At 37.8% G+C, this 117,659-nt stretch overlaps 3 protein-coding genes and 2 long non-coding RNA genes across 8 annotated transcripts; 2 read left to right on the forward strand and 3 right to left on the reverse strand.

Annotated features, from left to right (window-relative positions):
- Window positions 1–208: 208 nt before the first annotated feature.
- On the reverse strand, window positions 209–41,266 carry KLHL2 (kelch like family member 2). 2 transcript variants are annotated; one of them, XM_087936661.1, is made up of 15 exons: window positions 41,139–41,266; window positions 35,689–35,811; window positions 30,956–31,062; window positions 26,956–27,077; window positions 16,985–17,147; window positions 14,054–14,163; window positions 12,919–13,035; window positions 11,209–11,358; window positions 10,400–10,517; window positions 9,831–10,028; window positions 7,966–8,067; window positions 6,174–6,302; window positions 4,099–4,239; window positions 1,352–1,495; window positions 209–1,174 (listed from the first exon to the last, which is right to left on the reverse strand). In XM_087936661.1, the coding sequence occupies exons 2-15, from the start codon at window positions 35,724–35,726 to the stop codon at window positions 1,146–1,148; spliced, it is 1,668 nt and encodes a 555-aa protein (XP_087792787.1). In that variant the 5' UTR covers window positions 35,727–35,811; window positions 41,139–41,266; the 3' UTR covers window positions 209–1,145. The 2 variants fall into 2 exon arrangements, with proteins under 2 accessions (XP_087792787.1, XP_026555733.2); XM_026699948.2 differs by lacking the exon at window positions 41,139–41,266 and adding an exon at window positions 39,714–40,092.
- Window positions 40,010–41,310, forward strand: LOC148125494 (uncharacterized). Its single transcript, XR_015744177.1, has 2 exons — window positions 40,010–40,076; window positions 41,129–41,310. It is a non-coding gene; the product is annotated as an uncharacterized LOC148125494 (long non-coding RNA).
- Window positions 41,311–47,039: 5,729 nt separating this feature from the next.
- On the forward strand, window positions 47,040–62,934 carry TMEM192 (transmembrane protein 192). Of its 2 annotated transcripts, XM_087936665.1 has the most exons (6): window positions 47,040–47,141; window positions 50,788–50,934; window positions 52,812–53,076; window positions 55,671–55,805; window positions 60,581–60,683; window positions 61,354–62,934. In XM_087936665.1, exons 1-6 carry the CDS (start codon window positions 47,088–47,090, stop codon window positions 61,475–61,477), a joined length of 828 nt encoding a protein of 275 aa, XP_087792791.1. In that variant the 5' UTR covers window positions 47,040–47,087; the 3' UTR covers window positions 61,478–62,934. The 2 variants fall into 2 exon arrangements, with proteins under 2 accessions (XP_087792791.1, XP_087792790.1); XM_087936664.1 differs by lacking the exons at window positions 60,581–60,683; window positions 61,354–62,934 and adding an exon at window positions 59,641–60,544.
- Window positions 62,935–67,367: 4,433 nt separating this feature from the next.
- APELA (apelin receptor early endogenous ligand) lies at window positions 67,368–79,315 on the reverse strand. Of its 2 annotated transcripts, XR_015744178.1 has the most exons (4): window positions 78,919–79,315; window positions 75,537–75,627; window positions 70,199–70,249; window positions 67,368–68,569 (listed from the first exon to the last, which is right to left on the reverse strand). XR_015744178.1 is itself a non-coding variant. In XM_026699950.2 (3 exons), exons 1-2 carry the CDS (start codon window positions 78,992–78,994, stop codon window positions 75,539–75,541), a joined length of 165 nt encoding a protein of 54 aa, XP_026555735.1. In that variant the 5' UTR covers window positions 78,995–79,310; the 3' UTR covers window positions 67,368–68,569; window position 75,538. The 2 variants fall into 2 exon arrangements, 1 of the variants encoding a protein (XP_026555735.1); XM_026699950.2 differs by lacking the exon at window positions 70,199–70,249 and having other exon boundaries at window positions 75,538–75,627; window positions 78,919–79,310.
- Window positions 79,316–84,916: 5,601 nt separating this feature from the next.
- Window positions 84,917–96,950, reverse strand: LOC148125495 (uncharacterized). The gene is made up of 3 exons (XR_015744179.1): window positions 96,881–96,950; window positions 96,532–96,577; window positions 84,917–85,114 (listed from the first exon to the last, which is right to left on the reverse strand). It is a non-coding gene; the product is annotated as an uncharacterized LOC148125495 (long non-coding RNA).
- Between the last annotated feature and the right edge of the window lie 20,709 nt (window positions 96,951–117,659).

The raw sequence follows: 117,659 nt of genomic DNA on the forward strand, positions 1-117,659 counted from the left end.
TACAGAAGCTTGATGATGGCAGATGAGATTCTGCCGAAACGTTGCCACAACTTTAAAAACACAACTATAATGACGTGGGAAAATACCCGAACAAAGCTGAATACCATAAATGTAAGTACCCGCGGAAACTTAAGAAAACACACACACACACACACTTATATACTAAAAAAGAAAAGAAAGAACAACCAAATAAAAAGCAACACCAAACTTGAGAAAAGTAAGTATGTAAATTTTTATTAAAGAAAACAGATCAAAATGACAATACTTTGGGTCAAATTTAACACATCTAGAAGTTTCATGTATTTCTTGTACAAATATGTTCACATATAATACAGTAATTAATAGCAGCTAACAGTGTTAAATACTTAACACAAACTTTTAAAATCGCTACACAGAAAGTTTTAAATCCCATGCAAGTAAAATAACCTCATACATTCATTTTATTCCATAATTACCATGCCCAATTACAATTAAATACATCAAAACTTTAGAAAGGGATCCTGCTGAATACGAATCATCAATATAAGTTAAAACACTTTTTAACTGAGTTTTGTGTGGTATCAGTTTCATGGCATTAATAAATATCAAAATATATACCTCTGTTTTACAACGTAGTACTGGCACATTTTGGAATACATGCCAGTTATAAATAATATCAGTAAGTCCCTAACAAATATGAATACAATTTATAACTAGGCAAACATTTGTAATGTAACCAAAAATGAATGAGAAAAAGTAATGCAGACATAAAACCTACTATTCATGGACATTTAAAACCCCAAAACCTTTACTTTTTTTTTACTTTCACCAGAACAAATTACTTTATGTTCTACTAGGAAAAACAATCTATAGTCAATCACATGGGAGACATGATTGGCTCTTAAGAAAATGAGTTTTGTCTAGAAATTCAGCAAATAAGGTCCATACAGTTTTGGACATCTCCAGTAGATGTAGCCTACTATGGAATAATGCTATACTTTGCTTCAACCTGGAATAATCTTCATTTTAAACCTTAATTGCAGTTTCCAACATGTCTCAGTGCACAGCTACAAGTTGAGAAGTGCTTGGATGCTTCATCACTTCAACGCTACTTGCAAAAGCTTGCTTTTAAGTGCATAATCAAGAGGGAAAATATCTGCACCAATTCACAATGGTTTGTCTATAACAGTCACACCTAGAAAAAGAGAGATGCAAGAGATCAATTCTTTGTATGGAACATTCCTAAATAATGTTGGAGAAAGATTTATTCACAAATGCTTCATATGCATGTAATACTTGTCACGAGTACCATCTTGCTAAAAACATTTTCTTCTAGAAGGGAACAGTATTTTCCGCATTTATTTTTCAATACCTGCATAACTTCTTCCTGTACTCATACATGATGATACAACTGTCCATTTATCTGTCACTGGGTTATAATATTCCACTGTGGCCAAGTTACAAGAGCCGTCATCTCCTCCAATCACGTACAACAGTCCATTCACAGCAGACACCCCTAATATGAAAAAGAAATAAAACGTCACTTGGTTGCTCACTAGCCAGGCAATATTTACTACCGTAGGTCAGTTTTAGAAGAAAAATTGGAGGAACAAAAAACAACTACAACAATGACAGTAAATTTTAAGTTTATATTCCACCTCATTCCCAGCACTTCAGGGTGGCTTACAGTTTACAGCGCAAAAACAGCACAAAAGAACAATGATGGGAAAGAAAACAAACCCAGAGGGAAATAAAAAAGGAAGAAATGGGCATCAATTGTGCTTGCCAAATAATAATCTCTGCTGTGCTGATGACACTTTGATAACCAAAAATACAAAGGTTCTGGAAGATTTAGTAATAAAAATCAAGGTGCAAATATAAACATGAGACTACAAATAAATACAAAGACCAAATTATGACAACAGGTACAAGTGCCCAGCCTTAGAATTGAAAGTAAAGAACTGAAATAAGAGATAGCTTCTGCCTTTTAAGATGAACCAAAAACAGTAAAGGAACAGGCAGTCAAGAACCACACAAACAAATGGATCATTGAACAAATTAATTCAGACTTCTCACAAGAGCCATAAATGACCAGGCTCAAATGGGTTAAAATTCCATTAGGTTCATGTGGAAAGATTAACATTGCTAAAATGATTACTATTCCCTTTCTCCAATTGATTGATATTTAACAGCATTCTCATATTAATTTCAAGTAGATATTTTATTCAGATTGATAAACTATTGAACTATTGATAATATTTTAATGAAAGATTATCTTGGTTTGATTTTAACTGAATTTTAAATTTCAGATCCTCATTTACAGTTCTAATATTTTATACTGCATTTTATTCAATGTCTACAATCACCTTGCAGGAACTGCTGACACACTCCAGCCACATGAGGTCTAGCGTTGTCTTGCATTAGGAGGAACTCAGGGCCAATCGCACCAGCATATGGTCTCACAAGGGATCTGAGGATCTCATCTTGGTACCTAATGGCAGTCAGGCTACCTCTGGCGAGCACCTGGAGGGCTGTGCGGCCCCCTAAAGAAATGCCACCCCACACCATTACTGACCCACTGCCAAACCGGTCATGCTGGAGGAGGTTGCAGGCAGCAGAACGTTCTCCATGGCGTCTCCAGACCCTGTCATGTCTATCACATGTGGTCAGTGTGAAGCTGCTTTCATCTGTGAAGAGCACAGGGCGCCAGTGGCGAATTTGCCAATCTTGGTGTTCTCTGGCAAATGCAAAATGTCCTGCACGGTGTTAGGCTGTAAGCACAACCTCCACCTGTGGATGTCGGACCCTCATACCACCTTCATGGAGTCTGTTTCTGACCGTTTCAGCAGTCACATGCACATTTGTGGCCCACTGGAAGTCATTTTGCAGGGCTCTGGCAGTGATCCTCCTGTCCTTCCTTGCACAAAGGTGGAGGTAGTGGTCCTGATGCTGGGTTGTTGCCCTCCTATGGCCTCTTCCATGTCTCCTGCTGTACTGGCCTGTCTCCTGGTAGCGCCTCCATGCTCTGGACACTACGCTGACAGACAGCAAACCTTCTTGCCACAGCTCGCATTGATGTGCCATCCTGGATGAGCTGCACTATCTGAGCCACTTGTGTGGGTTGTAGACTCCATCTCATGCTACCACTAGAGTGAAAGCACCGCCAGCATTCAAAAGTGACCAAACCATCAGCCAGAAAGCATAGGAACTGAGAAGTGGTCTGTGGTCCCCACCTGCAGAACCACTCCTTTATTGGGGATGTCTTGCTATCTGCCTATCCTTTCTACCTGTTGTCTATTCCATTTGCACAACAGCATGTGAAATTGATTGTCAATCAGTGTTGCTACCTAAGTGGACAGTTTGATTTCACAAAAATGTGAGTGACTTGGAGTTCCATTGTGTTGTTTAAGTGTTCCCTTTATTTTTTAGAGCAGTATATAAGTCTAAATGCTATTGCTATTTTGGTAATATAATTTAACAATTAAGTTATCCACTGGGCAAGTGTATAGTATGGTTTTTCAATCTAGTTTGTTCATAGCTTTCTGTGTAATTTTTGTAAAGAAAATTAAATTAAAACTATCCCTTGAATATATTTAAGAAGTGGCTTGAGTTCATGTTTGTAAGCATCTTGGAGTAATTTTAATGGAAAATGCCTAAGCAAGCAAATATGCATTGTTTACTTGAACAGTGTGCATATATTTATTAAATTTATCTAGTGTCACATCTCACATACATGACTCTGAGCACCTAACAATTAAGACAAATTAAAAACAAAACAGAAAATATGAACAATTTAAATATGATCAATTCAGTCTTGGTAGAACTATATCATAATTTTCTTTTTTTTCCTGCGTTCTGCTTATGTGCTAATCTTGAAACAGTAGAAAGCATTCTAGTTTTAAAATCGTTGCGAACTGCTATAACGTTGCCTGAATTAACATTAAGAAAACAAACCTCTACTTTGATGCCTTTGGCAACACCTTATAAAAGACTACTATTTGTCAGGCAAATTCCCTTGCCTTATTTATGATTGTACTGATTATTTTTAAAAATTGCATGAAAACTAGTGCTTTTTCAAATTGACTATTAAAAAGTTCTTTATGACTTCAAATAATTTACCTGCATTTCTCCTACACATGTTCATATCTGCAACTTGTTTCCATACGTTAATTGTGGGATCGTAAACTTCAACACTTTTTCTAACTAAAGGGCCATCGTGTCCTCCAACTGCATAGAGTAAGTTACCTAAAACCCCAACACCTGCAAAGAGAAAATAAAAAAGATTCAGAAATCAGAGAAAAGGGGCTATTGTTTTCTCAAATGCCATCAATTTTTTTTTTTAAAAAGTTATTGAGTAATGGAGTGAATTGCATCAACAACATTTTAATTGTTAAAAAGTTAGAGATCACATGACACAAAGCCCTTCTCCAAGATCTTAAATATAAAAATCCAAAAATTGCTGTTAGATTGTGATTTTTAAATGTGAAATATATTAAATAGATTTAATAATATTACCTATTATGGATTAGAAGTCTAGTGGTACCTTCTCACCTTAGAAATGTTATGAAAAGGCTTACGTTTTGGTGAGCTACAGCTAACGCCATCAGACGAATGAAGATGCTTTGATTGATATAGGATTTTAAACTGGGATGAAACAAAGTTTATCCCTTCAAATAGAAAAATGCACTGCATATTTTAGCCTTTGGAATGCAGGGGCTATGACCTTTATCCCTAAGCTGATGCTATAGTGCCACAAACCACATTCAGAAGAAAAGGGAGAGATCCGTCTCATTTAGTTGGTTAAGGCAACGTAACTCTGATGGCCAAAGTAGACTTCTATGGAATCTCTAAAATTTTGGTTGGAGACAGAAGGACATTTAAAAGTGTCAAAGGGGATAAACAGGGAAGAATCCCTTGGCAGGGATTTCTGTAGTTTGAAGCATTATAGCGGTGTTTGACCTAGAAAGTTAGATGTAAGAATTGTGCAGAGTTTTCTAGAGGATCAGGGTGGGCCCAGTCTCTAAGCCTGAAAAAGCCAATCTTAAAAGAGGTTTCTTTCTTCAATGATCTTTGTGGAATTATAACAATCAGCAGGGAAGAAGGGCTGTCCCTCAAGAATTATCTAGATCTTCAGGCAGAGGATGGAGAGAATGAATAAAAAAAAAAAAATCAGTCATCAGAAAGAGAAGTTGAACAGTGCATGTATTTTTTAAATTTATATTTATCCCAAATACGTGACTTGGACAGCTAACAGAAAATTAGCGGCCCAGAGCAGAAAATTAAAAAAAAGAGCATCTGGCAGAATGAACTGTAACTGCAGATTGGCAACAACAACACAGCCTTCCCTCCCAAAAACAGTATATGTCTGAACAATTGGCTAAAGGCGAAAAAAAGACATTTCTGTGTTGAAAAAAGTCATTGCTAGACATGGAACTGACAACTCTGTTTGTTTGACAGCTTCCCCCAACTTTGACCCTTTCAGTAATAGGCACTGGGAGTTAAAATATTAACTGATGAGAGGAAATGATTTTATTGTAACAATACTCTAGGCTTAAGTACATATAGAATATGCCATATATTTGAATTAATTGATGTGGTTTGGACAGGTTGGCACAAGTGCAAATACAGCCATTGTGTTGGGGTTTAAATTTCTTAATCTCAAAAGTTGCTGCCAAATTCTTTGCTCTCAGGCTGCTCCTACAATTAATATCTAGAGGTGATTAAATGAATTGTGTTACCTATTTTAAAATGAATGTTACTTTAAAATAGTCCAATTTAGCCTGGGTTTAGCCAGAACCAGGCATATCAAAAGTCTAATTTCTCCATCTGAATTGCAATGCTTTGGCTACTTAAACTGTATTTAATTCATGTACATCTGCAATGTAATTTGCTCTCAAGGCCTTTTGGTACACTCTATGAAAGAACTTACTAAAGAGCCAGTTTAGTGCAGCAGTTAATTCATCAGGCTAGAATCCAGAACACTTTGAATTCTAGTCCTACTTCCAAAATAACTTTGCTGTGAAAACTGCAGTGTCTGTCAGGGCACTAGCCAAAAGTTAAAAATGATTCAAAACAGACAGAAAAAGAGAGAGAAAGTAAGGGCAGGGAGAGGAAGAGGAAGGGAGAAAGAGAGAGAGAGAGAACGAAGAGGGAACGATTTTCTGTCACAAACATAATTTAAGTTCTTTGCTCACCAGCTCCACTACGTCGAGTACTCATTCCTGCAACATAGGTCCACTCATTTGAATTATAGTTATAGCATTCCACTGTGCTAAGGCACTGACGCGATGCACCATCATAGCCACCAACTGCATACAGCATACCTGGAAATAGGTTTAGGAGACATATGTGTGCAAATGTACACATACAGCATAGCTATACAAACACAAATCTATGGTGACAATCTATCTACTCACGAGATAGCATATTTAAAATATAAATATTTGGTTATTTGTATGGTTAATTTTAATTTTTTAAAAAGCAAAATTTCCCTTGTAAAATACCTAGGCAAGGCAGCTATGAAATTCTATTTATGTATCACAGCACAGGAATACTGTGAAAACTATTTACAGTTCTAATCATCATTCATAATACTGCAGACAGTTTTAATTTTCTAGAATCAAAATATAGACTTTAATTTTCTTTTATCGCCTCCTTCAATTTCAAGAAGAAAAGACCAAATTCTGTTTTTCCCTTCTTTTTAATAGACTAATATAAAAAGCTTTATTGCCAAACAGTTCCATAATTATTATAATTGTACGTTAAGATACAATAGCAATATTCAAATATACATAGGGCATTTTCAGTTGTTAGAGAATTAACACTATTTTGTATCAACAATCTTGTTTCTTCTAGTTTACATCTACATCTTTGAATGACAGTAAATGTTTACAGTTTATGTTGTAAAGACAAATGTACTCTTTTTACATTAATAATTTAGTTGGCATTATTATTACAAGTACAACATTTATTATTTTTTTAAAAAATAGACAAAGTATTGTGTTATTTAAATGGCTTTTGAAAGATATGATTTAAAGTATACATTATTATTCTGTTCATTCTATAAATCCTCTTCCCTATTTTATGGGTCAAATATTTTTATAGATGAAAGTAAAAATCTTAATCAGGCTATTCATTCAACAAGGAAGGAATATTTATAATGTAAATCATTAACACATTTCACAGCAGCAAATCTTTTTAGTTCTTTTTTTCCCCCCAATAAAGCCTTTTAGCTAAATAGGCATTTTTATAAAAGGAATCATTTTACTTTCTAGAATAAGCCAAGCAAATAGTGTCAGAGCCACAGCTCAAAAAAGAATAGGAAAGAAAGATGGAAAAGGAGAGCAGAAACAGTGAAGCAGAATTTCTGGGCCTTTCATTCAGAATAAAGTTGCAGTCTACCTTCAGAACATTATTAAGGTGCTTTAAAACAGGGGTCCCCAACTACAGGGCCGTGGACTGGTACCGGTCCATGGAACATTTCCTACCGGGCTGTCAGTTTGCTGGGCGCCGCCATCTTGTTTGACGAGAAAGTGCTTCCGGGCAAGCTTTTCCGGTTGAAAAGCGGCGTTTGGGTCCTGAAGGAATCCTCGCGCCTTAGTTTCATCGAAGGGGGGGGGGCTTCGAATGAAACTAAGGCGCGAGGATTCTTTCAGCACCCAAGGCAAGGCGAGCCAAGCGACCGCCCCGAAGCCGCCCCGAAGCGAAGCCCATCGACAAAAGTACAAAGGAGGAGTTGAAGGTGGCGGGGAGAAGCGGGGGACGGCTGGCTGGCCGGTCGCTCGGCTCGCCTTGCCTTGCCATGCGTGCTGATGCCAGTACCGGGCCGCGGATCATTTTGTGATGCCAGTACCGGGCCGTGGCACAAAAAAGTTGGGGGCCACTGCTTTAAAAGATGTGTTTTCTTTTAAACAGGCAGGGCCTTTAGGATTAGATGTCTTAAAAGTTGAACCATGCAGAGAGAAAAGTCAGGCTAAGAAATCTTACCTCCCATTACACCTACTCCAACGCTACTTCTCCTTGTGTTCATTGGAGCTACATGAAACCATTCATCAGTCTTCATATTATAAGCTTCTACTGAGGATAAACCTGTAATAAAACATAGAGAAACCTAATCAAATGAAGTATTACTGAATCTAGGGGTTGGATGTTGGGTTTTTTTTTTTTTGCAGTAAGTAATAAGCATATTGTAGGAAGTTAGCACCCATCCCTCTCCTAGAAAACTGAAATATCCTAAGAAATATTAAAAAGGCAGCATATTTCCTCTAAAAAGAACAGAAACTCAGAAGCAGAAACTCACCCCTCACCTTTGTTAATGGGTGGGCCATTAAGGCCTGAGCCAGAATACTTTACATAACAAAAATCTCCAGGTAAAGCTACAGCAATTGCCAAAAGCCCTCTTAAGGGCATAAATCATCCAGCAAGGCTCAACCAAATCTGGAACTCAGGACAGCCTGCAGAGTTGCCCCTCCTGGGAGTCTGACAACCAATCAGAATACAAGCTCCAATTCAAATCCCAACAGAGGGTATAAAACCCAGGCACTCTCAACATCTCAGTCTCCTTTTTTGATCTCTTCCTTCATCTCTAAGCATGTGATGATCCTTCCCTTTCACTCTGGAGCTCCAGGCCACGTGGTCCTGATATTAAACCTTCTAAACAGCCTCCATGTTTCCAGTGTCTTTTTCCCCACTTGGAACTGAACCCAGAAGGATATTTCTCCCAACAATGTAAAGGCTTACCGTTACGTTACCATTACACATGACTGGCTAAATAAGCTGGCTAAAATACTCTGTATAAATACAAGTTCTTTGGGGCAGATTTTTTTCCCCTTCTGATGACTTCATAGACATATCTATGCAACCACACTGGTTTACCAATGCCTTCTTTTAGGATTATTTTGTTTGATTTTCCAAATTTAGCCTGCAGCCTTGGAATTCCTCCAATGATCTCCCATCCAAGTTTTAACCCTGATCCAATCTGGCTTGGCCTGAAGCCCAAAACTAAATGAGCTGGTAATGCCATCTGATAAAATAGCACACACACACACGTGTGTGTGTATGCTTGCATGTTCCTCCCCCGATATAAGATTCATCTCCAGTATGATTCCTCAGATGAAATGACACAAACGAGAAACAAGATATCCTCTGGAAAATAAGTTTTCCAAAGCTTTCTAAGTATCCTACTTCTAATGATTCACATTTAGCATTTCAGTATGTTTGATAACTGAATAATAATTTAATTTCTGTTCTGATCATTTCTGTTTTGAATTTAAGATGCCTAAATGCGTTCCGGGAAGGAGGGTGGGGGGAAAGATAACAAGAATGATTGCAACAAAAGCACTCATAAACTAGATGGCCTTATACCCGTGATGGTAAATCGATGGAACGCGTGCCACAGGTGGCACTCAGAGCGATTTGTGCCAGCCAAGCGAGCCGCAGGCAAACTTACCTCACTGCTCATGTGCGTGCCTCACAGCTGATTTTTGGCTGGTTTGAGGCCTTTACGGCCTCCCAGAGGCTTGAAAAAAGTCTCTGCAGGCCGAATAGGCCCGTTTCATCACTTCGGTATTATAGGAAGTGACGAAACGAAACTATTCGGCCTGCAGAGGCTTTTTTCAAGCCTCTGGGAGGCCGTAAAAGGCCTCAAACCAGCCAAAAATCAGCTGTGACGCGCAGTGCAGGCAAGGGGGCGGGGGAGATTGTGCACGCATGCACAGGGGCGTGGGGTGCACACCACATTCTGGGTGCAGCGTGCACACAATTTTTGGCACAGGAGCCCCAAAAGGTTGGTCACTACTGCCTTATACAAAGAAGAGCTTATGGTGATGATGTCACTCTATAAAAGTATATACCTGTACTCCCATCAAAACCTCCTACAGCATATAGAAGCCCATTTAATACGGCAGCGCCCAGAGTGCTTCTTCTGTCTTGCATGCTAGCAATGCTTGTCCACTTGTTTTTTACTGGATCGTAAGACTCCACAGTACGAACCCTCAAGGAGCCATTGAAGCCACCAACAGCAAAGACAAGGCCATTCATGTGTACAACTCCTAGGGGGACAAAAAATAGAGTCCTGTTCTAGTAGAAGAGTCTTTTCATACATCATGACTGCCAGACCATATTTTAAAAAAGAGGAAATAGCTCTTCTTCTTATTCCATTTTACTTTACTCTTTTTTTAAAAAAAAATCATACTCTTTTATCTTTACTTTATCTTGCCTGCTATATTTTATTCTACTTTTTAATCTCACTGTAGCTACTTTGCCTCTATTTCACTCCATCGTATTTTATTGCATTTTACAGTGGCTGATGCTCATGTTTGAGATGGTCAATTGACTAATCAATAAAACACATTACATCATATAATAAAAAGGAAAGAGCTGGCCTAGATTTAAAGCTTGCAATTTAAAAGGGTTGGCGTACCTGCCCTGCATCTTCTGGAAGGCAGTTCAGCCACTTGGTGCCATCGCTGTTCTTTAAAATCATAACACTCCACACTGCGGATAGCCTTTGGTGCTTGCCCTCCTACCACTACCATCACCTTTAACAGATGCAACATCATAAACTTAGATACGCATTAAATGGGGGAAAGGAATCTGAACAATCTCTGAAAATGAACAAAAAAAAATCCTATCCACAGTACTATTCCATTTCGCGGACTGGCAGTACTCAGGATGGCCTCAAAAGGCTCAAGTAAACCCCTGCAGATATGAATATGGTGCAATCCTTTCTGACTTGCCCTTGAGAAAAAAAAAAGACATGCTATACCCAAAGAATCTCCACTAATGAAAAAAATGAGAGTATACCTTCCTTTTCCTACATAGCAGTCATCTTAGTTAAGAGAGCCATTTCTTTATGAATTGTAACTCTATTTAAGTCTGTTTAATGGCACACGATAGTTTTCAAATTTTCTTAAATAAAAGGTAAAGTCCTAGGTTAACAAGAATGTAGACACAGCTCAACAACATTTTGTATGCAGCTGAGTGCAAACGAGACTCTCTGCCTGCTTTATTCATTTTACTAGATGGATTTAAGCATGCTTTAACTGAACAGGAAATTAAGACTTATTGACATAATGGCTTTTCCAACCCTATAATTCTCTATTTTATTTCAATTATTCCAATTATATGCATATTTTAAAATAAAAAAAGAGACCCTGACTTAAATCACATACATTTTTTCACACAACGCAAGGCAATTCAAAAAGGAAGTATATATAAGTGCATGCTTACCTTTGGAAGACAGGAAGGTGTTCTTAACCTTGTTCGTGTGGACTTAAACAATGTTCTTTGCTCAAGTGGCAACAAATGGTACTTCATTGCTTCAATTAGGTAATCTTTACATGCACTGCTATTTTTAACAAGTATCTCTTCTTCAACTCTCTGTGAATTAGCCATATTGATGCAATCTTAGCAAGAAAGAACACACTGACTAATTTGCATGAATGTAGCTTTCATGTAATTAGTTTTGAATTGGTTCAGTGAAAACTTCAAAATAATTGTTTTTCCAACAATTATTGCTAAATGAAAACAAACCAGAGATAATGACAACCTAATCTAGATATCTTTTTATTTGTGAAGAAAGGAAGAGGAGGTGGGCAGAGGAGGTAGGGAAAGAAAAAACGACAGCAGAGGGAGGAAGGGAGGAAGGAAGGAAGGAAGGAAGGGAGGGAGGGAGGAAGGAAGGAAGGAAGGAAGGAAAGGTTTCCAACACTCATTGTCAAGTTCCCACAAAGAAATTAAATGGGGAAGCCAATAGGAAATTGGAAGTTGCTTCCCTCTCACTGATTTTTTAAATCACATATGGTCATTTTGCTTCTCTGTTTCGATAAGGAGGTATCTACGAAATGATGTTCCAACAAGGCACAAGTTGCCTAGTACAGGAGTCACCAACCTTTTGGACCTCAGGGACCACAAAACTCATAATTTTAAATCCTGCGGGCCAGGGATCCTGGGAAAATCCTCCCCCCCTTTTTCCTACCAATCGATCATTCTTTATTTAGGATCGCAGGATACCGTTTCCAGCTCTGTTCTTGGGGGGAGGGAGAGAGAGAGAGAGAGAGACTTTTGGTTTCATGCAAGGAAAGCAGAAGCAAATTCCCCCAAATTCTGCCAAAAACGAGTCTTTGTGAGACTTGTCGCGCTGGCGCAGCCTCTTGGAGCAGGATGCCCTGCAGAGTCCCAAAGACTCATTTCTGGTGGAGTTTGGGGAAGAGAAAGAAAGACTTTTGCTGCTTTCCTTGTGTGCAGCCAAAAGCAGAAGAAGAAAGAAGTGGAAACAGCCCAGTGGTCAGGCAAGGTGCTTCCCCCCCTCCCTCACTAGCTTGTGTTGTTCGCAATGCAAGCGATGCAAGCCTAGTGTTCCCACAGGCCATGTGGGTGGCGCAGCCTTGTGTTCCCGTGTAGCCTGGATTAATTGCTTTGGGGAGTGTTTTGGGGTGACATTTCTCTACGGACCATCCACTTTTTCTCACGGGCCACCAGTGGTCCCCGGCCCACTGGTTGGCAACCGCTGACCTAGTATGATTATAAAGGTTGATCCAACTTTTATAGAAAGCATCGATTTGGGGGGATTGTATTATCCGGAATGGGCCAACTCATTGTGGCCAATTTGCTCCGAGACAACTTGCTATGGCACAATTCAACAAATAGAAAAGTTACATTTTTAATAGAACCGTGGCCAATAACAATAAAATAAAGTTGATTGAGAAATACAAGAATATTATCTAGTATCAATGAAAATATGGTCACCAATAGTAAAAGTAACTGAATGAAATGATTAATACAACAATTGAATTGTTGTGTGGCAAGTTGGCTAGGATGAGTTTGTTTGCGGCCAGTTGGCCTCGACCCTTTGTTACGTTTACTCAATTATATAAGATTTAATCTTGCAGTATGACAAGGGAATAAAATACCATGAATGAAATGCCTCCAGTTAATTACCTGGACCAAATAGTCTTTTGACAGCAAAGGTAATCGAACGTGTTCCATCAGACGTGCCATGAGTTCTTGCCTCACATTTTTGTCATAGTTAACCCAAGCAATCACTGCTTCAAATACCTTATGTAAAATAAAGACACATTTTGAGTTCTGCATATAGTTTGCTGGACAGATACAAGAACTCTAATATTTTGCTCATTTTAGAATTCAGATTGAAAGAGAGGGGGAACATTTCCAACAACAGAAAGCTAGAACTGCCTTGTCTAATTCTTCATTGTCTCCACCCATTCATCTCTTAGAAGTGAAGACATATTGGTTATATAAAGATTTAACTTATCTAGACCAGATTAATAAGTTTTAAAACGTAACAATAACTAGCCAGTTCTGGCATTACAAAGAACAATACATCTAATTTCTTTTCCCCCTATGTATTCTTTTTCTGAATTAGCTGGAACTAGGGTTTCCTATCAGTATTTATATTTTTAAACTCTGTTATCTATTTAGCAGTGTTTGTACAATTATATACAGTTTGACTCTGATTATTTTTTTCACAATTGGTTTACCTGAAGGAGATAAATATTAGAACCTCCATCAGCTTATTAATAGTTGGAGGTAATTGGTTAATAGTTGGGTCTCCTGCATTATCACCAACTATATAATAATATAGATAAAAGAGTTTAAAAGTATAAATATTGATAGGAAACCCTAGTTCCACCTAATTTTTGTGTTTCAAAGATTTTTGCTTTGGCAGCCACAATTGGAAAAAAAAATCTGAATAGACTGGAGTGAAAGGGAAAAAAAACATTCAAAGATCTTTCTCCTATATCCTCATATCAAAGTATATTGTAAATGGATAAATATTTGAACAATGGTCCTTTTAATCTGGTTCCAAGATTTTCATTTGCATTAAAATATTTCTAAGCCAAAGTTGAACACTTCTGACTTTACTGAAATTGTTCTTATATTGGAATGTTTTTGGCAAAACAAAAAACAAAAAACCACACAGCATCTGAGTAATCAGATCAAAAAACAACAGAACACTCAATTTCAATTTCAAATTTTAAAGATTAGCATTTAAAAAAGATTGCACACCTCTACATGATTACATATCACAATGTCTAAATAAGGAAGACATTACCTTTTCTTCTGAAGCTACTGTTAGTTTGTCACTGGATATTAAGCTGCACACCTGTTCTACACCAAGACTGAGAAATTCATCACCTAATACAACCTCAGTAAAGTGCTGTTCTATTTCAAGAAAAAAAATGTAAACATATAAATTGCAGCAACAGCATGAAGGAGGCATTTTATCCTTACAGAGATTCAGGAAATACAAAAATGAAAGTTTTCTTTCTAATTATGATTGCTAGAATATAGAGCTCATGTCTATGAAAGAATAATGTCACTTAAAACGTGGAAATCTCATTTATAAAGCCAATTGGACTTATTATGTATTACATCTTTCAAAAGGACGGTCTAATTATCAGTCTTATTTTTCAAATGTAGTGGCCTTATTTTAGAAATTATGTTGGTAGTTGCATACAAACAGAATTTCTAAAATAAGGCCGCTACATTTGAAAAATAAGACTGATAATTAGACCGTCCTTTTGAAAGATGTAATACATAATAAGTTTCAAAGACTAAAATCATGGCAGTGATTAGATAAATCTTATTTTATATATAGGGTGTCCCACAGTCTTAGTACAGAACTATATTAAGACTTTTAGAACACCCTATCTTTTTTGTTTCAGCACAATTGAGGATGTTATATACATCAAGAGCATATACAAACAAATATCAGCGAACATGATAGATGAATTCTACATTAATAGTCAGTGGGATTAACAATTTAATCATGGGTACTGGAGGGTTATGTTTGATGGGTTTGTTTTTGTAAGCCACTCATAATCACCTGCATGTGGTGGATAGCTATAAAATCATATCAATTTATAAAATAAATGAATAAGGCATTAACATTATTTGAGAGGCAGTTTGGCCTAGTAGTTAAAGCACTAGGCTAGAAAGTGGAAGATTGTGAGTTCAAGTCCCGCCTTAAGTCATGAAAGCCAAGCGGGTGACTTTGGGCTAGTCACTCTCTCTTAGCCTAACCTATGTCACAGAATTCTGGTTCTGGTGAAGAAAATAGGAGGAGGAAGGGGTGTTAGATATGTTTGCCACCTTGTATTTGTAAAGGTTAATTGTAAAAACAATAAAGGCATAATATAAACAAACAAACAAACATTAGACTATGGGATTGCAAAATAACCATATCCAATAAAACAGATCTTCCAATTCTGAAAAATCATACAAGAAATTATACAAACAAAATAAAGCTGATCACATATGATAGTGCTTAAAAACTACTTTCCTCAATAAATACTGTAAAATAGGTTTCAGAATTTGTTGAGGAATAGTTCATGTTTCAGATCATATTTACGCATCAACATTGAACATTCAAAAGTGTTCACAAGCTTATGAGCACCATTCCAAAGGTTGCTAGTTGATGTACAATGGTTTCAAATCATTTTTTAAAACAAAGAAAGGGAAGGAGCTTGACAGATATCCGGTGGAAAAGAATTCCACAATTCACCCTATTTCTGGTATTTGGGCATATATGCCAATAAATATGTAGCTAAAATAGTGCTTCCATGTATGTAGGAGATATGGAAACACGGCGCAACTCTTTATTTTTTGGTTAAAAAAAAATCTGGGAACGAACCAATTCGAAGAAGCAAGAATGGAGTATGCTGACTATTAGGGAGGATGCAGTGTTGCTAATTATCATTCTTGTCTGCTAGTTCAAGAAAATACCCACAAAGGCAGAGGATTATGTGGGTACTGGCCCAAACATGCTTCGCATAATCTGGGTGGGGTTACTTAAACTGGGCCAGGGCAACCTCCCATTGCGGCAGAACTAAAGGCTTATGTGCCAAATTGCATAATTGGTGACAACCTATATTAGAAGAGAGCACAATTTGCTGAATCTCATTTTTATAATAATGCCTCAAATTGCTATGCAATATTTCCTCAAAGGAAAGACATTAACACCCAATCCATAACTGGAAATATTACTACATAAAGTACTCCATGCCTGAACATTTTGTAATCTGTAAAATTAACATATGAAATAAAGTGTATTGAAATTGTTTTCCATAAGGTGAACTCCGTAGATGCACTCATACATACATGGTTACAGGGCTGGGATTCAACCGGTGTTACTACTGGTTCGGTCAGAGTGTGTTTTGTGCATGCTGTGCGTGTGTGTAAAGCAATTGCAAAAAACATCAGCTGTGCCACCCGGATAGCTGACAAGCGCTGCGCGCAGGTGCACAGTGTTTGAAAATCCTCTTCTTTCCTGCTTTTTCAACCTCAGCTGTGCTGCACAAAGCAGCTGAGGTTGAAAAAGCAGGAAATAAAGGACAGGTAAGAGCCCAGGTGGGCAAGTGGCCCAAACAAATGACCAAAAGGTCATTGCACCGAATCGGTTTGGTGTCTGGTGCTCTTCAGAACTACCGGTTCTATAGAACCGGGCCAAACCAGTAACATACCACCCCTGCATGGTTAATACAAGGGGAATAATTCTTAATACAGGCCCTTGACAGTACAATGCAGAAGAGTATTTCTCAGAAATGGTAGCTGGGCAGGTAAAAATTTAGTTGCATTTGCTGTATTATCACTATTATAGCTGAAGCATTCTGGGAAACTAAATCACTGTCTATTGAATTGCCACAATAACAATAATTCTTTTCTTTATTCTGGAAAAAATGAATCCAACAATTGTATTACTACATTAATATTCCGAGAAAGGGAAAAGGTGTCAGTTGTCAAAGATTTAATACTGCTTTGTTTAAATATCTATTTTAATCATAAAATTTAGCTTTTGAAATTTATTCAACCTCTTGGCAGCTTTGCTAATATCAAATCATAAAACAGTTTTGGTTTGTTATCTTTACAACTTTAATTTCTCTGTTTAATTTACGTTCTTTTTCATGTGAGCAATATGGAAGGGCTTCTCCAATGTTAAAAATAATACCACAATCCTAATTTTTAGAATCGAACCTCCACTTGCCTGTGTATGTGTTGGCCTTATTCAGAAGCTCAATGCAGGCATGCATATCAGCAAATGCTTGAATACCCAAACAGTTGGTAGGGTGAAGCTGAGTTTCCAAAAAATCACAGCAACCTTTTTTTACATCCTGCAGCTGCAACAAACTAGCTGCTGGGAGTAGTACCTACAATAACCAAAATTAAAGAAGTCAGTATCATCAAGAAAGGTAAAACGAAAAAGGAACTTCTAAGTCTAAGGCAGCCTGTAAGGGGTTAAATAATTATGTAACTGATAGGTAAATTCTTACCATGCTTCAGTCTTAATTCTGTTTTGAACCCTTACCCATCATGGGTAGGGATGAAGAGTTGACCAAACAGGACAGCAGTAACACGACTATTTCTTTAAATTTTAGGCTGTGTGTTGACTATTGAATCAGGAATTGATCAGGATATACATGACATCCATGTACAGGTGCTTTGCTTCTCTATAATTTCTTCATTTTAGTGAGTAGGGATGCAGTCTAGATAGGGGTGTTAAAATGGTGGCCCACAGGCCAGATCCGTCACGTCCACGCCTACCTCAGCTCCACGAAAGGGAAAAACATAGCGGAACATCAGGTGATGGAAACGTGAAACGGTAAGTTTGACACCTGTGGTCTAGGAAATTGCTTGCATAGCATACTTAACACTTATCAAAGAAGGTTAGGATTGGGAAGTCACATTTAAGTTATAGTTTCATATATTATCTCATTTGGAAAAATTCATTTTGTAGTGCTTGCAAAACACTGCAGTGGGTTTTATCTGTTTGTTTTATATTTATTAAACATATGATTTAATAATCAAATGAGGTGATTATGGGCAGCTTACAATCATTGTTACCTGAGAAATGACCTATACTGTTCATTGGACCAGGGGTGGGCTTCACATTTTTTAGCAAGGGGTTCTCTGCCCTAATGACTGGCTAGGTGATCATGTGATTGGGTAGTCATGTGATCGGGTGGTCATGTGACTGGGTGGGAGTGGCTAACTCGACCTGGCTTCTTTGCCCTAATTACCTCAAAAAAGATATACACCAACAAGTTGTTTATTATTTTGTGCATTTAATTTAATACTTAAATAAAAGACTAGGTGAAATCAGGCTTAATAGCAATGACTGTCAGAAGGATCTTGGTGTCTTAGTGGACAACCAGCTAAATATGAGTCACTAGTGTGCAGAGGTAGCCAAAAAACCAATGCAATCCTAAGTTGCATTAACAGAGGAATACAATCAAGAGAGGGGTGGCATTCAAATTTTTTAACAACCGGTTCTGTGGGCGCTTATGCACGCTCCCTACGGACCTCTTAGGAAAGGGGTGAGGTCAATAGTAGACAGTCTAAGGTTAAAGTTTTTGGGGTTTGGGGAAAAAAACCACAGAGTCAGGTCAGACATTGACCACTCTGTGGCTGAAGTCCTATTTACTGCAATCAAGCTTGGTGCGATTAACCTTAAGTTTGTATCTACTGTTTGCTCTTGTGTTGTTATGGTTGAAGCTGAAGTATTCATTGACAGGTAGGACATTGCAATGTATGATTTTATATACCATACTTAGATCAGACCGAAGACGGCATAATTGTAGGTTTTCTAGGTCTAGAATTTCGAGTCTGGTGGCATAAGGTATTCTGCAACGAGTAGAGGAATGGAGAATTCTTCCTGTGAAATATCTCTGGACTTTCTCAACTGTGTTAATATCAGATACATAATGTGGGTTCCAGACTGATAAGCTGTATTTGAGTATTGGTCTAGCAAACGTTTTGTATGCTCTAGTTCTTAGTGTAATATTACCAGAGAAAAAGCTACGTAAGAGAAAAAGCTACGTAACAACTCTTGACGCCATTTTGGCTATGTAGTTACAGTGGGCTCTAGTAACTCTGGAAATATAAGAGAAAATAGAAAAAAACGAGGAGATAGAGCTGATAAAACAACAAATGCATCAAAAAGACAAGGAGAAGGCAGAGATAATTAAAATGGATGAAATAGACAAAGCAGACTATGCATTAAGAGCTCAAAAAATAGAATTGGATAAACTAAAAGATATTCCAGAAGTGGGGATAGAGACACTGATGGATGTAGTGAAGGTTTGGCAGCAAGAGATAGAGGTAGAGATACAGGGAATATTTACATTAAATATGAATAATGTATGGAGATATAAAATACCAAGGAAGGAGTATGGAAAGCATGCCAAAAAATCAATAAGAATTGAAATACTAAAATGACCAAGAGATGACGGATAAAAATAGAATACTTATTAATATAAGATTTGTATTAAGAAGACTTAGAGGTAGAAATTAGAAAGAGGGAAAATACTGATACGTATATTCTTATATAATATTTTGAAACTAATATTAGATGACTAGATCAGAGGTTGAAAGATGATGGTATTATGTATACTTCAATAGTGTCACTATCAGTAATGTGTATTAAAATGCTGAATAATTAAATGATGAAGGATTATATACATGGTGGAGTAAATACTACAATACTAACAACTTTAACTGTAATAGTTATGTTACTATAATGATAGGAATATTATTAATGTATTTTATACAAAATCCCAAGGGAGAAATATGGGAAATATTCCAAATATCAACAAGAAGTGAAATATTAAAACAGACAAGAGATGATGGATAGAATTAGAATATCTACTAATATAAGATTTATGATATTAAGATTTAGAATAGAAGTAGAAATTAGAAAGGGGGGAAAATATTATGCATATTTCTATATAATATTCTAAAATCAGTATGTAAAAGAAAGGATCAGAAGTTGAAAGATGAGTATATTATGTATAATGTTATTATAATGATGTGAGGACGATTAATGTAACCAAGATTACTAAAATTGTCAATATTATTACTATTATTTGGTATCAAAACTAAGGATACCCAGATGCCATACTGTTCATACATACTGTGGTTACTGTTTTGCCAACCTGGCTTATTGGCTTGCTGGCCCTGATTGCTGTGTGGCTAACCTGGCTTATTGGACTACTTGCAGTCAGAGGCTTCTGAAAGTGCGTGTGAGAGCTTTGCTTCAGGACTTGTAGTGAAAGTGGGGGTGTTTGAGGATGTTTTGGGGGCACAGTTGGATCAATAAAGGGAAGTTAGACCTGTTTTCTGGTTGTGTTGCTTTCGTGCCACGTCCCGGGTCATCACTGCTACTTTCACATCCTCCCCAACTTGAACCACACCCCATTATAACCTCATACTCCATCCCTGGCCTATAGCATACCTCTCACATACCCACCGCAACCCACATTATGCCTCTCACACAGGCCCACACTCTTGTGAATGCTCCCTGACCTGCACTTCTCATGCACTCTCTCCAATCCATGCCACAGTCTCGCATTCTCACAACCCTTCCCTTAACCTCCCTTGTGATGTCCCACACCGTCTCCACATCTCCCTTGCACACTTTCATTCCCTCTTGCAGTTGTCAGCAGCCACTTACATGGCAACCTGTATTTACAAATTGCTTCAAATTCCCCGCTGAATTTGGTTGCTTTGGAAGCTGGTCGGAAGTTTTGTTACCTAATAACCATAGGTTAATGTTCTGACCCAAGTCCTGTTCAAATCAAACAAACCCAAAGTATGTATAAAAGCAAACCTTTTTAATGCGGAGTTGTGAATTCTCTTCATTCACAGCCAAGAGTCATTCAAAACGAATAAGTGCAAGCCCTTTCAAAGTTGCTAAAGGCTGCCAAGTACAAAAGACTAATTGCAGATAAATATCCAAAGCCAGAAGTTTTAAAAAACAAATTGAAATAAACAGGGCTTCAACGAGGACTCTGAATAGAAAAAAATTTCTTTGCTTCCTGCAAAGAAGCCAACCCCGAAGGCTGGCTTTTATCCCTTATGGGAGGGGCCATCACCTTCCAGCCTTACTGCCGAGTCGCCCGTACTGAGCAGCCCTGCGCGCACACGCACTGAGCAGAGGCTTCCCGGTCCCTCTTCATCTGCTGCCAAACTCCACAACCTCCGAAGGCAGCACCCCACTCTCCGATAGTCCTGGCCCCATCCCTGCATCACACGCAGGCTCCTTGTCCGAGTCCTCGCTGTCAGAGACCTCAGCCGTCCACATCTGCTGCCAGCGAACCACAACAGTTAATTACAGTAACCAGGACTTTGGGACCGCTGAGCCATGCACTAAGTAATGCAGACAACTTAGAGACTTACATTCTTGTCCCAATTCTGCCATAAATCGAGGACTATCTGTACCAAAAAAACAATGCTCCCCCAACTCCCAATCTCTAGAGCCAATCCAGAAGTTGATGCTATCAAAAGTTGCTGAAAAATCAAAGAGTACAAGAATGGTTATGCTACCTCCCTCTTGTCAATGCCTTAGATTATCTACAAGAACTTCTATTCTAAATCCCAGACTGAAAACCAGATTGAAATTGCAGGTAGATGTATACTAAAAGCATGTTGTGAGAGCAACTCTATTTTGACAGAAGATCCTTTTGGATGAGATGGGAACATGTCAAAGCACCTATGTGATTGATTCCCAGCAGTGGTGGGATAGTAAAAATTTTCTACTATCGGTTCTGTGGGCGTGGCTTGGTGGGCGTAGCTTGGCTTGGCGGGCATGACAGGGGAAGTATACTGCAAAATCCCCCTTCCCTCCCCACCCCACTAACCTGGTTTCCAACTCCGTTCTGCTGTGCAGGGCAACAAAAGAAGACCCAGCCGATCAGCTGGGACTCGGGAGGCAGAGAATAGATGGGGGGAAGGTGAGTTAGAGGGGGTATTTGCATTGGTTGTCCAGAACTGGTCAGAACCTGCTGAATACCACCTCTGATTCCCAGGTTCCTTATACTGTATGCTTTACCTTTCATAATTTATGGTAAAGACTCCAGTTGAATTGTTGAATTGAAATAATATTGAAAGAGAAAGCAGGCCATAAGTTCTAAATTTTTCTGCTTTTTCTAAAAAGCCCTTCTATGTCTGTAGACGCTTTATGAAGAGCAATATATCAGTATGGTGGGAAGAAAGAAAAAATCAGAAATCTGGTAACACCTTTTACCCTTATCTTGCCCCAATTTAAATCTTATATCAGTTTAGCCACTCTGTGAGCTATGGCTCACAACAGCTTATGCCTTTTAATAAAAGTTGTAAACTGGAAAAGATGCTCTAACACTGTCCCCAGACAACTTAAATTCCTCAAAATGCAAGTGAAGTGTGGGTCATTAATAAATAGTGCTCTGTATATGTTTTAGATAGTGCTACTATGGGCACTGGGACATTTAATGGTTTGCTGCTGCTGAACAAGGAGCATTTTAAATATATCTACCTACTACTGCTATGTCTATAAATTACATTTGAATGTCAACTGTTAATTTTAGTTAATTTAAATTTCATGTTCTAGTAAACCTCAGGGTGTAACAATTTGTTTCTAAAACCATTTACCTCTGAAACAAATGTTAACAGCCTTTTGGTGTGAAATGCTGTGTTGTACAGATGTCAGTTCGTATTTTTAGCTTTCTTTATGCCACCCACCCATTACAGCTGTTTATGTTGACTCACATGTCCTTGAAAGACATTCACAAGCATAATTGCATGAATTTTTGCTTGAAGCATCTCCTTATCTTTGCATCAGTTCAACAAATCTGACAGGTTTCTTTTTAATCTAGTCGTGTAGGAAAGAATGAATTAGAATCCTTACTAACCAGTTCAAGTTCTCTATGTTGTGTTTATGTTAAAATGAGAAAAAAATGTTACATTCAATTTTTCAAATATGGTTTAGAAAGACTTCTGACAGTAGAAAGCCATAAAAAGTTTAATACAAGGAAAAAACGAAGTTGTCTTAAGCTAATGGAAGCCAACAAAAGTGCTTCATTATTATGAAGGCCTTATATGTGATGCTATGCTATGATAATCTTTCATAAATCTGCTGGAATTTCTGATCCTGTAGGTGTTCTGTCCCCTAGATAAGTAAGTTATATATTTTCTGAATCTATCAATATTGGACCCCAAATACAGTAATAAAGAGACTGTCAGTGACATTCCTGGGTATCATGCCATAAAATGTTAGAGTAATATTGAACAAAGATTTACAAAGCATGTAGTGGCTCCTTGTTTTAAGGGGAAAAAACTGCTTAATTTGATAGCTGATTACTGTTTTTTTAATATATCTATTACAGTAGCTATTCTCAAAGCAAAATAAGTGTGAAATTGTAAACTATCAGAGGGGCAGCCAAAGAAATAATAAATACCCAATGTATCAAACTCTAGTGAAGATTACAAGGCCCTCATTTTAAAATTCTAGTTGCAATTTTCTATTCTATTCACATCCAAACACATTTTGTTACCTAGTCCTGTCTATCTGAAAGATGTTTGATGGTCCAATGCAGAAGCGAGCTGCTGGCGACTCGTAGGGACTCAGGTGAAACCCTAGCTAAGACTATGGGGCTTGGCAAGCCCCCAAATCCCACTCCTGGCTGGAGAACGCAGAGAAAGTCGCCTTTCTCTGCGTTTGATTGTGGCATTTGTTGATGGTAGAAAGTACCGGAATGGCGACCGACAAAAAAGGCGATTGCTACCGGACTGTTCGTCATCCGCCATACTGTTGTTACAAGCGTAGTGTGCATGAAGTCGGTGTAGCTTAGCCTAGCACCGAATGTCAGCCAAGAAGATGAACGGCGGGCGGGACTTCCTTCAGAGGTCCATTCCCCCTGCGGGCCGCACTAATATTATACTTTCATATCACGGTGGGGGCCACAGGATATCGTCCTGCAGGCTGCAATTGGCCCATGGGCCACGAGAATGGGACCTCTGATCCACAAGGTCCCTTCCAACACTGTTAAAGCTTCTGTTAGAGATTCCAGGTACTAGAATGCCTGACAATTGCTACTCCACACATCTAGAGATCACCATGGCACAGGCAACTGTTGCATATAATATTTATACTCTGGAGAGATCAGAAAAAGGTTGAAACAGCATAAACATCTTAAATGGCAATTTAAGATTTTTTTTGTAGTAAGTGACTGGCAACATCTTTCAGTAAAAGCTTCTGTTATGATTACACTCTACTTTTTTTAGTATCTTAATGGCCTTTACTAAGGCTGGGCAAAGCATTCTAATCTCTCAAAATATGTTAGCCTAAGTGAAGCATTCCTCCTTGAGGTGATAAAACATCACATTCTCTTGAAGGCTTTCATAAATGCTGCAAATGAAGTCTCTACTTATCAGGCAATGCTTCCGCAGGGACTGCCACTAAAACCAAGCAGCTAAGCTTGCCCAAACATACAACTAGAAATTGTGCTTTCACTTCAACAGTCACAGCCTGCCTGTTGTTTGATACAGGTGCCTTCCTTGAATCATTCAAAATGCAATTGTGTTTTAATATTTTCAGGTCAGAGCTTTTTTGAGTAGATAAACGGGTACCACTGCGGTGGGAAAGTAACAGTGCTCCGTGACGTCATGGTGGGCCCATGACTGCAGGCATGTCTTCGGACAGACTTAGCTCAATGGCCCTGAAACGGAGATGAGCACCGCCCCCCTACAGACTAGTGGAGTAAAATCCACAGGGACTCCTTTTCACTTTCCATTTGACCAAAAACAATGATTTGTGAGAGGAAGAGAAGGATATGTTGTTTCTTTTCTTGTCATATTTTGGTCTTATAATATTAGGCAACACAATATCAAAAGTAGAGACTTTCAAGTGTTTAGTTTCTATATTAGAAATTGTGGTTTATTATATAGAAATGGTGGCAGAGGATGGCGAATTCCCTTGTGGTTTGGTTTCTTCTATCATCCCCTTTGAATAGTCTTTTCTCAGTTAATTTCTTTACTATATCAGGACTTCTTGAGTCCAAGTCGTCTGTGCCACGTGTGATGGCAATTTGGCAGTATTAACCACCTGACTGCAGTTCAGCTGATACAATTCGCCTTGTAATTTTAGCCTTTGCCTTTATACATTGCCACGTAACCTTCCTTATTAGTAGCAAGACTGGTAGTTCTGGTTTGTCAAATTCGCAAATGAAAAGTTTGTTTCAGCTGTGTTACTGGCCATTTTCTTTCATCTTGTTGCCGTCTTCTTTCTGTGGTTGTACCTTGCACTTATTTACTGTAGCTGGCTACGACTTGGCTGGCTCACTGCTGAACTTTATATTTCTCGTCAAATCTGGTCTTATACTGGGTACATCTCTGATTGATCTGGGCTAAAGCTGATTTAATCTGGGTCCATAACCTATTAGAAATTATGTTGTATTATATAGAAATTGTAGCTGAGGATTATTATATAGGCATACGAATTGATAGCAGATGATCGTTACATAGCCATACAGTGTGCAGTCACCATGGACTTTGCTGCTTAATGGTTTCGACCATTACAAGAAATATAAAGGAACTGTAGATTATAACTATAGATGCAAACTAAACAGTACCATCTACTGGCTGAATAATTCTGTAGTTGTTGCAATACAAAATATATTATAACATGTATTCCAACATTCTATAATCTCCCAGGGCTTGAAATGGACACCACATTAAAAACATCATTAAAAAGGCACAACAAAGAATGTTCTTCTTGTGTCAACTCAGAAAGCTCAGACTACCTGAGGAAATGCTGATACAGTTCTGCAGAGGAATTATTGAATCTGTCATTTGCACTTCTATAATTGTCTAGTTTGGTACAGCAACTAAAGAAGACAGGTACAGTCTTCAGTGGATAATTAGGACTGCAGAGAAAACAACTGCAACCAGCTTGACTTCCATTGAGGATTTATATACTACATGAGCCAGAAAGAGGGCTAAGGAAATATCTGTGGACCGCTCACACCTGGACATAAAACTGTTTCAATTTCTTCCCTCAGGATGCTGCTATAGGGCATTGCATGTCAAAACAACTAGACATAAAAACAGTTTTTCTCCCATGCCATCATTCCGCTAAACATCTAATTTCCACATCACTATCTTATGCCTAAACATATTTACCCATGTGGTAGGACTGTATTACTTTTATCTTTCTCATCTTTCCTATTACTTTCTCCTACTGATATCTTATATCACTGTTGTTTGTTTCTACACTGAGAGCTTATGCACAAGAAACAAGGGTCCAATCACATTTGGCCAATAAAGAATAAAGAATATTGAGTTTAGGAGACAATGTCAAACCTCAGGAAATTCCTACTTTGGGAACCATCTACATGGTTTGCATTCCAAATAACATCTACTTGCCTCAACTAATGTAAAATAAAAAAAATATTCCAAAAATCATTAAAACCTTGCAATATTTGAACTTGTGACAACTTTTCTTCAAGGACACTCAAGCCAACTATCAACAGCACTCGAGATATCTATTTGCTGACAAGTTCTGGAACTACCAGAATATGATCCAAGTTCTAAAAAACATAAAACAAATGGTCAAGAGTGAAACTTTGGCAGCTCCGTGCCTCTTCATTTCAACTTACCATTAGAGTAGGGGAGAGGGTTTGCTTTAGAATAGGTTAGATGGAGAAACGAAACCTCTACAATTCCACTGACCATGAGAGCCTGAAAACTTTCCAAGGATATCATAACAGGTGTGGGGAGGAAGATGTCTCCATTAACAAAGTGAGCCCAACCACATAGTTTTGTAGCGAAACACGGGTATCAAGCTAGTTATAGATACAGGGATAGTATTTAGTCTTAAATGAAAATAGATTAATATGTATTCTTTGTTTAGCTTTTCCAGGGTTTCTAACCATAACCTTTTCTGTCCCATTTGCTTGATACAATTAAGTGTAATTAGTCAAGGACTGTAAAACTCAGCAGGTCTTTTTAAAATGCAAGCACACGCTAGATGCTCATTGATTATTTTGCGCTATAATAGGACAAGAAGACCACAGAAATATTGTTTAAAAGTGCACTTTTCAGTCATAAGCTAAGAAATAAATATTACGCTCACCAGGCCCAGAGCGAGAACATTTATCCCACCATAAGTGTTTTATGATCAATAAATATAATCATCTCACTCACCTGTACGTTTTCTTCTGTAATTGTAATTTCACCTGTGTAAATGTATTCAATAAGCATCTTAAGGATCCAACCATCAACTTCTTTGATTCGAACATTCTTTGCTTGACTTTCACTCATTTCACCTGCAAAACATTTAATTCAGACATTGGCAACATGCTGCAAAGAGATCTTATTTGGAAGCAAAAAAAAAAAAAAAAGAAGTAATTCCATGTAATAAAACAGGAAATGTCAATATAATAATTCCCAAGGGTACCAAAGTACCAGCCAAGAAGTACTGAATGCCTTTCAGAATGTTGAAATCTTTCATAATTTCTAAATTTGTATAACCATAATTCAAAAGGAATTTCCATTCTTAAGAAAGATAAAGAAGCTGATTCTCAAGCATTATTCTTGAAATTAAAATGCTAAATAAATCTGGAATTAAAAAGCAGTAATCAAACTGAATTTACCTCCTGTTCAAATTACATAAATATTTTGAAAGAATGAGTACATATATGTTTCACTATTGTTCATAACTTAATTGCTTGGAAGCTTAAGCACTGAGTTGGACCTACATATTTATTTTATATTATTTTTATTAATTGATCAATCAGTTGTTCACATGGCACATAATACATGGACTAGCACTGTTGCCATGTGTTTTGAAAGTCAGGAAAATCTAGAGTTGTCTGGCTGCCAGCAGCTGCTCGTTATGATAAATGATATGATTCCATACAGTATATCGAAAAACAGAGTTTAAAGAATAGTAGGATGTACGTTAATTTAGTCAATTTATTTTATATATAGTGATTTTTTTAAAAAAAAAATCAAAATAAATTGTAACCATTAATCAAGAGGATTAATAGTATCAGCATTTTTATTTATTGTAATACAAAACAATTTCATCTCTTTGCAAATGTAAAAAAGACACCTTTTCAATTTGTGGAGATTGGAATAGGACTATCTGCAGTGCAAGAATGAATGTTTATACAAAAGAGAATTTAAAGCAAATCTCAGCACTGAGGAGCGTTGCAGGTGTATATCCAAAATCTATCGGTTAACAATGGAAAATGCTTGCAACATTCAATGTGTTAGAATAGCAACTTGAACTTTGAGCGATACTAAGGAAAACAAATCCTTCTCTAGTTGTCAGGGTTCCAACCAATGCCCTTACTTAAATCATGAGCCTCAGCCCAAGCTTCAAAAGAAAGCCAGTTATTTATTACGAGCTTCATGTCGGCACGGACCAAGTAGAGCCAACTCTGACCTCACTTAATTCATGCTTTGATTCTGATCCTGTTTCCTCCTCCCCCGGCCTCAAGGGGTGTCATCAGTCACATTCCCCAACAAAGCAATTTCGTGGGTTGTAGAAATCACTCCCTCCGGCCACCGTGGTTTCCTGTGGAGATGACCTCGACATTGCCAGCGGGAATGTGCCTCGCTGTGACTGAAATGCAAGCTCCTTGATGCAGCTGCAAGGTTCGACTCCCCGTCCCCCTTACCTACGGCAACTCGAGAGCAGGTCAGGGAATGCTTCATGAGTTGACACTCTAGCTTTATAACATCAGAAGTTGGCTAATTCCCAAACTAAGCAGATCTGATATCTCACTTTTTTTCTGATATTTTTTTTCTGACCTGAGCACTAGTTTCCGTATTTCTCCTTAAGTGACAACTGCCAACACTTTACCTGGAAGACTACTATGATATCAAAACCTATTGTCTTATTACAATGAAAGGTGGAACAGAGGGGAACATAAAACTGCTATGGTACTGAGGCAATTTTATCCTTCTCTTTTACTGCCGTTTTAAATAATATATTCACTTGCGCTTAAACTATTTTATTGTATTTTTCAGTTTGTGCGTGTGTATTAAAATAGTTTAAAAGCAAGTGAATATATTATTTAAAACAGCAGTGAAAAAGAGGGATAAAATTGCATCAGTACCGTAGCACTTTGAACTCACACACACACACGAACACACATACACGAAGAAGCTGTTATGAGGGTTCAAAGTGAAGCAGATAATTAACCACCTGTCATTATAACCAGTCACTTTTAATTTTACACATCTCAGAAAGCAAAAATTACCTATCCTTAATGAGAATCTAAAATGTAACATTTTTATCTAAACATCTTTTAGGAAATGCTGCAGGCAAAATTAATTACTGTTTGAAACCGAAGAATTGTGTTTTAAAAAGAGGCACCTGGTTCAGGAGATGCTATTACTCATAAGATGAATGAAAGAATGTTTTTTTGAATCTTGGGAGAAGATGGTAGACCAGGGGTCTCCAACCTTGGCCACTTTAAGCCTGGAGGACTTCAACTCCCAGAATTCAGGCTTAAAGTGGCCAAGGTTGGACACCCGCGTGGTAGACTGAAGGCAGCTCCGTGGAAAACCAGAGCCAATGTTTGTGGACATTTTAACGTTGCTCCTCATGAAAAAAAAACTATAAGGTAGCAGTTTCTGGAAGAGGGGATGATTGTGAGATTGGGAATTTGCCATAATTATGGTACTCTAGCTGCAAACAGCTTTTTTCAACATCAAGTTTGTTCACTGCCTTTGATAATTACCTCTGAAAATTGTCTATTAAAAGCTTCAAAGAAGTTAAGGGTGACAAAGCTGGGTGAATGCCTTCAAACCTTAATATAAGAATATGAAGATCTATTTTTATCATCCTTAAGTTCTTTTAAAAAACAAAGAGCAAAACACAAAACAACATAGAAATAATGGCTCATAAAATGTTGAAATATTAAGGCTTCAAAATTATTTTTAAAGAATGCGTGTTTGGCGGGGGGGGATATTCTTTTTGAGATTCAAGACAAGAGAAACTTGTTATGGTATTTGGAGACATCTTTGAAGAATTGAGATCTGTATCAGCAATGTGGTTATATCAGCTGTGTTTTGTCTTCTCAAAAACAATCTGTTACCAGAAGAAAATGTTACAGAACAAGATATGCAGCAAAATCTATCCAAGAAAAATATGACTGTGCCATGAGATATAAAGCAAAAAGACAAACTGTATGGGACTTTAAAAATTAAGAGAAAGATAAAAATGATAATTCCAGAGAGCAATTGGAATAATTTCATTTTGTTGGATTCTTGAGAGAGACTGATTAAAGTACTGAAGAAATTTACAATAAGAATAATCATCTGAATGCAATAAGGACTACAAAGTTGGTTTATTTGACCAGGGATAAAATGGAATACACACACACACACACACATCAATTTATATACATGGGACATAGTGGCTCAGTGGCTAAGACGCTGAGCTTGTCAATCAGAAGGTCGGCAGTTCGGTGGTTCGAATTCCTAGCGCCGTGTAACGGAGTGAGCTCCCGTTACTTGTCCCAGCTCCTGCCAACCTAGCAGTTCGAAAGCATGTAAAAAATGCCAGTACAAAACTAGGGACCACTTTGGTGGGAGGGTAACAGTGCTAATACCATTATTACAGATGAAAAAATGTTTTTTTCAATGCACTGAATGTGGTTAAGCTGACTGAACTAACAATTCCTTGGAAACCAATTTATATACCTATCCTGGATACACAGGACAATTGGTGTAGAGCATGAACTTTCCAAAATTCAATTGGCATAGAAAGAATCATGGCAAAACACATTATCCAATCATCTGAAATTGGGCCAAAAAAGCACTCCAACATAAAATGTAAATCCATGTTAAATTTTCAGTTCTATAGTTTCTCAATCTGCCCTTCTCCTTTCTATATATACATATTCTGTTGCAATATTTCAGCTCAGCAGTTTACAAAATACATTTTACCAACTAATGGTGATACCAAGGATAACAGTACTAGCAAGAATATAGCTTCCAGAGTGCAGCTTTTACTTCTAGGAATCAGCTTCAAGAACAAAGTTTATTTATTAAAGTATTTTAAATACATTGTGCCAATTTACATACAGCACAATAACATCCTGAAGAAACACCAATTATACTTATGCCTTTCATAATAGACTGAAATAGTTCAACTGCAAGAGACAAGAAGAAGAAAAAAAACAGGTACCTGCAAACATTGCATAAAAATATGGACTGCAAGCTGCTAATACAACTCGATGAGCTGCAATTTCCACGTCTTCGGCTACTATTGTCACATCACATAATAGGTTTTGACTATTAAGAAAAACAGAACAAAAATAACCTTTTAGACCACAGGAAAGATAATCATTGCCTGGTTAGCTAGCTAGTGTGCATATTCACTAAATTCAGTAAAATAAGCAGCTGATAACCAATATTGAGGTTATCATTCTCCTTGCTAGTTTATCTTTTTTTTTTACTAAGACTTTGCAATTATTTCAAATGAAAATGATCACATTTGTAAAGGCAAAGTTTGAGTGCTATCAAAATTCACTTCAGGCTTTGAACCCCACTTTTTCTGTGCAATCTCCACTAGATTTAGGAACTCATGATAGAAAGATTAAAATTTAACAGTTAAAGCAGGAACGTTATTTCTTGCTCAGTCTTACTTATCCCTGATAAAAATAATTTCTTTTAATCATAGGACGTAACAGCCCTCTCTAAGCGGTGTACAGAGTCAGCCTCTTGCCCCCAACAATCTGGGTCCTCATTTTACGGACCTCAGAAGGATGGAAGGCTGAGACAACCTTGAGCCAGTGAGATCCAAACTGCCAAACTACTGACGGTGGTGATCAGCAGAAGTAGCCTGCAGTACTGCATTCTAATCATTGCTCCACCACGGCTCATGAATAAATTTTTATCAACAGTAGTAGAAAGCTTGAGAACCTTGCTTCTGTATACTGCTGCTCTGGGATAACCAATAGGCCAGTCCTGTGACAAGAGCTCTAGGATATGGGACCAGCCAGGCAGCTCGTGGTGCAGCTGGAAAACTCCGCCAACGTGCAAACGGCAACTTTTGCAGGTGGTGAACGTGCAAGGATTAGCGCAGCCCTCACCAGCTGGAACAAGGTAACGGCGCTGTTGCGGCAAGGAGGGGTGGCAACGCAGGCAGGCCGAAGCAATGGGTGTTGGCAACCCACCTCTCTTTCGTCCCCCTGCTGTTGCATCCTGTCAGCTGAACCCACCACTGCCTGGCCCCACCCCTCACCCAACCGTCCCACTCACTCCTCCCCTGGCCTGAGAAGGGAAGGGGAGGGGATGAAGATTCGCTCCGTATACCAGAACGGGAGTGAAGCTTCATGTCTTGCTGGGTCTCGCGGGCATTTCTTCCGGCCCTTGTTGGTGCAGTGCGCACTTGGCCACTAGGGGAGACGTGCAACTTCCTCTCCGCCCAAGACACTGGCCTGGCCTGGCCTGCCCGTTCCTCTGCGCTGCTGCTGTTGGCACCTCCATGGCCTGCCCGCTGCTCTTGCAGCGCCTTGCGCAGCGCAATTAAATAAACACTTCACAATGGGGGAGACAGAGTCCCCTCTTCCTCCTGGAGCCCATTACAACATGGAGCATTGGCTGCAGCTGGGTCAGGCAAGTGTCTCGGGTGGAGAGCAGGTCGTGTGTCTCTCTGAGGGACTGAGATGCATCCAGCACCAACAAAGGCCAAAGAAGCACCCGTGAGATCCAGAGTGCGCCATAAAATGAGAGAGAGAGAGAGAGGAGAGAAAGATACAGAGAGAAGGGTGGAGAGAGATGAGAAACAGAGAGAGAGAGAGAAAAAGACAGAAACAAAGAAAGAGAGGGGGAGAGAAAGATGTGTGTGAGAGAGAGATACAGAGAGAGAGATGAGAGATCCCAGTGTTTGTTTTCTGTGCAAATGTTCAGATGGCTCTTTGAGTGTTTAAGGTTGCAAAAACAGGTGGCCAAGCTGTGCCTGAAGGACCCCATCCCATCACTGGGAGGTGCAGGTGCTTCAGCAAGTGGCGCGCTGGATTCATATTAGTGGTCCATGGGATTTAAAATTATGGATGTAGTAGTCCCTGAGGTCCAAAAGATTGGTGACTCCTTATATAAAGGGCATAGTTTTCTCCAGCCTGTCATGCTACTACGGGTAATTCTGGACTTATGAGCCTTCAATTTTAATGGTGGTCTGGAATTTGGTCTGGAATTAGACCGGCAACAGAATGGGTGCTTGACGGCCTGCAAAGCACTTCCAGCCATCACAAAACATTGCACCATTATCCCCACAGTCACATGATCACAATCTGGGAAACCTGTCTGCACTTACAATCAGTTACCAAGTCCTCCACCATAATGCAATCATCATTTACAATCTTCTCTCAAAAAGTCAACAAGAGTCAGCAGAGATTTATTACAAAAGGGATGCCCACCAGCAGGGAATTTCAGGTGGAAGGGAATCTCACCTCCATGTGATCTGAGATCCGCATCCCAGCCCCAGGAAGCCGTTTGAGAGAGAGCAAAACGACTTCCTGCTGAAGGGGCAGGAACCACTCCAGCTGATGACGTCCATTCCTGCAACCCTTTGAAGGACTTCCCTTCCTCATTCTGAGTGGGGAGGGGAACTGCTCTGAAAAGCTGCAGACCTATCCTGAACATCTGAGCTCTGTTCCTGCAACCATTCCTTCCGCAAGGAGGGCAACTCTAGCCAAAGGACAGAGGTCAGATCTCAAAGATCTGAGCTCGGTTCCTGCCACTCTTCGGAGCTCTATCCTTCCATACACAGAAAGGAACAGTACTCAGCAGGTAGCTCCTTTGCTTAATGACCCAATAGATCAATCAACAACCATAACCAGGTCGATTGTGGCGACTGAGTAAAGCAGTCACGTGGGCATCTTGCTTAACAACCACTTGTCTCAATGATGGAGGATCTGGTCCCAATTGCAGTTGTAAGCCAAGGACTACTTGTAATAGCAGAAGTTTTCAAGTGGTTAAAAAAAGGGACAGTATCCAAATAGGTGGTTTACAGTACAATTTCATAGAAAACGTTTACTTCTTGATAATATACACGTGCTCTTGAAACAATGCAGTGCAAGCCAATTTTCATTTTCAATTTGCAACAAAATGTTAGATTGTGAAATCATTTTGCTTCACATCATTTTTTTCTAATCGTGTTCATTGGGAAGTAACTCAAGGAATTAGGGTTATTGATACGATTAAATCTTGTTATGACTGAATAATAATCAAGAATGAAGCGCAAACAGCAAATAGCTAAATTTTACCTTGATCTCTAATTGTAAAAAGTATAAATGGATACTGCATTCACTATAACGAACAAATAAGACAGGTCCAGAAGAGAGTATCTCCTCACTGTATTGTAAATCGTTTTGTGGAAGTAAACCTCTTCAGGATTTTGTACACGTCTAGTTCACATTTATTAACTTTGATGAATAGAAGTTTAGAATAGAATAACAGAGTTGGAAGGGACCTTAGTGGTCTTCTAGTCCAACCCCCCTGCCTAGGAAGGAAATCCTACATCACTTCAGACAAATGGTTATCCAACATCTAAGTTCTTGGTATTATTTTTTTTCTTTCAAAAAAGTCATCAAAGACTACAATAAAAAAGAATAAAAGCTATATAAATTACAAAAATATAAAAATGCGGAAAAAAAGAGAAAAAAAAGAAGTTGCTTTCCTCTTCATTCCACCAAGTACATAATTTAAATAAATGTATCACAATGACTTCTGTGGTTCACTTGCAAGGAACGGCTGCATGGAATCATGTGGGCTATTTCAAAGATCCAGAGAGAAGTTCAACAGCCAGAATTCTGCATCCCACTCTAATCTCCACTGCAACACCATCCTGATACAAAATTGATATCTACCTCTCAGTGGCTTTCAACCAGAAGTTGCAATGTTAATTGGAGCCACTGTTTTAACTTTTCAGAGAACCAAGTTGGAAGAATAAGCATAAATCCCATGTGGGTTTAACTAGTCAAGAACTAAGCACTCCAAGATCTTCATTCAATGCTCTAGTTCCCTCTAAATAGGCTGGGTTGCATTTTCAAAAATGTAGACCACAATGCCCAACACAGTCTTAGAACAAACACTGGACCGCAATTTTTAAACCATTTGCTTTTTGAAAAACTTTTTGTGATTATGATAGATAACACATGGGTGTATACTTTATGCTATACTGCTCATACTTAGCTTTCCCTTTGGAGATATCCATAGAGGAAAATCTGGTGGCCAGACCTCAACATATCAAAGCTACCAGCTTATCGATCATTAGAAAGGAACATTTAAAATAAATGGCATTAAAAATGACTATAGTTTCTTTAATCATATGCCAAAACAAGTGAAAGAGTGGGGGCATAGAAGATATGAGAGACCCAAAGCCTATATTGTTCAAGTTATGAGAACACAGGACAACGAAGAAAAAGTGGGGGACCTAACCCATAATAGCAGTACCTACAAAGCAGTGGACAGCAACACAATTAGGGGAGTACTGACCCAACAGTGGTCCAATAGTATTTTACCACTTTGTCCCTGAAGAGGAGACATCACCCTAAAATAAGAAAATCCCATCCTCAAAATCTAAGTCCCATCACTGCCTATCCACATATCTTATCCTCACAGGAATACTTTTAATAAGAAAGATAATTTGAATCAGCATTTGAAAACAGATTTGTTATTAAATAAAGAGCTGAAATTTCTGCCACCCAGAAAAGTTGTATTAGGCAGCTCAAGATTCCTCTTCAAAATCTTATTGACCAGCTCTGGAGAGAGAGAAAAAAAAAACAATTATATAAAACGCTATGGCCTGCCCAGCATCGTTTTTAAATATTGCCATTTCATTTTCAACATTGTATTCCAATAAGAGCAAAATCTGGAAAACTACTAAAGACACTGCCTGCTTTTCAAGAAAAATACCTTCTTAATTCATTCAAAACTTTAAAAGCTTTCTTCATGTGCCAAGGATTCACTCTAACAAAACAGTGTTCTTCAGTATTATCTTTCAAATCCAGAGGTTTCTGCTGGCATAATTTGGTACATCTGAAAAAGAAAAAAGATGTGTTAACCATGAGAGTTTGCAACCAATTAATGCTAAACTGATTAGTTTATATGCGTGTTTATTGTATACCAGGACTGTCAAATTCCCGGCCCACGGACCATATGTGTCAGGTGCTGGCCATGCCCACACCCAGTTTAGCAAAGGGGGGAAAAGTCCCAATACATCACGTGACAATGCCATAACAACATCCCTGCACTATATTATTGTTATATAGCCTTAGAAGCTGCTTTAGAGTCTTTGACTGAAGTGACACCAAAGCTTGTAATATCTACATACTTATTCACTTATAGTTCTGCAACTCAGCCAAGTGAAATGTGCTTTTCGCTTTGACTTGACTGTGCCTTTAAGCTTTGGGATGAACAATTCAACTCCCAAGTGAAATTCAAACTAGGAAAAAGCCCTAAATTTAAACATCCACCATCTAATTAAATCATTGGTAAGAGGCTGAAGTAACTACAATTAAAGAGACATTGAAACAGACTAAACTGAAATTAGTGCTAACAACATGAGGTAAATAAGGTGATGCCTCACTTGTCATTGCAAAGCTGATTATTAAAATATCTTATTTATCAAATGGGGCTGCTCTGTAACTGAAACTATTAATAAAAGAAACAACAACTTTCCCCAACTTGGTGTATTCTATGTATTCAACTGTATGTTTCAGAATAGTTGGTCCGCATGATCATTGGCTATTGGCACGATGGGAAGTACTGGAAATTTTAATTCAACATGCCTGAAAGTCATGGGCTTGGTGAAGATGTGATTAGAGCAAAAAGCAAAGAACAATATGATTCCCAAATTTAAAACATAAGACAAAAAACCTTACAAAGTAAACAATAACTTTGTATCTTATTAAAATACGAAGTTTCCCCATAGATTGGCCTTAAACTTCTTAAACAATTCCAGGAATTTTTTTTTTAAATGAAAACTAAAGCATAATTGGCAACCACTTCCCTATATCTCACTATTCTGGCCTGAATAAACAATTTAGTATTTACAGATGTTTCTTTTTAAAATAACCAGCATTTTACCCTGCTGATCCTATATTCAGAATGAGCAAGTTCCTTAAAATCAAACCAGAACTAATATTAGAAGACAGCGAGTACACATGTAACTGGTGGGCATGCGAAATGTGCAAGGGCTTTATACAATTAGTTATGGCATTGCCCTTTGCTGCGCCTCCAGTTTGATAATGCTGAGATACTGCACTAGATTGCCCAAGATGCAGAAAAGTTCTGTTCTTTCATAATTCTCCTGATTATCCTATACATAAAACATTGATATCATCATATATTACTACCTTTCACAGAAGACACTACCCCAAAAACAAACACCGGGACTGTTTTATCCCAGTTTAACATTTAATTTTAAATGTAATTTTCCTAACGCTTTCGGTTTTCCTGGGAACCAAACTTGGACAGCAAAAAAAAAATTTTTTAAATAAAAAATGAAGATCACAAAATATCTTTTCTTTGCTAGTAAACTGTAATTTACCAGTTCAGATAACTCATTAATGCCAACTTAATTCTACATTCAAGTGAGGAAGGAGTTTGTGCATCTCCTTTCTCTTCATGTCACTGAAATGACCAGAACAATCCCTAATTTTTTTCAAACTTAATGCCACTAAAGTACCTATTATTCTAGAGTCACTGGTCACATGCTCCATATCTTATTGGGGTTACAGTCTAAAGCAGGGGTGTCAAACTCAAGGTCCGCGAGCTGCCTCTGACCTGCGGGGGTACTTAAGATCTGGCTCGCGGGGTACTTAAGATCTGGCCCAAGGGGTTGCCCTGGAAACAGTGAAGGACTAGCGCACGGTGCCTCGGCCAGTGAAAATGGAGCTCCAGACAGCTGCACATGGCCTTTCCGAACTCCGTTTTCACTAGCGGAGGGCTGCAGGAGTCTGGTTGCAGCCTAAAACAGAGCCTGCTAGAGCCACACACAGGCTGCAGGATGTCAAGTTCACCACGCCCATCTTGGCCACGCCCACTCAGCCCCCCTCAAACACAACCCTGATGCTGCCCTCAATAAAATCAAGTTTGACACCTCTGATCTAAACTATTTGAGGTAAACCATCATGTTAGGGAAGGTTTTCCTGAACTTTCTTTACAAAATTGACGTCAGACCTGAAGGCAATAGAAAATGTAATTAGAATCGGAGAAAAAAAAAATCAGTTTTGGAAAGGACGCCGTGTAGCAAGAAAATCTAATATGGCTCTTTTATGATGCTCAATTTATCTGTCACAAAACTTATATAGCTAGCTGCCTAATAGAACAGTTACGTGCAACTGGAAGACAAATTTGGAAGACTGTAGTGACAGATCTATATGTTCCAAATTTGTTTCTTTTTTAAAGTACTGTACAATGACATTAATACATTGCCTTTAAAATGACACATCATAAAGAAGCAGAATTTACAACAATAAAATATTTAAAAACAGTTTCAGGTTCACTGAATTATTTAACACCTGGACAAATAAAGCAAATTAGGTCAGGTACTTAAATCTTAAGCATCTGAAAGAATTCCAAAGTTTAGGTGCTATCATGGAAAGCTCTTTTCTTTGTCATCCTCATCCAATACCTGTTGGGCACAGATAGCAGGAATGAGCTTACTTTGAAAAAAACTAAGTTAAAAGTAACATTACATGTGCACATAGAGCTCTTTAGTCATGAATCTCCACTTGTCCTGGAACTTTAAAACTGAAAAGTCTCAATGCAGAAATATTCACCTTCATTCTTCTAGTTAGAACAATGGAAACACATCAGGTGCTTTTGGCTTATTCACCCACTCTAATCATTATTGGACAAAGCCAAGAATGACAGTTATTCCCAAGGACAGACTAAAAAACTCCATTTCAGCTGTCCATTTTGAACACACCGCTAGTATGCAACTGTCACTGTTTGTTATTCAAATTGTGACTAGAATGAAAAAGTAATTTTTCTCCATGCAAAGGAAAGTAGCAAGCAAGGATTAATCTGCATTCGCTGGAGGCCCTTTTGTAAGGGAGTTTCAGTTGGCCCTCAAATAGTTAAAGATGGCTTAGCGCAAGGGTAACCAAAGTAAAGCCTACCTAAAAAAAAAACGGCTCTTACTTAAAAAAAAAAAAATATGCTGACAACTTTGCTCGCAGCAATCCAAATCTTCAATGCAACCACAACTCGCCCTGAAGCTGTTTGGAAATTTCAAGGCCCTGTTTCGTATACAGCATATGAAATGCAAAAAGGAGTAATTAATCCCCGGGCTGTTTGTTCTGTGGTTTTCTAACTTCAAACCTAACCACAGACAAACCCTAAAGATAACGGGCCTTTCCAGGCAGAGGCAGGCCAAATTAGCCACCTTCCCAAAAATGAGCCGTTTTTAACCATGAGAACCCAAATTATTGGGGGGGGGGGGATGGGGGTGCAATATGCTGACTCTGTAAAAACCCCTTGGGGAGGAGTGTAAAGCACCGTCAAGCGGCATATAAGTCTAAAAGTCCTATTGCTATAGCTACCCTAAAATATGAAACGCCCTCTTGTATACGTTGCAGAATAGGGGTTGAGTAAATATTGGGGAGGTGGGTTCCAGAAACAAAGGCGATGTTGCAGTTTGGTAAAGAGGACCCAAGGCCTGTTCCGAGGTAGAAGGATTTCGTTTGCAAAGCGGCGGGGGGGGGTGTGTGTGCAATTTCTCTCCAGCAACGTGTTTTAGGGGGAGCGAGATTAAGGAGCCGCCTTCACTTTATCCTCTTCCCTTATTGGGGAGTTCGTCGGGATGCTCTGCCGGATTCCCCACTCCCATCACTTTCCAGCCGGCCTGGAGGGGCCCCGATGGGCGTCGAAGCCGCCAAACACGCATCCCGGGAGGGGGAATCCAAGCGGGGGCCCCCCCCGCGGAGACTCACCCCAACGCTTGGAGCAGCAGCAGCGGCGGCGGCGTTTCCATCGTGGCTTCTCCGCTCGGGCTTCCCCCTCCGAAAAAAGCCAAGGACCCAACGCCAACACCATGCCAGCCGTCTGAACGCCGGCAAGAAAGCCCAGGGAGGCCGGCAAGACTTTCCGGGATTAAATCGGCCCGGATTCTCCGGAGGGCGCAGCCTCCGATCGGTTCCCTTCCTCCTCTTCTTCCTCTTCCTCCTCCTCCGTTAGCTAGCACACCTACTCACGCCCCGCGCTCTCTCGCTCTCTCTCCTCCAGCCTTGCCAAACCTCCAACTTCCGGGCTCCGGACGGGCTTTAAACCCCATTTATCCTCTTCGCCAAAGAAAGGTGACGTCAAACACGTAACTGGGGGTTGGGGGGGGGTCGGATTCCGACGTCTTCCCCCTCCTCCTCCTCCTCCTCCTCTGCCTGTCTTAAGGGGCACGCGAGAAACAAGGGCTTGCGAGAGAAGCGTCTGGCGTTGGGCTGGATACGGGCACGGCGAACGTGGGAACCCTGTTTGGTGGGGGGGGGAACTAAGCGTGGTTTCTCGTTGCCGTTTTGAAAACGATGGTGGGAAGGATGCCTTTCTCTTTCCCCCCGAGCGCCAATGGCTTTCTTCGTTAGCAGGTCCCTTTTAAGTCACTTCTAGCGTTTTTACAACGAGCGGAGGAGATGGAGGTCCTGGAATGAGGGCCCAGCCGAGGCCGGTGGGGTTAGTTTAATCGCTGGAACGGCGTCTAGGGAAAACCAGGTTCAAGTTCACGCGAAAGCTCGTTGGTTAAATTCGGGCCATTTACTCTCTCCCTTAAACCTGCTGTATCTCGCAGGGTTGTTTTATAAACTTACTTGAACTTAACAGGCTTCGGCCATAAGGGGTGTAAATGCCTGCATGCAAAAAGTGTAGGCCCTCCTTGTCAAGGTGGATGCGTGTCTGTGAATCCCTGTGGTAACAGGCCATTGTGCCTAGCAGTGGGCCGGAGGTTCTTCTCCACCCATTTTCTTCATAGGTACTTTGGAAAAATAGTTTTTCTATTAGTATATAATGTAGCACACACAAAGGAACAACCAAAGCGAACAAGGGGTAAAAATGAATTGGTTTTCATATTTGCAAATACAATCTAGGTTTGATCAAGACTCTGAGGCAGAAGGTATTTATGACAAGTTGACTGATTTAGATAAAATTTTGATGGGCATTGGTAAAAAGGTAATTTAAAAACTTTACGGACATCTATTGGAATTTAAATTGGAGGAGGAACAAGTTAAAGAAACGATAATTGCTTGGGGGAAAATTTTGGATATGGGATTGATTTAGAAAAATGGCAAAAATTGTGGTCTCAAAATTATAAAATGACAGTGTCAACAGCATATAAAGAAAATTTGCATCAGATGTTTTACAGGTGCACTTACCCCACGAGACTTGCGAGAATGTTGAAGAATAAATCGGATAAATGCTGGAAATGTCATCAGATACCTGGTTCATATTACCATATGTGGTGGACATTTTGGATGCAAAGAAATATTGGACTAAAATCCACACATGGTTGGAAAAAAAATGATAAAACAACATATAGACTTTAAACCACAGATCTTTCTTCCAGTTCCACATTTCCTGTACTTTGACCATTTGTTTTTCACAATAGCACTGCAGCAACGTTTGTTATATAATTTACCTGGGATAGTTTGATCTATTTTTTATTCCAGTAGAACAAAGGGCAAATGCAAGTCGCATTGATGCTTATTCTGTATTCAAGCTGAAAGAAGATCCAGCTGTTGATGTGCCCAGGAGCAAAAAAAAAAAAAAAAGGTTGATTACTAGTTATACCAATGTGGTACAGCAGCTGGTTGCTAGAGGGACCACTGTATTCTGCTATAGTATCTGCCCAGCCAATTCAGTCTATCAGGATTGGCATGCTCTGGCACCTTTAATTAAAAAGTGCCATCTATCAGGACCTCAGTAGTACATCTTCTCTGTAGTGGTATCTGGAATGTCGCCTCTCCCCTCCAATATTCAAACAGCCTCCATTCGGGTGTTTTAAAAGGCCCTGAGGACCCAACTCTTCATCCAGCCTTTCGAGAAATATGATTGAAGCCCCCTTTTTTTCTTTTTCCCCCATCTGGATTTGTTATCTCTGGCATCTTTGTTTCCTTTTATACTGTTTTCTTGTTTTAAAATGTTTTTAACTATTTGTAAACCACTCGGGCTCAGGTACTATACACACTAGCAGGCCTGTTAAACTGGCGGCCCCTGGGCTGGATGCATCACGCACAAGCCACGCCCACCCTGGCTCTGTAAAGGCAAAAAGCTAGTTGCAATACGTCACGATATGTCACATGATGCGATCAAGTTTGACATCCATGCACTAGAGCGAGGTGCTATATACATTTAATAAATTATTCCTATAACAAAAGCAGCAATTGAAAAGAGAGAAAACTACAACTGATTTCAATGCATTGCGCTAAGCCATTACATAGTTTGTCTGGTTTTGGCTTAATATGAACCTAGTTACTGTGATGTTAAAATAATGGTTTATAGTTAAGGGCATTATGGTTGCCTTTCATGAATTGTTACCTTGTAACCTGTGATTCCAACGAGACCATGAACTATATCATTGAAAGAATACCATTCCAAAAGATGGACATTTTGTGGTGTCAAATAAGTGATTAGCTATTTCCCATTAAACCAAAATTCAGTAAGAAACAAGATCAAAAGCAATGGGGAGATTCAGCTGTAACACAGTCACTGATAAATAAGGGACAAAGTACAGGGACCCGGCTTCCAAGATTCTGAAGCTTGACTAGCATGTTTATGACACTGACAACACATCAAAACAGATATCATACTAATTATAGAATGCGGGAAACTTAAAGCTAGTAACAGCATTTGGAATAATGGGGGAAGTTCTTAGTGTAAGAAATGAAGCAGGGCAAAAGGTTAATAGAATTCTGAAAAGGAAATTAAATGTTAATAGGAAATATCTTTTTCCAATAACATACAAAACAGCTATAAACATTGAGATCAAAAGATAGGCAACAAGGAAATCAAATTGAGTATGTATTTTGCAACAAAGATGGAAAAGCTCATCAGTTCAGTCACCAAAAATAAAACCAGATGCTGAATGCAGATTTTTACCTAAATAAAATACTTTTAAAAATCAGACTAATAAGAAATGACCTCATCAATTTATTCCATATGGTTATGCAACCAAAGTAAAGAATATATTACGTGAATAGTTTGTTAGTGTTTAAAAAGCTCTAAACTGAAATATATTAACACCATTAGAGATGTAACCAACAAAAATATCCTAAAATTCATCAACAGAAGGTGAAATAGCTGTCTGCCTGCACAAAAATAGCTGAAGAAAAGTAGAAAGCAAAAGGTAACAAAGGAAAATTTGCTCAATGAAGAACTGAGTTGCAAAGAAGAGAAAGATATAAGTAATGTCAATACACTGAGAACAGTAGTTTATTTGGAAAGACAAAAAATTCAAGTAAGAGAGTGCAATGTGTTGGTACCCCGACCACCAATCAGGAGCCAATAGGTTATTTAGAATTCAAAGGCAATAGTCTCAGATCAGACTGAAACGATAAAAAGGATTATATTGAATAAATATTGAAACAATTAGTGAAGAAAGATATGGCAATCCACATCCCTTCAGTATGCTAGGAACCCTCCTGGGATTTTCAGTTTATGCTGAGATTCAAACTTTCTGGGACTTTCATCATCTTTTTATATTTTGCTATGGTAGCGATAAAAAAAGAAGAAAGAAATGTCTTCCATCTGAAAGAAAGATATAGCAGATCTAGGCAAACTATCCAACATGAGAGACATCAAATTGACTATATAAGTATTAAATGAAGTAACACTATTCATGGAAAGCATTAAAAAGAAACTAATGCTTAAACATTTTGGATGTACTGTATAACTCAAACACTGTGTCTTAAAACAATTGTCCTTGGAACTGACAGGAAAGAAACAATATTAGGTTTAATCTCCAACTGTGCTTGTGAAGTGGTATGAAATATAAATGTTTATAACTGACAGAAAAGAGTGGTTGCAGTACTACTGTTCCACTTTACATACATGTTTATTTATTGAATTTATATTGCTGCCTATTCGCCCAGGGTGACTTGAGGTGGCTTACAGAATGTAAAACCATATTAAAAAATAAATAAAAAACTAACAAAAAGAAATAAATTAATAAAGTACAAGAGAACAAAATCTGGAAATAAAATTCCCCCCAACTCCCCCGCTCCGACACCAGCAGATCATACGAGCCATTTGATGGGCTCCATCCCGCAATGGGCTCCCCAGGCCCGCTGGCAGAACCAGGTCTTCAGTGCCTTTTGGAAGAGTATTAGAGAGGGGGCCATTCTAATCTCGGGGAGAATGATGTTCCAGAGAGAGGGAGCCACCACAGAGAAGGCCCTTCTTCTGGGTCCCAACAGGTGTATCTCCCTCAGGGATGGGACCCGCAGCATTCCCTGCATCCCCGGTCTAATGGGTCGGGTAGATGTTGATCAGCAAGAGATGTTTCCTCAGATAACCTAGACCCAAGCCATGAAGGGCTTTAAAGGTGACAACCAGCACCCTGAATTGCCCCCGGAAGCAAATTGGCAACCAACGCAGCTCCCGCAGGAGTGGTGAAATGTGCACCCCGGGAGCTGCGCAAAACCATGCGGGCCGCTGCATTTTGCATCAACTGGAGCTTCTGGATGTTCTTCAAGGGCAGCCCCATGTAGAGCGCGTCGCAATAATCAAGACGGGAAGTCAGTACGGCATGAATGACTGAGTAGGGACCGTTGGTCCAGGAAAGGGCATAATTGGTACACAACCCGCAGTTGCGCAAAGGCCTTCCTGGCCACGACCACCTGCAGTGAAAGGTCATAAAAGGGGACAAAATTCACATACAACTGTCTCACTGAGCAACAGAATTTTGGGGCTCAATTATGGTTATAAGTTGAGGACCATCTGTATAATGTATTTTTGCTCTTCTTTAAAAATTTGTGCAATTTTTGTTTTAACATTTTTAGTTTAAAAATTGTTTGCATCCCATCTGCTTTATACTGATTTATAACCATGACTGATTAATACTCACAACTATATAAACAATGAATGACAAAAAAATCATAAAAAGCACATTATAAATAATAAAACTTGACATATCTGAGAAAACTTCAACCAATGCAAAAATGTCCCTAAAGCAATCAAGCGAGGCACACAATCTTACAACTGCATGCCTGATGTTAGGCATCCAGAAATTATCCATAGTAATCAATCACTCCGAGACAAGCATAATCTCCAGTTGATTTATTAGGAACAGCTCTGGTATGTCTATGGACATTTCCAAAACTGAAACTCATTCCCAGCGCTGTCTCACAAATCCTCCCTATCTCCTCCCACTACTATACTTCATAAATCACAAGAACCAATTAACCGCAGCTGGAATTTTTTAATGCGACATACTAAATAACCTTGAAGTGTCCAACTCTCTCACCCGTTCATTATTCACATTCTTGTGGCAGCTGATCTCAGAGCTGACACCTAACTGAAAAGCTTCTTAAAAGCCCCCCCGAAAGATAGATTGGGCAGTCCTATCCAATTCTCAAATGCTATTTCCTAGGACAAGTTTTGTTTTTTTATAATGTATAAACTACCTGGAATTATTCTGGACTCAATGTCCTCCAAATTTAATACAATAAATAAATAAATAAATTACCAATATGGTGCTACATTCTGTACCAACTGTAGTGGTCTTCAAAGGCAGCCCCATATGTAATCAAAAAAGATGACAGGTTGACTCTTGAGTAGGGCTTCCCAGAGTATAGTAGTAATAGGTGCAACTGGCACAGTATTTATATTAAAACGCTCTGTGCCATGGTTACTACCTATTCTTCAATCAAGGAATTCAGGGTGACTCCCAAATTGCAATCCAAATTCCATTTAGACCCAAAGATTGAAATTCTGTGGATCCAGTTTGTAAAAAAAAAAAAAATGCTATAATTTCCACTCTGTATTTACTGAACTAACTGAAATGTTGAGAATTATTTCCATGTAAATATTTATATATCTTCTTCTTCTTCTCTCTCTCTCTCTCTCTCTCTATATATATATATATATATATATAAATAAATATATAAATATAAATATAAAAAAGTGATACCACTCAGGCATCATCACAAAATCTCCAGAACCGTAAAGCCTACAAACTTGAAATTTGGCACATATGTTCCTCTTGGCTTCTAGGGGCTCACTAAGAAAGGATTTTTCCAAATGACCATCAGAGCATAAATATTTCCTATATTATTATTATTAACATGCTCTGATGCTAAGGAGTTCTACTCCCCGTCCCCACCTGAAATCTGTTCCAAATGCAAAACGCAGAGGAGTTTCACTTTCACTTTCACAGCAACTTTAGTACAGAACAGTTGAGCTAAGCCACACCCAGGCTCCTTGCTGTCTCCTCCTTGCTCACACACAGCAAATACTGTTTCAGTTTCCAAACAGCCCTCAACTCTCTCACACCACAGACAGGATGCTAGGCAGAGGAATAATACCCAATGGATGCTGGTAGGCAGGAGCACAATTTTTATTGATTAATTCTTCTGACCGTCGGAAAACACCAGCGTTATTTTGCCTCTGTCACAGTTCTCGTTATTTTGCCTTCGAGGCCGTCACAGATCTCTTTAGATAACGTCAGAATAAGGAGAAACGTGTTGTTCCAGTGCCGTTCATGATGCCTAAAGCATCGCTCGTGGGCTAGATGGGATACCGAGATGGAGCAAAACTGGGATTGTTTTCACGTTTAAACTCCTCGTGGCCAGATACGTTAAGGGCAAACAAATCCGCAATTGCGTTCACTGCCGTTGTTCTCTTAGTCCCTGACAGAAGACGGGGCGGTTGTCGGGACGCTATCAGAAACGCGGGTTTTTTTTAAAAAAAAAAAACTTTTTTCTCGAATTCTCATCCTTCTGCTCTCTCCGTGGCTTTGGGCCTCCCTTTCCTGCCGTTCGGAACCGGCAGGTTAAAAAAAGAAAAGAAAAGAAAAGAAAAACAAGAAGTCGCCCCTTCAGCAAAGCGAACGGTTTTTCCCGCCCTTTTTGGCCCTGAGGCAGAATAGCTTACTACGTTTCAGGAGGGGGCGGGGTTAGAAGAGGGGTGGGCGTGTCCCTCGGGAGAGGCGGTTCCTCTGAGAGCCACGCGCCTCCGAAAGGACCGCGCGCCGTTGAAAAGCGCGGGGCGGAGCTTCGGCGTGGAAAACGAAACCTTACGTGAAAGGGAAGGGAGGGCGGGGCGCTTCCTTTATTTGCAACGGGAGGGGGCGGGGCACCGGAAGCAGCTGCGGGAGCAGCGCCACCATGGCGGGAGCTTCGGCTTCGGGAGGGCGGCGGCAGTTGCACCCTCTGGATAACGTGAGTGGGGCGGGTGGGGAGGGGCGGCTGCCCCGGCGTGAATAGGGTGCGTGGCTTACTAGGTACGCTTCCCAGGGAACAGGGAGCCTTAAGGGACGGTGCGGGGGGTGGGGAGGGGGTTTGCACCCATTTGGGGGTCCAGACAACGTCAGTCTTGACACCTCTGCAAACGAGTCGGGCTGCGGCTGCTGCCCTTGCCAGCCAAATATGATGATCCCAACTAGTCGAGAGATATATTGATACAGATACAGATAATCAAGAGTTGGAAGGGATCTTGTAGGTCATCTAGTCCAACCCCCGCCCAGGGGTGTCCAACTTGCAACGTTAAGACTTGTGGACTTCAACTCCCAGAATTCCTCAGCCAGCTTTGCTGGCTGAGGAATTCTGGGAGTTGAAGTCCACAAGTCTTAACGTTGCCAAGCTTGGACACCCCTGGTCTAGACCATTTCTGACAAATACTGTTTCCTCCTTTTCATGTTTGGAGAGCGCCAGCATGAAGGCGTCTCCTCACGACCCTGTGATGGCTTTCTGGTCTTCTTTCTATTTTGCTTACGGGCTAATAATTTTATTAGGACCTTCCAGTAGTTTCCACACCGGTACAGTGACTCAAAATCCTGTCCATTGAAGCATGTATGTGACAGTGGGATGCCTTTGTGTCGGGCGTAGTCAGAATAGAGCTGGAAGGGACCTTGGGAGATCTTCTAGTCCAACCCCCCCAGCATACATTTCAGACTAGTGGCTGTCCAGTTTCTTCCTAAAAACCTCTAGTGATGAAGTACCCACCACCCAGTAGGCGATCTATTCCACTGGTTAATTGTCCTCATTGTTGGTCATAGCTATGCTTCATATTTTTAATTTTTATTTATTTATTTATTGTCAATTGCTTACCAGATAATAGGTATAAGTAAAAACATAGTTATGAATACATGGATACATAAAAGAAATAAAAGAAACAATAGGACGGGGACTGGTGCGCTTATGCATGCCCCCTACTCTTAGGAAAGGGGGGAGGTCAATAGTAGACAGTCTAAGGTTAAAGTTTTCCTAGGTTTTCCTATGGAATAAATAGTTTAGTCATGGATAATTAATAACTGATAAATATATAAGCATATGTTTGTTTGACAGTGTAAAAATTTCTATAAACTGTAACGACTACGAAAGAATAGCACAAAAGATTTGTGACCAACTGACACACTGTATGTATATAAAATGGAAGATGGTTTTACGTTTTTATGTTTTGTTTGTATATGTTTGTCTTAAAAAAAAAATCCTAGGTTTTCCAGTTTTCCTCCTCTGTTTCCTCCTTTCCCTATTTCGGCTTGAAATCTTTGCCACACAAATGCTGAAGTTAAAGTGCCAGAAGCATTGTTAGATGAACCGAGCTTTGTTTTATGTTCTACCAACATTTATAAAACTAGTCCAGAGCACAAATAAATATAAAAGGTCATGATTTTACACACACACACACACACACACACACACACAAATACAAATATGAATTTGCAAGAGTTTGCTAGGATTTCAGTAGAACCAAGAAGAGATTTGGAGACAAAACTAAAAGATACTTGAGATGATTCTGTTTGCCTATCTGCTGTGGCTGATTCTTGCACTGAAAATAAGTTCTGTGCAGGATGTTAACCTGTCAAAATAAGGGTTGCTTTCTCTGTCTTGTGCTAGCTTTCTAAAATTTAATTACATATTTGAAAAACAATTTTGTAATTACAAATTGGAGTGTAATACATTCATTAGATTACATTGATCTCCAGCTATTATTAGAATTGACTTTTTTATTATTGGTCATTCTAACTAGAACTGATGGAAGATGTTTTTTTTCCCTTTGTCAGGAATGATAATTTGGTCTCTTTCTCTGTTTGGTCTCTTTCTCTGTGGAAGGTGAAACGTGTGAAATTAAGATGTATTCTATTTTGAGCCTACATATAAATTTTATCCAAGAGGATATACATTTCAATAGACATCTATATATTACATTGTCAGCACTCTTAAAACTGACTTCTTACTACTAATTATTTTATTCAGTGTACAGCAATAGTAGGTTAGTCAGGAGACTAATACCATGTTACTACAGAGTGGTTGTTTGACTGCCTAAGCATGTTTGGTTCATGCTCTTGTGTCATCCCTAGTGTACCCACAGGGAGCAAACTGGCTTGGGGTCAGGCGTCGCATTCAGACAAGGTCAGGTTTTGGTTTCTACTGCATTTAGCACTGTTTTTCCTCTTTAACAAAGTGGTACTTTACTGAGTGGTATTTGCATTTAGAATGCTTTCAAACTGCTAGTATGACAAAAGCCAAGGCAAGTGACCCCACCACACATGGTCTTCGACCATCACAGTCCTTCCCCACTGTCTTTAAACCATTAAACCACTGCGCTTCCTACTTCCTGTTAATATTGAACTACAGAATTGGCATATCCTTGAAATACAAAGGGTGGCCCTGAAAACCAGACAGTTTTTCCAAAGACCGTGATTCTGGAGACCATGCTATTTCTGTTCAATAGTGATTCACTTGCTTTATTTGAAAACATAACTTCCATGATACCTACATTCCAATTCAGTGTTTTGTTTGATTGATTAAAAACAAAACATATTACTATAGCACAAATGGTTAGTGAATACTTCATTTTGTTCTGAAATCCTAAGGTCGTGGTTTTGTATTAATAAATTTAGAAAATACTTCCCTGACCAAAAGTATCTCAAATATTTTCTAATTTAAATATATTTATTATGCCCAGAAGGAAATGAATTTGATTGAGGTGGCTGCATAAAAAATGAATAAATGAGTAAATTTATGGGGATTTATTCCTAGAAAAGATTCAGTTATACTGAGCTATCTACTTGACATTTTTGCTTTGACGATTTCCGACCATGTTACATGGAAAAGGAAAACAGCAGGTTTTAAAGGTCTTTTTGCTCCTGTAGAATGAATATATTAATGAAAAAAATGCTTGCAATTGTTAACAGTACACTAATCTAAAAAGATTTTATGTTGAAAAAAAAATACACAAAAGTAGCATTTTCTGGTCTGTGTTCAATGTAATGTGAAGTGTGCTCCTGTGTTGGCCTCCTGGTACAGCAGAACGTCTGGTTTCTCTTTTCCTCACAACATAAGGACGCTTCATGAGAAACAGTGATGGGCCCAGAACCACCTTTCATAATTAAACGTGGAGTGGAATCAGGATTTCCTGGTCAGATTTGTGAGCCAGATTTTCCAGTCAGGCATGTTTGACAGTTTCAGAGTTGTACTGAAGTTTGGTTTTGTGGAGGTTATTCTAAAACTTGAACATGGATTTCATGCCTCCCATCAAATAAATTATGGATGCTGAGGGTGTTATTTATGGATGCGGAGGTAAATATTTTAATTGGATTTATATTCTTTTTCATAGCAACATTTTCTTTGGGTCTTTATATACTCAGGACCTTCATTGCTATAATCTGGGTAAAATTACATGATAACTATAATTCTCTGTAGATGATGTTAAATCCTATTACGCATAATAGGATTTGCTTTTTGAAATGTACGGCTCTTTCTAATGTGAGACAACTTACACAAATAGCGTAATTGATTTCTGCATATTATAAAAGTTACTTTGACTTTCTGGTTTTTTTTTAAAAAATGTCATCCGTTTCAGGGGTCCTTGGAGGTAACGCAGAGTATGGATGATGACCCTCTACTTGATGCACCACTTCTTCCACGCCATACGTTACATTCCAGGCTTCATCCAGAGTTCCATGCTATACCTACAGTCTTTGTTGCCAATGTTTTGTTGCTTCTGCATGTAAGTTGAAAAAAACAAACAAATGTGGTGTCATGCAAAAAAAAATCAGCTTTCCTGAAGACGAGTGGTAAAATGTGCCTATTTTACTTCGCTGACCAACACATTAGGAATACCAACTTCTTTCTCTGCCACCTAAATTGCTCCTTCCCCAGCGGAAAAACATTCATCTCAATGTTTCCTTCTTGGTCCTTTAAAAGTGGCAGAGGCATCTAGTATCTTTTAAGACCACCTTGCCCCATCGTTATTACAATGGTAACTCACTATTCAACTGCTTCAAAACTTGTTGAATTTGGTACTCAATGCATTTTGATGTGAACATGTTGCCCCGGTACTCATTGTTTCCTTGGTATTTAGCACACAGCAAAAGGAAGAGGAGGACTGTTGCAGAGGGCGGACAGAAAGTCAGCCATGTTGGGAAGGTCATTGACGTAGGAAAAAACAAAGTTCTTTCCAGCCAAAACAAAGTTGGAAGCCACCTTGTTTGCTCGACACTCATATTTTTTAGTACTTGGCATGCCTGTCAAAACCAATTAATGTTGAGTACTGAGGTACCACTGTATTTACTGTTACAGTTTTGGCAACTTTCAGCATGGGGATCATATCTCAGCTGAGAAAATTAAACACAAAATGGAATGTGCAGAAAACTCCTATTTCTGGTGCCATAACTAATAAATCTACCTTTTGTTATCCTTTACGGTAATGGGATCTGAATTGCTATGTCTCCTTACTATTTTACAAAATGAAATAGAGCAATCAAAACAGTTTCTGCATATGCCAAGCATAATTTTGGATATAATAAAAGAGAAGTATGCTTCAGTGTATGTATTATGTATAGAGGGCGAGGAAGGAAGGAAAAAAAAAAACTCTGAAAGCTTGATGACAGAAACAGTGACATGTATTAAAACCAGATTAAGTTAACATTCTTTGCTTTACAAGTGAATGAACATAGTGACTACCTTCATTATGTTCAGGACAGATTACAATAGAAGTGGAAAAAAAATAAAGCAGAAGCTGTATTTCCCCTTTTCTGAATGAGTTTCTATTTCACAGAAGTGAAAGTTTAATTATTTCTAATATTTCAGCAAGATAGTTTTTGAATTCAAACCGTAAGTTGCAAGTCACCTAAAGAGACTTATTTGTGTTAAAGTGGATGCATATTTGCAAGTTAAATCTGTCAGTTGGATATTAAGTATCACAAATTGCAATCATGCCAAAGCTTCTTGAATCTTGAGGTTTTATTGCTAGTTTATGTTGAATCATTTTTACCCATTTCTGTGCACATCTATTGGCAACAGTATTGTGGTATACTGACTGTATACTGACTGTAATAAACAGCTTCTGACCCTCAAAATTTATCATTAATTTACTGCTTCATGTTAGAGTCTTTATATAGGAACTTTGGCCATACCATTTTCCAGAAACAGGCTGATGGAAACTGATCCCATGTGCACACCCAGGACTTCCTCAACTGAGAAAAAATAACTCTGGTGTCTTAAAAAGTTTAATAAAATAACATATACAATCGTAAGTTCCCTTTGTGCTATTGAACAACCCCAGTGACTCCTTTGAAGCAAAGCTGAATCTTAGGGACTTTTCTTATGAGCCTTCTCCTTGTTATGAAGTGCCCTAAATCTGTGCACAGCTATATCTTGGGTCCATATTTGCATTAAAATAATCTAGCATGCTTAGAATTGGGTTATAAGTGGTATTGTTCCTGAATTGGGAAATACAGGCATTCCCAGTTGAAACAGTACGATAATTCAGCTCACTACAGAAACAAAATAAAGATGCTTAATAGGAATAAATAGCTTGTATGAAACCTGACTGATAATACTTTATTAGTGTGTATAATTATTTCATGTCTTTCTTTTTTTTAGGTTACCTTCGTTGTGTTGGCATTTGTGACAGGGGTTATTTGTTCTTATGCTGATTCAAGTGAAGACACGTGCCCTGAAAACTATACTTATCCTTTTAAAGTGCAGACTACTATAACGATTGCCAAGGTAATTCTATGGATGCTTCATCTGTTCCTGGAGCGTTTCATTCACTTTCACCACAGCAAAGCTAGAAGCAAAGGTTATCTCCGCATCTACCGAACCACAAGACACCTTAAAAGGTTTCCCCTGCTAATTCAGTCAACAGGTGACGATCCATGGTTATTTTAATTAAATAATGCTTTAATTCAATTAATGTTTTCTATTTAAATTCAGGTATTTCAGTATGCAGTAATGATGTTACACATCTAGGGTGGAAATTTTTATGACTTTTATTTTTGTCCTGATATATATCATTCTGATAAGTTGAAACTTTTATTCTAGTAAACTGAAACAAGTCACTCTTATAGCTATGGCTAATAAAAGGTTTAAAATCCTGCTCAGACTTTTAAAAGACTTTTTAAAATATCATTTTATTTTACACTGCAGCATACTTACAAACAGAGCCACTGCTGAGTAATGGTCATATATTTTTTACTGTGAAAAGTAATAATGTGCTATCTTAATTGTACCAGGCCCACTGTGTGATAAATAATTCCACAGATATGGGTATCATGTCGGTATTTGTACCTCTGCATGCACAGAAAATTTGCAGTAACACCAGTGGTCCTAATTTTTTAGAGATCAAGAATATATCCAAGGCACTTTTTCATTAGGACTGTATCATCTGATATACAGTAAATGTAAGATATTGTTTGAAACATCCCTGAAAAATAGGCTTTTGGCCTTGCTTTCAAGAATGAAAGTTTATCAACTTTTAATATATCCTGTTCTGGTGTCAAATACTTTATATTATCTAGATTAATGTTTACTTGAAAGCTTTTATCTTGGGTCTGTTGGCTGAGATCCTGCCCACTACAGTAAGAAATAAGTTCACTTTTATCAGTTACAATATCTTAGTTTCATTGGCTTGTAGAACTAAGTAGCATATGTACCATAAAATTGCATGCACTCTGAACATAAAACAAATATTAAATTGGTATTAAATGAAAAGATGCAATCTTACAAAACTGGAGAGATTATTTCCTCTTATGATCGTACCACTTAATTTCATTTTTAAATTTATATTTCTAACTAAGCCTGTCATATTGTGTTACATTTCTATTCCTTGTTCATCTAATTATGAAACAAGACAATGTTGTGGCTCCCAGTTTTCCCATGTTATATGATAGTGTTGACTTTGTGGGAGGAGCAGCAGCATCCTGGGCAACACCTGATAAGGAACGATCTAGGTTGCAGGTGAGGGAAGAGAATGGGAAGAGTTTCAGAAGGAACCAGTAGGACAGATAGGGAGGAATATTTTCAGACTTGCAAAATTCTGTTCTGTGAAACCTTGCCATTCATAAAAATGATCGGATGGTCCTGGTTGCACTTCTTCTCTGGAGAACCTCGAAGGGCTAACACTTGCCATGGAGAGGTCTAAACTTGCTTGACTACTGGGTAGAATGAAAACCCTTCTTCCAGATATTAAAAAAAGTAAGTTAATAAGCACCCCCTGAAAAGAAGTTTACTTGTTCTCGAATGAAATATTGTTTGATTTCAGCATTTCAGTATATATACATTTTGTTAACGACCAAACTGCAGTTTTGAACCAACCAATCAATCTACAGATGGATGAATATCTGTAGTCTTGTTAGATATGCACCACTGGAATGGGGCCACTAGATAGAGCTCTAGGGATAGAAAAACCAACGAGATGGCCAATAGCTATTTAAACAGATGATACATTCTCTTGAAGATATAGTGCTTGTGATATGCTTCTGTGGGGAAAATATATTGTCCTTTTATATAATGCTAATAATCATTTTACTTGTAAGTCCTTCTACGATGTCTCAGCCTTATCTGGTGGGTGTTCTTGGATGGTAAGGTACAGCCGGAGTGGGTTTTTTTTCTCAGTACAGTCACCCAAAATATAACGGGCAGCCCAGCTAAAACAAGCAGACACCTGTATAACAAGCAGACACCTGTACAGTTCTGTATGTATAAGGCAGAACTGATACAAGAAGGTCCTGGAGGGGGACAATAACAAAATATTTCAATTATACAAAAGAATGCAATGGTACTGTGCTCTTATATTTGGATACGGACAGCAAATGATTGTAGTTATTGTTAAAATCATCATATCTCTAAAACAATCTAAAAGGCCAAGATAAAAAATAAATCCTCCTAGGGAGAATTCAGCTGTGGTTGCTGAAAGTTGACATTGATTTGACAGTATTCAATCAATCTGTATATTAATTTGACCTTATATCTGTTCATAACTTTACTCCTAAAGCCCATTGAAAGATAGTGGGACTGGTGGAAATCCAATCCAAATAAATAGTATATATATCATTCCAGTAATTCTAGCCCACTATTGTAAAGATTCATCTAGAACCCATACACAGTCAGTGATGATTGAATTGTCCTGGAAGGCAGAATGAAGGAAAGAATTGAATTCAAGCCCTAGCCCTGCAGACAGTTAATACATTTTCTGTTTGTTTCTATTTTGGGTCATTAGAGTCAGCTATGTATGGATTTATTTTAATGGCCTACTGATCAAGGTTATCTGTTGCATGCAGTTTGGCTTAAAGTTATTGCACGATTATTATTTAAGCAGAAGGGTTCTTTGTGAGCTATATTTGGAAAATTCTAGCCTACCCTCCACACTGTTTTAGTGGCCTTGACTTTCAACCAATGTGGCTTTGTGGAAGAAACCATCCCAGATTTCTGTTTCTAATGTGTCCTGTTTGTTTTTAATAGGAAATGTGGCTTTATTGCTGATAGTGTCATTGCAACATTCGTTTCCTAATCACAATAAAATGTATCTCTGCTTCATGCTGGGAATCTTGGCTATGGAATTGATATGCTCATTGATATGTCTGGTTGTGTACACAGGTGAGAATTTTTCTTTGCCTTGTTAGGGTGATTAAGCCACCCACTCTCATTCTGTTTTTAAAGCCTTATTTTAACATGAACTTGATTTAAGCGGTCTGCTAAAAACGTACAAGCTGTCACCCTAATATTTATACTGTCGGAAATCATACCACCAGACCTTTCAGTGTTATTGTATATGATGCTGAGAGGAGGACAAAGATCCGGATGTTACTGAACTTAACTTTTGTGGTGGTGGAACTGCAAAGCTGCAATTGTTTGCATGACACTTACATCTTTCAACTTTTACGCTGGTGTATCCCAAGGGCTTGGGGCAGTGTTCAGCACAAAAATAGAGCATACAAAATGCAGCTGTTGGTAAAGAAATCCTTCCCTTGGCAGTGAGAGTCATCTTTTGTGGCAAAGCAGCTGCTTTGAGAATCTTTTTGCCTGGCACTGATAAGCAGCTACATCTCTTCATGAATAGTTCAAGGCTCTTTTTTTTTTTACTGGGCACATGGAAGCTGAGGAAGGAAAGAGCAAAATGCATATTGCCAGATACATTTGCACAATTCAGAGAGTGTTAGAAAAGCTCAAACACAAGATGCAGTCTTATAAGAATAATGAAATTCTCCGGTCTCTTTTTAGGATGAAAAAAAGCTAAAACTCAGGGAATGTAGCATCGCCAGTAAAGTGAGATAATTCTATAAGTTATTGCAGCAAAGAAGACAAAAATGACACTATGCTATTATTTTTCAAGCCATCCTGGGGAATCTGTATTTTAAGGCGTTAAGGTGTATGTGAATGATCTATAAACTGCTGTTTCAAAGGAGTTGGCTTTCGAGTCTTATAGCTTTGTATTGGACTTGCTGTCTCCCTCTGTTTATAATTAAAGCAATTAAATTTAGAACCTAGAACAAAAAAATATGTGATGTGTAAAGTCTCATTTAATACACAATGGCAACATAAGCACAGATTTTAGCTAGCTTCTAAGGCATCTTTGTAAGTATAACTAATAGAAGCAAAACAGCACTTTAAAGTAGCTAAATACATACAGTGGTGCTTAGAAGCTTACGAATCCTTTTCAGTTTCCAATATTTCTGTATAAATATGATTTAAAACATGCTCTTGTCTCCACACAACTCCCAAAACTATATATGAATCCAAAACTTGTTCATTTATTTATTGAAGAAAATGATTCTCAACATTTAGGTCATATTTTTGTAGAATTGCTGAAAATGCAAAAGGGTTCACAAGAACCATGCTGAATATTCTGGCTCATTAACGCTTTACTACTTTATATAATAAGTCTGTGCAGAGATCCAAATTCAAAAAGCAAAGTGGAATCTCCTTTTGCCCTTTGAATCCAGACCTCCATATAGCCAAAGAATCCACATTGTTTGTCTACACATTTGTTCTTTTCTTTTTTTTTACTTTCTTTTACTACTCTTCAGTGTTTTCCTTTATTGCTTCCTGGTCAAGGATATTGATTTTCACTGCAATGTGTAGGATAGCACACAAATTACTACAAATATGTAAGAGCACATTGGCTAGTCTTTTATGTGCCCCGCAATTCTTTAGTTCTTTGTCTGAATTGGCATAGGGTATAGCAATAAGCAATAGCGCTTAGACTTATATACCACTTTATAGTGGCTTTCCAGCCCTCTCAAAGCGGTTTACAGAGCCAGCCTCTTGCCCCCAACAATCAGGGTCCTCATTTTACCCACCTTGGAAGGCTGAGTCAACCTTGAGCCTGGTGGGATTCAATCTGTCAAATTGCAGTAGGAGTAGCTTGCAGTACTGCACTCTAACCACTGCGCCACCAAGCCTCCCTTAAAAATTATCCTGCTAAAGCAAGGGGTTGGACTAGAAGACCTCCAAGGTTCCTTCCAACTCTATTATTCTATGTTCAAATAAGAATCAGTGGCTTTGACAAAGGGATGAAATGAGCGTCATGAATGCAGGTCCTGTCCCTACACACGTGCATGCAATGTAACATTACCTAAATGAAGCAGAGTTTTCCTCACAGTGCTTATTTCATGGCGGTTCCACTCTCTACTGCTGTTTCCTGAGCATTGTTGTTAATCGCCCTCATGTCTCTTTTCCTCTGACTTACAATCATCTATTTCAGAAAAAAAGGTATTATTTTTTAGATAAAGCACAATAAAATGCTTTTGTTTACAGTTATATTAACCAACTCACTAGCTTACCCATCTTTTATGATTCTGCTCCACTGACCACCTTTAGGCACCATTGTTTCGAATGTGTACTTTGGGGGTAATCGGATCTGCGCTTTGATACCTGAATTCTTAAGGCAGCTTGAGAGCTAAATGCATCTAAAGCTTTTTACAGCTTGTAGACACACCTGTTTTAGTTATTCCTCTGATCAGTCATCCAGCCCCCTTCCTACATAGCAGGTGGCCTAGTAAAGCAATTCTAATAGAGATAGGAAGAGTTTTTCTCTTCACATAGAGCTGTTGATTGAGTGGAGGAGAATGAAGCATTGTGTTGATGTGGGATGAATAAATAAATAAAAACAATCTTCTCCAGTATGTTTGCTAATCCCTTTTTGGCTAAGCAGTCAAGCATTCATTCTGGAAACATATTTGCAGAACCAAATATTGGGTGTGAATGATGATAATTTTATGCAGTTTATCCTAGCCAGATCCTCCCTACCCTTCCCACAATGTATGGGAATACCCTACCCATCAACTCAGCAAGCGTATCTGCTTTAATTCATACCATTTCAAAACAGCATTTTAATGCTCCTTTCAAAAAATAAAGGGAATTAAATAGGAGTTAAGAAGGGTACATAAGCCACATCTCCATATTTCCTAACAAAATATCCCACCGCACAAATAACCCAATTGACAAGGGTTTTCTCTGAGTTAACGAGTGAATAGTTAGCCTGCTGTGAAGTATTAAAAATAGCTGAAATGGTCACATGATCTTTCCCTGTTGATACCTATTTCCATTTTTTTCTCATTGAATTACCTGGTAGATAATCATATGTTATGCTCAGCCAGTTCACCCATTTCTGCTCACCGATAACAAATAAGCTCTGTTTGGTTGGTTGGTTTACTTATTGGCACAAAACAGGCTGGAAGATCTTGCCTACGGTTCCCATTTCCATATTACTTTCTTAAGCGGAGGGGAAATATAGCGATGCCACTGTTTTATCATATCCAGCCCCTGCTTCCTTTTTATTTGTTATTGGAAAGAAAATTGACGAAATGCCAAAACAGATCCTATTCTCATGGGCGTCAAACTCATGGTGTCACATTGCCGTCACGTAACATATCGGAACGTTTTCTCCCTTCGCAGAACGGGGTAGGCGTGGCCTATGCGTGACACATCCGGCCTGCGGGCCGCCAGTTTGACACTCCTGCTCTAGAGTCATCCGAAAGATGTATTCCCCGCTCACCCGGAATCATCCTCATCATCATTTTAGCCGTTGTCTATCCACTTCAGGATGAAGGCCTCTTACACACGTTTCCAACCAATTCAGTCCTGAACTTTCTTTTGTCAGTCGGGCCCACGATATTTGCTGATGTCATCGATCTATCTTGTTTTAGGTCTCTTTCATGGATCTTACCAAGTGGGATCCATTCTATGACTGCCTTGATCATTCTATGTGACCAGCCCATTTCCATTTCCATTCTTTTACTCTCTTGATGATATTGTATACTTTTGTTTGTTGTTGAATCCGTGTGCCGGTGTTTCTATCTTGTCTTGTAATGCCAACCATGCATCTTTGCGCCACTTGTATCTTTTGTATTGATTGTGAGGTTCGTGTCCATGTTCTGCTGGCATGTGTTAGAGCAGGTAGCACACACTGATCGAAAACTTTTATTTTCAGGCATGCAGAGGGGGAGGAAGTTCTTGAAATTTATACTTAGCTTGCAAAATGCCTATGAAACACATTTAACATGCCTTTCAATTTCCTATATGTGCTTTCCATTGAGATCCATCGGCCAAGATATGTGTAGTAGTTTACTACATCTAGTTCTTCTCCAGATATATTTTTTTTCTTTCTTTTATGAATATGTTAAACATAACCTGGCTCTTTTTCAGGATATTTGGTTAGCTGAGTAAAAATTATCCCAGTTTTCCAGTTGTTATAACATATCAATATTATAAACATGCCATGAAAAACAGTATCATGATTGCATTATATAAAGACAAAATAACTGCACAATTGAGTTTCTTTTTCCTTGCCCCTAAGATGGCATGTTTTGACTATTCTTATCGCATGGAGGTTTATTGTTGTTTAGTTTTTTAGAGAAAAGCCGAAAGAAAAACCTTCCTATTCTCTTGTTTGTATTGGGTTATATTCTAGAATTGCTAAATCGTTTGCATTTGATTAGAATGCTAAACAACTTGGGTTAAAGCTTTCTGGTGAACTGTTTCCATCCACGTGAATATTTAGTTTACTGTGATTCTTTTTTTATAACTAATTACCTTTAGAGGGACATTTAATGGAATTTGTGAAAGGATTTTTATCTTTGGAAGCAGAACATTTATTTATGCTACAAGAGTTCAAAATTCCTTTTAAATCAGCTTTGGATGTTGTCATTTTATTTAACTTTATCGTTTGGGCTCTGTGATTTTTTCTGGGTCTGAATAATAAGACCCCTCATTTTTTCCCCCCTTATGCATCTTGTTTTATACTTAAATGCTTTGAACTGTTCCATTTTGTAGAGGAAACAATTTTTTTTTTTCTAGAAATGAAGTTTGTTTTTAATTGAATATAGTTTGACAGTAGCGGGATACATTTGACCTTCTCTTTGTTCTCAAAGTGAAGGTAAGCAACTTTAACCAAGCAAAGCCAAGACCTGATATAATAGAAGAAGAGAAGATGTATTCCTATCCTAATCAAGTTACCTCAGAAGTTGGATTCAGGTACTTGTATAAATTTGCCGAAATTGGATAAATCCTTGGCACTCTTGTGTTTTTTAAGCCCTGATAGTGTGGTATATTAGTCTCATGGTTCATTATTCTAGAGCAGGGGTGTCAAACAGGGCTGTCTTAACGCGTGGGCTTGATGGGCGCTTGCCTGTGGGCCCCATGAGCATAGAGACTCCATACTAATCTGTGTATGTTAACCCTTCAGTGCACCTTGTATTATATGGATACAGCAACATATTGATTACATTTTACTGCATTTTTTACATTAATACTAACATGCAAATATATGTTTAATTTTATCGACCATTTACATTTTTATTCTTGTGAGTAGTTGTCGTAGAGGCCCCAGTTCACTGCTTTGCCTAGGGCCCATAATGCTGTTAAGACAGCCCTGGTGTCAAACTCACATCATCACGGCGGTGTCATGTGATGCATTGGGACTTTTCCCCCCCTTCGCTAAACTGGGCATGGGCGTGACCACGTGACTCATCAGGCCGTTGGGCCGGGTGTTTGATAGTCGTGAGCAGGATTGGGGAACTGTGGCCCTTTTAGACCCGTGGACTTCAACTCCCAGAATTCCTGAGCCAGCATGACTCTGGGAAGAACGAGCAAAAGACAATGCGATTAGGATGATGGTATGATTTTATTTTATTTTGCTTTTCAGAGAATTCTCAAGTTTGGAAGAAGTAGTTGAAAAACAAGGTGACATGATTGAATACCTTCAGCGGCACAATGCCCTACTTAGCAAGAGACTATTGGCATCGATATCAGAGCAGAACAGAAGCTAGTGGTATTCAAGACAGCAATGCAGAAGAAAAATATCCAGCACTGATTTATTCTCAGAAATACAAGTTGTATTGAAAAACTCCAGTCCAGGTTTTGAATAGCAGTTGGTCACTCCTGGCTGATTGGGAAAGCTTCTTTTTTAAAAGGATATATATTTTTAAATGGTTGTCTCTACTATTTTTTTTTTTTTTTTTTTTGCAGTGCAGGAAGCGGACCTTAGATAGGAAAAATTTCTCTTTCTATGTCAGTTGCAGATTGTTCTTCCAAAGTGCCAAAGATTTCTATGGTAGTTCAGGATTCAGTTCTTTTCAAAAATACAACAAGATAAACATCTTCATTTAAATGTCAGTTTTCCTTATACTTTTGTTATAGGATACATTTATAAAAGAAATTAAGGACTATTAGTATCTCTGCTTCCTCAGAGATGAATTAAGTTGCTATAGTAATAGTGAAGAATCATCTGGAAAACTGACACCTTTTTTAAAAAACCTGTGCAGAATCACTAAGATTCCATTTCTGTAAATATAGTGATAACAGAATATCCAAAAGCGGGAAATGAGGATATCCTACATAAACTGGAAAGACCCCATGTGGGTATAATATGGGAAATATAAATTGTGCCTTTTAAAATCATGGGTATCAAAATAAAAGTTAATGTTGCCTTTCTGCCTTGCTTATGTGTATGGGTCTCAGCATCTTACAATCAAATGAACAAGAATGGGAAAGTGTGTAAAAATATTTTTTAAATGTGTGGGGATAGTAACAAGCTGCATGTAAGTCTTTATCCTAGCGGTTTATGGTATGGTATTGTTTATAATGTGAAGAAACATAAGTTTCTGGCTTTTAAGTTCTTCTTAAGACCTACTTCTTTATTTTGAAAAGCCACTTCTTTAATTCCTGCATATGGGATTAAAATCCAGCTCCTCTGCCCTTTAAACCTGTCATAATTGTTGATAATACTCAGGCCTACTATACTCTCCCTGAAAGCTGTTGCACAAAATACATAGATAAAAGTGTGTGGATCCTACTGAATTCAGCGAAAATTAATTGCTGGGAACTGCTGGACTAAAGTTTTTAATTTTCTTTTTCTCTGTTAACAGATAATTGCCTACTCTGTCTTTCTGCCGCCAACGAAGAGTAATTTTTGTGTATTCTGTAATCAGAAAGGCATACTTTGCCATCATCCTGCTATAAATTATGCAAACTAATTGTTCATCCACTGCTTACTTATATATGTATGCATGTATATTGCACAAAATAACTTAATATTGCAACTGACTGCTTCTAACACTAATTCCTTCATGTCTTTTAGGCTGTGGTTTATACACAGGTAAGATTTTATATAGGAGATGAGTTTTCCTTTTAAAGGTTACTTAGATTTCATCATTGTTTGTATGTAATTTGTTCTACCTTTTGTATTAAATGTGATAAGTTAATAAATGCAATAAATCCTAATCTATTGCAGTCTGTACCTAAAGATTCTTCAGATTCTGTGTTAATATGCCTGCAAAAAATATGTCTTTATCAGATCTACTTAAGAACTCATCTTGTTATCAGATGTGATTGGTAGCAGGAAAGTGCTACTTCTAAGGCAGAGGTCGTATTCAGCAGGTTCTGACCAGTTCTGAAGAACCGGTAGCGGCAATTTTGTGTAGTTCAGAGAACCAGCAAATACCACCTCTGACTGGATATTTTACAGTATTCTTCCCCTGCCATGCCCACAGAACCGGTAGTTAAAAAAAATTGAATCCCACCACTGCTCTAAAGTCCCTTCCGACTCTGATAGTCTATGATTCTATTAAAGTCAACAGGCATTTAAGTTTGACAGCCCTGGTCTAGAATATTAGATACCCGTATAAACACTTGTACGTTAACTTAAGCCAATAATTAGTTAAATTGCATAGAAACACTTGCTATTATTTTTCTTATAGCTCTTTCAGTTGCAGTTCTTACTGGGTTTGAAGATTTAGAGCAGTGTTTTTTTAAACTTGGCAATTTTAAGTTGTGTGCACTTCAACATCTAGAATTCCCCAGCTGTTCGCCACCAGTAAAAAGTTGCCAAGTTTGAAAAAGCTACTGGGGTAGAGCATAGTAAGCAACCTCTGGCATTCCAGCTACACAACAGTGCTTTTGTTGTTTTGAGCCAAACAAACAATGTTGCTTGAAGTTGTGGAGCATCTGGAAAATGCCAGCAATTGTAACCTCTGTTTTTACCAGTCATAAAGCTTCCATCTTTCCAGTTCAGCTATAATTATTTTATTTTCACGGTATCCATCCTTTGGTCAGGAAGTTTTGCCATTTAATTTCCTTTGTACTTTGGAAGATTTGCTAATTTGTGCAATATCTTTGAACTGAGTCACAGATCAATGCTTTTAATACTCTCCCTGTTTCAAGTGCACCCTGTGTTACACTTCAAATTGCCTTTCCTCCACCTCAAGTTCATATTTTATCAAAGAGTTCATATCTTTACTGGCTCAGGGCACCTAGTAAATTCCACTTTTGGATAAGGGTCTTAAGCGCATTACAAAATACCTTTAAATTCATTTAAAACACTGACTGCTTCAGACTGAGTTCCCCAGACATGCATTGAACTATAATCTCCCAGAATTACCAAATTCCCAGCTAGAGGAATGCTGCTCTAATAAAATAAAAACGTTCAACCCATATAAGAAGTCTCTTTTCTTAAAATGTAATGCTTCCTTTGTATTTGCTTCCTTTATATCTGCTGACCTGTTCACCCATTAGCAGAATAACGCATATATATATATATATATATATATATATATATATATATATAGAGAGAGAGAGAGAGAGAGAGAGAGAGAGAGAGAGAGAGAGATCAGAGTGTTAACAATTCTTCATTCTAAATTGTCCTCCTGATCACATAACTTAGAGCAGACTATATGTAATGGTCCAGGGAGCTACCCCTACTCTGGCATTTGGGAAGATTGGTGGCTTATGTTATGAAGCTAATAATATATTTTAAAAAGCATACCTCAATTTTATCTATTTTAGAAAGGAATAAATTATTTGAATCAGAAATCATTTCTTCCAGTGTTGTTGTTGATTGCCAGTAATTCAGTCGTTTCTAATAGTTCATGATCTATTGGGCTACAATTCCCCAGGACTATCAGTGACTGCTTTTTAAAGTTCTCAACTCAAGCTCATGATATCAGCGATAGTATCTTGTCTCCTACTGTGATGATTTCCCACCTAACATTTTAGGGATCAGTCAAATTCAGTTACATATTGTTACTTGTCATGACTCTCACCAAAGCATGTATTGTTAAAGGTATTGGATGCATGAGTATTGTACATCAGTGACAGGTTTATAGCAGGAATTATCTCAAAAGTCAAAATACGTTGCATAACCTCCATCTGACGCTGCATAAATTGACATTCTCCGTTCCCCTATGGATATCTCAATTATAGGGATTGGGAATCCCATTCCCCTGTGGGCGCAATTCAATCTGTATAAGTCTATATAAAGGAGAGTACCCATTAAAGTTCTATAAAGGCAGTTTTATATAGAGAAGTGTGTCTACAAATGTGAATGCACAATGCAACCCGAACAATTACTCAGTTTCTAGAATAGGCACCCATATCTTGGGAGCTGCCTCTTCTACATGGCGGATGATGAAGCAGACTATCCTTCCTTCTCTGATAATTTCCCCACCCAGTAACTTGGGATTCCTTAAAACACTATAAAATTATTCCCAATCAACACCATCTCTATCCATGATGGTTAAAGAATTAAAAGAATTCCTTATGTATAGTTTTTATAATAATAAAATATCGTCTGTTTCTACATGGACTGGTTGAAGGGACAAACAACTGGATTCTTACATCGATGACTCAGTAGCCATACGTCTTTAAATAGTTCACAAATGAGTTGATATCATGGAGAAAAAGCATCAGTATAATTCATAATATAACTCAAGTGTTAGTCTGGAAAATAAAGTGAAAACATCTAGAAAAACATTACAAAAATTAAATTAAAAATTAAAACATTACAAAAAATTTCTCACAAAAAAGGCAAGCTTCTAAAATTACTTCAAATGACAAAATAATTCTCAAATTGCTAAGACAAAAGAAGGGAAAAGGCCTGAGTTTTTTTTTAACACTGAAAAATGCTTTCTGTGTACTGTTCACACTGCACCTTAAGATCATATTGAATGCATGATCTGAATATCAACAAACTTTTTTTTCTTGTAAATACCAGATACAGACATCTTACTAGCTTGCATATTTGTACTATGAAATGTAAGTAAAGAAAAAGAATATTTTCAGGTACGTACCTATATAGCAAGGAGATTTACAGCTCCTTTTAAAAAAGAAGCAGAGCTGAAAGAATAAGGTTTGATATATCTATTTTTCCATAGTGTTTCTGGAGAGCTTTTAATTCCCCTTTTCCCCCTTAGGAATTTACAAATTTATGTTAACTGAATTGACTTCTCATAAACATCTAACGCTGGAAACAACATGAATGAAATGTACATGAAAAGAAACATCAGAGCCAAGACTTCTTTTCACCATGATGGATATTTAAAGGCAAAAGCAATCTGGTTGGATAATACTATCAACAACCCTAATCCTGAGATAACTATTTCCCACGGTGACTGTTTTTTTTATGTTGACTGGTTAAAGTGTCTCTGATCCACAACAATGTGTTTGGAGACAGAACTGGGCTACAAATTGTTCTGCTGTCCCAGTGTGTAAATATTATACAATGGGAAATCCTTAATCAGTATGCAAATGGGAGCAAATATCAATTGCTTTTTCCAATAGGTAAAAGTTTTCCTTCCCACATCTGGCTGTTTGGACTGCAGTTGGCACTAAACTACAATGTACACAGTCCTTTTGACCCCAGTTTTTTGCAAACACTTGTACGTTAGTTGATTTACAGAGGTCACTGCACTAGATTGGAATCAAGACTTGATGAGGTATACTTTTTAAAAAAAAGAAAAGAAAGGTCTTGAACGTTAAATATGTTTAAAGTCTTTGACTGAACCGGAAGATGTTTTTCAATGAGTCCACTCCATCTTTTGCTCGGGAATTCAGGCTTTCTTTCTAAAATTCGATCTAAAATTACTCATGCTCCAACACAAAATCATTTGGAAAAACCAGATGTTTACAAGACTTCAGAAGTCCATGAGAAGAGTGGAAAGCATCCTAAATCTATTCCAAAAGAAGGGAACAGAGACCATTCACTCTTAAATCCATTTCCATCACAAAATAGAAGGACTGTCAGCAACTAACTCTCATAGTTTCTCAGTTTGGACAGCAGAATCTACCCGGGCAAAGGAGGATCTAAGAACCCAATGCCAAATATCCGACAAAGTCATGTAAGATTTTTTTTAAAAAAACTACATATAAATATTCCTTGCTTGGAAAAATGGTTTTGTAGGAAGAAGGAAATCCCTTGTGGCAACTATCTTAGGTTTTGAAACAACATAAAGGCTAAGGCATTTCACAGTATTTGATGCCTATTTTTCCCTAAAGGACTTCAAAGTATTTTATGTTTCCTCACTCTTATTTACTTTTGAAGGAACCTATATATTTGAAATGCCTTTGATTGATGTTTAATTATTTGCACACTTAAAAATGTATCCCTTTGACTTATTTGAAGCTTTAATAATTATTTTCAAACTCTTGCAAAAAAATATTTCAAAAAATATTTTGTGCATACTAATACTTATACTCATTTATCTGGGAATAAGCTGTTTGCATTTTTGAACAGATCTATAGAAGATTATACATGTTCAGATCTTAGTTCTCAATTTTATTCTTTATTTGTAAATGATTTTATTTCACTTAATCTAATCAGAATATAAATTCTGTTTAACATCCAGAGAAATTATTATAATAGGAACACAACGTAACTCACTGATATTTAAAAATATTGATCTTTAATTTCAGTAGTTCTCTCCAAAGTAAGATGTATAATTCTTATTCTGAAAGAACTGGAAATTACAATTTCTTTAATGTGCCATTATCTGATTAAATTCTAGTAATAATACTTTTGGCTTAACATTTTAAAAAACAATGGTTTAATATATATTTTACTTAGGTAGATATATCATTACTGTTTATATTGATCCCTTGTGTAAATTAAAAATAAATGAAGCAAAGATTTCACGTTTCTGTGAAAGTGGATCATTTCAATGTACAGCATACAAAAATGTGAAAAGATACATGAATATTTAATGTGACAGTACTATTTGAAATACATTTTGTACAACATATACAGTTAACAAACATGCTTTAAGAAATTATTGAATCACAATACATGATCTAAATTGATTGTAGTGTTAAAATTGCTACAAATGTATCAAGAACTATGGCAAGATATACATTACAATATTGATCTGTTAAGTATCTGATCACACAAAGCCTTATTATCACACAGTGCATTTCCACCGGTGTAAGTGATTTTTAAGGTTCAAACATGCTTGTAAGCTTTTTCAGTTAATTTCAGTTAATATTTGAGAATTTCCCCTTTCAAAAATAGCCAGATTATCTAACCTGGCACTTGTTGACATGTTGTGGTTGGAAATTCAGGGATGGTAGGCCGAGATATTAAGGAATGCTGGCCTGAGAAATTTTTGAACACAATAGGAAAAAAACAAAAAAGCCACCTGGTCTCCAAGCAATAGTGAAACTAATTAAATGTGGCTTTAAGCAATTAAGTGTTTATCAAATACTAATTTCATTCTTGCATATTTTTAATAAGAGTGTTAAAAGATACACAAGTAAGAAACACTTAATACAGCAAAGGCTTTTACAAGGACATAATTTGTCTAACATTGCAATGTTTGCTTTCTGGCTACTAGATTGCTATGTTGACATGCCAAGAAAAGTGGTGATACACTGGACTGATGCTTCTCCAGTGCTTCTAGATAAGATCTTTTGGTTGATAATTGTTTCTTTCGAATCCCCAAACTCCAGGAAAATCTGGTCCAACAGTTTTCTCAAGGATTTCTCCGTTTCCTGATGATGGCTTATGGGATATCTCTGTAGATTATAACTATGCCATTATCAAAATGTCATCTGGACTTGTGTGCTTATTTCTTTTTCTCAGCATTTTGAAGAAACTATAGAAAAGAAAGAACCAGACTTGATTGAAAATTGGCATACCGAGATGGTCCATAGAAATATTAACATTAAATGTATGCAACTGCCAAAGTAGTCAGATCATGTTAATAAATAATCGAGGAAGGCATACTTCAGGAAAACAACATTTGTTTGTAGATTTGCAGGAGGTAATTCTCCCCTCCTTTTCAAAACAGAAACTCAGTAATACAGTGAATCAGTATAAAACATGGGGAACATAGAACAGAGTTTCTTGGACTATAGCAGAACTAGAAAACACCATGAGCAAATGCAACATTAAAATGTTCAGAGGCTGCACTGCAGAATCACTCTGAAGCTTCAAATTTTACACATAGCAGCTGGCAAGTTACATGAAATTCAGACAAAGAGCTGGTATATGGGACCCATTCAATTTTTTATTTTTTTTTTGCAAAATCCTAATAGGTTGATTTAGTTCTGGTCATGGAAAAAAATAAGTTTTATTGTCTGTAGAACAGATTCACCACTAAGTACCTTACTAAATCATCCATAGAGATTCACAGTTATCCAGGTCATGGTTGTCCCAAAGGTGTTTTTTCAAAAGGATCCCCCCCCCCCCCAATTTCTCATCCAAGAAGCTTCTTCAGTTCAGAATTGAAGCTTCTTGAATGAGAAATAAAAGAAAGTCCAGTTGGGATATTGTGATATTCTACCAAATCTGCTTGTTTGGAAATGTTTGGGGAAATATTGTGCTGGAAATAGATGTGAGATTAGATGTTACCCCATTTCATTGTTTTAAGGTGTGTTTTGCACAACCTTGTGTTATGCAACTCATTGTTGAAGAGAAAAAGATAGATAAGAGAAAAAGGTTGTCACTCAAATATACTACCATCTGGAAAGCTGATTCCTATGGGAATACAGAGGAGCTGTGATCCACCTGTTTCCTTAGACCAAGTGATTAAAACCAAGCAAACAGGATACATTTGCCTCTGTATGTTTAGCCAGTAGTTAAATTGGTACTCTAGTCAAACAGAATTTTCTTTTTGTGGATGCTCAAGAGGAGCCTACAAGTCTAGCTATGCTGAAGAGAGAGCCATGGAAAGGTAATACTGAATAAACATGTAAATTGCAATATGTCCAAAAGACTTTGCTTGTTTGTTGGGAAGAAAAGATGCATTTGGAACCCTCTGCGGTTCTAACATCTTGTCACTTCTGCTCCGGCTTAATTTCCCCTCTGTAAAAACCCCATACTGAAGATTTATCCTTACAAGAAATATGTTCTTTATATATGGCCAGCTAAATTGCCTCTACACAATTACGTACAACTTTATTCTCCAGTGGGAATTCCATGATTTAATAAAAGAACTGGGTAAAATGGAGAAAATGATTACAGGACCTTTTGGTGCTCTGATGTACTTAGAATAAATTTTAGCCACCTGAAACTCAGAAGCCATTTTAAAACCCAAACAACAAACAAAAATGGCATTTTTACATGCAGATGTGCTTTCTCCGTCCTCTTTTCTGCCATGCTAGACTGTCTATTGCAGTCAGAGGATGGAAAACATGAATGGTGAATGTGTTTTTCTGTGTCTGCTGAATCTTGTTTCATATGCACTTGAACCATAATCTTTCTGAATTATACTACTACTTACTTTATGCATTTTTTGAAATATTGACAATTTCCATCCCAGGAAATTCTTAATCTTATACAAAATAAAATATAATAATCTGGTATTATATAATGCTAATGTAATGAACTTCATAGGAAAATAAAAACATCATAAAGGATGCTCCAGTGGAATAAGTGGAATTGTGTTGATCTTCCTGTCCAATAAGCATTTTACATTATATGTATAAGCATATAGAGAAAATATAGGACGGCAGGTATATGGTGGCTTGGTAAAAATATAATTTATTGGATTTCAGTTCCTTGTTAAGGAACAGGGGGGAATCTATTTACATTAGACTGCAGATCAGGATTTTTAAGACATGTGATAAATCTGCTGTAGTAAAAATGTCTACCAGAGAAACATCTAAATTCTTAAAATTAGGCCAGTGCAATAACAGAATACATTAGAGCTCAACTGGGTTTTTTCCCTCATTAAATCTTAAATATTTTCCTTAGACAGAAAATGATCAAAGTACACTAAAAAGATGTTCCTTATTATTAAACTAGTCTAAATTAGATTCAGTCTCAATAACTTTTATGTAGACATGTAACATCTTTCTTCCTCCCAAACTCCCATTGCATCCCTTTTATTTCTAAGTAGTTAATAAGAAATATAGCCCAGAACTACATGAACTGTCATTGGAAGTGGGACACCTTCAATATATATTAATTCTCTTAATAACCAACTTTAAATGTATGTTATGGCCTTCCCTTTTGATTCCTGACAGTTATACTCAGCTACAACCCAGCCAGTGTGAGTGTTGCAGTCTCAACGCAGCTGGAGCACTCTAGGCTGGGAACTGGGAAACTTTGCTATAAATAGCCTTAACACCCGGATGATCAGTTTCAAATCATATAACCAGATTTTGTGAATGTTGTATGTCTATAATACAAATTTTAAAAAAACGCACCGATTTAATTAAACAACTTAATTAAAGAGAGATCTAACCTAGAACTAAGGAGAAATTCCCTGATAGTGACAACAATTAACCAGTAGAATAGTTTGTGTCTAGAACTTGTGTAGGTGTAGTTCCAAGATGAGACTGGACAACTATTTGTCTGGAATGGTATACGATCTCCTGCCATCGGCACAGAGTTGGACTATAGGACCTCTACAGCTCCTATTATTTTCTGTTCTAGGGTCTACAAGTGATTCCAAATTCAACTCATCTCCTTGCTGTATATGGTTTAGTTACAACTTGGAATTTCAATGAGAGAATCCAAGGGCTACCAAACCATGGATTGGGACAACTGGCCACAGACAACTCATTATGGCCAACTTGCCATGGGATAGCTCAACAATTCAATTTAGTTATTTAAAATAATCAAGAAATTAGTTTAATTTTTGTCCTTCGCATTTCATTTTGTCCCTCCTTTGCGTTCTTTAATGATTTGATCCCACCATTTAGCATTAGTGTTACTCTTGTTCCCACGGCAAAGTTGGCTACAGTGAGTTGGCTGTGGTGAGTTGATTGCAGCAAGTTGTCCTAGACCCACCAAAACAGGGATCAAGCCATAACTAGCTGTAGAATCTAAGGCTGCCTTTCACTGGTTTACAACCTAGAAAGTTTAGAAATAAATTAGAAACACTGACTCTATTAAATCCTTCCTTCAGTTGATGTGCCACATACAAAGCGATAGTTAAGAGCATGCGCTTCTGTTCCCCTGCCTCTTGTTACAGGCAAGCGGCTCCATAAATGGAACTAGCTACAAAATAGCTTTCAGTTTTACAAATAGCTGTTCTATAAATGGGTATGTAGGGAAGAGGGAGAAATCATCTAAGTGCATTTTTATCACCCAGGTCTTCAACAGTAACTCACATGCATTATATTTCAATGCACATTAAGAACTTCAGGAAGTGCTGGATGTGCAAGAAAGAGATGATTGAATCACTTTTGCGGAATGGCCCAAGGCTTCTCCTTCCATCAAAATTCCACAAAGTGACTACATTTTATGTGGTGAGTGAACAGACATGCAATTCCTTCGGCTAGATATTCTTCTGCTGACACCACCAGTCTCCTAATCTGCCACGAGTTGAATTTAACCCTAAGATAAGCCTAAACCCTAATTGCTTTGTTTGATCTCCTATCATTTAAACTCTAATGGTCTAACTAAACTGGATCATGGAAAAAGTAATGGACAGCTTTGAAATATATGTCTTATTCCTACTATGGGACATGATGAACAAACATTTACATATGATAAATTATTATTTTTTGTTTAATAAGGTATTTATGTTTTACTTCCTTATGGAAAAAGCTCCCACTGGGGTTTGCTTTGGAACAGAAGAAATATCCCCTGCCTGCCTTAATCTAAACATTTATATTGTATCAGTTAATAGGGTATACGAAAAGTGAATCAATTATCTGACCTGCTTGGGTAGGGCTAGTGAAACATTGATGGCATAGCATGTTTTGTGATCTCACCGTGATTTTTCTCAATGAACAAACCCTGGACTTAAGAAAAGAGTCCGTTTCTTCATCATGGACAACCCTGGCTGGAGCTGCTACAAACTGTAGTTCAGCAACTTCTGTAGTACCCCAGATTACTTGCTATTGAACCAGTATGATACAAGAAGCAGCTTTACCAGATCTGGGCTTCAATAATCCATATCACAACTGCTAGATGACACCTAGGAGCTAAAGTTGTTTTGAATCATTTTGCTGCCATTCTAAGGCAGAAAAGTGATTCACTAGTTCTGCAATGCAAATAAATAAGGAAAAAAAACACAAATGAACAAACAAACCATGGAAACTCACATATGTACTCAGGGGGTACCAGAGCAAAGGTTTCTTCTATACCATTTTCTCCCAACCCTGTGACAGACAGGATTCAAAGGAGTAGAGGCACTGGCTAAATTCAGTGCTTGGTTTTTGTTTGGCTTTAAGTGCTTAGAAAAAGCAAACATTCCTTTAAAGATAACTTAAAACCACTTAAAACTACTCAGAGGTGGGTCTTACTGGTTCTAAAGAGCCTTTAGGAGAAATGACAAGGATTACAACCCCTGTAATTTTTTTTTTTTTTAAATTGTTTATTACAGCTAGAGTATCAAAGGCTGTGTAGTTGCCTACACGTAACAAAAGACGTTTCTAGATGCAAAGTGTTTGACCACATGTTTTATTCATCTGTAAATGGGATGCTTCTTTGAGAAAAGAGCTTAGCATTCTTTTGATCCTTGCTCTAGTATGTCCTAATTCTATCCTTCTGGACTGTTTGCATTTATATATGCTGTCACAGAATGCAGTCCTGCTTCTTTGCACTTCCCATTATTTAAGCTGCAGGACCCCAACTGGGTTCATGAGTTTAGCCTTATACATTGCTGGAATGCAATCTAAAATTTAAAGTGCTCCTAGGTCCTCATGGCAACAGCTTTTGCCAGTGACCTCTCTGAACAAAATGCCTCATGAATGGCTGTCACGGGACACAAAGAGTTGACACCTAAATTAAATGTAGGTCTATTCTGGGGACTTAGATTATACCTTAAATTTAACTACTGCTTAGCTAAATTCATAGCCATATCCAGATCTATAGGTTCAGTCTTACTGACATTGTCATAAAATTGAAACGTTGAATAGATGAACATCAGCAAATTTTGGCTTTTTTGGAATTAAAATCTGTAATGATCCAGATGCTCCTGAACTTCAAATTTCAACATCCCTTCACGATCAGCATAATGACTGGGAGCTTAGACCTACAGAGCAAAGATTCCCAGTCTTTAAAAAAAAATATGTCACTTTGTTTTGACAATCTAGTATAAGGAAAATAATTAAATGAAGGACTTGCTATAACAGTATTTTCATTAACATGGTCCATGCGTTGAGGCCTTTGGACACAATTAGGGAAAATAACAACTCTAGGAAGTGGATAAAAAGAAGCATCAATATTGTTTTGCACGATTTGTTAAATAACATGCTCATGTGTTAAATTGCCATTCAATAACTAGTACAATATTAGTTTACTCCTTAGCTTGTTAACACCGGTGCATTCCAGGAATAAAGATTCCTTTAGTGATTTAAGAGAAGATTTTAAATAAGGCTTTCCATCCCAAAATTTATTGTTTCCAAAACTGTGGGAACAATACATGACAGATACAGCGAACTCCAAATACAATTCCCTTGACCAAGTAGGCAAAGAAAGTTACTCCTGCCTTTGATTTTTCATTTACTATCTGTTTAGAAACATCATTTAATAAGTTTGACCTTTAAAACTGCAGAGATTGTATGAAGTACGTAGCTAGAAATATTGGCTGCTATATTTGTATGGCCTGAAGCTACTGTGTTTCTCATATAATAAGGCCGGGTCTTATTTTTTTTTGAGCCCCGAAAAAATGGCTAGGTCGTCTTTTCGGGGGTGACTTAATTTCCCTCCCTTGCATTTTCGGGTGGGCGGGTGGCGATGGCTTGGATGTTGACCCCGGCATTGGTGGGGAACTTCATATCGGGGTCAACACAGGCAGCACCATATCCGGGTGTGCAACAAAAGTACTTCCTAACGGCAAGCCCCCCCCATTTCGCATGTTTTAATATAGACCTTAATTTGGGGGGAGGGTCTTAATTTCATTTCATGCCTATAAAACATGCTGGGACTTCCTCTTGGGGGAGGCTGTAATGTTGGAGAAACAGGGTAGCGTTTCATCTGTACATGGTTACATACAAATCCTGCTCTAAGTGGACCGGAATCAAACATTTGTCCAATATCCATGTAAACCAATGCTATTATTTAAAAATCTCATATGAACCAGTATGTGAGAAATTTGTATTTCAGCATTAACAGGAGATGAGATAGTTGTAGTTTCATTGGAAGAGAAAATATTGGCCTTTGGTGAGAAGAGAACTTCAGCAGGGTTTCGAATAAGTCTCTTTCTCTGTACAGCTTCAGAGAGTGAAATAATTGACAGAGAGCCCAGTGCGACTCAATCATTTGGAACCATGCCCAGGGGTTCACATAAAACAAGTACTTTTATTGTTTCGTTCCTCCCTTTAGTTTATTCCCATCCCCACCCTACCCCCAGTACTCCTTCTTCCTCACTCTATTTTCAGAGCAAATAAAAACACAATGGGAGCAGCCCAAAGGAAATTGTTTGTGGTTTGGGGTCAATCAAATATGTCCGCCCCCCCACAACCCGTACACACAAACTTTTGAAAACAGAAAACGTAATTTGCAAAGAGGAATATTCTGCTGACCCAGCCAGCCACCCAGTCTTTCCAAGTGGCAACGTGAGAGGAGCAACTTTTGATGGCTGCACCCTAAAGGCACCTGGTTTCATTACCACATGGTGTTGATTGTTCCTTGTCTAAATTTAGTCCCAGCCTTGGGAAATACCTCAAGGGAAGGGCACTCTGGAATGAAGGGGCATGCATCTCCTGTGGGAACAGTGATGTCTGTGTAGTTTCCGTCTGTTGGCCAAGTTAGCTGGAAGACAGGAAAGAGAATTTTGAGATGTCAGTATTGTGATATTAGGATTAATACAAGATATAAGCAGCCGTGACTTCAGCTTGCTATCAGAAGTTCCAAGCCCAAAGACAAATTTCCTGTTAAGATAATAGGCTATCTCTAGCAAAACTCCCCTTTCAAAAGTATGGGTGTGCATGAGTATGTTTTATAAATACTTGCATATAATAAAACCATTGGTTAAGACTAGTATAATGTATAAATCCACCGGCTGTTTAAAAACATGAGCCAGCAAGCAGCCTTATTGTATAATTAATGCCTGGATGTATGTCCCATGGTGTTTCAACTCCCACATAATTTGTACAAGATGTATAACTAAAACTTTAAAGAGTAAACAGCCAGCATAATACAATGGGATTATCTTTAGAGGATGCATGTGTGGCTGGATTGTGTTCTTTGGTTTTATTGCATGAATGAAAAAAAAAAACACTGTGTAAAATAAATTCAAATATTTTTTGAAAATATAAATGGATTAAGCCTGCTAATTGTTTTGGCTTAAGTTCTAAACTTCAAGCTTTCTCATTTTGATTCCTTCCCAGAGTGTTAGACTGAAACTCTATTAATCTCAGCCAGTATTCTGTCTGTGGATGACAGGAGACAAAATCTAATGTATGCTGGAAAGGTCCAGAATGAGAAATGTTGGATTATATCCTAAGGCATGAACAGCTTCTCATCTCAATGCAGTTGGAAAAGCATTGAACAGACAGTTGTTCACAGTTGGAAAAGCAATGAGTAGATAGTTGTTCATTCTTTCTGCTTCAGCCCCCTCTTAATAATGGTCTGCCTCAGAGGGGTTTTTTTTTTCCAACACATGCAAAGCATATCTGAACATTTAGGAAGAATAATTAAGAAATGCTGGTGAGCCATTGAATGTGGAAAGCAAAATCCATTGCAAAGTGCTAAAAATCTTGTATGAAGACAGAAATATGCCCAGTTTTGCCTGGATGCTCAAAAGCTGCTAACTTCTCCTCTTTCAAGAGAATTGTGTAATTAAAATGTTTCCTTATCTTTATATAATTAATTAAAGTTTCTCTTAGGAACACCTTACTCCTTTTGATTATACAGTTACGTTTTTTTCCCTTTGGCATATGGAAATATTTTGCCATTTCTTTTGATAAATTATACCTGGGATTTCCTTCCAATGGACTGGCCACTTGTTAGCAATTTGGCCAACATCGTTAGGCGCTGCTGCCTGTTGTGCCATGTTATTCAAAGAAAAGCTTCGATCCAAATGCAATAGTTTTCCTAAAAGCCATTGGACATACTGTACTTTCAAGGATATAGGGATGCATGAACAATTGCTTGAACTTTTTGATATTTTTCTAGGCTTGAAATTAACCCAAGAATAATTCTATCGCACCATAATCAAGCATTCTTCAAATGCTAGCTGAGCTATACAAATAATGGGGCAATTTGATCCAACACCATGTAGAACATGAATCCACACCATGTTTGTTGCTGTTCTGGTCTTTGTAGCTTGGCCCTGTATTCTAGAGTGCCTGCAAGGCATGCCATGCTCTTTAAAAAAATAGGTAGAGCTTCTATTGCACTGTTGTGGCTGCCATCTTACCTTTTTTATTGCATTCTGAGGACAGCAAGAGAGCCACTGTTATAATTCTTCAACCCTCTGGACAGTTACAGGTGCAGTGATATAGGTGACAGGTGAATGTCTATAGTTGTATCTATCTATCTATCTATCTATCTATCTATCTATCTATCTATCTATCTATCTATCTATCTGCACACACACACACACATGCATACATAAATAGACTAAAGGGCTCTTTTTTCTCCTCTTACACATTAAAAGAACTATTTTCTTGGATCAGACTACCAAATATCTTATGGATAATATGGTCCTTTGAAAAACAGGGAAAAGTTTTGTAACATCCCATAATCATTTACAGCTACCACTACTTAATATTCGATGGAGCACAGACCACTTCATCAGAGCTATCTTAAAAGAATATGCATATATGGCTCTCCTTTTTCTGTAGGAAAACAAACAAACAGACAAACTTGGTTTGCCTACAGTGGAATACTTTTAACGTGTGCATGATATGGGGTGTGGTAGTAATAATAGTTAAATATCCTTTCCCTGACGCCCAGTTCCAGCCTCATTGCTGCTTTCAGCCAAAGAGAACTGGAAATGTAACTTGTCACCAGCAGGTATTGTGTCTCCTTGCAACCTCAAGGGTGCAACTTCAAACTCCGTTTTTATTTAGAGTTCACGAGACCAGGGCAGACTCAGTGCTGATTGTTAAAACTCCCCTCTGAAAAGTCAATTGACTGTTGATTTAAGAAAAAAAAAAAAAGCTGGAAAGTCAGCTGAGAAAGCTAGCTTATTCTGTCAGACAATCCATATATCTGAACCATATTACCTTTGCTGGGTTATTGTTGTTGTTGTTGTTGTTGTTGTTATTATTATTATTATTATTATTATTATTATTATTATTATTATTATTAATAATAATAATAATAATAATTGCTTTGTTGAGATGAGAACAATAGAAATCAAGAGAGTGAATTTGGATAAGCAAAAGAATAAAATAAAATAAAACGAAAGGCTCAAACCAAGTCACTTCTCAACTGATATTGGCCAGCCTAATAGAGTTAAGCCACCCAAGGAAGCAGTCCTGGGAGATATTATAGGAAGAACACAGGTAACTTCTCATCAATATTAGAAAAAACTTGCAAGACCCTTGAAAAAGAAAAGATGAACATTTGTATACGTTCCCTTAAGGGTTCCTGGCGGGGAAAAAAAAAATTCACTTAATGTATATTGCCATTAACGGAAACGAAGGTATTTTCGTTCAAAGCTCCATTTTAAATAAGATAGCAACCGAGTTTGAAAGATGAGCAAGGATCTAAAACCCGACCCGTCTCCAGATCTTAGGGCGCGTTGGATAAGGAGGAGACAAGAATTAGGGCGCGTTTTGGATAAGGAGACAAAAATGAACCAGCCTGAGCCAATCTAACCTCTCGTACCTTAAAAAACAAAAAAAAAAAAACCTCGACCAGGCAGGTACGCGCAGGTATGAGAGGTGGCCCAGATGCTCGGGACGGTTGCTAAAATTTGCAACCAGCCAAAAACAGACACACGCGCACACAAAAAAAGCAAGCAGGAGTGGGACAGGAGGCGAAAGAAGCACCGGCTACGACCTCTGCTTATTCTCCCGTTGACCCGGGGGCAGGAAGCCAGGCAAGCAACCCCACTCCCCGACCTTGCACCCCCCCCCCCCAAGTCTTTACCTGGCCTCTGTCCGTTGACCAGGAGGAGCCCCGTCAGCAGCAAAACCCAGCTGAAAAGGAGCTGCGGGAATCTCATGGTCGGTGGCTGGGGCGCGCGCGCTCCTTTGGAAACCCGCTTCTCAGCCAAGGAGCCGCCTCTTGCGCTGGTCTCTCTCTCTTGGCGTGGCTCGCATTCTCTGAATGACAGGAGCTTCTTGCCTCCTCCAGCAAGGTTTATGACCGCCGGGAGGCAAGGCTACTGGTTGTGGTCAGTGCCTCCTCCTCCTCCTCCTCCTGGGTCCCCCCGCGGCCCGGCCCTGCCTCTTTCTTTTATCACTCCCTCCTTCAATTCCCTAAGCAAACAACAGGAAGGAAAACCTGTGTGGAGCTGGAGATCCCTCACCCACCCCCCCAGCAAGGATCCAAACTTCCTTCCCGATTCAGTCCAGGAAGAATAAATATATGCCCCCCCACCACCTCTTCCCTCCCTCCCTCCCTCCCTCTCCAAGCTACTGGTTTCCTCTTCCTCCTCCTCCCATTTGCAGCTGTTTATGCTTTTGCTGTTTGGCCCATCTCTGTCCCGTATGCAAACGAGGCAGGGGGGGAGTGATGGAAAGTCCTGTCTTTTGTTTGGCACTGAAAGGCAAGGCTTAAGACAAACCCCCACCCACCCACCCCAAAAAAGAATTGTGGGCCCCTCAATTCTTCCCTACCCCCAGTCCTGATCAACTAGCTTGCAAAGTGCTAAAGCTGTGCCTTTTGTGCCAGCAAGGTGGGTTTGTTTTTTGTTTTTGTTTTTAAAAAAAGGAGCCTTGAGTTTAAATGTATTATTTCGGAGACTGACAAGGTTTTAAAATGAGTATTTGCCTTGAGGAGCAGCCATAAAGTAGTAAGGACAAAGGATGCTCCTTGATTCGTCTTAAACTATGAAATGCCTTTATTTAGGGCTTTTACGTTAATGAGCCACAGTCTAAAGTTCTTAAAAATTCAAGGGATGCTCAGGAGATGTATCTGCCTTGGAAGCATCCTTTCTTGAACTGTGTAACACGGTCAAACGTCAGGAGCTGGCCTGCTGAATTGCGTGTTTTCGTGATTGTAATGCATACTGTAGTTTGGTAAGTAAGCTTGCTTAGAGTCACCTTGAACCATGAGATAGGCAGCAAATAAATTTGACAGACAGACAGACAGACAAGCAAAGGCTTTTGACTGGAATTCCTACACACACACACATGTGAATGTATATGTATAGGTATAGGTATAGGTATAGGTATATGTATATATATGGTATTCAGCTTTGTTCGGGTATATTCCCACGTCATTATAGTTGTGCTTTTAAAGTTGTAGCAACGTTTTGGCAGAATCTCACCTGCCATCATCACGCTTCTGTATTGTGTTCGTCTGTGAGTCAGACTTTCACAGCCATTTCTGTTTTAAATTTGGGGCTAGCCTACTGCTGTGCCAGAATAGTTTTTTCTTCATCCTGATTGGTTGGGAGTCTTGGTCTGTGTCTTGGAGTTTGCTGTGTTCTGTTTGATTGGTGTTTCTAATATCTTCTGTCTGTTTTGTAGCTTTTTTTGGTCTTGATTGGCTGGCAACATTGTGTTTCCTGTATTGGAGGCTTTTAGTACGCCTTGGCTCTGAGTAAATGGAGGGCTATCATTTGTTAGGAAGCTAGGTTTCATCTGGGTGCCTGGTTGGGGTGTTTTTGAGCTGGAGGTATCGGGGGAGTCTGTTTGTGCCCAGATGTTTGGCTGGCTTGTGGTGTGGAGATTCTTTTGTTTGAGAGTGCAGGCTTCCAGATAATTGACAGTCTGGTGGAGTCATCTCTTCTATTCATGCTTTCAGGTCTTTTTTCAATCTCTATGGCTTCTCTGATAATTCTGTAGCTGGGGTTTTCTATAGTGGCTAGGGTTTTGGTGCCATTGAAGTCGATGCTATGACCTGTGGCTTTCATGTGTTGGACTAGTGAGGAAGTGTGTTCCAGCTTTTTGACTGCATCCTGAAAAGACCTGAAATGGCTCTACTCAGGAACGAGCTCCACAGAAAGAGATTCCAACTCGATCAATTAAACAAAGATCTCCTAATTCTACCCCTAGAATTGAGCAACAAAATCCACCCTCTACTTTGAAACAAGATAAAACAACTTACAACTTGGAGAGCTGAAACTGAAACCACTTACAAAAATGACAAACTCCTGAAGAAACTAAAGAAATTAGAACATGACAAGAAAGCCTCCAACAACTCACAACAACACCTGAAACAATTAGTATAAAACATTTCCAATGGAGAACTCACCAAAACAGAAACAGATGTCCTAACCAAAGGATACAATTATGCTATAGCACCCCCCAAAATCCCCACAGAATCCATCATATGTGGAGTGGAATCCAGCCTAACTAAATTAAATACAGATGAAGCTGATAGAATACGACACCAAGTCACTAACATCCTATGCACAAGCAAACCACCCAAAAGCAACCTGAACAAAGAGGAACTAAAAGCCCTGCAAGCCTTAAGGAATGACAGCAGCATAATCATACTTCCAGCAGATAAAGGTAATGCCACAGTAGCAATGGATAGAAAAGACTACGAAACAAAATTGACAGACCTACTCCAAGACTCCACATACAAACCCATAAACACGGACACAACCACATAGCTGGAAAAAATAACCCAAAAGAAAATTATAACCAGCCACATGAGCAAAGAGATCCAACAGACAATCATCCCAAGAGAAAAATCTTCCAGATGCCCCAAACTATACGGCCTCCCAAAAATACGCAAAGAAGCCATACCTCTCAGACCCATAGTCAGCTCCAGAGGAGCACCACTACAAAACCTAACTAAACACTTAACAAAACAGCTACAGCCCCATGCTGAAGCAGCAGCTTCACATGTACAAAACTGATACCACCTCTTGGAAATGATCAAAGATCCAAACATGGAACAAGAAGATCTGCTTGTAAGTTTCAACGTGGTTTCACTATTCACTCAAGTCCCGATAAAAGAAACTTTTGAAATCATCAAAAATAAATACCAACCAGCTAAACACCTCATGGAACTAGCAGAACACTGCTTAACCAACACATATTTCATATACAAAGGACAAAGATACAAGCAAATTGAAGGAGCCCCTATGGGATCACCACTGTCACCTGTCATTACAAACCTGTTCATGGAAGAATTTGAATCCAGAGCCCTAGCCAATGCCACCCACAAACCCAAACTATGGTTAAGATACATTGATGACACATTTGTTATTTGGCCCCATGGAAAAGAAAAAGTAAACAATTTCCTAACACACCTAAACAGCACACACCCCAAAATCAAATTCACCATGGAAACCGAAACAAACAAACAACTACCATTCCTAGATGTACTAATCTACCCCCAAAAAAACAGATGACACACTAGGACACACCATATACCAGAAGAAAACACACACCAACTGCTACCTCAATGTCCAATCCCACCACCACCCAGCACAGATAAACTCTGTGGCCAAAACACTAATCGTCAGAACCAAACGCCTGGCAGACAAGACAGACATAAAGACTGAACAATGCACCCTGACTAAAGTACTGACAACCAACGGCTTCCACAAAAGCAAAATCACTGGCTTGATCCACAAAAACACACTGAGACATAATGGAGACCCAGAAGATGAACAGACCCATGGAACAGCTGTCCTGCCCTACATAAGAGGTACTACAGAAAAAAACAGTAAGATACTACACAGGCATCACATCAAGACTGCCTTCAAAACAGACAGAAAAATAGCAGCCATCCCAAGAAACCCCAAAGATAAAATTGACCTGGAAAACCAAGGCATATATGAAGTCCCCTGTGCATCATGCCTGCCACGTACATCGGACAGACCAATAGAGGAATAAGTACCCACCTGGATGAACACAAAAATGCATATATATATATATATGCATATTAGGTTAAAGATGTTTACCTGGGAAGAAAACTGTGAGTCAGGTGTTTCCAGCCATATTTATCCTTCAAGTTACACAATTGCATCCCGGAAGCAACTTCTACAGTGTTCTGGGTGTGGCATTCCATTTTATGAGGAAGCAATAGAGGGCCATTAGCGCGTGTTGAAATGATGGAAGTCAAGAGAGATAAATTGCTGAGAAACGGAACTGGCTGTAAGACAAGAAAAAGCATTTCAGGACTCATGCTGGAATTGGAAGAAGGCAAGCCAATGTCACTGTTGGCATGGAATTTGGTGCATCAAATGCTTCTGCTATAAAAAAAAATCAAATGTTTTTTTTAAAAAGTAAAAATAGGAAAAAAAATCAAGTAGTTTTTTTTAAATTTTTCTTGGAATGGGTGAGATCAGCTTCCTTGTGCTGCAGTCAAGAGAGAGTTACTCTGATGAATATTCAATATATTTTCTAGAACATAGAAGTTAGAAGGGATCTTGGAGATCTTCTAGTCCAACCCTCTGCTCGAGCAGGAGATAATATTCCATTTCATACAAATGGCTGTCCAGTCTCTTCTTAAAAGGCTCCAGTGATGAAGCACCTACAACTTTGGAAGACAAGCTGTTCCACTGGTTAATTGTTAGCACAGTTAGGAAATTTCTTCTTAGTTCTTGGTTAGTTTCCATCCATTGTTTTTTGTCTTGCCTTTTGGTGCTTTGGAAAATCAGTTGTCCCCCTCATCGTTGTGGTAGCTCTTCCCTGATGATGTAAAGCTATTCAACACCACAGACAACACTGCTACCGTTCAAAAAGACCTCGACTATGTATCAGAATGTTAAACAAATGGCAACTTCAAATCTCAACAAATAAATGCTCTGTCCTACGTATTGGCGAAAAAAATCAGAAAATAAAATACAGGCTGAATAGTCAAGTCCTTGTTGATGATCCAAACTCTGTCAAGGACCTTGGAGTACTCATCTCAAATGACCTAAGTGCTAGAGCCCACTGTAACTACATAGCCAAAAATTGTTAACCTAATCTTATATAGATTTTTATCTGGTAATATTACACTAATAAGTAGAGCATACCAAACATTTGCTAGACCAATACTCGAATTCAGCTCATCAGTCTGGAACCCACATTACGTATCTGATATTAACACAGTTGAGAAAGTCCAGAAATATTTCACAAGAGTTCTCCACTCCTCTACTCGTTCTACTCACTTCTCTACCCTAACCTTATGCCACCAGACTCGAAATTCTAGACCTAGACAACCTACAACTATGCCACCTTTGGTCCAATCTAAGTATAGCATATAAAATCATACATTGCAATGTCCTACCTGTCAATGAATACTTCAGCTTCAACCATAACAACACAAGAGCAAACAATAGATACAAACTCAAGGTTAATCACACCAAACTTGATTGCAAGAAATACGACAGAGTGGTTAATGTCTGGAATACTCTACCCAGTTCTGTGGTTTCTTTCCCAAACTCCAAAAACTTTAACCTTAGAATGTCTACTATTGACCTCACCCCTTTTCTAAGAAGTCTGTAAGGGGCTTGTATAAGCGCACTAACGTGCCTACTGTCACTGTCCTATTGTTTCTTTTTTATTATTATTTTTCTTATATGTATCCATGTATTCATAACTATGTTTTTACTTATACCTATTATCTTGTGAGCAATTGACAAAAATAAATAAATAAAATAAATAAATAAAAACACTGCTATCATGTCTCCCCTAGACGTACCCAATTCCTGTAACCGCTTGGTATGTTTTAGCTTCCAGCCCCCAATCGTCTTAATTGCTCTTCTCTGCACTCTTTCCAGAGTCTCAACATCTTTTTTATATTGTGGTGACCAAAACTAGATGCCGTATTCCAAGTACAGTCTTACTAAGGCTTTGTAAGAGGTATTAGAACTTAATGTAATCTTGATTCTATCCCTCTATTAATGCAGCCTAGACTTACACTGGCATTTTTGGCTGCTACTGCACACTGCTGGCTCATATTTAAGTGATTGTCCTCTCTGACTCCAGGATCCCTCTCATAGTTACTGCTGTTGAGCCAAGTTTACCTAGTTTGTACCTGTACATTTGTTTTTTCTTGCAAAACCTTTCTTTTCTCTACATTGAATTTCATTTTGTTAGAGAGTTAGAGAGTGTTCAAGTCTGTCAAGATCTTTTTGGCTCTTCTGTTTGTCTTCTCGTCTGCAGCCTATGTTTCAGAGAGTTGTCTACCATTTCCATCTCTTATTAATTAATCAAAGCACATCTTGATCCTGCAATGGAACATATACACAGGACAGTAAGGACAGTAACATCCAAAGACCACATGTGCATATTTATTTTGTCTACTAAAAGTACTTACATTATAACTCCTAAACTAAGGCAACATGAAATAAAAAAAATGGAAAAAGGCCAGTTAAACTTCTAAACATAATTTAGTGTCCAGCACCCAGTGAATTAATGAAGCATAGATACTTGTTTGACACTTGGAGCAGCATAGTACCTGACTCATTTATTTTAACTTTTGTTTTTACTGAAGGTTGCATAAGATTGGGCATAGGGAGTGGGGCAGAGGAAATCACATTCTAACCATCCATAACAATGCACAACCTAATAGAGAAACGCAGACACACACATCAAACAGTTAAATACACCTATAATTCTTCTTTTTCCAAGCTTAAACATAAAAACATAAATATTGCAAAGCTTGTTAAGCTGCTGAATTATCTATAATTGGCTGGATTCACATATAATTTTAAACCAAAAATTCTTGTTTACATGGGTTCACAAGCTATAAATCAAAGTGCAGCTAGTTACTTTACCACTACTCCCTGGGCATTTTTGTACTGCTGGAATGTAACATCTGTTGTATGATCTTGACAGCAATTCTTGTCTAGAAGACCAGGATAACAGTTGCTTTAACCAAGTGCAACAAAGTGTTGGGCTACTATAAGATGTAAGTCTTCTTTTTGAATTAAAACTAAACCTTGCTTCCTTCTGCACTTAAGCAGTTTTAGACAGAAACAAGATTAATTTAGTAGATGAGAAACTGCACGTTTTCTCTACTACATAATCACAACCTATGCACAACTAGTTGACTGCTTCTAGAAAGGTAAAGGTTCCCCTCGCACATACACGCAAGATGTTTCTGGCTATAGGGGGTGGTGCTCATCTCCGTTACAAAGCCAAAGAGCCAGCGCTGTCCGAAGATGTCTCCGTGGTGGCCAGCATGACTCAAAGCTGAAGGCTCACGGAATGCTGTTACCTTCCCACCAAAGTGGTCCCTATTATTCTATTTGCATTTTTACCTGCTTTCGAACTGCTAGGTTGGCAGAAGCTGGGACAAGTAACGGGAGCTCACTCCATTATGAGGTGATAGGGATTCAAACTGCCGAACTGCCAACCTTTCTGATCGACAAACTCAGCATCTTAGCCACTGAGCCACTGCTGCAAGTTAAAAACTCTCTCTCTCTCTCTCTTTCTCTCTCTCTCTCTCTTTCTCTCTCTCTCTCTCTCTTTCTCTCTTTCTCTCTCCATCTCTTTCTCTCTCTTTCTCTCTCTCTCTTTCTTTCTCTCTTTCTCTCTCCATCTCTTTCTCTCTCTCTCTCTCTCTCTCTCTCTCTCATCTCTTTCTCTCTCTTTTTTTTCCTCTCTGTTTCTCTCTTTCTCTCTCTCTTTCTCTCTCTCTCTCCCTCTCTCTCTCATACACACCAAGTTTTACAGACTATCTGAGTTTATTTTGCTGTGGTAGCTGTCTTTAAAGTGAATATAATATGACTTGCTAATACTGGCTTTATGAAACATGCTTTTACCAGTTTTCTGTCCAAAAATTCAAGCAATCCTTTTCATGATTAACAGCAATCAGGTACAGCTTGTTGAACTTCAGTCACCATACAGCAAGAGAAGGTGGCTGTTAGGTTTGGCGTGAGAAATATTTCATTCACACTAACAAAAATAATGCTACAAAAGATCAGGGAGAAGCTCTTACCTAAGTAAGGATACACACAGTGACTAGCTTTCTCTATATTGTAGCAATAAGCCATAAAACATATTTTGCAAATAATAAATCTGGATCCCCATGATATCTAATAATGTTGTTTTTGTGCTATATTAAGACGATGATGATGATTCATTATTAATATGCATTTTTCTTATATGTATTCATTTTATGTATTCATAACTATGTTTATCCTTATACCTATTTCTTGTAAGCAATTGACAAATACAATAAAAAAAAAGATACAAGTATTGCTTTAACCTTGTTTAAAAATATAGAATAGTTTGCTACATAGAGTCTGCTATGACTGAAGTTGTCTACAAGCAAGCTTGCATGTATATGCATGCATACATAAATAAAACATGGCAGGCCATCTAGGATTCAGTAAGAAGAACTGCACAATTGATGCCAACATCCTTTTAGGCCCACTCTTTAATGCACTTTAATGTTACTGCCTGGTGGTATACATAATGTAATTACTAGGTCAACCAGTTATAGGCTGTAAAACTCTGTAAAAACTACTAAATGACACTAAAGTTTTCTGTGTCAAGATTTTTGCAGCCCAGATGTGGTAGCCTGAGCTGTACCATATCAAGCAAAGCTGAGTTTGCACAATGCACTATCTTAAAGTGGCTCAAAATGTACAGTATGAACCCAAGCACTGTGATTAATTTATATTGCAGTACAGTTGAGCTAAAACAGGAGACTGACTTAGCTAAGTAAACCACCAGTCTATGTAACTACAGCCATTCTTGGCTACCTGATTTCTCTCTCTCATGTGATCATATAAGCTTTTTTCTATTAGATTAAAACACTTTAGGAATGACATGATATACACACATTCTTCAGAAAATCTTCTTCTTAGAAACTTTGCAATCAGCGTCCTAATCCAGCCGAAAAGCAGCCATGATAAATAAAGTGTCTTGATTCTATATAATGTTCATATGTTAATTTATCAGCTAATCCTAACTATTAGGGGACAGTTTTAGATGATAGTAAAAACAGTTTTATTCCTTTCTCTTCCACTTAGTTTTTTTTTTTTTTTAGCAAACATGCAACAAGCACACTGAGATAGACACATTGCATTTTCTTCCCCCTGTTTTATAGCTTCCATAATTCCTCTCAACTAACCAGAAGGTTAAAACTCTTGCAGATTTATAAAAACCAGGTCATTAATTTTAGCAGAATGCTTCAAGCAGAGATAAGGTTTAGAGGAATAGGAAACCATCATCTCTTTCTGCTCCTGATGGAAATATAAAGTATCATTTTGTCAGTGTGAGGTATGAACGAAAGCAGAGACGTCTGAATGATTTATATTTTGTCCAAAAAGGAACATTAATGGAGTCTGCTGGGATAATTGAAATATTTGTACATCTCTTGTAATTTTTCTCTTGAGGTTAAAACTTGTTCTTTTAATTCAAGTATAACTGTTGTTTGCGAAGGACCAGGAAATATTATGTGTGGTTGTAGGACTGTATGTCTATCGGTCTTAAGTATCAACCTGTATTGATTCTAAACCAAAAAACCAACAAAAACACCAACAATGACCACCCAACCTCATCAAATATATTTTACATAAGAATCATTCTTTTAGGTTGATTGGAAGTGCCCTGATGGCTTTCTCTGTTGAGCTGAGCCTTCTATAAAAAGTTGTCTGGGGAGACAGGAAAGGAGCCATTTCAAGGTGCGTCTGGCTTCTGTCTTTTCAGACCTACTGCTGAGTGTTTCTTTGCTCGGTTTGAATTTTTTGTCCACCCTGAATGATACCATTGTTAGAGGAGAAACAAAAGTAAAGGCACCAAAGAATGATAAAACTTTGATCCTCTACTAAATCTTCATGTTCAAAAATTTGAGGAGAATAATTCACCTGATCTAGCCATGTGGATCACACACCACTCATTTCCTAAACTGCAGCAAAATCTAACTTCAGCAAAGAATATATATATATAGTGGTTCAAAATATTTCATAGTGCTTCTCATGCAGCGTCATGTAGTGATTCTTACAGTACTTTACAATGTACAAATTTACAACACAAAAAGCTCTCCCTTTTTTATATATATTAACAGGAAATAAAAATGGAATAGGTATGCCTGGCCTAAAATTGCCTAATTTTGTCAGAAATTTAAGAAATGATTTAAGGCTACGTATTTGTAGCTCAGTTATTTCACAACTTTAATGCACACTTTCACCCACCACCTCATCCCAACCCCCCTCTTCATTATCTCTAGCTCTTGGCTTAGAATTCTCCTGATCCTAACATATCTAGAAGATGCCAAGTTGGAACATGCTACCTTATTGTGGTCTTTCCCAACCACTGAAATGCTGGCTGGAATTCTTAGAATTGGTGTCCCATTTGGAGCAGCTTCTCTACTTAAAAGGAATCGAGGAATGAAAATCAGTGATAAAGCTCATGCCTTGCATTTGGACAGCGTTGAGTTTAATATAGAGATATCCTAAGTCTGCTGAACTGGCTGTACTCTGAGAAAATTTATATCACAAGAACCAATTGCTTACAAAAACCATTACATTATTGGCAAGCATTTCTGTAGCAGACTAAAAAAACGTATTCCTTCAGATGTGAAGTTTTAGTACCACTTTATGATGCTTTGGTAAGATACCTTTGAAATATTGCATCCAGTTTTGGTCACCATGATATAAAAAGGTTGAGGATCTAGAAAGAGTGCAAAGAAGAGCAACAAAGATGATTAGGGGATTGGAGCCTAAAACATATGGAGAATGTTTGCAGGAATTGGGTATGTCTGGTTCACTAAAAAGGAGTAGGGGGGGTGACATAACAGTGTTCCAATGTGTAAAGGGCTGCCATAAAGAAGTGGGGGTCAATTTGTTTTCTAAAGCACCTGAGGGCGGGACAAGAAGCATTGGATGGAAAGTAATCAGGGAGAGAACCAACCTAGAACTAAGGAAAAATTTCCTGACAATTAGAACAATTAATTGGTGGAACAATTTGCCTCCAGAAGTTGTGGGTGCTCCAGCACTAGAGGTTGGACAACCATTTCTCTGAAATGGTATAGGGCCGTGATGGCGACCCTTTGATAGGCGTGCCACAGGTGGCACGCAGAGCCATTTGTGCCGGCCCATGAGCCGCAGGCAAATTGACCTCACTGTGCATGTGCGTCCTTCCCAGCTGATTTTCGGCCTGTCTGAGGCCTTTTTCGGCCTCCCAGAGGCTTGGGGAAAGCCTTTGCAGGCCAAAAATTAGGCCCGTTTCATCATTTCCTGTATTTCCGGAAATACCGGAAGTGACAAAACGGGCCTATTTTTCAGCCTGCAAAGGCTTCCCACAAGACTCTGGGAGGCTGAAAATCAGCTGGGAGGTGCAGTGCAGGTAAGAGGGCGGCAGCGGGGGTGGGAGGGAGATTACGCGTGCTTGCACAGAAGCAGGGGGGGGGGGCATATGCATTGCCTTCTGGGTGCTGGCATGCGAGCGCGTGAGTGCAAGCACACACACACAGTTTTGGCACAGGAGCCCAAAAGGGTTAGCTACGACTGGTATAGGGTTTCCTGTTTGATCAGGGGATTGGAACAGAAGACCTGCAAGGTCCCTTCCAACTCTGTTATTCTATTATTTTATATTTCATGAAGGAGTCAAGTGATAGTCTCTGTGGTATTAGTTGTTGATACTGCATTTTACCTAATAACAGTTATAGAGAAGTTTAAGCCTATTATATGTACTTAACAAAGGGATATTAATGAAATACAAGGTATCATCAGTTTCGTTTTGTATTAGATATTCTTCCCTTCTTTGAATGGATTGTGGAAGTCATTGAAGCTTGGCTCTATAGAATTCTGCAAATAAAACCAGGCCTTTTCATTGTACTTTCTTAGCCTCAAAGAAAAATACAACCTCGCTCTCCTCGCCCCGCATATTTTCCTCTCTTCTTTATAGGTATTCTTGAAGAAAGTGTTGGTCCTCAATGTATATATAATGATGTCTTAGCATTCAAGAGTGAAATTGTATCAAATGGTAATGCCCTATGGTCTTGTACAAAGGTAAGGTTTCTCATAAGTCAGGCTCTTAGTGATTTCATGGACATTTCATGTCATGCAATTTTCTTAACAAAGGTACCCTTTCAGTATAGCCTACAGCAAAAGTGCTCCCTGATGGTGCTTAACTTTTCAAGATCAGCCAACATCAAATAGGCTCAGCCACATAGCCAAGCTTGGTACTGGATATAAATGGGTCAAACCAAATTTCTTCCTGATGCTACTAACACCAGGAATTGTTTGTTTGGAAATTTCCCAGATTTGCTTTCATTCTCAGTTACTTCATTTTCCGGGATTAGTGCCATGCTTTATAATAAATATATTGCAGAAATCTTAGAATAAATTATCTTAAAAGAAGTTATACACATGTTTAAAAAAGAACAGAGGAGGATATTTATATTAAGCAGTATGTATTTACAATTCATTACAAGAGTTATGTAAAATGATCCTATTGGAGAAGGTAAGAGCAATTTCTATTTGAAATTATGCTGGCCTAGAGTACGGGCAAGGCAGAAGTGGAAAGAATCTGGGATTTTGGGATTTAAAACATATTTGCAAATATGCATTATAGACTCTGTAAAATCACTCTTATGCCTTTGAATCTTTCCAGATGTCCTGTATGGACAACCTAAAGCAATTACTGCGATGAAGTACAAACCGAAGAAATGCCTATGTTTCCCTTAAAATTTTGCCAGTTTTGTCTTTTCTATTTATATATTTATTTATACCACAACACAACCAAATGAAAATTTGTAGATTCTGAGTGGGAGGGAGGATAGGAAGTACTTAGAGAGGGGCAACTTGGCATTGTGCTTTTTTTCCCCTGGTTTATAACCACTTGGAAACCAATTAGTTGGTGTCTGTTTACCATGATAAGTCCCTTTGCCTGAGTAAATTTTTTATGCATTTTCCAAAGAAAATATATTTTTCTTTTCAAAGTGCAAACAAGATTATTATTATTTTTTTTTAAAAAAAACACCAGGTACTTCATTAGATGTCTGGAAACATAATAAGCTAGATACCTCTTAAGCGCTGTCTTTCATGGGATGTCTTAATGAAGCTGTTAGGAGCTATTCATGCTACAGAATTCATGTATATTTATTTTTAATGAAACAAGAGACTCAGCATTCCTATACTTCACATTTAAAAATGTGATACAAGATATCCTGTGTTCTAGTCAGGTGGATAACTATGCTGTTGTGTTGTTTTTTTTAAAAAACACCTATTCCATTCCCTTTTGTTTTCTTGCTTTGATTTCCTGTCCCATGAGCGCTGAGCATCCTTAATCCCGTCTGTCTTCCCTCCCACAATGCTATTTCTTTTCTCTATAAGCATTATTTTTGGCTTTTTGAACTTTTGGGTTCTGAGTTTCTGATAATTTCTCTAGGTTGTGCTTCTAGGCTCATGGATCATAAACATGGCCAAAGTACAATTCTACAGAACTTTGCAAGGTTAAGAAGAATTCAGGCAAAAATGAAATGGGTTCAGTGAAAGGCAACAAACAGGATTAGAAACTAAGAGTTGATCTAAACTTCAGAAGGCTGACGGGGGGGATATAATGGTAGTTTTTAGCTCTTGGGAAAAAAAACCCTTTATCAATTCTATGTTATTTCAAAATACTGCATATAACACGAAACTGTAGCATTGGGTTATGGAACATTAATAAAGATTTCATATCACTATAAAATTTCAGTAGTGGAACTGTTTAGGTAGGCAGTAAACTCTTGGCTTGATATGTTTGAATAGAAATTAAGCAACGAACTATGAGGAATGATTTCATTTGCACTGTTGTATGGATAAAGGGTTGGAGTTGATACGTTAATTTGATTCCTTTCAATTTAATATTCTGTGCACATTTGTGAAAGCTTAGAGTTTTTCTTAGGTTGCTTAAACTGGAGTATGTATATATATGTGTGTGTGTTTTGTATGTGTATATAAATAAAAATAATATTTATTGATTTCTGGGAAGTTCTTCCTGATTCAAGAAACCATTTCAGCATATTCTTCTGCCATTGTAATAGTGGTAGATTCTTGAATACACTTTTAAATATATTGCAATAAGATCAGTCAGAAAGGAAATCAGAAAATTGTAAATAATCGTATTTTGAATATTACAAATGGTAATACTAAAAATGGTTGTAGTATCCCATCAACCTATAGATGGTGTTACATCTGAATATCCAATCTATTAGATATTATCATCTCATTATGATTCAACACCCTAGTAGAATGAATTGAATTATGACTTGGCAAGTGGTATTCTGAACATCCTTTCATTTCATCTTGACATCCTCTGTTATTCTAATAAATAAACTAGAATTCTTACATACCCACCCGTACAGATGAAACTTGAAAAATTAGAATATCGTGCAAAAGTTCATTTATTTCAGTAATGCAACTTAAAAAGTGAAACTAATACATGAGATAGACTCATTACATGCAAAGCAAGATAGTTCAAGCCGTGATTTGTCATAATTGCAATGATTATGGCTTACATGAAAACCCCAAATCCACAATCTCAGAAAATTAGAATATTACATGCAATCAATAAAACAAGGATTGTACATAGAACAATATTGGACCTCTGAAAAGTATAAGCATGCATATGTACTCAGTACTTGGTTTGGGCCCCTTTTGCAGCAATTACTGCCTCAATGTGGCGTGGCATGGAAGTTCTCATGTCTCTCATCTTTCTCTTGGCAACGCCCCATAGATTCTCTATGAGGTTCAGGTCAGGCAAGTTTGCTGGCCAATCAAGCACGGTAATCTCACGGTCATTGAACCAGGTTTTGGTGCTTTTGGCAGTGTGGGCAAATGCCAAGTCCTGCTGGAAAATGAAGTCAGCATCCCCATAAAGCTTGTCTGTGGAAGGAAGCATGAAGTGCTCCAAAATCTCCTGGTAGACGGCTGTGTTGACCTTGGACTTAATGAAGCACAGTGGACCAACACCAGCAGATGACATGGCTCCCCAAATCAACACAGACTGTGGAAACTTCACACTGGACTTCAAGCATCTTGCAGTGTGTGCCTCTCCATTCTTCCTCCAGACTCTGGGTGCTTGATTTCCAAATGAGATGCAAAAGTTGCTTTCATCAGAAAAGAGGACTTTGGACCACTGAGCAACAGACCAGTTCTGTTTTTCTTTAGCCCAAGTAAGAACTTCTGATGTTGTTTGTTGTTCAGGAGTGGCTTGACAAGAGGAATACAACATTTGAAGCCCATGTCCAGGATCCATCTGTGTGTGGTGGCTCTTGATGCACTGACTCCAGCCTCAGTCCACTCCTTGTGAAAGTCCCCAACACTTTTGAATGGCCTTTTCCTGACAATCCTCTCCAGGCTGCGGTCGTCCCTGCTGCTTGTGCACCATTTTCTTCCACACTTTTCCCTTCCACATAACTTTCTATTAATGTGCTTTGATACAGCACTTTGGGAACATCCAACTTCTTTTGCAATTACCTTTTGAGGCTTTCCCTCCTTATGGTGGGTGTCAGTGATGGTTTTCTGCACAACTCTCAGGTCAGCAGTCTTTCCCATGATTGTGATTCCTACTGAACCAGACTGAGACCATTTAAAGGCTCAGGAACCCTTTGCAAGTGTTATGGCTTAATTAGCTGATTAGAATGGGACACTTTGAGCCTAGAATATTGAACCTTTTCACAATATTCTAATTTTCTGAGATTGTGGATTTGGGGTTTTCATGAGCTGTAAGCCATAACCATCACAATTATGACAAATCACGGCTTGAACTATCTTGCTTTGCATGTAATGAGTCTATCTCATGTATTAGTTTCACCTTTTAAGTTGCATTACTGAAATAAATGAACTGTTGCACGATATTCTAATTTTTTGAGTTTCACCTGTATATGCTCCCAGGGTAGCTCTTAGTCAGCTAAGTAGAGGTTCCTAAATATTTCAAAACTCATCATGTGAGGCCATGTTAGGACCCCAAAGGGCTCTGATTTAAGGTAAGACATTTTAAAATTCCAACAAGGGAGAAAAACAGAAGCTTGTGGGCAGAGAGCCATAAAAAAACCTCACACACAGTGTAGGTTTAGAGTCCATTTTTTTCCCAGTTTGAGGCCCTATTACACTGCTCAAATTACAGAGATGGAGGTGGGGAGGAGGCTTCTACAGCCTTTTTAGCTACTCCTTTTATAAAACAATTAGGAGTTAGGAATGTACTACTGACTAAAATTTGGAGGAAGGGGCCTAGACATTTGAACCTCCTCCTTTCTCATTACCCTTTCCCAACATTCATGTTTTCCAAATCCAGATGGTATCTATTATGTTTGCTAAATAGATTGTTATGTATAACTTGTTTGGAGTGAAACTTGGGCCCCAGAGAGAGCAAAACTATGAGATAGATTATCACTGAGACAGGGTGCCCTTTAAAGCATATTGAATGCAGTAAAAATTTATCCAGTGAAAGTGGGAACAGCTTATTAAAATTAGAAAACTGCCATTGGTTTTGCAACTGTCAACAAATCACACTTTATTTCTAAATGGCAGCATATGTTAACCCATGCAAATATACATAATTCTTCTGCATTTTTCAAAATAATGTAAAAGTCTGTATGAAATTAATGCTTTCACTGTGAAGCAATAAATAATGCTATTTTTTCTTTATGAAAGTCCTTTTGATGTTAAAATAACAAAAACTTATATTTCATGAAAAAGAAATGGTATCTATTACCTACATCTATATATCATGATTGCAGCATTGAATTTTTTTTTTTTTGCTGGTTTTGTGGACCAAAAGCTGCAGTTAGGAACTGTTGATAACCTGATGAAAAATGCTAGTTACATATTAACTAACAAAAATGATAACCACAATGCAAGCACTCAACAACTGGCCTGAACTGCAGAGACCTTATAATATTAGTGCAAAATTTCCCAACTTCTGCTATATTGACTCAGACTTATAGTTTGCTAAACTATAAGCATGTTTGTGCTCACTTTGAGTTGGTAAAATGATTGGCTAATCTAAGGTGAATATAATTTTGAAGCAAGAGTACCTTGTTTGCTCAGAAATAAATTAACCCTGATTAAGTGAGGTTAACACAAAAGATGCCAACACCTGAATGATGCATATTAGCAATGAATGAGCCACAGCCCCTGGACCATGAATGACCATCAATCATACTTGTGGTTTTCTGAACCCTTTTGGATCATGCCGCAAGACTTCAGTAGCAAAACATGAAACTTTACAAATACAAATGTCGGCCTTTTGAAACTCCAAACCAGGGGTCTTCAAACTTGACAGCTTTAAGACTTGTGGACGTCAACTCCCAGAATTCCTCTTCCATTCATGTTAGCTCAGGAATTCTGGGAGTTGAATTCCACAAGTCTTAAACTTGCCAAGTTTGAAGACCTTGCTCCAAATCATTGAAAACAGAAATTCCCCTAAAATCTTTCCCTTCAAAATAAAATTTAAAAACAAAATTTTATGATATCACAGTGTTTTATCATACCTTCTGTAACTCTCAGATAATGACGATGACTGCATAACACAGCCTACTTGGATTAATAAAAGAGACTAATGAAACTTGATGTTATCACACATAAATCATGTCTTTAATATGTCAGCTGCTTGGCTCATTTTCCTTCCTGGCATTATAAAGGCACAGTTTGTTACACAGTATTCATAACTTTTTAGCACTGCATTAACATAAATTAAAGTGACTTACGATGCTGCACTTCAGTAGCTAATAAATTTGCATGTTGAATTGTCCCCTGTGTAAATAAGGGATAAGAATGTGGTATTAGAACATCTTGCCAACCTGGTCTTTTCGGAGGGTCTAATTTTGTGGTCTGGGAAATAGGAATACAGTCTTCAGTCTGCTCCACAGGAATGCTTTGAATGGGCAGTGGGTTGTTGAAAGTGGGGAGTGTTAAAACTTGACAGTCAGTTGTTCTCGGAATCTGGCCACCCAAGCACTAAACAAGTTTGTATACATATATATAAATAAAGAACGACAGGGTGACCAAAGACCACAATGTTGATTTTTGGCTTTAAAAAATATTGGAGAGGCCTACCTCAGTGGCATAACACATGCTTAGCTTAAGGAAGAGCCCAGATTGAAGAAGCTTCATAGTCTTTAGATAGGGTAAAAGGAATCCCACCGTCCCTGAAACTCCAAAGAGCTACTTCAAGTCAATGTCAACAATTCTGGGAAAGAAGAATAAAAAGGACAGGCTAAAAGGAAACAGCTTCTTATGTTGCTAATGTCTGAGATATATTAGCATAACTTCCTTTTCTAAATCAACAAATCCTATACTTAAATAATTTGCATCCTCTAATTTGCATCCTCTTAAATAATTTGCATCCCCTTCCAGAGGTTTAATTTTTATCTCTTCAGATTTCTTAACTAGAAGAGAACGACTAGTTCACCTTTATCTGAATTTTGATGTATGCTTTTGCAATGAGTGCCAATTAATTAAATATAAATTGGATTATGGTATACAGTATATGAGCATGTTATTTGTATCCAATGAGACAATTTTTGCATCAAATTATGGAATACAGATAGCCCTTGACTTACAACAGTTCATTTAGTGACCGTTCAAAGTTACAATGGCACTGAAAAAAGTGACTTATGACCATTTTCTACAGTTATATCCTTGGCAGCATTTCCATGATCAGGTGATCAAAATTCAGATGCTTGGAAACTGGTTCATATTTATGACCTTTGCTGTGTTCCAAGGCCCTTGTTCAACCTTCTGACAAGCAAAGTCAATGGGGAAGCCAGATTAACTGAACAACCGGGTTACTAATCAACGGCAGTAATTCACTTAACAACTGAATCAAGAAAAATTGTAAAACAGGGCAAAATTCACAAGACGTGTCTTACTTAACAACAGAAATCTTGGGCTCAATTGTGTTCATAAGTCGGGGACTACCTATATTATAATCTAATTAAAAGATTTTGTAAATTGTATTTTCATGCTTACAATAAAAGCTGTCTTTGCAGAAATAATTGTAACCGAGTTTATCCTCAAGTACAAAGAACTACAATTGTAACCTTTGACAACTTTTGTTAATGACGGTGGAGACCAAAAACTGGTCCTGGTAAAATAGACATGCATCTTAAAGATGAGGAAAATGGCTTCAGGGTTAGATAGAAAGGTTGTGAATTCTACATTGGTTATTTTAAGAAACTGAAACTGATGGGAAAAGCCTTAGAAATAAACTAAAGTTAAAAAACAATCACTTGTGTGAATTTCAAACGTTCATCTTTTTTTCTTTGAGAAATCCAAATTAAATTTCTGACTGAACATAAAAAATAGTTTGACTGAATATAAAATATCCATCCATCCATCCAGAGAGTAGCAGAATTAAAGTACAAAATATAATAACAATCACTGACATCTTATACAATTATGAAGAAACACAAAACCATTCATCTTGCAGCAAATCAAAGACATGGATCTAGGACAAAAATTCTTAAATGTAATTTCGGCAATATGTGAAAAACTAGAAGCCAGAATTTTGGTGAAGGGGCGGGGGGATAACAGATAAATTTCAAATTCAAAAAGGAACTAGACAGGGATGCCCATTATTGCCACTTCTTTTTATTATGTCATTGGAGGTCTTACCAAGAATAATTAGAAATGAAACAGAAATTAAAGGTCTTAAAATAAAAAACAAAGAATTTAAACTACAAGCCTTTGAGGATGATTTACCTTTTATATTAGAGGAACCACAAAATTCGGGACCAAAATTATTCGGCAAATTGGAAGAATTTGGAGAAGTCGCGGGGCTAAAGATCAATGAGGTAAAAACAAAAATTATTACTAAAAGTATGACAAACAAACAGAAAGAATTATTAGCAATGAGAATGGGTATCCAAATTGTAGAAAAGGTAAAATATTTGGGAATTACTATTTCGGCAAGATGCACAGCACTTAAAAGTGACAACTACGACCCATTAATTAAACGAATAACTAACGATTTGGAAAAATGGGATAAAAGAGGTCTATCCCTCACAGGAAGGATAGTAGTAATAAAGATGAATGTGTTGCCCAAATTACTATTTCTCTTTGAAAATGCCCCCATAAAACTAGAGAAAAAGTTTTTCGATCATTTGGATAGAATAACGACAAATTTTATTTGGCAAAAGAAAAAACCAAGAATTAAGTTAAAATTGCTGCAAGATGCTATTGAAAGAGGAGGATTTGGCCTGCCCAACTGGGAGTTGTACCACAGAGCCGCAATATTAACTTGGGTGAAAGATTGGGTTAGTCATAGAAATAAAAGAATACTGATACTAGAAGGTTACAGCTTACAGTCAGGTTGGCATGCCTTCCTCTGGCAGGAGAAGTCAAAAGGTTATAGTTATGTGTATAGGCATAAAGTGAGACAGTCCCTTTTAAACACTTGGAATAAGACAAAAAGATAAATGTATATAGAAACTCCTATTTGGCTATCAACACTAGAAGCATTGATGCACCCACACCTTCTGCGCCAAGGAAAACTCATTACTTATGAAGAGATACTAAATGAAAAAGGAGAACTACAAAACAGACAAGAGTTGAAGAACCAGGGAATTGAGGTGGAATGGTGGGCCTACTTGAAACTCCAATCAAAATACTTAAAAGATAAGAGAGAATGGGGAATTAGTAAACCCAGGACAAAATTAGATGAAATATTATTAGGAACTGACCAGAAGATGATTTTAAAAAAATCAAGTTTTATTAGAATTTAAATTAGAAGAAGAAAAAGTAAAGGAAATGATGGTGGTATGGATGAAAAACTTCGGTCATAGCATAAAATTAGATGATTGGCACAAACTATGGAATAGAAATTAAAAAATGACATTAGCAATATCCTTTAAAGAAAATCTGTATAAATTATTTTATAGATGGCATATACCCACCATCAAGATTGGCAAAAATGAACTCTAAATTTTCCCCATATGGTGGAAATGTAATAAAGAAATAGGAACTTACTATCACTTATGGTGGAATTTCAAGGAGCCCCCAAAATATTGGCAAAATTTACATAAGTGGATAGAAGAAATGTGTGGAATTAAAATACAATACAGGCCTGAGTTCTTTTTGTTGGGAATTAACACTGGGAAATATGATAAAGAAACTCAGTACTTAATGATTCATGTAATTACTGCAGCACGGTTGGCACATGCACAGAATTGGAAAAATAAAGACATCCCAAATGATTTGGAAATATTGAAGAAAATCAAAATGTGCGCAGAAATGGATAAACTAACAAAAGAATTAAAAAAATAAGGAAGATTCAGATTATTATAAAACATGGGAGAAATTTTATGGTTGGCTAGAGACAAGGAAGATCAATGAAAATAAGGAATGATTATATGTATATATTCTATTTAAAGTGTATAGAGGAGAATTATGTATATTACTATTGGATTAGCGAAGTAATGACAATGATTGATGTTAGGGAGACTGTACCACGTTCAACTTTTCTATTGTAAGAATTGTCCGTCTTTGTGTTTGTTTAATTGTTTAATAAAGAAAACTTAAAAAAAAAAGTTTGATTGAATATAAAATATCCATCCATCCATCCATCCATCCATCCATCCATCCATCCATCCATCCAGAGAATAGCAGAATTAAAGTAAAAAATATAATAATCAATGACATCTTATACAATTATGAAGAAACACAAAAATATAATGCTTTCAATGCGTGTGTGTTATCATGCTGATTTTTCTTCACTATTGCCCAATTTAGTGTGTGTATGACTGAACTCAATACACACTGATAGATGGTAGCTGGAAAGCCATCAGTTTGTCTCCCTTCACACAACAAGGTATTTATCAAGGGTTACTCCCCAAACACAAGCAGATCTCTTTCATCTTTGGCCATAGCCACAGAAGATAGATTTTGATCATCACCCTACTTTCAATGAACCAGAACATTTTTCCCCACTTCTCCTTTATTTTCTGACATCTGTTGAATTATTTTTGTTCACAGGGAGCAGAAAACCATAAGTCTAACTTTCCTTTTGAATTCATGCTGAAAACATCAATTTTTAATGCTATAGTAATAGTTCTGTCCTATTGATATATCAAGACTGTCATCCAACCGTTCTGTGAGAATTGGAATTAAACTGAGCATCAGCTAGAGCCTCATCTGCAACCTCGGCTCTCCTGGGGAATTCAGAACTATGTATATATTGGAAACAATCACTGGCTAGAACAGGAAACTACAGGTGAGATCAGGGCTGTCAAACTTGCAGTTCGCAGGCCAGATGTTTCATGTGCTGGCCCACACTCTGTTTAGCGAAGGGCAAAAAAGTCATAATACGGCACGTAATGCCACCATGACAACATGAGTTTGACACTCCTGGGTTAGATGCAGAGGTGGGTTGCTGGAGGTTCGGGAGAGCCCCTAGCTAAAATTCTGTGCAGTTTGGAGAACCCCCAAATTCCACTCCTGGCTGGCCCCGCCCACCATACCCCACTGCTCCCAGAAATCCCCATGTGGCCCGTTTTGGATGAAGGTAAGTGCAGGCTGTTTGGGGAGGCTTGGGGAGTGTGAAAAAGAGGCCCCCTGGAAGTTTGGGAAGGCCAGAAATGGGCCCATTTCCCATTTCCCGCCTCTGGAGGGCCTCTAGAGCCCAGGTAGCCCTTTTATCCCCTCCTGGAGACTTGAGGAAAGTCTCCAGAGCCCATGGAGGGCAAAAATGGTGTAGGAGGCTGACTAGGCCACACCCACCATGGCCACACCCACTCAGCAACCAGGCAGAGAACCCTAAAATTTTTGAAGCCCGCCTCTGGTAAGATGGTACTAGAGGAGAAACAACGGTGTTTCTAATTATGTTATTTTACATTCTTTTTTTAAAAAAAAATGGTGTCTTTTTTTAAAAGAGAAGAATCTCTATGTATCTGAAGTAGGAGGATACACCAGCTATTGCTGCATCCAGATCTTATACAACTCTCCCTGTATGTTTTTTTTTTATCCTATCTTTATAATTTTTCTATAAATAACTCAAGGTGGTGAAGACACCTAATACTCATTCCGCTCATATTTTGCCCATAACAAGAACCCTGTGAGGTGGGTTGGGCTGAGAAAGTGACTGACTTAAAGTCATCCAGCCGGCTTTAAGGACTAGAATTCACAGTGTCCTAGTTTCTAGGCCAGCACCTTCACCAGTACACCAAATTGGCTTTCTGGTATTTGTGTATTTTAATTAATACTAGAACTCCCCACTTTGTCATGACTGAATTCTGCTACCATGTGATGCCAGCTCACGATCACTTAGGTGACCACTAGCCAGGCAAGTACAATACATTAAGCAATATATACAAGATGGCATAAGATCTTTATGTTTAAAATTTCAAAAGTGTCTTCTGGGACCATAGCCAAAAGTGAAAGCATTGTGCCATCTTGTTAAATGGATATAATTTAGCATGTAGACTTATTTCATGAAGTATGCCAACGTTTTCCAGGATGAGGGCTATATTTCTCTGCTGTGTTACATGCTTTGGCTATAGTCACAAAAGTAGGTGAGAACAGAACAAAGAAGGGGATAGAAGTTGGACAAAAAAAAAATTGTAATTTTAATTTTTAAATGTAATTAAACTCAATTCATTTAAATATATTTAATATTGTTTTATCTGCAATATTCTTTTTTGTTATATTGTTTCGTTGGCTTTATTTGTTTGTCGCATTCTGCCCATAGTTTCAGTTGACTGAGATGATCAATAAATATTATGGCAAAAATAAGCAGCCAGAGAAGTGGTGGGATTAAAATACTTTAACAACCGGTTCAGCCAGGGGCAGGTTGGCCGTCATGGGAGGGATGACCCATCTCCATTCTCCAGCTCTGCTGCACAGGTGGGACGAGCCTCCCGCAACAGCCAACCTGACCCTGGGTGAACCAGTTGTTAAATTACCCCCCCACTATCAAAGTGGACCCTGGGGGCTGTGCTGCAATGGAGAAATGGGCAATGGAATGGCCAGCATGAGGGAAGGAGGAAGAACAGGCCGGTCTACTGCCCATTTCTCCATTGCAGCGCAGCACAACACCCAGGATCCACTTTGATAGCAGGTTTGTTAATTTAACAACCGGTTCGAGTGAACCGGTGCAAACCGGCAGAATCCCATCACTGAGCCAGAGTGTCTGTACTATGTGAGTTTCCATGCAGAAGCTGCCCCCTTGCAAGACACAGTGACTATTCCATAACTCAGATATGAAACTGGTTCTGGAATAAGAGAAATAATAAGCATATGACAGTGCAGCGTGTCTTTGACTTATTTTTTGTTGCAATCCTACTTTAGCTTCCTTTAAGATTATTTGACCAGTATTTCTTGCTGTCAATACTGTCCTTAGCTATAATATTAAATAGAACTGGCTTCAGTCCGCCTTTTCGGACCTTTTATTTTATTTGCTGCATATGCATAAACTTTCTTCCCTTGATCTTCTCTCTTCACTCGGTCCCCACACTCTCCCCCTACTGTATTAGAAAATGATTTACACAGTTAATAAATAACAGGGGGTAAATTTTATCGCCTGTATCTTCTGTAATCTGGGGACAGTAGTATGTTTTCAGTGTAGTCCAGATGAAAGATATGTCGTCCGCACTATCTTTACAATGTCCATTTCTTTTGCTATAGCTTTGTGTTGCTTTTGAAGTTAATTAAGTCTGATCTTTTTTTTTTAAAAAAATAGGGTCTATTAGTTCCTTTTGTTATATCATGCCAAGAAAATCAATCAGTATTGTGTTGTTTTTAGAGACAGATGAAAAAGCAAGAATTCTCTGTAGAAATGAAAAATACTTCTCCATATAGCATTTATTCTGTTAGTTAAAGAGACATTTGGAAATTCCAAATATTTTTCCTCCTTTTTCTTCATACCTAGGGAAGTCCATATTTACTTTTTGCAATTCACTTTCACTATTTGATAATGTTCAGATATGTTGTTTAAATTCTTATTTGGATGTTCAGATTCAAGATTTTTCTATCTGTGCTGATTTATTACAAGTAGTTCTTGGCTTACAACTTTTATATAACATATCTATCTTGACATTCATTTAGTGACCGTTCTAAGTTACAATGGCACTGAAAAAAGTAATTTATGACCGTTTTTCACATGACCTTTCCAGCATCCTCACATAAACAATATTGTGACGGTTGGCAACTGGCTCATATTTACGACGGTTGCAATGTCTGGGGATCATGTGATCACCTTTTGCAAATTTCTGACAAGCAAAGTCAATGAGGAACTCATATTCACTTAACAACCTTGTTACTAACTTAACTGCAGTCATTCACTGAACAACTGTGGCAAGAAAGTTTGTAAAATGGGGGAAAATTAACTGAACAACTGTCTTGCTCAGCAATAGAAATGTTTGGCTCTATAGTGGTATTATGTCAAGGTCTGCCTGTGCACTTACCGCTCCATTACTCTTAAACACAATTTCAATACACTTATCGTATACCCATAGAGTGGATGGAAGTGGTACATCTTTTTAGAAGAAACCTAACAAATATATAAATGTGGGGCACACATTTGTTCAGAAAGGTTGCAGATATTTTTTTTTCTTGATTGGCCAAATTAAGATAGGCATAAAAAAATATGAAGAAGTTACTGTGACAATCCATGTTAAGTCCTTTCAAAGATTCAATTTTCTAATTTAGTCCTTGATAGGCAGTTCTATTGTGAGTCACTTCAGCTACTATACCATGACTTGAAGAACGAGATATTTCTTATGACCGATGTCTGGCAAAATGCGCCAGATGAAAACAAGAAGGCTGGAACTAACTCTGAATTTTCCTTATATTCTTCATCCTTCATCCATCATTTTTTCTTGAACTCAGCAGTTTAAGTAACCTGAATACCCTTCTGCTTAGAGATGGTTCACAGTCTTTTGCAGCCACCTCCACTCTTTGGAACTGCCAAGAAATTCAGTCAATTTCATGCCTCATGGTCTTTAGGAAAATTGTGAAGACTGCTGTGTTTCGTAAAAGGAAAGTACATCGTAATTGAAAGTGGGATATGTGAGCAAGTGCCACTTCTACTTTATTGGTTTTAATCTTGTTTATTTGTACATTTTTGTATGTATTAACTGTTTCATATGTGTATACTTACACTTCAACCATGAATGCAAATCATTATCCATGTAATGATTATCCATGCATAAAAATCCATTTTGCTGTTTTGCATATTACATTGTAAATATACAAAAAGGATACAGGAACCCTGCATTTTGCAGCCATGCATGCACACATATACTGCAAATATAAATGTAGATAAAAATTCACAGTTGATATAAAGGTCCGTCTATTTTGTCCATTTTGCTTTATCAACCTTTATTATCAACCAAACAAAATGCTGAATGTACAAATTTGGTTCAGAAAACTTGCTCAGTGTGTTGGCTTTTGAAATATATAAGGAATATTTTATATTGTTTGATAAAGAAAAATAGGACAGGAATTAAAATGTATTGGATACGGCTTTCTACAATGACATGGTATTAAACAGATTAAAACTACAGGAACTGCACCATACTCTGCTACTCAATCTCCTCCATGAAATGTCATTGGAAAAATATATTTATTATATATTTATTTATTATATATTTAGGCAAGATTATGTATTATGTATTTATTATATATTTAGGCAAGATATATCTATAGAGGTGATCTAATTAAACTCCTACTTCAAAATTTTAGAAATGACCTCAATTTATATGTCTGTGTAATTGATTTCATCTACTCTAATATTAGATATATATTAATATAAGTTTTGAAATACATGCACTTGGAATCCTGAGAACATAGAGGTTTTTTTTAATCTATCTAATGATCTTACATCTTCAAAAACTGAAGGATATACAAATGTATTAAAGTTTGCATTTCTAAATTTTTAGGATTTCAAGATCAGCATACATGAATTGTATCATATAATCTGTTTAATATGTTACAGTACACTTTCCCCCAGGGGTGGGATTCAAATTTTTTTAACAACCGGTTCTGTGGGCATGGTTTAGTTGGTGGGTGTGGCTTGGCAATCATGTGACTGGGTGGACGTGGCTTGGTGGTCATGTTATTGGCTGGTTGTGTGGCCAACTCAATATCACTCACATCGAGGCACGCATCTCCTTGCATGGCTTCTCATGACTGTGGGGATGGTGCAACAGTCGTAAGTGTGAAAAATGGTCATAAGCCCCTTTTTTCAGTGACATTGTAACTTTGAATGGTCACTCCACACAAGCAAAGTACCAGCAAAGGAGGGGGGAAAAACTCCAGAGATGTTCCTGAGACAGGAAGTCTAGTCCTGCCAAGAATGTAATAAGGGTTAATGGAGAGGCAGTTTATGTAAATTCTGTTTCCTTCCTGCATTCCTTACAGGATTAGGCCAGTAATTTCTTCTAACAACCGGTTCTCCGAACTTCTTAGAATGTTAACAACCAGTTCTAGCGAATAGGTGCGAACCTGTAGAATCCCACTCCTGCTTTCCCGCCTTGTACTTGCTTTCAGAGAGTAAGGTAGAAAGGACTGTCAAATAGCTTTGTTGGGCTTAGAAAACAAAGATCAGAAGCAGAAAAAAGCCAGTGGGCAGATGTTTGGTCAAGCTCTGGTCAATAAGCAAAGACAATGTATTCAGTATTCTCAGCCAGGAGGACTGAGTAGCAAAGCATGATCAGATCCAGAAGGAGCTCTCTTAAGGCCCAGAAAGGCCAACAGAAAACATGTTTCATTTTCAAAATCTTTTAAACTGAAAATTCCTGATTTTGACCTGAATACGGCTGGGATTCATCAGAGCTGACTGCAGAGTATGATGCCCTGAGAAAGGATATATTTACACTTTCAGTTCAGGGTAAATGCTTTTCCAAACTGTAGCAGTTGCAGTTCACTAGCCAACTGTATGGCACAATATCCATATTTTACCCTTGGAACAATTACCCTTGGAACTGTGTAAAGCAGGAAGTTTAAGAGTAATCTATATGAGATGTCAGGCTATATATATTTATTAAAGAAATAAACACTGGAGGGATTATTATTCTAGACAGCCTAATAACACCACCATTTCTTTCATGTATGTGTCATAGACATGAAAGATGGTACACAACTCTGAGGTGGAAGATCACTGAAATCTTTGGTAGATTCCAACTTACAAAAGAAGAGGAACAGCAAACAGTAGAAAGAAAGAATTATAACCATTTTGAATTTCTGGGGCAGAAAATTCTAGGGCTCTGATTAACTGTCAAGATCTTGCATCCCCTACAGAAAATAATTAATAATGATTGTGTAAAGAGACATGTTGTATTATTAAGGAAAACTACGCTGTTTGGAGGTGGCAGCAGTCATGAAAATAGCTAATGTTGGTCGTGGAGAAACATTAATGGGATCAGATGACTATCAGCCAATTCTTTGATTGCAATTTCCTCATTACGGTTAGTCAATTCTCTAGGTTGGAGTTTAGCTATCTTGAGTCAATTTCAATCTTATGGTGAGCAATATTTTTCTTTCTTTTTAGCAAGGCTATCTAGGGGTAGGGACAGTCCATTTAGGTGTGACATATAAAGTAGGACACTCAATCTTCTCCCTGTTAGTTTGCAAGATCAGAGGGAAGTACCCAGAAGTAAATTCACATGTCTTTGCAAATGTATACATGGAATTGTTTGGTCTAATTTCTATCTGTAAATTTCATAAGCAGAGTTCAATCCTTTTGTTTGTGTGTATTCTGCAAATTTTTATTGTTATATTTTAAAAGAAACTAATCCTTTTCTGTTCATCAATCTCTGGGAAAATACTGGTTAGAGTATTCCCCCTCTTTCCACAGTTTTGCAATTCAAAACTGAATTTCAATTTCTCTACTCATGGCATAAACTTTCCATGGTGACTGTCAAGTAATGGATAGCACTCAATATTTGAAATACATTATGTTCAGAAGCACACAAAAGATGTGATTCCCCGAAAGAGCCCTTATAATAATGGGGGAGGGGGGACGGACGGACTATTGATTCTTTTTATTTTTCTTATATGTATCCATTTCATGTATTCATAACTATGTTTATACTTATACCTATTATCTTGTAAGCAATTGACAAATCAAATAAATAAAAAATATTTGGCACTATATTTTCCCTAGAGACTTATTAATGCAAGTGTGTCTTGCAGATTCATTCTTGTTAACTCTACAAGAGCTTGAAATCCCCATCCTTTGAACTGAACAGGCATTGGAAATGTAATTTCCACTAAGTTCAACCAATGACACAACAGTGATTGGTCTCATTTGAGACAACGATGAATCTGCATACAGACAGGAGTTATGCAACTTGCCTCGTGGTGTAACTGGAACAATCTGGAACTGAACACACTCAAAACTGTAGAAATGGTGGTAGACTTTAGAAGAAACCTTCTGATACTACCACCTCTTGCAATACTAGACAACACAGTATCAACAGTACAGACGTTCAAATTTCTAGGTTCTACTATATCACATGACCTAAAATGGACACCTAACATCAAAAACATCATCAAAAAAGCACAACAAAGAATGTTTTTTCTGCACCAACTCAGAAAGCTCAAACTGCCCAAGGAGCTGCTGGTTCAGTTTTACAGAGGAATTATTGAGTCTATTATCTGCATGTCTATAACTGTCTGGTTTGGTTCTGCAACCCAACAGGACAGACACAGACTTCAGAGGATAATTAGGACTGCAGAAAAAAACAATTACTACCCACCTGCCTTCAATTGAGGGCCTGTGTACCGCACGAGTCAAAAAGAGTGCTGTGAAAATATTTACAGACCCCTCACATCCTGGACATAAACTGTTTCAACTCCTATCCTCAAAACGACGCTATAGAGCACTGCACACCAGAACAACAAGACACAAGAACAGTTTTTCCCCGAAAGCCATCACTGCTAAACAAAGAATTCCCTCAACACTATTCAACTTTTTACAAAGTGTACACTACTATTACTTTTAATCTTCTTGCCACTCCTTATCACCCATCCCCTCTCACTTGACTGTTTCCTAGTATGATTTGATTGTTGATTGCACCCTATGACTATCATTGTATGTTATGATTCTTGATTCTTAATGAATGTACCTTTTCTTTATGTATACTGAGAGTATTTGCACCAAGACAAATTCCTTATGTGTCCGTCCACACGTGGCCAATAAAACATTCTATTCTATTCTATCTGTTCTATTCCAAGTACAGTACTTTATATACTTAATTAGTATTTTAATCTTGAATTTGCAGACTTCGTAGCATCTCCCTATCTCCTTAGATGCAATGACCAAGCAAGCTCCTGTATTTCATTGTCTCTAACATAGTCATGGAGAAAATGGGTTTCCAGTTTAAGATCCAGGATGGATCTGAAGAATATTCTCTCCTGCAACCTCCAGAAATTTTTTGTCTTCAGCAAGGTTTCACTACTGAAGCCATCTTCACCTAATGGGGGCAAAAAACATGATCAGACTGTCTAAAAAATGTTGCCCTAGAATAGATGAAAATAATCCATCATTTTTATTAAGATACCTAACTATCAAGCTTAGTTTGAATGAAACTAAACCTAAACCTCAAGGATTGCTAATGTTACTGCTTTAGGTTGCTGAACTAGTGCTATTTATATTAAAAGCAGATCTGCTTTGTGAGAACATAATTTCTATATTCTCCCAACCAACTTATACATCAGAATGCATTAAATCTTTTAAACAGGGCTATTCATAATAAAGTAATCAAGTCATATATTGAATATTTAAATAAGATTCAAATAACGAAAAGGATGGCAACAGGGTCTGACAATGAAATAAAATGAAATTCAAAGACTTTTGTAATTGGGAAGCTAATTCATTTACTGTGGTTTGAGATCAGCAATGCAAGATTTTTTTTTTATTTGTGTTTGTCAATACATATTGGATAGAAACTGATCAGTATCCAATTTTTAGCTGTTAAATGGCCCATCTGCTCAAATGTATCCAAAGATTATCTGGATTATACAATTGTGTAAATACATTGATACAAGCTCAAATTTATTGGTTTTTTTTTTTTAAAGTTGGCTTTGAAATTTGTTTTTCTTCCCGTTCCACCAGTTAATAACTACTTTAGGTACAATTTCAAACTATCTTCCTTGATGTGCAGATCTTACACAATAGGACAGGGAAAATTATATCAGTCAAAGATCCATGATCAAGAGGGGGGAAAAAGGACAATGCTATACAGAGGTTAGATTTTAACACAGATTTTAATGCCCATTTCTCCTGGTTATAAGTGTTACTATTAATACACTGCAGACCATTATCACTCTCATTCACCTCTTTTGTCAACCAAGAGATTAAAGCCAGAGGGCAAGAATGAGAAGCTGATATCTTCTTCTGAATTTGAGTCATAGCATATGATAGAAGTGATATGACAGCAAAACACATACTACCAATTGAGTAGAAGTGCTGCAGATGTGTGTGCAGAAATGCTACACACAGAAGGCAGCATGATAGGAGACCCTTTCAAGTTTGTACTTGAATACCCATGCTATTCTGTTTGTGATCCCTTCAATGTACAAGTTAGCAGTGAAGGACAACAGGCACATAACAACTTTGAGTATATTTAAGAATCCATTGAGGCATCATTCAGGTGTTCTACCACTGTATAAGTATACTAAGCAGCCCATAGTGCCAGCCAGGAACAAAGCACAAGCTCTCAAGCATAGAAAAATACCTGCTCGGTGGTAGCAGGAGGCATCAAATAGTAAGTGACAGAATGGTCAAATGTATCAGATTATTATCAGATGGATGATGACTGAATAATCAGCCTTTCATAATGGTAGAGAAGGTAAATAGATCCTTCTCCATTGGATTCCCTTTCATTACCAGATTACTACATTTCAATTGGTTAAAAAAAAAAGTCGCCTCCAGTTTTGTGCAAATCTAGATTTGCACACATGTCACCACTTTTGTGGAAGCTGCAGTGGTTGCCGATTGGCTTCTGGATCCAATTCAAGGTGCTGGTTGTCACCATTAAAGCCTTATATGGCTTGGGGCCAGGTTATTTGAAGGACTGTCTTTTCCAAAATACTTCCACACAACCCACTATAGCAGGGAGGCAGGGTAGGTTACAGATCCCCTCTATTGTGGGACAAGAAGAAGGGCCCTCCCCGTGATGGTTTCATCCCCATGGAACCTTATCCCCATGGGCATAAGGTTATTCCCTCTTTTGGTTGTCTTTCAAAAGATCCTGAAGACATCGGTTTTGCCAGAAGGCCTCGGGAGCCCAGGGTGATACAGAGTCCATGAAGTGTTTTATTTGATTGTTTCCCCAGGGATGGGGTGGGGGATGAAGGTTTATTGGGTTTTGCATTTGGGTTTTACTTCTGTCAACTGCCCAGAAACACCACGAATGAGTTGGGCAGCCATATAAATTTTCCGAATGTGTAAACAATAAACAAATTGTAATGGAGACTAGGAATAAGGATTTGTTAAGCATTCATTTATAAATAGCTCTTAAGCACTGTGGTCAAATGGAATTCCTAGATTGAAAGAATATAATTCAGTATGCCATTTTCTGGGGATATATCATTGAGAAAACCTTTTGCCATCCTCCCATTGTTTGTTAGGAGCTTCTCGAAACTGTGGAAAACAGCTTGCTTTTTTATTTCCTGCAGCAAGAGATTGCTTCATGTGCTAATTGTACAATCTAAGCTCCCCAAAATGGAAAAAAAAAATGGATTGCTGCAAAGAGCAATGAAATTTGATGTGCCAATTTGGGAGTCCTGAGAGTGGATTATAGCTGATATCACTGGTGTATCTATGAATCATTTGGATAATTGGCATGGTTATAACAATACTAATGAGGAAACAATGCGGATAAGTGAAAATATTTTTACACTGAAGAAGCATGGTAGTCCCAAGGCGGCTACAGATAGGAGATAATTTTTGACCCTTGGAAAATGAAAAGATGATGGATACGATGGAAACTGAAAGATGATATTGCTATACTGCAAATTTTCCACTCCTGCTCCCAAACTATTATGCTGTCTCTTCAGCTAACAGATATTACAGAACATACTGTACTTTTTTTCCAGACTGGTGCTTTGGTTGTGTCAAGCAGATTCCAGGAGCAGCAAGTTAAGAAAAGAGCAATAATGCTGGCTAGTAAATAAAAAGGTGAGAAACGCAGAAAGAATAAAGTGAAAAAACGTATCAATTTTTTTAAAAAAAATAAAATATTGTGTTGGAGTGTATAATCTCATTACTTTTCCCCCCAACAATTTATATATTCTTTTTCCTAATTTACCTTGTGTTTTGCTTGGTTGACTCTTAACCTAAAATGGCTACCCATCTATAAGAGATAGGATATATTTTTTCAGTAGACCGATCACATTTGTAAAACTAAGTTAATCAAACAACCAAGCATAGTATTTGAAGGGAGCAGTAGAATCTTTTATCTGGTTATCCTTTTTTATTCTTTTAATCCCTAGAATTTTTCTTGTGTTTTCCTGCTAAGATAGAATCATGGCAATTGCTTATACAGTGGATAACATATATTTAGCAATATGTGGTACATTGAATTTAGCATTGATTGGAATCAGGAGTTTCCTGGGATTGTTCTGTCCTTCTTGGAGAACAATAACATTTCTTCTGTAGCTTTCTGACTGATATAACATCTAAGACTTCACTAAGAGCTTGTAAGAAGGTTAATATTATTAAATCGGACATCTCCACATAATGTGGTTTTGATGAATTGAGTAAGTCCAGTATTCTGTAGGATGCTGAAGTATCTTGTGATAACATTGAAAATCCTATTATCTTAATAGCTACCCCATCAATTCATTCCATCTATGCTTTTTGAATACCATACTGTATTAGAAATACAATGGAATGCTCATAGAAAAAAACATTATTTTCTTGAACTAGTTCAAGAAACTAGATTACACTTTTCGTTTAATTCTTTTTATAATTAGTTTATTATGTTTTTTTTAAAAAGGAACACATAATCTAAGTCTTAAAGTGACCATTTAGCAGAAAAGGGAAAGCTGAAAGTTAGAAAAGATAGAGGTTAACATTAAGAAACGGTAGAGTTGGTGTGTTTTTATTTCTGTCTGTCCATCCGTCCAACCACCCTTGGATAATACAATTTTCAGAGTTATCAAAATGACATAAAAGACCATACACGTTTCCCCATTCCCAAACATTTATTTTCTAGGGATTTTCCATGTTTCTGAGATGATGTTTCAATGACAGTGGTGGCTGTAGCCAATCCATCTTGTTTCAGAGGTTTTCTTTCAAGCATCACCAATCTTTAAAAAAAGTTTTGATGTAGCAATCCAACATCAGTTAATTGTATGTGCACATGTATTATTTTGCCTCAATGTTGCATATTGATGCTATTACATTGAAGCACTTCTGAGGATGTAGAAAACTAAGTGAATGATACTAAAGTAGTATGGGGCAGAGCTGAGCCTCTCAGACAGCCTATCTTGACTCTCTTGAATTTGCTTACTATCTTCAGGTCTGATGGATGTTATTAACGTGGAAGGCAGATATAACAGCGAAGGTGGTGATTTTTGGCACATAGAAATAGAAGGGAGCACCATCTTGTCTTCTGTCTCAAGCAGTAACCTTGATTGGCCCTATATTTTTGTTCAAATAGATGTATTCAATGAACACAGAAAGAACAAGTAAGGATGACCTTTCCATGACATCAAGAGATGCTTAAGGTTAATAGATGTTGGTCAGGAATGCATGAATAATTTATAATCATGTGCTCGGAAAGCTCTGTGGACTTATCTGCAAAAATGTGTGCATGTTGGGTTTTCTCATAGTTGGGTGACTTTGTGGTAACTGGGGTGATTAATTGCTTTTCTTTAAAGTGGTCTGCTGAATGGGATGTTTCTGGAATTTTTGACCTCCTTCTATACTTTCCATTCTTAAATACACCCTCTAGATGAGCGTACCAAGGAGAAATGTGCCAAGAATAAGACAGCATAGAAAGAAGTGATAATTTACACAATGCAAATTTAGAAGTGCAATGAATAAAACAAGGATTTCTTATAGATCAAATACCAGCACAGTTGGGACAGTCATAATATCCAAATGCTGTGTGTGATGTGCATGGGTGGGTACATATACACAAATATACACATCCACATCAACACACACACCACTTTGCACCCAGAAGACGCTGTTGAGAGTTGTGCATCAGCGTTAGTGTACAGGTGCTTTATGCTGCTTCAAAACATATGCAGCCTTGAATCACTTTGCAAGCGGTGAAAAATAAATATGCCATTTTTGGTTTTGGGTATCAGGTTAACACTCCTAGATGGAATGACACTCAGCCTACACAAAATCATTGTTTTGGGAAAAAGGAACATCTTTAGAAAAAACGAAGAAGAACCAGTCTCCTCTATTGTAAATGAAAAGTAGACAACAATATATCCGGCATACTTCAGTACTCGGTATGTACTTTACATTTTTTTTTTCTGATGCAACATCAGTGCTGTCTTTCATCATTTTGTTTAGCTTTGCCAGAATGAATTCTGAAGGCTGAAGTCTTTGCATGCTATGGAGCAAATAAAATTCTTAGAGGACTTGGTGCTCAGGTGGCCTTTGGGGAAGTGCTCTAAATTGCTTATTGAAATATGTCTATATCTTTTAAAATATAAAGTGAAAAAAACTGGACAGTGACTGGAGTTACATTAGAAAAGAAGCCCATGAAAAAGCCAATTAGAGTCAACCAAAAATCACATCTGGAATGGTATTTATTAGTTTATTCTTGATCAAATTTACATAGCCATCTAGCTCACAAAACATGATTCTGTGTGACGTACAACAGTATGTGATCATTATAACTATTTGTAAACTATATTTACCTGATCTCATAATCTTTACTTAATTAAACCTTTGGAGCCATTGTTGTGTGTAACCTTTGACAGATTTGAAAAGATATAATTATGCTTTGCTTGACACTTGTATTGCATTGATCACTAGCAACATTTGTTAATTTTTTTGTTAATTTGTTATTGGCTACATTTTTATATGTTGTAAATGAATTTTAAAAACCAAGGTTAACTTCAAATGTTCCTAATGAGACAGAAAGATGGAAATATATACAGGATAGTGTTTCCCTGGTAACATAATTTATTTTAATGCTCAAAACCCATCTTAAATTTATCATTGCATCAATACATACCCTAACCTAAAGACTTGATTTCAGCAGAAAACTACCACAAACCATGAAAATTAAACATAATATTATTTATCATCCTAATGGTACTTGTTAAATTTTAATTCCAAACTTTATCTAATCATAACCTTAACATCCAAATAAACCTTATCCTCACTCTAATACTCAGATTCATTTTCAGTGAAATAATTTTCAGTGAAATAATACAAATTCCTGATCCTCAGATACTCCACTTAATATCTTGTTCCAGTTTGATTCAATGACTTCTATGAGGAGGACTGTTTGAATACAATTTTCAAAATAACTGTGGGTCTATCAAATGGAGCTGAATTACAACGCAACTGGATGGTACCAATTTAAAAAAATCATTTAGTTAAGTGACTATATCAAATACTAAGGTATCATTGTAGTGTACATGTATATGTACATGTAACTTAATTTCATTGTGTTTTTGTGGATATAAAATAAATAAGTACACACATATCTATTAGCTGATATAAATTCAGAGTGATACTTGATTGGTCAAAAAAGTCAAATGAGCTACCAACCTTTGGAAGTCAAAGGTAGCTCCTATTTCTGAAATGTGTTGGATTATTCCCAGTTATTGCCCTTTTCCACTCCATCCTTCTGCATGCAATGGAGGTGATAGAAAAGTGCTGGATAGTTTTTTTTCTTTGTACACTACCGATTTTGTAATTTTATTATTTCTACCCCAGACCTTTTCCCATTCGGTCATGGTGATGCTATGTCCTATATTCCTACTCCAGGCTATCATGTTCCCTTTTACAGTTTCTTCTTCTAATTCTACTTCTAATAAACAATTATAAAATTTTGTTATATTTTTTTTGCCTGATCCTAATAAAATTTTATCTAATTGCTGGAGTTTATTGTTAATTCCAAATTCTTTCTTGTCTTGTTTCTACTTTGAATTTGAAGATATGCCCAGTGATCAATTTTTAGTCCCCGCTCTTGAAGTTCTTGCCGCGATTTCAAATTTCCTTGTGTATCCAATAGGTCCTTATATTTAATCATTTTAGTGACATCCAGATTATTTGGGAATCATCGCCTCCATTGTTGAAATCCAAATTGGTATTTTTAAATAGTGTTTTCCCGTATTTTCTTCGAATTAGTTAATAATGAGTCTCTGATTAGGTGTCTGTGAAAATATTTCTGGCTAGTTTTCCCTACATCCCATAAAAAAGCATGCCATCCCCTCTGCAAGTCATGGCCTTCTAAGAATAATATTCTCTTATTGGTTAAATTCACCCATTCCTTCAACCATACTAAAGAGGCTGCACTATAAGACAACTCCCAATTTGGAAGTGCCAGCCCTCCCCTGCTCTTCATATCCTGCATTGCCTTTAAATTTATTCTAGGTTATTTCCCTTGCCAGATAAATTTTACGGTTATTTTATTAAGTTCTTCAAAAAAAAATTTGTGTACTTTGATTGGGATCGTCTGAAATATATATAGGAATTTTGGAAGAATATTCATTTTAATAGCAGCAATCCTGCCTATTAATAAAAGTTGCAGCTTGCCCCATGTTTCTAAATCCTTCTTTACCTGTTGCATCAATTTATTATAATTATTTTCCTTAAGTGTCTTACAATATGCTGTCAACTATATTCCTAAGTATTTAACTTTCTTTAGCACTTGTATTCCCATAACTTCTTCTAGTTCTATTTTCTGTTTTTCTGTTAAATTTTTAGTCATTAATTTTGTTTTCTTCCTATTAATTTTAAGTCCTGCTACTGCTCCAAATTGTTCTAATTCATTCATCAATTTTTGTCCTCTTTCTATTGGTTCCTCAATGAAAAAAAATCATATCATCCGCAAATGCCTGCAACTTATATTCTTCTTTCTTAACCTTTAATCCTTTTATGTCTGGGTTCTGTCTAATTCGCATTAGTAATGCTTCTAATGATAATATGAAGAGCAGGGGTGAGAGTGGGCAGCCCTGTCTGACTCCTTTTTCTATTTTTATTGGGCGGGTATATTCCCCGTTTATTATAATATTAGCCTGTTGTGTGTCATAAATGGTTGTTATAATATTTTCAAATTTGGTGCCTAAATTCATATTATAAATTTTTTGGATTAAAAGTTGCCAATTTAAATTATTGAAGGCCTTCTCTGCATCTAAAAACATAATTGAAATTTGTTTTTCTGGGTGGGCTTTGTAAAATTCTAAGACATCTAGTACTATTCTTACATTGTTCCTGATTTGTCTGGTCAGGAGAAATCCATTTTGATCTTCATATATATTCTCATTTAACATTCTTTTTAGTCTACTTGCTATAATAGAAGTGAATATTTTGTAATCAGTATTTAACAGTGAAATCCGCCTATAATTATGTATATATTGGGGATGTTTTATAGATGGCACCTTCCTCCTTCGAGATTAGCTAAGATGCACCCCAATATGAGTCCGAATTGCTGGAAATGCAAAAAAAAAAAAAAAAGAGGGAACTTTTTTCCATATGTGGTGGTCCTGTACAGAAGCTCAAAAATATTGGCAGAAAATTAGAAATTGGCTGGAAGAAATGACAAGAAAACAGATTGAATTCAAACCAGAGTCCTTTCTGTTAGGCATCTTTGATAAACGAATATTAAAAAAAGGGAAATATATGATAATATACATTTTGAAAGTGGCCAGATTGGCTTTTGCACAATGTTGGAAGCAGCCTCATGTTCTATCA

This window comes from Pseudonaja textilis, chromosome 6 (assembly GCF_049901715.1).
Source record: "Pseudonaja textilis isolate UNSWEBS1 chromosome 6, rPseTex1.2, whole genome shotgun sequence".
NCBI classification, from domain to species: Eukaryota; Metazoa; Chordata; class Lepidosauria; order Squamata; family Elapidae; genus Pseudonaja; species Pseudonaja textilis.

What these genes read in the sequence shown, in the direction of transcription:
- APELA (XM_026699950.2), bottom strand. Translation starts at nt 78,994, where the DNA reads ATGAGATTCCCGCAGCTCCTTTTCAGCTGGGTTTTGCTGCTGACGGGG. An exon ending in GGTCAACGGACAGAGGCCAG is followed by an intron (nt 75,628 to 78,918) that starts GTAAAGACTTGG and finishes CCTGTCTTCCAG; the next exon opens with CTAACTTGGCCAACAGACGG.
- KLHL2 (XM_026699948.2), bottom strand. Translation starts at nt 39,754, where the DNA reads ATGGAAACGCCGCCGCCGCTGCTGCTGCTCCAAGCGTTGGG. An exon ending in CAGTAGCTTCAGAAGAAAAG is followed by an intron (nt 13,036 to 14,053) that starts GTAATGTCTTCC and finishes ATTTTACATAAG; the next exon opens with GTATTTGAAGCAGTGATTGC. An exon ending in TGGAGTAGGTGTAATGGGAG is followed by an intron (nt 6,303 to 7,965) that starts GTAAGATTTCTT and finishes ACCTATTTCCAG; the next exon opens with GTATGCTGTATGCAGTTGGT.
- TMEM192 (XM_087936664.1), top strand. Translation starts at nt 47,088, where the DNA reads ATGGCGGGAGCTTCGGCTTCGGGAGGGCGGCGGCAGTTGCACCCTCTG. An exon ending in CCTGCTAATTCAGTCAACAG is followed by an intron (nt 53,077 to 55,670) that starts GTGACGATCCAT and finishes TGTTTTTAATAG; the next exon opens with GAAATGTGGCTTTATTGCTG. An exon ending in ATGTCTGGTTGTGTACACAG is followed by an intron (nt 55,806 to 59,640) that starts GTGAGAATTTTT and finishes TTTTATTTTCAG; the next exon opens with GCATGCAGAGGGGGAGGAAG.